Genomic DNA, 144,179 nt, shown 5'->3' with positions numbered 1-144,179 from the left:
CATGAAGATACTTTTCCCCCCAATTCCAAACAGGAGAGTGTTAGGAAATTTTTAGTTTGACTTTTTTCCAGTAAACAAACATTCATCTTCTTTTTTTACATTCTTCCTCCCTCAATTGAACAGAGCACAAAAATAAAACCCTTGCTAAAAGTATATATGCATATGTGTTTATATATACATCCATGCACACATATATCATATTACATTACAGAGGGGGGCAAAGAAAGCAAATTCCTGAATTAACCATGTGAAAAAAAGTCTCATTCTAAATCTTGAGTACAGGATTTGGGGCAGGAGGAGTATAGCATATTTCATTTTTAATATTCTGGAATCATGATTTTTCATTGTATTCATAAAATTCTTAGGTATTTCAGAATTATTTTTCTTTAGAATGTTATTACAGTATAAATTGCTGTACTGATTCTCTTTACTTTATTCTGCATCAGTTCATAGAAGTCTTTCCAGTTTTCTCTGAAACTGTCCATGTTGTCATTTCTTAGGATGCAATAATACTCTATTGTATTAATATACTATAGTTTATTTATTCCTTCAGTGATATTTTGACCAGCTCCAGTGTGAGAGAAAATATAATTATCTTAAAGTCCCCACAAAGCCTCAAACCCATGCTGAGCATGGAGTACAGAGAGGAGGAACAGTGAGATGCCATAAGCAAGGTAGAGGACACAGAAAGGGGAAAATATTGTACTTTTTAATCCTGCTGAGGGCATTTAGGTGGTGAGTGGATAAATCACCAGGCCTGGAGTCAGAAAGACTTGAGTTCAAATCTGGTCTCAGACACTTACTAGGTGTGTGACACTGGAAAAATCATTTAACATCATTCGCCTCAGTTTTCTCATCCAAAAAATGATCTGGAGAAAAAAATGGCAAACCATTCCAGTATCTTTGCCAAAAAAAAACTTAAGTGGAGTCATAAAGAGTTAGACATGACTGAAGCAACTGAACAACAACAACAGCAACGACTATTACTGAAGTGTCTACAAAACCTTGATAAAGCAGTTAGACAAAAACAAAAGAGAAGGGTGAGAGGTTCCTGTGTGACTTTGGAAGGAATTTGTGAAGGTTTCAGGGATGGAAGCATGTGGAGGGATTGGGAGTCCCCTGACATATGTGTCAAAATATGCAAAATGTGAGCCAATGAGGAGAGCTAAATTAAAATCATTAAAATTATGTGAGGGCTAGAAAGACATTATTTTTCTAAAGTGAATCTTCTGAGCACCTTGAAACTTATTTTTTGTGCTTAATTTAGAGGAAATAGGGTGGAGGCACTAAGAGACAGGACCAGAAAATATAGATTGAGAGCAATATATATCAAGAGGCCCCATCCCTACAAATGTGAAATACAAAACAGACTTGGAGAGCTCTTAAAATTTTGGAGGTCAAGACTTTTCTCCATTTTTAGGAATACATTTTATTTTCGATATTATTTTTTGCTCTTGAATATTGCTTGAGTATTCTATCAATATAGATATTATCAGCACCCTGGTCAGGGGCAGTGGTGAAGCTGAGAACTGCAAAACAAGTTACGGCTATGGGTATATGGGTGCTGAGTTTCTCACAGATGAGCTATAGTTGGAGTACATAATGAAGTAGTTGAGGGTGGTTTGTAGCATTGGATTTAAAGAGGAGGAAAAAATGGAATTTACTGCTGGCACTACTAGGCTGACCTCTAATATAGACTTGATATAATTTTAGTTGTTTTTGAAGACTGACTCAGACCTTAGTGAGCCTTTGGACTCATAATTGACTTCACTGCAGGGAACATTTTTTCATTTGGGCATATTTTGTGTTTTCTTTTGGGCACTTGGGGGAGCAACCAAGAAAACAGTCTCTCTCTCTCTCTCTCTCTCTCTCTCTTTACATGTATGTATAGGTATGTATGTATGTATGTTCCCTCTGTGAGAGATGATTAATTGGATTCCTGTCTTATTCCAATAATCAGTTTGATATGATTCCATAGGGGGTAGTGATTATAAGTTCTGTATATTAGGCCCTATAGCTGTGAATTATAGATTATAAGTTCATTTTCTTAATCACGGGAAGTTAATTAGAGGAACCCACCTTTCTTTTTTTACTTTGTTATGGTGACTAATCCCACTATGACAGAGGTGATTCAATTACATGGAAATTCCACCAGCTATTTTTGTTGTCCCTCTGTCCTTCATCATTCCTCTATGGCCCAATATGTGGAGATGATCAAGAGCACTTGGCCGATAAGTGGTGTTTTCTAGCTCTGGCCTGCTTCCCAGCCCATCAGCCCATGTAGATGTTTTGACATCTGCTTATCAGCCCAGCCCATAGGTCTGCTCATTTGCTTGGTAGGACTTCCTGCAATATGTCAAGATAGGTCTGTCAAGTCCATTTGTCAATCATTATGTCAACCAATGGGATTCTGCATTTTGTGTAGAAACAGTCAAGGGCAAGATCTATCAACCAATGAGTTTCTGTATTTTTAGTTTTCTTCATCTGCACTTTTTGGGTATCAAGCACTATAAATCTAAAGCCCTGGAGGAAGGGGGAATCTGAGATCATGAGGAAAATCTGAGGTCTACTTAATTAAATGGGACCATGGACTCTCTGTCTCAGATCTCTGCCTCAATTTCCTTTATTGTAGGTTGGACAATTTTGGACCCCACACTCTTGAGCATCCTTTATGCTATGATTATGCTTGATACCTTGCCACAGGTTAGAAGCCAGCCTTCTGGGTTAAGGCAATTTTGTGATAATGAGGGCTTCTTAAGACAGCTTTAGTTGCATCTCAGATTCAGTATCTGTGTGAAACTCTGTTCCATCAACACTAGGGGAAGCTTGAAAGGCTCTGGCTAACACATAAAAGTTTAATATAAATATGGTAAAAGTGATTTATTAGTGCTTAAGTTTGTAATGATGTTTTATAGTTGTGATTTGAAGAACTGAAGTTAAAAATAATTCAAAGGGCAAAGGAGAGTCTCATAATGGGATAGGTAGGCTGAATTATATAAAAGAAATAGATGTTATAGAGGAGACACATGGTTGGAAAAGAAACTGGACCAATAATTTGGTGAGAGCAAGACATAACCAATGGACCTCCACTGCTTTCTGTAAAACATTAGTTACTAAAGATAACTAGATGAAAGATTCAGACTTGTCAAGCTGACCTCCAATGGAAAATTTACAGGAGGATATAGACAAGTGCTGCACAGGAGATGAGAAAATGGATGAATAGGGATCTTTATTGTTAGAGAACAGACTTATATTTATGAGATCACAGACTCACTGAAATATTGAAGGTTCTAGCTAAAACCGACATCTACTGCATATTCAGTGAATGCTTTTTTATTTTTTTTTTGTTCTGCCTGTTATCATATTGGCATAGAGAACTCCTGATGAGGAAACCTCTTTTACTAATATATATCAGTAACTTTTCTGTAGTAAGTAGCCTTAGAAATTTACCTGATACCCTAAGGAATTAAACAAATGTCTCAAGATCACAAATTCAGTATGCATCAAAGGCAGGACATGAACCTTACTCTTCCTGACTCTGAGGCTGGCCCTATATTCACCATCCCAAATGCTATACAGAAACTCATAATGCATACATATTTACTATATGTATTTTTTCCTTTTCAAAGAAATCTCATTTTAGAGAAATTTGGTGAAATATGTGGACTGACAGAGTAGGTGTATATGTAATCATTGTGAGCAATATTATTCTTTCAGTAATGTAGGTTCCCTTCTGAAATCTAAGTAAACTTTCTCATTGATATCTAAGTCATCCTATAGATATCTATAGAAATATAGCTTTCTATTAGAGAGCTATATAGAAATATAGCTCTCTAATAGATAACTATAGATCTATATCTAACTAGATATAGAGATTTCTATATCATTGATATCTAGATAGATATATCTAGCCACATAGATCCATATAATTATCTGGTACAGATAGACATATCTATATCAGGACGTACCTTTGTGACTTCTCAGAGTCTACACCACCTCAGTACCTGTTTTAAGCCCAGGTGGGTGGGACTTGGCCAATACTTAACTTATGCCTCTTGTGTTCTGAATCTTTTGGAGGAATATTATGATAAACTGATTTCAGTTAAAGTGTTAATGGATGATAATCTGCCCCTTCCTATGAAAAACTTTTCTTTTTAACTTGATTTTTTCAATAACGTAACTAATGGTAGAACCGTAAGCACTATGGTCTTGGCAAAGGTAGCAAAATGAAGGAGATTCTTCTGAATATTGAAACTTTCGAGTTTTTCAAATTATATGACAAAATCATCCAACTACTTGACCCCCCCCCCCAATTAGGATCAAAATAGTGCTTCTTTTAAACTACAACTTGGTTCAATATTTTGGTTAATACCCAATCAAAAAAAACTTATTAGGCATAGACTACATACTATCAGATCCGGGATAGCCTTGAAGAGCCTCCTTGAATTTATATGATCAAAGGAGAAAATGGAGATTGATGACTCTTCCTCAGATGCAATTGATCTAATCACTGTGTTTGTTTCCTGTTCAACCCAAATTTCAAGTATCCCACACTGAGCACTCTTTGAAAAATAGCCTTTTCATTTTGCTCTGGATTTTATCCTGATCTTTAATGCTTTCAATAATTAAGGAATAACTATCAAGGCGTGGGGCATTTCCCGGGGATTAATGGCCAGCTGGGAGAGTTGATGGCCTGGAGCAGAGTGGGGACTCATTAACCTCAGCTGGTCATTAATTCCTTAGGAGCCACCTAGGGTGGGGGGATGTTCTTGCCATTGCAACTCATTTTGATTTTAAATCAGGAAAAAAAAGTTAACTTTTAAATATCATTGCAGCTGCAGAGCCCTTCTCACTTGGTGATAGCTTGCTCTGGTTGCTTGGGGATTTGGGGGTAATTAACACTCTGCTAGAGAGACCTGTCACCCTCTTTCATTACTACGGCAGCATTCCATCATGCTTCTAATCTCTAGGAGTTCTTTTTCACCAGCCAGTGCCAGTGTTGAAAAGAACAGTGATAAATGAGACTGACTTAAGTGGGGACTAGACAAGAAAGACCTGAAACAATGTTAAATGGTTATGTTAAAAGGGTCATAATTAAGACTGACCGGATCTCAACCTCCTTGATTTCAGCCTTTATATAGGAAATTAAGCAAATCCTACTTTTTTTTTTTCATTCTTGCTTTATATTACCATTCCTCTTCAGAATTTTAGTTAAGACCCAAGGGAAAGCTCCTGAATTTATGGAGGATTTATAGAAAGATGTAGACAAGAATTTCATTGGATGAGAAGTCATAGAACTGCTACACTCTGCAGGCCTGGAGGGTGAGTCTATACTGATATGATTCTGAATACATTGGCATATTAAACAAGAAAGAAAGATGGTTAGATATGAGGGGGATATTGTCTAGAAGTGAAGAGATTTCCTGAGAACTGTGATCTTATGTACATTATATTAGAGTAGAGATTTGAAGAGTTGATATGGAGAGTGACTTTAGAGGCAGACACAAAGAGGATATTATTTGAGACAGAAAGGACCAGGTCAATTTACATTAGGCCTAGACCTCTCATCTTATTCTTTCTTTGGGGGCAAAGCACCAAAGACCTATTTAAAATATACTCTGAGAGAGATAGTAATGAATCAGTATCATTCTTAATACTTTAGCAGGAATTGGCTTCTATAATCAGTTATCAATTCAACAAACATCTCTTAAGCATCTACTGGGTGCCAGAAACTGTGCTAGAATAACAGGCATTTGTAAAGTACGGGCTGGCAATGGTTGCTTGTGCTTGGCTCATACTCTATGCAGACTCATAACTAGGATAAAAAAGCCAGATTCAAAAGACTTCCTGTCCTCCAAGAGCTTGTATTCTGCTTGGAGTTGGGCTAAGGATAAAACGTGTACACAAAAGGAAATGCAAATCATGTCCAAATAACACAAAGTAATTTCAACTGGGAAAGTGAGGTTAATAACTAGGGTTGGGGGAGGATCAGGAGAGGCCCTAATGTAAGATATGGCACCTGAGCTGTGCTTTGGAAGAAGCTAGGTGATGAGAGGGAATAACTCTATAGTAATGGGAGTCCATGGGTAGCCAGGAAACACCATAAAGTCCCAAGGTCCTTGAAGGAGGAGATAGGAAGAAGAGAAAAGAGGTAGAAAGGAGAATTGAAAGAAAAGTCTAGAGATTTCAGATTTGACGTGAGTCTCACCTCCATTACCATTTTACTTAGAAAGGGACCTGGTAGGGTCCAAATCCCATTATTTTCACTGAACATATAGCTTTATTTCCTAATGATATAATATACGCGTGAAATGTCAGAATAACCAGACAATTCAGTTAGGTGTCTTTCTGTAGCAATACTTCATATTCTGAAGAGTTGGGAAAAATGAAATTACCTAGTTTGTTCCCTAAGAGATGAAGGTGGAAAGGGTAAGAGAATAAACATTTAAGTAACTGTTCTACCAGGCACTGGGATAAGAGCTTTACAGATGTTTACCTTCTTTGATTCTCATACTAACTGTAAGGTAGGTGCAGGGATAAAGTGATATGCCCAGGGTTACATAGCTAGAAAGTGTCTGAAGCCAAATTTGAACCCATGTCTTCCTTACTCCAGAACTGATGCTCTATCAACTGTACTACTTAGCTGCCTCTAGAGAATAAAGGCCCCTGTGTTTTCTAATGTTAATAGTAGTTTCAAATCTCTTAAGTTTAGAGGAGAAGTCACATCATGAACTAAGGAGAAGCTATTGGTCAGAACTAGGATACCGTATAGGTTATTTCACTAATTAACTAGGTGATCTGAATCATATCACTTAATCTTTTTTTTTTACTTCATCTTCTGAGCTCTCTTCCAGCTATATATCTATGATTCTTTAATGAAATGTAGATATTTAATGTATTCTATGTCTACTCATATCTACAGGATTATTATGATGATAAAGTGAAATCCTAAGTGTGAAAAAAACTTTTTTATTTTTTATATCAGACATGTGATTTCACTGTTTTGTAGGAAACTCTATCTACCAAAGATAACTGGCAGCTGTTGCGATTCATTATGTTGGCAAGTTTGGGGCACTGGGAGGTTAAGTGATTTGCCCAGGGTCACATAAGGAGTTATATGTGTTAGTGCGCAGAACTGAAAGCAGGGATTCCTAATTTCAAGGCTAGCTCTCTCTCTACTGCAACATGCTGCTTCTCTGGAAAGAACACAAACAATTTTAAAGTGTCAAACAAATATAGTGGTATTAGTGCTATTACTTCAAGGACCTATGATTTCATCTATATAGGTAGTCTTCCTATCAAAGACTATTAAAGCCCCTCCTTCCACAACTTAGTAGAGTTCTCATGACCAAGATGATGGCCAGCCTTCTGATGACACTGGTAATGATGGTAAGATAGTTCACATCTTGATTTTGGCCTTATGCTTTGGAGCTAATTTTAGGTAAACATGGCCATACTTGCTTCTGATTAAATAATCATTAAGTACATTAAATGATTAAATATATTTATGTATTTAATCAAGAAAAGTTTAGTAGAGACTTGTTTTTTTCAAGCTACTTTTTAATGAGTGGCCTTCATAACTTTCAGTTGGAGGCTGACCAGAAAGGCCACAGGAGACTACAAGCTTAGCGGCCCAGGGAAAAAAAAAAAAAAAAAAAAACAACCTGATAACTTCACTTGCCTGCCTAGCAAAGCGATTGCTGCCCAAGGTAGTTTTCAACATGATACTATATCCACCAATTCCAACTTCATCAGCATGGAATCATATAAACAGCCATTATAATAAAATGTGGCCATACAGTACTGTTGCTTTGTCTCTACTTTCATGTATTATTAAGACAAGTATGCAAGGCAGTGAAATTGACTTGGAAATATTCGCTAAAGTTTCCAATTGGATACCAGCTCATATTCTGTATTGAGAACATAAGATCCAAATTTACTGTGTCAGGATGAAGAAATGCAGGCACTAAAGTATAGGCTATACACATCGCCAGCCCTGTGCAAGATTGTGAAGTAAAAAAAAAAAATTGGCATTTGAAATATCCTGTCTTATCCAATAGTGCACTGACTCTGGAGTCAGAGGATATAAATTCAAATCTTGATTCTCTTACAAGATATGCTACCTTGGGCAAGTCCTTTAACTTGTCTTGGCCTCATTTTCTTCATGTGTAAAATGGAGTTGGTCTGGATAGCTTCTGAGTCCTTTCCAGCCTTTATATGATCAATGACCTGTGCCTTTCTCCAGGCAACTAATAAACCCATTCTTCCCTCGAGGTACTTAGAGACTATTTCCATAGTAGTCTTCCCAGGCCTTACCTCTTACAGGCTCTCAGTCTCATCAAAAAGACTCTTTTCTTTACATGTTTATAGTCATCCTAAGCTGACATGCTAATACATTAATAACAAAGTTATATATTTGATAATGTATACTATTTCTAGTATGATTGACATTTTAACAGGACACTCCTAGATAACCAAACAACAGGAATCAATGCTACTGTTAAGGATTTTAGGTGACACAGCAGACTGATAAAAGTTATTTTGATTAGACAAGCCTTTCAGAATCACCTTTCATATCATAATCTCCCCATAAAGTGGGGATCAATTTCCTGACTCATTTTAGTCAGAAGTCTTTTTAGAGACATTCATTAAATGAACTCTGATGTCTAAGGGATGTTATTTTGAAAGCAACAAACCTAGAATAAAGGTCAAGGTTAACATTTGGACCCACACCTTCCAATTCTCAGATGAGCATTATTTCCACTGCACCATCCTAGATGATATCACTGATTTACTGGTTACTGACTGTTCTAATAGTATTTCAGCATTCATAGAATGAAAATATTCTTAACTTTTTTTTGTATCATGGACCCCTTTGCAGTCTAATGAATCTTATAAAATCCTTCTCAAAACATTTTTTTATGCATAAAACACATGACTGAAGAAAACTAATTATTTTGAAATACAATAAGATTTTTTTTCTTAAAAAACAAGTTCATAGACCCATATTTAAACTCCTTGGGATAATGTAAAAGAGGGATAGATTTGGAGTCAGAGAACATGAGTTCCGATTTCAGGTCTGCCAAGGTGTGTGACCTTGAGCAAATCATTTAAACTTTCTGGGCCTCAGCTTCCTTAGCTGCAAAATGAGGAGTTTGGATGAAATGACATCTAGGATTCCCTCCAGTTATAAGTCTATATTTTTAACATTCAAAATGTCACCCTTTTAACAGAGAACATTGTGCTCGCTCGCGCTCTCTCTCTCTCTCTCTCTCTCTCTCTCTCTCTCTCTCTCTCTCTCTCTGTGTATTATATATATATATATATATATATATATATATATATATATTTGTCTCACACTAACTTGGATAAATCAAGTCAAATACCTTGTGCTATTTTCTTCAAAAAGCACATAAGATTAGAAATTAATGTTCTAGCTTCCTGTGAGGACAGTGGGAAGAAGCCATTTCAAGAACAGTTCTCAGCCCATTTAAAACATTTTCTTCAAAGGCAATACTGCAGCAATTATCACAGTTCATTTGTCTGCAAATGCTTCTCTGTTGTTAATCAGTCAGTCATTAACCTTACCAATATCACTGTGTTATCATCATGCATTTCAAACAGGAGGCATGAAACTGCTATTCAGGATGGAAGACTTTGCTATATTATTATTATTGTTATTTTCATCATCATCAATAGTAACAGTATCATCATCATCATCTTGGAAGTAGTCATAATAGGGATGCTATTTATGTATCTGGACCGGTGCTTTCATCTACATGGGGTACCTCTGGTATGTAAAGTACCATAGTGGATAGTAGAAGACTTACCTTCAAGTATGGTCAACCTGGATTCAAATACAGCCTGTAATACTAGCTGTGTGACCATGAGCAACTCGCTTAACTTCTAACTCCTAAGACTGTTCAGTCATTTCAGTTGTGTCTGACACTTTGTGACCCCATTTGGGGTTTTCTTGGCAAAAACACTAGTGTGGTTTGCCATTTTCTTCTCCAGTTTATTTTACAGATGAAGAAACTGAGGTAAAGAGGGCTAAGTGATTTTCCCAGGATCTCACAGCTAGTGAGAGTCTGAGGCCAGATTTCAACTCAGGAAGATGAGTCCTCCTGATTCCAGGCCTAATGCTACCTAGCTGACCTTTAAATATTTTTTTTTCAATTTCTTTGTTATATCCATTTCATATCCTCTAAGGAATTTACTTAGATGATATTTTTATACATTTGGTGATCATACCCTCAGGAAAAAAAAATATTTCTGCCTCATCAGCTTTCTTTTGCTAGGGTTTTTCCCAGGGCTTTTAATCCAGATTTCTACTTGCAGTTTATTTTGATTGCTGAGAAAACAGTCCTATGAGCTAAATTAATAGAACAGGAAAAATTGGAAGATTAGTAGAAATATGTGAATAGATCTAAGCTCCAGAGCCAAAAAATTTCAACTGTCCTTGCCATCCTCACCAACAGAAAATCAGAACTTTACAAAATATGTGGTAAAGTACATACAAAAGGTATCATCGATAGTGTATAAACCCTGATACTTATAACTTAGTTGTTTTTCAAGAGAGACTATTTTGAAACTGATATGTATATTGAAATATGGTATCTAAAGGCACACAGAGTTGGAAAACAGGCTCTGGGTAAAATAATAATAATGATAAAATAAATGCTAGGAAGAAGAAATTTGTCTTTCGGACAGGTAGCTGGTGCAGTGGATAGAGTGCTTGGACCAGTGCCAGGAGGACCTTAGCTCAAACTTGACCTCAAATACCTGCTGGGTAACCCTAGCCAAGTCGCTTCATCCTGTTTACCTCCATTCCTCCTCAGTAAAGTGAGAAGCAAGAAGGAAGTGACAAACCGCTCTAGTATCTTTGCCAAAAACAAAACCAAACAAACAAAAACATGGGGTCACGAAGAGTCGGGCACAAGAGAACAACAGCACCTCCTCTTTCTCTGACCTCTCTTCCCTTTGTAAGCCCAGGAGCCTTCAGACTCCACCCCCTAACCAGCCGTCCCTTGGCATGGTCTTAGGACTTAATCTTTTACTTTCTTCTCTTCAGTCTCCCAATTACCTGTTCTTTGTCCCGTGCCTGCAGGACGAGGGCTTGCTAAGTAACTATCAATCTAAAGGAATGCTTCAATGGCAGTCAGCTTAGTGCAGAGGAAGATGAATTACCCTGGAAGGGTGAAGCCAGAAAGGCTAATTCTGGCTACGATTCCAGCTAGTTCTGTAATGTTGGCTAAGTCTCTTTCTGCAGGTTTTAGTTTGCTAGGAGACATCATAGTATTGAGAGTAAAAGGCAGTGTAGCATGGCGGACAGAGTGCGGGACCTTGAATCAAGAAGTCCTCAGTTCAAATTCTGCTTTAGGCATGTTCTCTGTTTCAAGCTAGGCAAGCTACATAATTTCTTGTAGCCTCAGTTACCTCATCTGCAAAATAGGAATAAAGATAGAACCTCCCTCACAAGATTGCTGTGAGGATTAGAGAAGACAATGAATGCCAAGGCAATGCAGCACAGCAGAATAATTTTTGGATTTAGAATCAGAGGTCCAGCACTCATACCCCAACTTTGCCTTTTACAAATTCTTTGAATATTGACAACTTAATATCTTCAGACCTCAGTTTCCTCATCTGTTACCAAAAGGCAAAGGATTAAATGACCTCTAATATCCCTCCCAGCTCTAAACCTATGATCCCAGGCTATATAAAAGTCAGCTACTATGTTTGCTCCTTTGTAAAATGGAGCCATTGGATTTAATGATTTATAAGGTCCTGTTTGATCTCAAGGATAGAAATCTCAGGAACCTGGAGTCTGTCCATGGAGGCCTTGTGGCACCTTTCAAATCCTTCATCTTGCTAATCAGTGTAAGGACGATATGTAGATGTTTGCAAATAAATTCAAAAAAGACATTTACTAGAGGTTTCTTTCTTTCTTTTTTTGTGTTGGGGATAAATTGCTTTTATTGTACAATGACAGCTGTTAGAGAATATTGTGAAGCCTGCCACATTGTCTTTGGCCTGATTTTGTAGCACATTTTTTAAAGAGATTTACTCTTTTCCAGAATTACTTTGTGAAGTATATTAGTGTACCTTATCTGCAAAGGTACTGAAATAATAGATAACAAAACAATGAAAACATATACATAGTCTTCTGAAGACTGTGGCAAATGAACTTCTGATCACTTAATGACTAAGTTCCATCCCGATCCCACCTTTAAAATTTGAAAGCTTTGGTCGTGTCTGAAAGCACATACAGAATATATAGAAGACCTAAGTTTCATAATTCTTCAGGATAGGACTCTCCCCACAACTTGAACAATCCACCTTTTCAGTTATGGCAATTTACATATATAAAACTATCAATTCAGTTAATTAGGATTTAAAAGGGTGATTTAAACAAAGATGAGACATCTTTCTCTGATAAAATTACACAAATAAATGATTGCTGTTGTCAGAGACTGCTTAGCTGCTACTTTGCTAAAAAACTTCAAAGTATAACTTTGATGTTAAAAGAGTCTTAGGAAGTCTGTGTATGACAAACGGTTTTGAAAAGAGAATACCTAATATAAAGTTTTAGGAGAAAAAAGGTGAAAATACACTGTGACAGAACCCTAGCATTTTGTTATAATTTAAGGGATTCTTAAAATATTCAAGACAGAGTATTTCTCCATTGATTGAGACAGTGATTAGTGGATAAAAAGCTAGATTTGGCTTCAGGAAGATCTGGGTTTGAATCCTATCTCAGGTCCTTACTAACTGTGTATCCCTGGGTATGTCACTCAGCTTCTCTGAAGAATGGCATTTTTGTCATCTATAAAACATAAGACCCTACTGCTCTCTCATATTTCCCAAATCCTCATTCTGCCTTGCCATTTTATAAAGTTATTAGGGAAGCCATTATGCTGGGGGCAATTATGGTCCAGCAATAACAGTCCACGCTCATCAAACACATGAATAGAATTAAAGTATACAAGAACAAATCATTCAGAATGAAGACAGCCTTGCTTATAGTGCAGAGCCTTGGCCCCGAAGGCTTTCTCCGGTTCAAAGGTCATCCATCAGGCATGAGAATGAAATGTTTTCACTTAAGACTCAGTGAGTAGAAAACATCCTCCTTTGATAGATCTCAAAACCCCAACTTCCCCTGAGATAGCAAAGACATGCTACATAGCTTAGTTCTTGGAAGCCCTTGGGGTAGGGGGGAAGAGAGTAATGGACTTTGCAGGGCCAGCTTTAAGAGATTTCTCAACTCTTCCCATGTGTATGAAGCAAGTGTCCGTTCAGAGATCTAATGCTGGTTTTTGGACCCAACATTGCAGAACTGATGTGATGATTTTACACTGCAGCCAGAATTACTGTTCGATGATGAATGAGCTCTTCTCTCTAGGACTTTTTTTTTTAAACTCGATAATTTAGAGGGGAAAGAGTCAGCATTCAACTGTTCTCCACCTAATTTCATCTTGCAGGGAAGCTGCCCCTAAAAATGTTCTGTCATAGGAATGTATTTCTTTTATAACTACATACTTTAGTCCTGATGAAGACTTACTATTTGTCATTAAGAGGAAGCCTTGGATTCCTGCTGTAAAGCGTGTGTCTGATAAACAGCTTCCCCTGGCAACAGGGAAGCAGAGGTAATCTACAAAAACTCAGCAATATCTTGATGGGGCTAGGGCTTTCTTAAATGAGAAAACCTTTAGCAGGAGCTGAAAATAAGACACCACACAGTTCACATCAAATTAAAATGCTAATGGAGAGGGTGGCAGGCTGATGTATCTTAGATCAAGTTTTAGTTTTCTTTGGTTTTACTTTCTGTCAGGGTTATTCTATCATAATGTATCAGGAAAAGTCTTGTGCTCACATCAAATCAAATCGTTAATGGAAAGGGTGGCAGTCTAAAGTACCCTTGATCAACTGCTAATTTTGTTTTATTCTTCTTGCTCTTACAGCTATTCTCTAAAATGCATAACTCTGCATTCAAAAGAGGTTTTTGAGGGAGGCTGGGTGCTGAAATAGATTAAGATGAACTGAAGACAGAAAACCATTATGTTCACAGAATAAACAGTTTTAATCATTTAATGTTATATGAAATATACAATTCACCTGTAATGGGCTGCTTTCACCACAAAAGGAACCATGTAAAATATTCAGTTCCCCATATTTGTCCAGTGATGCCTTCAAAAATAGTTGCTAGGGAAAGTCTCACTTGTCAATCTGATTTTGTTATTCTAAAGGAGGAGACAGTTGCTATAAACAACATACTTCCATTTTTTTTCCAAAAGGAAAATACACACACACAGACACACACACAGACACACAGACACACACACACACACACACACACACACACACACAAATTTAGTGTTGCAGAAAAGTGTCAGATTTACAGCTTTTAAGATCAAAGTAATCAATTTATTCCAAGAACCAGCATAGTGAGGAAAGAGGCAGTGTCATGCCACTGGCCCTTTCTTTCACAGTCAGAGCTATGGGTAAAGAGAGTATTTCAGCTTTCATGTAGGCTCAGTCCTTGGGGATCTGTGCAAAGACTGAAGATTTAGAGCCTGTTTCCCTGTTGGAAAATGAGTGGCTGCATATCCAGGAGAAATGGGATAGAGGCAATCAATTAATTTCAGGGTATATCAAAAATGAAAACTTTACTTCTTTGCCTTGAGTAAAGGAAAATAGGATCAACCAAAAATGATTTTCGAAGAGCTGCTATAAATTAGAATTTTAGTGATGTTTTATCTACTCTGGAGATTGTCTTTGGTAAATTTTAAAATGTAGGCTTATGGGCATTTCTGTGATCTGGGTTCACTAACATCAATGAGTCAAGAAAAATAAGACAATAAAAAGAAAGGTTTCATATTCATGAAAGAAATTAAGAATTCTGTAGGAGAAAATGGTCAAGTGGCCTATAGGTGGCATACTAGACATTTTCTCTGTTTTCCACCAAATCTCAAAAAATAAACCCCCACAAAGGAATTATGTGGAAGAGGTGGGAAAATTACCACTGTATCCAATGGATAAAAGCAAGAAACTCAACAACATAGTCTTATGAATTTTTAGCCTTATAAATTAAGGTCATTGAAGACCTTAATCCTTAAGGCACACATGATATGCCCCTCATTCTACCAGCATCCATGCTCTGACAGGTAGTATAAAAAATTATCTCAAGAGAGAGTATAGAATAATCAAAAGAAAGAATAGAATAAATGGGGGACAGCTTAAGATTAAGGAAAATACATTTAGTTTTTCACAACATGCTACTATGGAAATATTTTGCATGACTACCTGTATTCCATTGCTTGCCTTCTCAATGATGGTGGGTGGAGAGGGAAGAAGGGAGAAAATTTGGAACCCAAAGTTTTAGAAACAAATGTTAAAAAATTGTTTTCACATTCATCTGGGAAATGAGATATACAGGAAATGGGGTATAGAAATCTATCCTACCCTACAGGAACATTGAAGGGGAAGGGGATAAGAGAAGGGGGAGAGAGATAGAAGGGAGGGCAGATTAGGGGAAGGGGTATTCAGAATGCATGTCATCTTGGGATAGGAGAGGGATGAGATGTGGAGAAAATTTGGAACTCAAAATCTTGTGGAAGTGAATGAGGAAAACTAAAATAAATAAATTAATGAAATATAAAAAAATTTAAAAAATTAAAAAATGATCCACAGGTTTGTGTCAGGGATCCACTCAGGGATTTCCCTCTTCCTACTTAGACTCTACTTTTAGAACTCATATCCATCCTCTCACCCCATGTAACAAGCAAAAGACATTAACTCTGTCTAGCCCTGTGTGTGGTGGTGATGGTGGTAGTGTGGGGGTTCATGTATGTGTGCATTAGTGTATATTTGTGGAATTATAAGGTGAGGAAGAACAGTTTTATTTCTGCCTGGGGAAGCCTTATGATGGAATATTTCAAGTTATAAAGACCATACCCAGATCATTCATCTTAACCTCTCCCAATTCTACAAAAAGTACCAGAAGCAGATTTAGCTCAAGTAGAGCAACAAAAAAAAAAAAAAAACAAGATTCCGAGTTGGAACCGGGGCAATGGGCCACCCTGGGCCTGATAAATATGAGGACACATCCCTCTCTTTCTAAGATGTAGCTGAAGTAGTCCTCAGAGGAAAATTGCATCCCTAAAACATAATAAATGGAAGCCGAGAGAATTAATGAATTGAATATGCATTTAAGAAGTAGAAATCCAACAAAGAAATAACCCTAGAATAAGCATGATATAGGAAATCTCAAAAATTGTTAATTAAAAGGACCATACAACTGATAAAATTAAGTGGTTCAAAAAAAAAAAAACAAAACGTGATAAAGCATTAGCCGATCCAGTTGAAAAGAAGAGGGCAGAAAATCAAATTAAGAAAGTAAATAAAACGAACAAGGGATATCACAAAAAGGCTGAAGAAAGACACATTAGTATTAGATACTACTAAGCACAGTTAAATGTCTTCAAAACTGGGAATATGTGAAAAATACAAGATAACTTAAAAAAATATAAAACACCCCAAGGAACAGAATAAACAGATCTTAAATAGCATAGTCCCAGAAAAGGAAAGAACATAAGCTCTAAAAGAACTACTAAAGTTGTAGTTCTAAAAGGAAACTACTTATGATGAATTTACAGGACAGTTCCATCAAACTTTAAAAGAATAATCAATTCCTCTACTACAAAAATTATTCTTAAATTTGAGAATGAAAGCAATCTAAACAAACATTTTTATGAAATAAAGATATACCTAATATCTAAGAGAAGGATAAAAAAAGTGAACTATAGACCCACATAGTTAATGATCATTGATTCAAAATTAAAAATAAAACCTTTGCAAAAAGACTAAAGAAATTTATTTTTAAAATCATCATGATCATCAAATTTATACTAAGACTTCAAGGATAGCTCAATATTAGGAAGTCAATCAATATAATTAACAATATTAATTTTTAAAAAATCATCCCAAACCACATGGATATCTGAACAGATACATAAAATAATTTTGACAAATTGCAATACTCATTTATTCTATTAGCCATACAAAATATAGGCACATGGACAGAACACCATCCCTGGAGTCAGTAGGACCTGAGTTCAAATCTGCCCTCAGACACTTACTAGCTGTGTGGCCCTGAACAAGTCACTTAACTCTGATTGTGCACCCCCCCATACATACATACATAGATACATACATACATACATACATACATACATACCTACATACATGTATGCATGTATAGGGATATGTGTGTGTGTGTGTGTGTGTGTATGTGTGTGTATGTCAGGGATCCACTCAGGGATTTCCCTCTTCCTACTTAGACTCTACTTTTAGAACTCATATCCATCCTCTCATCCCATGTTAACAAGCAAAAGACATTAACTCTGTCTAGCCCTGTGTGTGGTGGTGATGGTGGTAGTGAGGGGGTTCATGTATGTGTGCATTAGTGTATATTTGTGGAATTATAAGGTGAGGAAGAACAGTTTTATTTCTGCCTGGGGAAACCCTTATGATGGAATATTTCAAGGTAATACTACCAAAGTTAATTTGCAAATTTAGTACTATAATAATCAAGCTACCTGAGGTATACTTTATAGAACTGAACAAAGTAATAACAAAATTCATTTGAACGAAAGATATAGCATATCAATGGAAAAATAATAAAAAAGAAGGAATAAACAAGAATTATAATCCTAAACTGCAGATTTTGTTACAAAGCAGCACATATATATACACACATACAAATAAATATATGTATATACATATATACATATAAATATACACATATATACACACATATAAGTATATATATGTATGCACAGAGGTATCTTCTTAAATATGATAAAATATCTATATAAAGTTAGCATTATGCAATGCAAAGCACTAGAAACTTTTTCAGTACACACAGGAATAAAGCAAGGAACTCTCTTACCTTAAAATTATTTGATAGTGTTCAGAAGTCCTGTCAATAGCAATAAGAGAAGAAGAGGAAGAAGAAGAAGAAGAAGAAGAAGAAGAAGAAGAAGAAGAAGAAGAAGAAGAAGAAGAAGAAGAAGAAGAAGAAGAAGAAGAAATTAAATTAATAATCACCACAGGCAATGAAGAGACATAACTATCTCTATTTGCTACTGGTGGTAGTTTGTTTAGAAAATCCTAATGAATCAAAAGAACCTGAGGCATCTAATACTTTCAGCAAAGATGCACACTATATAATAAACCCACTGAATTCAGCACCATATGTTTAAAATCCAGAAGGCAATGAAACAAAGTCCCATTCAAAATATCTATAAAACATGTGAAATATTTGGGAGTTAATATACCAAAATGCAATGAACACATGTATGGATTAAGAATGTTACCTGAAGAGATAAAAATAACTTATAAAACCAGAGAAATATTGTGGAATCCTGGCTAGAGTATGCTAATATAATTAAAAAAATGGTAATACTACCAAAGTTAATTTGCAAATTTAGTACTATAATAATCAAGCTACCTGAGGTATACTTTATAGAACTGAACAAAGTAATAACAAAATTCATTTGAACAAAAGATATGGCATATCAATGGAAACAATAATAAAAAAGAAGGAATAAACAAGAATTATAATCCTAAACTGCAGATTTTGTTACAAAGCAGCAATCGCCAAAACCATTTGGTACTGGATAAAAATAGAAAAGTAGATCATTGGAAAAGATTGGGAAGAATCAGAAATAACTGAACTCAAAAACCCAGTGTTCCCCAAACCTGAAAACATAAATTACTAAAACTCCTTATCTGATAAGAATTATTGGGGAAACTGCAAAGCAGTCTGGAAATAAGGTTTAGACCACGATGTTACACCATATTCTACAGTAAAATGAAAGAAGTTGCCCAGGGGAACAATTGGGGAATGATTAAACAAATTGTGGTACATCAATGTAATGGAATATTTCTGTGCTAAAAGAAAAAGATGAACATGATGAATACAGATAAGCATGGAAAGGCATAAAATCTAGTGTGAAGTGAAGTAAGCAGAGCAAGGAAAACAATATACATAATTACTCTAGCACAACCAACACAAAACAATGAAAACTGAATATTGAAATGATGAAGACCAAGTTGGCCCCAAAGGAAAATATGAGAAGAAATCTCCCCTTCCTCTTCTACAAAGGTAGGAGTCAACAGGTGTAAAGTATTGCATATAACGTCTGAGATTTTGAAATGCTTTTGCTGAATTATTTTTCGCTTCCTATTAAAAAAAAACATTGTTATAGATGATTCTCTTAAGAGGCGACAAAGAGAAAGATACAGGAGAACTGAAGGCAATGCAAAAACAAATGTATTTTATTAAAATAATTCTGGGGCAACTAGATGGTACAGTGGATAGAGCACGGGCCCAGAAGTCAGGAGGACCTGAGTTCAAATCTAACCTCAGACCAAACACTTGACACTTACTAGCTGTGTAACTCTGGGCAAATCACTTAACCCCAATTGCCTAAAAAAATAATATTTCATATCTATAAGCATATAAACAGACACTCTGCCACATAAGCAGGCCATCAAGATCAGTAACATCTATTAATCCTACGTTTGATGTCTCTGCCCTATTCTGCTAGGAAATATGGTTAGCTCCTCCTTCCATACCTTAAAAGAATGAATCGTTTTGAAGGAATATTGCCCACTAGCAGTCTACTGATGAAGCTCCTTTTGCTTCACTCTTGTATTTAATCAACAATCCAGCAATAAATATTTGTTAAATACCTAGTATGTAGCATTCCCTATGCTAGGCCTGTGGCTACAAAGAATGAAAAATATCTATTTCCATAGCACGTACAGGGATCTGATTGTGAAGGATTAGTCCTACTCAAAGTTTTTCTTTACTCCCTCTGTAGTGGCCCAGAGACCAGCTCTATTGGTCTTTTATTTTATTTTTTTTTAATTTTCTCATGCTTCTTCCTTAGTCATCTTCCTTAGTCCCCTCCCACCAGAATCACTCTCTCCCGAGGTCCCCAAACACTTCCCAGCTATTTTCAATCCATGCTGACATACTCCCAGTGTATCCCTTCCAGATCTTCTTAGCCCATTAGTTTATAAGCTCCTTGAGGGCAGGTACTGTCTTATTTACCTGTATTTGTTTCTCCTGAGGTTGGCCCAGTACTGAGCATGTAGTAAGCACATTTGTTAATGCATCGTCATTACCTACTGCTGCACTCTTCCTGACTTGTAATCCTATTCTTCTCAATGAAGTTTTCTTTAATCACTGCTCTACATAGACACATTAGTCTAACTAGATTTTTTTGAAAGTCACATCACTTCAATTGCCCCAGATGCTAAGCAAGAACTTGTAAGCAGCAAATATAGAGGGTTGACAGCTGGGGTATGGGATTGAAAAGAAAAAGCAAAAAACAATAAACAAGGTAAAATAGTCTGGACTTCCATTGTGACTGTTGTTCTGTTTCCTAGGTTCATATGTTTATAAGAAACTATCATTGAAATAAAAGATTGATAAATCTTGAATGAAAACTTTATAAAGACATTCTTTGCAATTTGAATAAGCATATATTATATGTATGGGCAGTCAGGTGCCCACAGTTAGGCACTGTGGATAGAGCTATATGCCTAGAGTCAGGAAGACTCATCTTCCTGAGTTCATTTTTGGCCTCAAACATTTACTAGCTGTGTGACCCTTGGCAAGTCACTTGACCCTGTTTGCCTAAGTTTCCTCCTCTGTAAAATGAGCTGGAGAAGGAAATAACAAACCACTCCACCATCTTTGCCCCCCCCAAAAAAAAAACCCAAACAAAACAAATAAAAAAGCTTTAATTGCGATCAAGAGGTGGACATGACTGAAATGACTGAATGAGAACAACTACATATTACATGTATACAAGAATGATAATTATGTAGTGAATAGAGTACTGGACGTAAAATCAGTAACACCTGAATCCAACTCATGATTCTGATAATAACTGTGTCTCTAGGTATGTAACTTAATCTCTTAGCCCGGGCTCCTTTATTTGTAAAATTGAGATAAAAATAGCACGTACCTCAGGGTTGTGATAAGAATCAAATAAAATAATACATGTAACATTTATTGCAAACCTGAAAGCACTATATAAATGTTGGTTATTTTTATGGCAAACCAAAAAACAATATATATGAGTTTATCAAATGTTAAGAGCTCATAGTCTGGTTCAATCTCAAAGAAAAAAATGTGGGGACCATGAAACTTGAACTACTTTCAGGAATTATCTCAGCTCCAAGTCAATATTCAAGACCATTGCCTCTCAGTGTTCTCTGATCTTTCTCCCTTCCTGCAAACCGGGCTCCAGGCAGCTTCACTTTGCAGGATCTCACTACAGCTTTGGGCTCTTTTCCTAATGAAATGCTTGTCAGCTGCTGGAAAGGAAAAGCCTCAGAACCTTGATTAATCTTTGCTGTCAATGAGCCTCCAAGGCTAATTTTTTTTTTTCTAAGTAGGAGGTCCATTGTGAATCAGTTTCCTCCCAAGAGCCACTATGGTTCTGCAACATTACTTTGAAAGTTTGTGACTGGAATCCTACAAAACTTCTGTGTCTGTGTGCGTACAGTTTTTAGCATGCAGGTGGGAAATGCAAATCAACTAAACCTTTATTAAGTAACCACTATGTTCCAGGCACTATGTTAGAGTCTGAGGATGAAGAAATACCTAATAACTCAGATCATGAGTTAGATGGGGGAGGAATTTCAATGAAGACTTCCTATAATCAGTAGCTTTAGATTTGGGCCTTAAAAGAAGAGTTCTAAAGATAGAGGTGACAATTACAAGAAAGAAAAACTGACATTTAAATGCTGCTTTAAGCTTTTCAAAGTGATTTACATATATTCTCCCATTTGATCCTTGAAACAACCATGTTACTCAAGTGATAGTTGTTATCCCCATTTTATAGATGAGGAAACTGAGGCTAAGAAGCATGATACAGTGGGAAAGAATACTGGCTTTGGAGTTAGATGACAAATTTCCATGTGACACTTCTGGTGCTTACTATCTGTGTGAGCCTTGTTTGTGTTATATAATCTCCTTGGGCATCAGTTTCCTCAAGTCTAAAATGAAGGGAAGGGTAAGGTGAAAGAGATTACCTCTGAGGTTCCTTCCATCTACAGATCTATGTTTCTATATCTTGCCCATGACTATACAGCAGGTTAGTGTCTGAGGCTGGAGTAGTAGCCGTATCTTTCTTACTACAATCAAAAGCCCATGTGCGACAACATGAAGAAGTATCTGGTGACAAGAGAGAGTGACAGAAGAACAAGGTGTGGGGGATAATGTGGTCTGGTTAGTATGTAAAGTACATAAAAAGGAGCTATATGAGATTAGGCTAGCAAAGTAGATTAAACTTCATTGTATACTATGCCAAATTCCAGGCTCAAGAATTTATGTTTTAGTCTGAAGACAACTAACAGTCACAAGATTTTACAACAGAGGAGAGGTGTGGTCAGAGCATTACCTTAGGAAGATTGGTTGGGCAATGGTGTGAAGAATGGATTGGAAAGCAGAAAGATTAGAAGCAGGAGTGGGGAACCTGTGAGGCCACATGTGGCCTTGAGGCCACGGGTTCGCCACCACTGGACTAGAGGAAAGGTGGTTAGGAAGGCATTGCAATAATAAACTGAAATAACATTAAACCGTATGAATTAAAAGGCTTGTTTGAAGGGTGAGAAAAAAAAAGCTGCTCCAAAAATAGAGCTTTTGAAAAATTCTATATTATACATTCTAATGCCTACTTCAATGGAAGCTTCAACATTGTAAGTTTTATACCAGCTCATAAGTGAATTTTAGCCTTCCCCAGTCCTATTCTTCCTGTGATATCTGAGCTCGAAACTGAAATTTTTAATATGTAGTAATTATAAGTGAAATCACAAATGAATATTAGATTAGAGCATAGAGCCTATACAGCATGAAAGTTTCTCTGTCAATTCTAAATTCTCAACTAAAGAAAGCTCATAAAGGCAGAGTAGGCATAAGACGCCTATATATCCAGCCTTAACCTCCTTTCTGGATTTCATCTTTGAATTATTAGCTGCTCATCGGACATCCTACATGGATGCCCTATGAGCATCTCAAACTCAAAAATGCCTCAAGCACAACTCATCTTCTTCTCTCTTATATCTCTTCTGAACTTCCTTATTCTTTTCTTTAGAATTAAAAGGATTTTATTATAAGCATGTCAAGGTAGCAACGTGTTGAAGGCCTATCACTGCAGATCAGTCTGAACTTTCCTATTCTTAATGAATATTGAAGTACTTCAGCTGACTCGATTTTGAACTCAGTCATTCTTGATTCTTTCCTCTTACACCATATCCGACCAGTTACCAAGTCTTTTCCATTCTACTTCAATATCATCATTTGAAGTTTTTCTCTCCTTTCCGTTTCCACCAACAGCAGTGACATACCTAGCCAGCACAACATCCAGAGAGTAAGCTCCACAGCATGCCCAAGGAAAAAGAAGTATGAAATAAGCCTTCAAAAAATGATTAAAGACAAACTCTGTGCGTGCGTGTGTGTGTGTGTGTGTGTGTGTGTGTGTGTGTGCGCGCACTCACGCGCGTATGTGTGTGTGTGGGGGGGGTCCAAGAGGAAAAACCTCAGGGCACTGCTCCTTGGTGGAGAGAAAGGGATCCAGGCACCATGAGACCACCACTGGGGATGTAAGCTGCCACCAGTGCTGCATCTAAGGGTGGGTTGGGGCAGACAGAATTCAACAAGGCTGAGGCCAAGAGAAAGCCTGGTGTCTATTTAATTAGTCATTCTTGCTGAGTAACTCAGTTCAGCTGTTTACAGGATGCTGAAGAGTATACTGTTGGTACCATATGGGCCCAAGCTGCCCACTGGTCATTGTCCTAGTTCAGGCCCTTAACGTTTTTCATCTGAACTATTTCAATAGCCTCCTAATTGGCTGTCTGTTTCAACCTCTTCATCTTTCATGCTGTCATTCATACAGCTGACAACATAGTCCTCCCAACGCATAGTTTATTCACGCCTCAGAAATATTCAGTGGCTCCCGATGATTTTTAGCAAAAAATAAAATTTCTCAGTTTGGCATTTAGATCCTTCCATAATCTAGTTTCTATCTATGTTTTCAGATATTTAAACTTGACATTTCATTTCTAATATCCACGCTTTTGTACGGACTGCCTCCCATGTAATGTATAATATATTGCCTTCTCATAAGTTTGGAAGAAATTTGAGAAATCCTCGAGTCAACCTTCCTTCATTTTACAGATTCAAAAACTGAGGCTCGGATTTATTTAGTCACATGCCTAGAGTCACCCTACTAGTACGTATCTGAGTCAGGACTCGAACTAGAGTTTCCTTAGTATCCTTCAACTCTCCATTCAGAAGTTACTGCTCTGCAATGGTTTTTGAGGACATGTTCAGATTTTAGCATCTTCTCCCTCCCTACATCACTTGATAGGTACATTTCGGATCTCCCCAACAAACTCTAACTTTCTTGAGGGCAAGGGGTTTTTCATTTTTTTTTCCTTTGAATCCCTAGCCTATAGCACAATGCTTTCTACGTAGCAGGCACTTAACTATTGTTTGAATTGAGTGGCATTTAATAGAAATAGAGGGAACGTGTGTGTATGTGTGTGTATGTTTGTGTGTGCCCACATGTGCTCAGAGTATTTCATATGTAGTCTTTCTTTACAGGGGTATTTAAAGAAAATGTCGTTAAAAAAACTGCTGCTTTGGATCGTGTAGCATCAGATTGTATGAGATTATATGCATACTAGTTTTAGAAGCTTTGGCTGTTTCTATGGAAGAACATTGCTGCCATGGCTAGATGATAAAGTGGATAAAGCATTGGGTCTGGGGTCAGGAAGGACTGAGTTCAAATCCAACCTCACATACTTACTAGCTATGTGGCCCTGGACAAGTCACTTCACATCTGTTTGCCTCAGTTTCCTCATCTGTAAAAATGGGAATAATGATAGCATCTACCTCAAAGATTTGTTGTAAGGATCAAGAGAGATAATTATAAAGTGATTAGTACAGTGCCTGACATACAGTGAGCCCTTATATCAATGTCAGCTATCATTAGTATTATTACTCCATAAAATTCTTAGAGCCAAATAATTCCAAATAGGATCATTACCTTTTTTTAAATCTGAAAAACAAGCACAGAAAAAAAAATTATTTACTTCTACATATGCTAAACAGTGAGTTCAAATAATGCATGGAAACCCTTTGCTCAATGTTCCAAGACCCGACAGCCACTGTGCGATATTGTACAGCTAGTTAAATCTTTTAGGAAAGATTAGAAGCTTAGAAGTCGGGATTTCTTAGGTATGAAGGGACATGTACACATATGTAACATGGAATCTCTGTATCTCCATGTTCACCTTCATGCTCATTCTCTAAGTTTGTTCCAGCAATTACATTCCACCACCAATTTTTCAACTAAGGAAAGCAATTAGTGCTACTAGCCAATCATTCTCCATTGACCTTTAACAGGCCATGTGATTACCGTGTATGCCTTTAACCCATTTTAACGGCAGTCTTTCATACATGGAATATCCACGGTAGAAAGTGAAATAGCGAATGACTAGTGGAAATGTGTTTGTAGACCTCTATTCCCCCAACACAGTAATTGCTTAACACTTTGGCATTAATGCCATTTGTTGAGCTCTGAGATAAATACATACACATTAGACATTCTCTCACCATTTATTCAGGGGCCAGATAAGGAAGGCCATTATTTAAATGGGAAGTGTGTCCATTTTGTTTTTGAAAACAAAGCGTTGCTTCACAATTCATAATGACAGTATGATTAGCTTTTAAAGATACAGACAGCACAATTCACGGAACTGTAAAACTGCTGGTCAGGCTCAAGCTGACTACAGTGATTGCGTGTCTCTGCTGGAAAGCTAGGATCCATACAGCAGATACAAACTCCTAAATTTGAACGGACCTCAAATGAGTTCTTTGCCCAAAGGCCGTATGTATGATGCTTGTCAGAGCTTCCACGAAAGTTACACTAGATTCCTGATCGTTTGATTCGCCATTTCAACTTTTCCATGATTTCAAGATGCCTGCATTTTAAAGATACATAGCTAACTAACTAAATAAATAAATGGATGAATGAAGAAATAAAAACAAAAATGTATTTAGTGCCTAATTATATGCCACGCCCTTTGACAAGCACTCACCAAATATTTTCTCATTTAATCCTTGCAACAATCCTGTGAGACAGGCGCTATTATTTTTCCCATTTTACAAGTGAAGAAACTGAGTCAAACAGAAGTTAAGCAACTTGGATAGTCACATAGTGTCTGAGGCCTAATTTGAACTCAGGCTCAATGCTCTATCCACAGTGTCACCCGGCCGCTTTTTAATACAGCCCTCCTGCTAAGCCATTTTGTAAATACAAGGTAAGTGTTTAAACTCCTTAATGACTCACAACCTTACTGGGTGAAGAGACATTTGTGCCAGGCTAAGAGAGCTTATCTTAGAAATACCTTTCTATATTTTTCCCATTTTATTATCTTGGTTCATTTGGACTCTGCCTACGCCATAATTCCAGGTTTGATTGGGTTTCATACGACAGTTAAATATCCTCATGATACATTCTAAGCAGTCATAAAGATTAAAGAAGTGCAGAGTTTGGTACGAATTTTCCCCAAAAAAGTTATATGATAATTAAAACCAAATCAAGTAAAACAGGGCAATCTCTCAGTCTGCTGCTCAAAGTGTGGAAAAGTCTGTCTAGGCACCATTTATATCAATGAATCAGAGAGCCATTCAAACGCAGCGGAGTCATAGATTTTTAGTGATAGAAAAGACTTAGTGAATATCTAGGCCAACTTTCTTTTTACAGATAGAAAACTGAGTCCTAGAGAGACTAAATGACTTGCCAAATGTCACACAATTCAATAGTAGCAGAGCCAGGAGTCAGAACCCAAATTTCCTGGATCTTAATTCATTGCTCTTTCTGTTATGCTGCATATCAACTCAAGATCTCTCTGTGTTGTACAGTGGGGAAAATGACTGAAATGATATTATAAAGAAGGATAATGATTGGCAGGCAACGAATAACACTGCGACTGTGTGGGTGTTGCAAAAGGAGCTCAGAGATCAAAAATGGGTATGCTTGAATCAGAAGGTGTTAGAAAAACGCCAGCTGTGATAAAGCAAGGCCACAAGTGAGTTTTGCAGAAGGAGGGAGTCTTGTAAGAGTCTAACGCTGTCTCCATCCCTGTACCCCATTTCCTAACCTTTTTCTTGAATTCTCCAGTCTACCAAACTAAAAATTAAGTGGTAGTATATTCATCTATGTATATTATCATAGATGCATTACCTCGTGAGAAACTTTGGAACAATTGTGTAGTTGGAATTCACGGGTGATCTTTTACCCAGTGAAGAAACTAGAAAATATTTTATTTCCTTGATGATGATGATTTTTTTAACATAATGCTTAGAGATCAATAATCAGTGTGTGTTTTATTCCCTATTAAAATACTGGTGTCCAAAGAAAAAAATAAAACATTGGTATTCTAAAGAGATTACACTGTGAATCTTAATGTCATACAACAAAATATCTATGAAATAGACCACTGGGACAAAAAAATGTATATATTTAGAACATTATATGAGGTATCTAAATCAGAATTTTTTTCTAAACATTATAAAAATAAATATTGGCACAAAGTGAATATTGGCAGAATCTAAGAACGCATTTGTTATAAGAAATAATCATTTTATCTTAATCTATTATATTTATTTCGATTAACAACTCCTCAAATTCTTGTTACAAACACATAAGTGAATATCCTCATCATATATAATGAAATATTAATTACATAATACAAACACGTCAATAATTGACTAACCTCCTTATAACATTATGACATTAATGTGACAGTTGAGTCAGATGATCAACATAATTTTCTTCCTTAATTTATAAGAGCCTCTGGATTGTTTCCTAATTTTTATAGAGGCTATTAAAACATTATGTCCCATTAGTGTTATTTTTACATATTAATTAGCTATTTTCTATTATATGTCCTTTGGTGCAATAATTCAGGAAATCATTATTAGCTTCATATTTAGGTTTTATATTATTTTATTATTTTGATCCATGAGGGGTCTATATGTGATGTGTTTAGGGTTCTGTATTTAATATCTATAATTATTTTAGTACTTGAGCTCAAGACCTATTTTTGCAACTGTGTCATATGGTACTTAGAAACATGTACACTCTTCAACATTTCCATTTAGAAGATGTTATAAGTCCTTCAGTTTAAACTTCCAGGAGTTTGCTCATTGTATATACACACACGTATATATAAGCATATGTATATATTTATCCTTCTGTTAGATTTTTACAGCTTTAGAGAAAATATTAACATCTCATATACATCCCTACTCATGAAATTTTTGTAATTCAATTAGCTTTTTCTTTATTAATTTAAATGATATAGCATACAGTACATATATCTTTAATGGAGATATTTCGTCATTCTTTGTTTCCCTTATGCATATGGTTTTTCACCAATTTCTCCCTCTCTTTATTGTGAAGTTTTGTTTTTGCTTGGTCTGATAGTGTGATTGTGACCACTACTTTTTAAAAACAAATGGTATCATTTTGTGCATGACTACTGAAACATACAGGACATTACGAACATCTTGAAATAAATAATGTGAAACAAAAGAAATTGAACTAATGCCTGCTGAAATGTAGAACCCTGAAACTCCCAAAAGAAAGGAAACCATAGCAGGATGTTTCATAATAATTCAAGACAGAAATGAGGATTTTGAGACACTTTAGAAATGACCAAAGATTTTATTAACTGGACAAGAGATAGAATTACTACTTAAAAAAAAAAACAGCTAAAACCAAAGAGCTGAGTCCTCCAAAACAGCAAAAGAGAGAATAGCAGATTGAGAATACAAATATTCTTGTTTGAAGGACAGACTGGAAGGACAGAAGCAATAAGCAATAATGCTGAAAGAACATGATATATATTTTAAGCAAGGCACATTGATCTTGAAAACAGAATATGTGAAGCACCTTCAGAATAATAAGCTTCCCATTAGAAGAGGACAAGTCAAAGACCTTAACAAGACATAATTAAGAAAAAAACCTGCCCTAAAGTTATGAATATAGAAAACAAAACACCAATCAAAAGAATATACAAATCCCAAAGCAAAACCTAACAAAAACATATACTGCAAAATTTTAAGATACCTACTTGTTAAAATGAACAATTCTAACAAAAAACAAACTTGATTCTACCAGTGGTCATAAGAAACCTAAACATGAAGGAAAGGAAATTCAAATAACACAAGACTATCTCGCACCCACCATCAATGGAATAATATACTGTGATAGGCAAAGGGGCTGAAATTGTGAACAAAATGACAAATACCATAAACATGAGCCTAAATATCATGGAAATAAAGGATGGATGTTCAATAAAACACATTTGAAGCACTCCTAAAACACACACACACACACGTATTTTGTGAACATATGATTTGACTTTTAAATAACCCAAACAACAAAAACTGCAAGATAAATCACCTTACAAAGAAATTATGACATAAATTAACTTATTTATAAAGACTATTAAAAGGTAAAGTAGAAAGAGAGAGACATCTATTGAGTTAAATGACAACAAAGCAGGAACTAGCTGGAAGTTTAATGCCCATCAATTGGGAAATGGCTGAACAAGTTTGGTATATGATTGTGATGGAATACTACTGTGCTATGAGAAATGACAAGCTAGACAATGTTAGGAAAACGTGGTTAGACTAGCATGAAATAATGAAGAGTGAAATGGTAACAGCAGTATTGTTTTATTCTCTTTTTTTGTTTGTTTCTGCTTTTTGATGAGGCAATTAGGGTTAAGTGACTTGCCCAGGGTCATACAACTAGTAAGTGTCAAGTGTCTGAGGCTAGATTTGAAATCAGGTCCTCCTGACTCCAAGGGCAGAGTTCTATCCGCTGCGCCACCTAGCTGCCCCAGCAACATTGTTTTAAGAGCAACTTTGGGAGACTAAGTAATTTTGACTATTATACCCCAAATTAACTACAAAGGAACTATGAAGGAAGACACTATCTACATCCAGAGAAAGAACTGATGAATAGAGCTTCAGAAGGAATACAGTGAGTAGAATGAAGAAGTGAGAACAGTATAAAAAACGGACATAATGAAACGAACAAAATCTTCCTTCATTGTTGGCAAAGCAGTCCTTGAAACATTAGCTATGTTCCTTTCATCACCCAAATGATGCATAGTACTACTGGAGAGTCTCATTCCAAATACAGTGTTACTTTTTAAAAAATCATTTACAAGCTAAATAAGATGATTTACTGATTAACAAATTAACACAGAGCATTATAGGTGATAGTATAAAAAATTAAAAAATAGGGTAAACTTATTTGAGCTTGTCTAAATGCCTTATTTGTGCATAAGAGCAAAATGAGCAGAACCAAGAGAATGTTGTATATATTAGTAACAAGATTGCTTTTAGAATGGCTTTGAGCAAATAAGTCATTTTTGACTATTGTACCCAAATTAACTACAAAGGACCTTTGGAGGAAGTTGTTATCTGTGTCCTGAGAAAGGATTGATAAATAGAAGTATTTATAGACTAATTTTACACATACATACACACATTAGGCAATCAGATAGGTGTGAGGAGGTAGCTCAGAGTTGTTTTAATTTGCATTTCTCTGATCAATAGTGATTTAGAGCATTTTTTTTTTCATGTGACTATAGATAACGTTGATTTCTGTGTCTGAAAACTGCCTGTTCCTATCTGTTCACCATTTATCATTTGGGAAAATGATTTGTATTTTTATAAAATTGACTCAGTTAAGGGGTGTCTAGGTGGCACAGTGAATAGAGCTCTGGCCTTGGAGTCAGGAGGACGTGAGTTCAAATCCAGCCTCAGACACTTAACACTTACTAGCTGTGTGACCCTGGGCAAGTCACTTAACTCTGACTGCCTCACCAAAAAGCAAAAATATAAAAAAGAAAAAAAAAGAAAATTGACTCAGTTGTCTATACATGTGAGAAATGAGGCCTTTATCAGAGACTTGCAGCAAAATTTTTTCTCCCCAGTTTTTTGCTTTTTTATAATTTTGGTTGCATTGTTCATGGGAGATTTGATTGAAAATTCTTATAGAGGGTAATCCTCTTGAAATCATATGATAAGGGACCACACTCAATACAAATTCGTTGACTCTGACTTCCTAGAGGATGGACTCTTGAGGGAATGGGTTATGTCTTTGTACTTGGGCCCACTAGAAGTGAGACAGCAGAATTGTATTAATTGTTTATGAAATTTTATAAGTACTTCATTTCTTTTCTGAATTGTTCATGGGCTTTTCTGACTCCTTTGTATTAGCCATGGGGTGAAATAAAGACCATTCTATAATTGATATCTTATATTGAATGTTTATATGGACTTGGGGATATCTTCAATTAACATCCTTGCATACCTAAGGGTGTTATATAGAGTCTCATCTGGTTTATATTACTTTTACCAAGTTGAATACCTGTTTGCTTAGCAGTTCTTCTCCAAAAAGGAGTCATTAGCCCTCCATTAGTCTGTGTCCTTACTTGAATTGATTGAATATGGGGCTATTGCCTTTGCTTACTTTTATGTTTTGCTTGTCCAGTTTGTCCTGTTGTCCTCTTCTCTTAAAATATTTTAAATAGTACCAAATATATTCTGACAATTTCTGTTTTAGAATATTGTTTGAAATCCAGAACTGCTAGGGTCTTTTTATTACAGCTTTTTTTTTTCCTTAAAAAAATGGTGACAGCAATCAATAGTGTCATTATCCATAGCAACAACTGTGTCTGCTGTGAGTCTGTCCTCTTCTGTGCCTGAAGAAGCTGAAAAACTTACATATGAATCCTATAGCACAGAGCCTATAGTGGGACAAGTTGGCAGATTGTGGAGTGGAACAAGGGGTCAATAGTATGAATCCTTATCATAAACCCATGTACTATCTTGTAATCAGTATTTTACTTCATTTGGTACATTTCTTAGAGTTCTGATGCACTGAGAAAGAGTAATTTGGTTTAGATAGAATTTTACTTCATTGTCTTATAATTATGAGTTTGCTGTCTGTTGGGTTCCATCAGATTTTAGAAAGCAGGAGCTTTTAGGTGTAAGAATGCATTTTCTCAAGCAAACAAGACTGTAGGTAAGTAAGGGGGACTATGGAATCTTTGTTGTGGGGTGGGTGGGGGGAACGCTTCAAAACGATATTAATTTTGAACTGCCTGGCATGGGATAAATATGATTCTAATTGAAGGCAGACACATGGACTTGCTTAAATTATAAGGTCCTTTCACACCCTAGGAATCTATGATTGTATTAGGTAAAGTTACAGAGCAATTCACTGCTTTCTGGTTTTAGACAACTGTACAAGAGTACAAGAGCCTTTAGGACACACAGTCCTTTTTTCCTCATAGTTTGAGAACCTAATATTTGAAAATCATTTCAAAAGAAGCCATAATGCCCAATTGTTCCAATATCATGAGCGACTCTTTATCATCTCTTATTTATTGCATCAACACTGTCAATAGCATACCATTTTTATGAGATTAACTTTCTACAATAAGGATAAGCACTGGCTTTGTAGTGGCCGGAAAATCCTTAAAAGGTTTCATGTATTTTGCATTATTTGGTGGCCAGTGATTCATCTTAATATTTATAGACAAAGTCAACTTAAACTAGTACAAAGGTCATGGCCCAAACAGAAAAAAAAAAAAGTTTTACCTAAGTGCCAAGTCAGTTTTCCTTATCAGGTTAGTATGTGACTGTGTTCAAACAAGATATTGTATGCAAAGTATTTTTCAAATTTAAAAGTCTCATATAATATGAACCATTGTGATGTGATACACTCTATTTGGGGGGGTGTACATCACACCAAAATCTCCCACTATTTTAGAAACTCCTCACACTGTTGAGGAATACCATAATGAAACCTCTCTACATATTTTGAAAATTGTCGCAGACAAAGTCTTACCCCTGTAGGACAAGAATCTTTAGGGAAGGATTTTTTTTTTTAACCACAGGCAGAATAAACAAAAGAAAACAGGCTTTGCCTGTGAGTATCCTCTATGGTTAGATAGCATACATAGCTCTTCTTTCATGGCTTTTTTTTTTCCATTTCCCAGTAAAGATAATCTCAAGATCATAGGGTGTAGAACCTAAAAGCTTCTTTCAAAATATCTAGTTCACGGGCAGCTAGATGGCGCAGTGGATAGATCACCTGCCCTGGATTCAGGAGGACCTGAGTTCAAATCTGGCCTCAGACACATAACACTTACTAGCTGTGTGACCCTAGGCAAGTCACTTAACCCCATTGCCTAGCCAAAAAAACCAAAAATAAAACAATCACAAAATATCTAGTTCAACCCTCTCATTTTACAGTTGAATAAACTGAGGCAAAAGTGCCAGATTAAAAATCCTATTGCTGTTCCTTAATATCTTTGTGACTGTGTTCAATTTCTTAACCATTCTAGGCCTTTGTTTTCTCAACTATAAAAATGAGATAATGGACTCCGAGGTATCGTCTATATCTAAAACTCTGATAAATCAAACCAGAAGCACCCTTTCCAGGTGCTGTAAGAGGTGCTGAGAATACAAAGAAAGGGAAAGAAAAGTTCCTGTCCTCAAGGAACTTATATTTTAATGGGAGAAAAAAAACATAACAGAAAACAAAAAATAATATATGATATAAAGTTTACAGAAGGTAATCTTAGAAAAGAATGCTCTGTATGAAAAAATGCTCTAAATCACTATTGATTAGAGAAATGCAGATCAAAATAACTCTGAGGTACCACATCACACCTATCAGATTGGCCAACATGACAAAACAGGAAAAGGATAAATGTTGGAGAAGATATGGGAAAATTGGAACACTAATGCATTGTTGGTGGAGTTGTGAAATGATCCAACCATTTTGGAGAGCAATTTGGAACTATGCCCAAAGGGCTATAAAAATGTGCATACCTTTGACCCAGCAATAGCACTTCTAGGGCTGTTTCCCAAAGAGATCATACAAATGGGAAAAGACCCACATATTCACAGCAGCTCTTTTTGTGGTGGCAAAGATTTGGAAATTGAGAGGATGCCCATCAACTGGGGAATGGCTGAGCAAGTTGTGGTATATGAATGTAATGGAATACTTTTGTGCTATAAGAAATGATGAACAGGCTGACTTCAGAAAAACATGGGAAGACTTATATGGTCTGATGCTGAGTGAAGTGAGCAGATCCAAGAGAACATTGTACACAGTAATAGCCATGCTGTACAATGACTAATATTGATAGACTTAACCCTTCTCAGCAATACAAGCATCTAAGACATCTCCAAAGGCCTCATGGTGGAAAATGCTATCCACATCCAGAGAAAGAACTATGGAGTTTGAATGCACATTGAAGCATACCATTTGCTATTTTTTTCTTCTGTTGTGTTTTGTTTCCTCTTTTTGGTGGTTCCTCCTAATGGTTCTGATTCTTACTTACAACATCACTAAGGTGAAAGTATGTTTAGTAGGAATGTGTATTATAGCCTATATCAGATTGTGCGCCATCTTGGGGAAAGGGAGAGAAAAATTTAAAACTCAAAAGCTTATGGAAGTGATTATTGATAAATCAAAATAAGTTAATTTAAAAAAAGAAAAGAATTCTCTGTCACAGCTGGGGCAAGATGGGGAGTGAATGGGGTGGGATAGAGTGGGAGGGAAGGACCGGTAAAGGATGCCTGCATAAGGTAGCATCTGAGTTATGTCTTGATTGAAGTCAAGGATTCTAAGAAGTTGGCATTAGGAGAGAAAGCATTTCAGGAATGGGGAGTTATCTAGATCAAAGGAACAAAGATAGAAACTATATTGTTGCATGAAAGGAACTTCAGTAAGGCCAGTATAGCTGGATGGTAGAATGTATGAAGGAGAATAAAGTGTGAGAGGACTGCAAAAGTAGTAAAGGAACAGGCTATGAAGAGTTTGAATCCCAAACAAAGGAGTTTATATTTGATTTTGGAGGTATCTGGAACTACCTGGAATTTACTCATTATGAGAGTGACACTGTCAGACCTACACTTTAAGAAAATCACTTTGGCAGTTATATATGGAGGATGGATTGGAGTGGAGAGAGACTTGTGGCAGGGATACCAGTTAGAATGGTATTACAACAATCCACAGGAGAGGTAATAAGGGTTCAGTCCAGAGTCTAAGCTACATGAGTAGAGACAAGTGGGGGATGCAGAAAATATTTTGGAGATAGAAATGTCAAGATGTGATAATAACATATCTTTGGGATGAGTGAGTACGAAGAGCCAAGGATGACACCAAGATTGTGGTTGCTTAGAAGGGGGTGCTGCTCCCTAAAGCAATAGGGAAATTCAGAAGCGGGAAGAGTTAGGATGTAAAATTATTATAAATGCGTTGTTTCAATAATGTTTAGCATATACACAAATTCTAATATGTGTCATAGTTATTGAACTTGTTCTACATGCTTAATTCAATTTTCATCTCCTTGAGGGTAGGGAAAGGAAGATTTCTATTTCATTTATTTGTTCTGAATGACCTACCACAATAGATTATACTTAGTAGGGACCTAATAGAGGCTTCTTGAATTCAACATGCTATAGGGATGAAATAACAGTGTTAGCACTTTCTGCATACTTCCCACCTCCTTGGCTTGAATTTAAATCTTTTAATATCAAGGGAATTATGAAAAATTCAAAGAAACCACCTCTAAAACTATACTACAAAGTGGCAATCAACAACACTATTCGGTACTGGCTAAGAATTGGAGTGATGGATCAGTGGAACAGGTTACGTTACACAAAGCATAGTAGTCAATGACTATAGTTATCTACTGTTTGATAAGCGCAAAGACTCCAGCTTCTGGGATAAGAACTCACTGTTTGAGAAAAACTGCTGGGAAAACTGGAAAATAGTACAGCAGAGACTAGGTATAGACCAACATCCTATGTCATATACCAAGAAAAGGTTAAAAATAGGCACGATTTAGACATAAATGGTGCTACCATAAGCAAATTAGGAAAGCAAGGAATAGTTTAACTGTCAGATATATGGAGAAGGGAAGAATTTATGACCAAACAAGAGACAGAGAACTTTATGAAATGCAAAATGGACGATTTTGATTACATTAAATTAAAAAAAAAGTTTTTGCACAAACAAAGCCAACGTAACTAAGATCGGAAGGAAAGCAGAAAGCTGGGAAACAATTTTACTGCCAGTGTTTCTGATAAAGGCCTCATTTCTAAAACACATAAAGAACTGAGTCAACTTTTTAAGAATACAAGTCATTCTCCAATTGATAGATAGTTAAAGGGTATGAACAGGCAGTTTTCAGATGAAGAAATCAAAGCTGTCTCTAGTCATATGAAAAAATAATCTCTGTTGATTAGAGAAATGCAAATCAACACAACTCTGAGGTACTACCTCTCACCTACTATATTGGGCAATGTGACAGAAAAGGAAAATGATAAATGTTAGACAAAATGTGAGAAAATTGGAACACTGATGCATGGTTGGTGGAGTTGTGATCTTATCAACCATCCTGGAGAGTAATTTGGAACTATGCCCAAAGGGCTATACAACTGTGTATACCTTTTGATCCAGTAAAACCACTACTATGTCTATATCCCAAAGAGATCATAAAAAGGGAAAAGGACCCACATGTACAAAGATATTTATATCTGCTCTTTTTGTGGTAGCAAAGAATTGGAAATTGAGGGGATGCCCACCAATTGGGGGACTGGATGAACAAGTTGTGATATATGAATGTGATGGAATACTATTGTTCTATACAAAATGATGAGCAGGTAGATTTCAGAAAAACCTGGAAAGACTTACATGAGCTGAGGCTGAGTGAAGTGAGCAAAATCAGGAGAACATTGTACACAGTAACAGCAACAGCGTGTGATGATCAACTTTGATAGATTTAGCTCTTAGCAATATAGTGATCATATACAATTTGAAAAGTCTCACGATGGAAAATGCTATACACATCCAGAGAAAGAGCTATGGCATCTGAATGCAGATCAAAGCATACTATTATCACTTCTTCTGTTTTTCATTTTATTCTTTCTCGTGGTTTTTCCCTTTCGTTCTGATTATTCTTTTACAACACGACTAATGTGGAAATATGTTTAATATGATTGTACATGTATAACCAATATCAGATTCCTTGCCATCTGGTGGGGCGGGGGGGGGGGGAAGTCAAGGGAAGGAGGAAGAAAAAATTTGGAAGTCAAAATCTTATAAAAGTGAATGTTGAAAACTATCTTTACATATAATTGGAAAAACTAAAATACTACTAAGAGATGAAAAATAAAAATAATAAATGTAAATCTTTTGTAATTATGTGCTTACAAAAATGGGAGTAAAATGCAAAAGTCTTACTCAGGAGGCTATAACCTATTTTAGGAGTGAAAGGACCTGTGTTTTTCCTAAGGGCAGCCTTGGCCTTTGACGTAAGGAGAATAGAAAGCTATCTGTGTGGTAGAGTTTCAGGGAATGGCAAAGTATACCTTCATATTGATTCCTGAAATGATTTTTTACAAGAATATTTTTTTTGTTACAAAGATAGTGATAAAGCTTAAAATGCAAATTACCTGAGAGAGGTGACAAAGTATTTTTCAAATTCCTCATCATCAGACATTTAGCAAAAGCCTGTTCTTTGCAGGTCATTGTGCTAACTGGGTTAAAAGGAGTAAATATATAAATTCAGTTCCTGCTCTCCAGGGGCCTAGAATCCAATTTATACTGTTGCCAACAACATATCAGATCCTTTTCTGAGGAGAGCTTTTGATCAAGAGGAGGGAGAGATCAGAGTACTTAAGGCCACTGGACAGATACAAAGGGGGAAGGAGATTTCTTGGATAAGGAGAAAAGATGAGGTAAAGGTAATAATGGCTAGTTTCATTTGAAATATACTCAGTGGTTTATGAACTGCAGACACTAAGTAGCGTATGTGATCTATGTCTGTGCATGCAGAATGACCCTAATATTAAAGTCAAAACCTAGAGCTAAAGAAATGGAATTCTAGTATTTCAGGAAAACATATAACTAATAATAATAATAATAACAACAACAACAACAACATTTATATAGTACTTACTATGTGTCAGGCATTATGTTAAGTACTCTTTGATCCTAAAATCAACCCTGAGAGGTTGGTGCTATTATTAGCCCCATTTTACAGATGAGGAAACTGAGTCAAGCAGAACTTAAGTGACTTGCTCATGGTTATACAGCTAAGAAGTATCTGAGGCTGGATTTGAACTCAGGTCTTTCTGACTCCAGGCCTGAGTCTACTCCATCTACTGCAAAACACACACACACACACACACACACACACACACACACATACACACACAATTCCTAGAATGAATTCTAGCCTCCTGAGTAGCACTTTTGCTCTTCACTCTTTTGCACTTAGACCAAAGTTACTTTGAAGAAGGTAGGAGGTAGGCAGAATGTGATTATGTCATCATTTCATCCCTACAATATGTTGAATTTAAGAAGCTTTTATTAAACACCTACTAGGTACAATCTATTACTTTATGATTCAGCACTTCTTAAACTGTGGGTCGTACCCCAATATGGGGTTGTGAAAAATTAGGCAACAGTAAAAGATTCCTGAGCACACAATGGCCAAAAATTAATTCAACATCAAATGCATAATGAATCCGAGGTGTTTCTAGCAGCACTTGCCTGTGCTGCATCGTGCAACTTTATCGCAGCCTTGGTTCTGAACACAGACACACGCACTTTGCACTCTCCATGCCGTCCCACCTACCCAGTCTCACCGAACTACCAAAACACAAAAAGAAGTCCTGAGTGGAAAAAGTCTAAGCCCTGCTGCAGATCATTGAGAATAAAAAATATATGACTCTATATGTATGTATATACACACGTGTACATATATTGAATTGTCATATATGTTTGTCTAATTTGTATACTTTTTTACGTGTATGGATACTGTCCTGTTATAAATTTGTGCTTTAATATTTCAGGAAAGGTTTTTTTTCTTTCATTATTTTGGTTCCTCAGTACTATGGGATTATAAGATATAGGGTTAGAATGGAACCCTAGAGACTGTATCTTGTCAGCCCTTCACTTTGTAAATGAACCCAGAATAGGTGTCACTTGCCTAAGGTCATACATGTAGAGAACTGACAGAGCCCAGACCTGAAAATAGTTTCTCTGACTTAAACTCAATCAATCTTGTTCATTAACAAGCATTTATTAAGCACATGCCATGTGCCAGTCATTTTGCTTTCTCTACTGCTCTGCACTAGATCTGCTTTAGGCTCTATTCTCTTAAAGTGCAAGCCTCCTTTTTAATTGACTACAGGGGCAGCACAGTGCCACGTGCATGAGAATTAGAAAGCATGGGAGCCTTCCGAAAACCCCCAGGAATGGTTTATACTTCTGCTTCTTCATTCCAGGCTAATACATCTACTATAGTATAGCAAAAATATGTTCTTTTTTCTGCAAGGAGCAAGAAGTGACACAGAATAGCTACAAACTCCTTGAACCACTTTCCTCATCAAAAGCCACTATATTTGCTATTCGTGGTCAAAGTGCTCGAACCCCTAAGTGACTTAAATAAATATACAATAGCAAGCCTATTGTATTGAATGCATGCTATAATTCACTCTCACAAATTGTACTCTTCTACCTTGACTCACTGTTACAGGTGCCAAGCCAAAACAATAAAGGTTTTTAGCTGTATCATAAAGCCTTCTGGAATTATAATATTGCTTCTGACCTCTGTGATGACTAAATGCTATTTAATTTTTCCCTTTGTTCACTACAGTGAAAAGGACTTGGAAACACGCTGTAACAGAGGTAACATTTCCCTTTCAAATCACCATCTAGACATTAATACTCCTTTGGGGGAGGTCTCATTTTAGTGGCGGACTGTCTAATTTACTGTAATGTTACGAATGTCCTTCTAACTGGTTGATATTCCAAGAACTATGATGTGAAGCCATAGGCAATTATTTCAAATTATAGTGACTAAAACAATTAGAGTTATTCCCCTCCCCACCACACTTTTTTTTTTTTTTAATAGCACAGCCCTGGAATTTTAACAGGGGCTGAAATGGAACTAGTTTAGACTTGGCTGAATCTACCTGTATAAGAGCAGCATGGTGATTTCCTTCAGGGAGATTTTTGCTTTTAGATATTGTTACTGCTAATTATTTCAGGTGAGAAACACTAGCTATCAGATTTTGCAATCAAATAAAATTTGGGCTAAAATGGGAACATAGCATTTAGGTTTAGTTTCATTACTCTGGCCAGTTCACAAAGGAGCTAAATTCAAAGTAGCTAGAGTCATGATCTCTGTGGGCAGTTACCTCCGTGTGCTTATTCAACAGTATATGATCTGATGTAAAAGGTTGTTTTTTAAACTTTCCTTGGCCTACAGCCATGGCATGATTAAGAAGGGTATGTGCCAGGGATTCTGTGCCACTATATGTCCCATTTGTTAAAATGATGTAGGCACTCAATTGCATGGGACAGCAAATATGGAAATGAGTTACTCACAAAGAGGAGATTATGCCTAGATATGATGGATGTGTAGAGGATGATAATTTCTAGAACTAAGGGAGGTATTTGTATTTTTTTAATGGCCCTGAATGCGTAGAACATAATCTCTTCAGAGGCAGTGACTATTTCTGTTTTTGTGTGTTTTATTTTTGTCTTAGTAACGCCTAACTTAGTGAATTGTATCCAACTATAGATTAATAAAGATTTGTTGGATTGGCTTGGACATATACAATGGCCTACTTTAGGAAAAAACTGTTACCTCAAGACTAGACTATGCCATAGAATTCCATTTGATCTCCCTGCCTCAGGCCTTTCTCCACTTCAGCCTATCCTCCATGATCTACTAAAGAAATATTCTTAAAGCACAGGTCTAGCCATATCATCCTATTAACTGAACTCCTGTGGCTTGTGTTACCTGCAGGATCAAGCAATCAATATTTTTGAAGCATCTACTATGTGCGAAGTATTTGTGAAGCACTGATGATACAAAAAGAGGACAAAGACAATCCCTTCCCTCAAGGAACTTACAATCTAATTAGCATGAATAGTAAATAATTACATGAGGGAAGGGACTGGAATTAAGAGGGGTTGAGAAAAGATTCCTGTAGAAGGTTGGATTTATATAATCCTATATTTGGCTTTTAAAGGCCATTTATAACTTAGACTCTTCCAACCATTCCAGTATTTTTAAATTTTATTCCTTCCATTTACTACTCAGTGATACCGGTCTCCTTGCTCTTTCTCAAACCAGACATTCCATCTCTAGGCTCCATGGTGAACAGATGCACTGGATGCTCCCTATGCCTGAAATTCTCTTTATCCCCACCTCTGCCTTCAGGTCTCTTTGGCTTTTTTCTTTTTCAAGTGCTAACTAAAATCCTACTTTCTGCAAGAAGCTTTTCCCAAATCCTCAATTTTATTTCCTTCCTTGAGAGATTATCTCTGCTTTACCCTGTATATATCTTATATGTACATAATGGTTTGCATGTTGCCTCCCCCTTTAGAATGTATGCTCCCTGAGGGCTTGGATTTTTCTTTTTTTGCCTTTTTTATATGACCAGCACTTAGAACCCTGATTGGCACGTGGTGCTTAATAAATACTTGTTGACCTAAACAAAGATTGAAAGATTTAGAGCTGACAACTCTCTAATTTTAATTGAGGAAACTGAATCCCTGAAAACTGTAATCATTTGCCTATGGCTATGCAGATAGCAAAATTCAGATCTAACATACAGAATCCAGGTCTCCAGACCCAGTATTTTTTCCACTATACTATCCTGTCTCATTCTGATTCAAATTCTGCTTTCTCCCACCTCTACAGAAATTTCTTTATGCTGTTAACTATCTAATGTCCTCATTCTAGCTTTTCCTAACCCCATGGTAAAATCTTGCGTAATGGAGAGTACCAGATTTAAGGTCAGAAGACCTGAGTTTAAATATACTCTCTTCTACTTACTATTTATGTGACCTTAGGTAAATCATTTGATTTTTTTCTGGGCCTTTGGTTTCCCATCTATAAAATCAGGAAATGGACTAGAAGACCTTTAGATTCCTTTCTAGATCGAAATAAATGTTCCTATGACCTGATCAAAGCACTTCTATTTACGTTCTAGTACAAGAAGCTGGTAACAATCCCTCTCTTCACAGGTGAACTCTATTTTTCAAGAAACAACTAAAAGAATGAAAATCTGATGGGAAATGTTTGGACATCTTGCAGGGGACTAGAGAGGTTTTGGAAGGAAGTTTTGGAATCACCCACCACACACACACACACACACACACACACACACACACACACACACACACAAGCAGCTAGGTCTGTAATGCAACAATATTAAAGTACTTATTGGATGACAGGGCTTAAAGATAGTAGACTTTGTGATCACTTCCCCACATATAGGCATAAGTTATATAACAAAGAGCTGGGGTTTTTTTGTGTGTGTATTATAAGTTAAAATAAGGCAATAGAATTGTTAAAAGAGTTAATAGTCTTGGACTGTGTGAAGAGAAGCAGTGTGTCCAGAACTAGGGACAATTTAGGCTGTATGCAACTTAGAATATATAGGTTCAATTGCGGGTGCTGCATCTCAGGAAGGAAATTGAAAAGGTTGTGGGTTTTCAGAGAAGTGTTACAAAGACAGGGAAGGGCCTTAACAACAAGCTATATGAGAACCTTTTGAAGTAAAAGGAGATGGTCACCTTGGAAATCTTGGGGCAAAAGCAAAGGAAACATGGTAATAATCTTCAGGTATCTATTTGATGGGCCCTACATAGAGGAATGAGACTTGCTCTTCTCTGTCCCAGAGAGCAGAAATAAAAGCAATATGTGGAATTTTCAAAGAGCCAGATGTAGGTTTGCTATAAGAAAAAACAAATCAAATCAACCAAACAGAAAACTTTTTTTCTTAACAATTAAGGAATTAGCTGCCTTTAGAGGGAGTGAGTGCCCTCTCACTGGACGTCAAGAAGCAAAGGCTGGATGACCACTTGGCAGGACAGGTATATAAAATATTCTTGTTCAGGCCCAGATTGGACTAGAGGGACCTGAAGTTTCTTCCTGAGATCCCAAATTTGATTCTGTGATTATGTCACCCTCACACCCCCTTCACTTACAGATGCAGAATTTGAAATCTCATGATGGTAGTAACTGGCTTACCCAAGGTCACAGAGGCAGTAAGAAGAGTTGAGATCTGGACCCGGGTTATCTGACTCCAAACCGAGAGTTCGCTCAAATCAATACATCAAGTCAATAAACATTTGTGCCAGAAATTGTGTTAAATTCTAGGAATACAAATGCAAGCAAAAAGCAAGATAGTCCCCATCCTCAAGGAACCTCTGTTCTAATGAGGAAAGCACATCAAAGGAAACAATACCTCTGAATGCTGCCTCCAAAATATTTTCTGTTACACTTCATCTAGACAAAATATTGTAAGCTAATTCTCTAAAGAATAACAAGTAAAAATATGGAAATGAGACCCCCAAAACCCAGTTCCTAAATATTTGAAGAACTCATCTCAGTCCATCTATTTTGATGACAAGTCTCCTGAAAGGAATGTCTGTCATGATATCATGACATCATATAGTGATGCAAGTGGGATTTTCTATTGAAGGCCAATTCCTTTTAGACATGTTCTGTGAAGAGGGGGTGGAGATATCTCCATCACTAAATTCATTGTTCTTTTGGGCGATGAAAGAAAAAGGAAAACATTTTGCTTTTCTTAGAGTATTCTCATATAAGAGGAAATAAAAGCAGACATGGGATTTTCTTTCATGTTTCTCATTCTAAATTTGAGGTTTGATTTTTCTCCCTAGAAAATTTATCCTAGTTGATTTCCCCCTTCAATTGGTGTTAAACACTCTTTATTTTCAGAAGATCATAAATGTAGTGATGGGAAGACCTTTATAAGTATGCATCCAAAAAAACTTGCAACTGGAGACCAGATTTCTAATGGTGGAATGTAAAGATTTCCTTTGACTAGTCAATTATGTAAATTAATTTGCCCTTCTCAAAAAACAAACTTTTTGTACTTTGCATGTTGTTTACTTCCCAGAGCAAAGAAAAGAGAAGGGTGTTAAACCTCAGATAAGCAAGGCACACATCTATGAACTGCAATGATATCATTCAATGCCATGTTTGTACCTAGTTAGAAATAAGTGAACATCTGCTGATTAAAAAGTAAAACTGCAATAATAGCCAGCGGGGAATAAAACACTTTATTGAGCTTTGTTATGTAGATGGAAATGTGCTTTGTAGAAAGTGCTTTATTTGCAAATAAAGCAACTAATTGCCTATGCTGAAAACAGGCACAAAGTGTATTTATCCTAATTTTGAGGAAATACTTTTTTTGGTAAAGTTCGTGTAAACTGGTGCCTACTGCTTTCCCCTCATATTCACATTTTAATCACTTCTTGTAGTTTGCTATGACTTTTAGAATCCTGCTTTGAATGGTTAATAATGAAATCTAGCTATACTTTTTTTGTGTCTGCTTCCAAAATGTTTCTACATCATTCATTCATTCATTCATTCATTCATTCATTCATTCATTCATTCATTCATCATGTTAAATAAATACACAAATACCCAAAAGCTTTAAGACAATTGAATATATGAAGAATATTTTGTTATATTTTTTCAATGTCATCAGGAAAGAAATCTTGTTTCCTGTCACATGATAAAAATTACATCCATGAAAATGACTTTTTCCTTTGATTATCGACAGCAGGCTTTGTCCCCCTCTTTATATATGAGTTTTCTGATTTGAATATCAAAACATTATAGGATCACAAAATTATAGAAAGTTGGGGTTTTTTTTTGGTTGGACCACAACATCATGGGATGTCAGATCCAGGACAAGAACACGAGTATTCTGAGCATAAGACCACTCCTCTTTCTTTCTGGCACACTGCCTCTCTGCACACTCTGTATGCTCCTCTGCCACATATTATCATTTGCTGGCATTTTTTCTTGCTTTGCTATTTATTGCAACTTTATTACAAGCATCTATAATATTCTAACTATATAAACTTGTTTTTTAAAGGGAAAGGGTACTTTTAGATATAAATCATCATAGTCCTGACTCCACAGTCTCTACGATGTATTTAATCCTTGGAAAATTAATTTAAAATAGCTCATAGAATCTTACATTTAGTGCTAGAAGAGGGATTAGAAGCCACTGAATCCAACTTTCACATTTTAGAGATAAGGAAATTGAGGCACAGAGAAGTTAAATGCCTTCCTCGGGGTACAAAACTGGCAAGTATATGAGACAGGATTCAAACTCAGGTCTTTTTTGATATCAAGTCTGGCACTTTATCAATTACTCAACCTAGTTGCCTTTATCTAACTTCTCTCATTTTGTAGTAATATTCCAAAACAGTTTGCCCCTGTATCTGATCATAAAGTATTTGAAGGTAAAAACTGTCATTTTTATCATTATATCCTCAGGTTTTTTTATAAGGTAGGCACATAATAAATGTTTGTGGATTTGAATAGAACATTTGTTAATAGGGATTCTGCCTTACATAATTTTAAGAAGGTACTTTATCAGATTTTTGCGGTATAATATAGAATTCTATGTGGTGTCTAATTGGCAGTAGTAACATTGGGACCAGAGGATTCCAGCTCTAAGATCTGAAAATAATAAGATGTTAAAGTCTTTGGAAAGTGTTAGCTTAAGTTAGAATTTCATGGCTCACCTTCTTTGCATTTTGCTGTATAAATATGGGTAAAACTTTAGGAGTAAGATAAAATCTTCCACCATAGTTTTAAGGAAATTTTAAAAATATGTGTGTGCCTACATACATATGCATGCTCATGTATGAATATAGGTGCATATATATGTAAATATAGTTGTAAAAATACACAGGTGAAGTGTTCAAACTCAGATTTCTTCACAGATTGAGGTGAATGAGATGACATGTGATATGAGGTAATATGAGAGATGATAGTAATAAGATTTTACTAACACTAGCACCAAAAGCAAACTGTAGGTACCTTCTAACCCCCAGGTCGTGACCAACTCTTCTACACCTGATGACACTTTACAGCCATGATTAGTTGTTGTGCCCCAAAATTTCCTCCCCTGGTACTAAACTTTTAATGTCAGGCCTCTTATGAAACACTCAGTCTGCTGCCAAGCTCATTCTCAAAGCTTGGTAGGACCCGTTCCTCCTTTTGAAAAGAGCAAATGATGAGGCTGTTCTGGAACAAAGCTAGCTTTTTAAATTTGCAAAGGTACTCTCCATATTCTAGGTTGCTGAGAAAGTCATATAAGTATATCAAACCATTACCAATCCTTTCAGCATGGTCACAAGCAAAGAATGCTTGTCTTGACTTAAGTCTGACTTAAGGTAAAGGGACTGCTAATATCTCATTGAGATAACCCTAACAGGGGTCAAATAACCAGAAATGAGCCAGTCATCCCTCTGGAGCAGCCACCTGCCAGGCTGATACAGAGATATAGCATAATGGAAATGAGGATTATTGGTCCTCAAAGTCCTCCATTTTTCTCCTACTCCATTGTGCTTTAGGATTTAAACTCAATTCTATAGGACTTGAATGTCAATGGTCAGCTTATCCAGAGGTGATTAAGTCCTGAGAAAAATTGGCTCACACCACCCAAATTCACACAAATTGATTTGTACCGAAAGTCAATTAAATAATTTACAGAAAGAAATATAACTGCCAAGCAGACCAATATTCATGTTGGCCAGTCAGCACATTCTCTTCCCAAGAGGGAAGCCTACTTGGGAAACCAAATTAAGATCAGAAATTTGCTTGGTGAGTATTTGGAATCAGAGCAGGGAGTGTGCCTATAAGCATAAGACTACACAAGTTGAAGGTTTTCCTGGAAGCCAATTTGGGCACACTGTTATCCCCAAGGCAATATGAAATTCAACGTGTTGGCTATCCAAGTGACCTGATTGACGTGACCTTTGCCAGATAGAAAGAGAGAGACAGACAGACAGACAGACAAAGAGAGACAAAGAGAGTCAGAGACACAGAGACAGAGATGGAGAGACAGACAGAATGAACAGAAGAGAGGAGTAATAAACTTGTTAAAGTAATTCCATGACTACCTTGTTAAATTTTATATATGTGTGTTATGTAATTTTCATGGTGTTTTTTGTTTTTTTTCCTACTGGACTTGTGATTTAATTGTTATAGGGACCTAGTCAAGTATAATTCCCTATACCAATGCACATTGGCAACTTCTATGTGATTTGTTGCCTTAGAGAGATTCCCAGAGCACAGAGAGGTTATAAGACTTAGCCAAGGTCGCATAGCTAGTGTGTGTCGGGGGCAAGACTTGAACTCAGTTCTTCCAAGTTGAGGCCAACTCTCTGTTTACTATAACATGCTAGTCATCCAGTTATATTTTTTTCTAAAAAAAACCCCAAAATACCAACCCTATAAGTCACAGAAGTTCATTGTATCTTATAATTCTTCATTCTCTGCATATTCAAACATTTGTTGATGAGTATGAAGTTCACAATAAAGAAGAAAACAATAAAACAAGATATAGAATTGTATTTTTGAAAATATAACTCAAGGAGAGAATACTTCCCTATACATCAGGAGTTTCTAGGCTTACTGCATTGACACACAGGACATGAATGGAAGGGAGGAAGGAAGGAGAAAAGAAAGGAGCAAAAAGAGAAGAAAGAAGTTAAGGAAGGAAGGAGAGAGTGAAGAAAGGAGGAAAAAAAGCTAAGGAAAGAAATGAGGGAGGGAGGGAAGGAGGGAAGGAAGGAAAATAGGGAAAGAAGGAGTAAATAAAGGAAGGAAGGAGGGAGAAAAGACAGAAAGGAAGAAAGGAGGGAAAAGGGAAAGGAAGAAGAAGAGAAAGAAGGAAGTAAGGAGGGAAAGAGAGAGGGGAAGGAAGGAAAGAATGGAAGGGAGGGACAAAATAGGTCTTTATTAACCAAATATCATGTGATAGGCACTATGCTGAACATTTTACAAATGTCATTTCTTTTCTTTTCTTTTTTGTGAGGCAATCAGGGTTAAGTGACTTGCCCAGGGTCACACAGCTGGTAAGTGTCAAGTATCTGAGGTCACATTTGAACTCAGGTCCTCCTGACTCCAAGGCCAGAGCTCTATCCACTACGCTGCCCCCAATGTTATTGATCTTCACAACAATCCTGGGAAATAGGTGCTATCCCCCATTTGACAGTTGGTGTGACTAAGTTCTTCTATTAGCTAAAGAGTAAATGGATTGTTCTTAGCCACTCATCATTTAGACAAGGGTTCCCTGAGTAGACAGGGCTGAACTGATCACTCAGTTCTTCCCAATAAAGCAGGAAGCTAAGAAAAAGGAGCTCAAATCAGATCATATTTCTAGGATTAGAGATTTAGAACTAGAAGGAAACTTAGAGGTCATTTAGTTAAACATCTGTATTTAACAGAGAGAGAAACAAATGACTAGAAAGTTTAAGAATTATAGGATTACCTATTTAGAGCAGGAAGAGGTCTTAGAATCCATCTGTTCTATAGCTTTTCCTCATTTTATAGAAGGGCACATATTCTAGTAAGGTCAAATAACCCAGGAGTAGCCTAGGATTACATAGGTAGTGAGTGTCAGAGTTGAGATTTCAACCCAGGCCCTCTGATTCTGTATTCACACAAGGAGGTAGTAACAGAACTGGGATACCTACCAATGTCTTCTGACTTAAAAGTCAGGGCTCTTTCCACTGTGCCATCTTAACATACCTGTAAAACTTCTTTCAATTGAGCTTACCCTGAAGTCAGTGCCCATATAGTCATCAGGAGATTCATTACCCATTGATATCAACTGATTTTTTTTCAATTTAATTTAGATGGGTAACCTGTATATACAGTTCTGCATCTATATGATAAATCTCTTCAAGGAAGAATGAAAAATATTGCTTCTCTGAGAAAACAAAGATAAAGAAAGTTGCAAAAGTCATGGCAACACTTCCTGGACTAATATGGAATGTGTGTGTGGGGTGGGGTAAGACTAAGAAATGAAAAATATTCTAGGAACAAATAAGGAGGCAAGGCTGAGCATCTAAAATGCCTTTTTTTTTAACAGAGAAGTAAATAAGCTTAGCTAAGGAAAAGGTAGAAAATGTTGATTTTATTCAGTATTAATAACAGAAGAAAGTTGTTCAATGTGACAACAACTATTTAATGCCCTGCAGAATCCCAAATTTATGTCATCCTTCTCCTTTGACAAGGGGATTATGCCTTTCTCCTTGTTGAAAAAAATGTTGATTTATATAAGGCTGATTGTATTTTTTTCTTTTTTACTGATACATCTTCTAAATTTTGGTTCTTTCTGGTCCAATTAAAATACTTGCCTGCATTCAGGTCTAGGAAATAATAACTAGGATTTCTTTCAGCACTCCTATTCCTAATTAAAAGTTGAGGTTACGGAGAAAGGGCTTTACATACTATACATCATTTTATTCAATCCAAGCAAATTGATTCCTGATGCAAACTTCTGAATTGTTTCATTTCTTCAAACACTCATGGCCATGCTGCTGTAGATTTTATATTAAATTGGAGAAAGAGAGAGAGACAGACAGACAGATAGAGACAGAGACAGACACAGGGAAAGACAGAGAGTCAGAGACTGGAGAGACAATGGGTCAGAACAAGAAGAGGAAAGAAGAGTTGAAAGGGGAGAGGGAAGAAAGGAAAGAAGAAAGAATTGGAAAAATCAAGGGAAAGGGGGAGAAGGGAAAGAAAAGAAGGAGAAAGAAAGTGTATCCTAGAAATACAATTGGTCTTTCCAAACTTTAAATCATGATTGGTTTTTATAGAAAGATTGCTGTAAGCTCAAGCATCTATTATCTATATGAGAAAACTGACTTGTCTATTCAGGTAATTTAGATAAACAATCCTTCACCCTATTTCTACCCTTTCCTAGGTCAGGGGGAAAAGGGTTTTGGGGAGGTAATCTGAGGTATTCAAACTGGCTCTACAGATTTGAGTGAACCTACCAAAAAATCTCACTTCTTTGGTTATGTAGACAAAAACTCGATGATGACTGTGTGACTTACTTGTGGTGACAATGGGTTTAATGAAACTTTTAATAGTAGAGTTGAAAGGGATTGAAGAATTGTTTCAGAGTATCACATGGGGCTTGGTATACTCACATGTCTTGTTAGAGTGAGCCTGCCTGAGGCCCTCACAGCTAGTGCTTCTCATGGAGTCAGTTCAAAAACTAAGTATGATCGTTAATGGACATAATCATATTTGTTTTATTTAAAAAAATAAAACAAAACTTCAGGACCATGGAGAAATATTTCAATAGATTCTACTGCTGGGATAAACTGGTTGTGTGTTAGCAGAGTTGGATACCAGCCAAAATTGCTGTTCTGAGACTATCCCAAGCTGCCATTTCATTTTGAAGGTGGGGAAGAAAGTCGCCACCCAACTGTCTCTGTCTGCCTGATCCCAGCTATTGCTCTCAAGCTGTCTCCCTACATGTAAAGCAGAGTTTAGATACCAACGTGGCTATTTTAACTCAACTCTTTACAGTAGAAATAGTCTGCAAAAGCTGTTAACCAGAAATTTACAAGGTGGGTGGGCAAAAGATATTAGCATTGCTTATAATCTCTAATACCAATTTTCAATATATGAACCAGCCTGATTAAGTTCAAAGTCAGTACACTTTGAGAGGTCTGATAAAAATCCACTGTTAAAGGAGTCCTTGATGGTTTCTGCTAAACAAAATAGTGGGTAGGGGTAGAATTTCCTCCACTGCTTTATGTACAAAGGAACTAAGAAGGGAAGCTTTAGAAACACATTAGACATGGCAAGCATTCCAAAGGTAAAGTTTGATTAGAAATATAAGAAGGTGGAGAAGGTTATAAAAAATTGTCAGACAACTGAAAAGCATTTGTTCAAGTCTTCGACTACAGAGGGAGAAATGCAAATCTGAAGCTTCCTGAAGCTTCCTTTGGTCATTTAAATAGCAGAGTAAGTCAAAGGTTGAATCAATGTTTTGCTTTAGATGAAACCTACATTTTCTGTAGATTGAAAATGTAGAAATAGACAAAAAATCCTACATGTTCTCTGGACATTTTAAGTGTCATCACATTAAGATTCCTAAAGATTTGTTCACTCCCTCTTTCTCCTATTGTCCATCTTTCTTTCATTTGCCCCAGTGCTTCTGGCTAATGATAGCTATTGCCTGTTTCCTAGTTAAGTATTCCACAGGTAATATGCCACCCCACCGTTCTGTATAACTCTCAGCTAACTAGAATTTTTACTTACTTGTACCTGACTTGTTTAATATAGTGAACAGACCTTTTACCACTATATAAGCCTATTGAAAGTTATAAGGATTCCCTGATTTGCTGTTGAGACCATAGTGCAGACTGAGGTCACTGAACAGCAGTCCTGAGAGAAGAAAATTTTTAGCTTTAGCACCTTTCCCTCGTTTGTTTGAAAGGCCCAGTTCTTGATCCAGGTGCTAGTTCCTTAGCAGACGTAGCTTTTTGTGCATGTACCCTTCTTTTTTTTATTAATTTATTTTGATTTACCAAAAATCACTTCCAAAAGTTTTCAGTTTTAAATTTTTCTCCCCCTCCCTCCCTAAGATGGTGTGTAATCTGATATATGCTATACATATACATTCCTATTAAACATAGTTTCTTTTTTTTTTCAGGCAACATTTAAAAGATTTTATTTGGCTACTTTTTTTTAAATGTTATTAATTTATTTTGATTTATCAACAATCACTTCCATATGCTTTTGAATTTAAAATTTTTCTCCCCCTTCCTCCCCACCACCCTCCCCAAGATGGCGCACAATCTCATATAAGCTATGCATTTACATTCCTACTAAACATATTTTCACATTAGTGAAGTTGAAAGTAAAAATTAAAACCTATAGGAGGAACCATCAGAAAGAGGAAATAAAACTCAACAGAAGAGGAAAAAATAGCAATTGAACTTCCATAGTTCTTTCTTTGGATATGGAGAGCATTTTCCATCACGAAGCCTCTGGAGATGTCTTCAATCCTTGTATTGCTGGGAAGGGTTAAGTTTATCAATATTAGTCATTGTACAATATGGCTATTATTGTGTACAACATTCTCTTGGTTCTGCTCACTTCATTCAGCATCAGACCATACAAGTCTTTCCATGTTTTTCTGAAGTCAGTCTGTTCATCATTTCTTATAGCACAATAGCATTCCATTGCCTTCATATACAAACATAGTTTCACATTAGTCATATTGTAAGTAAGAATTAGAACAGGTAGGAGGAACCACCAGAAAGAGGAAACAAAACAACAGAAGGAAAAAAAAAACAGCAATGCTTCAATCTGCATTCAAACTCCATAGTTCTTTCTTTGGATGTGGATAGCATTTTCCATCATGAGACCTTCAGAGATGTCTTAGATCCCTGTATTGCTGAGAAGAGCTAAGTCTATCAATGTTAGTCATCGCACAATGTGGCTGTTACTGTGTACTACCTATACCCTTCTCGGGGGAGATCACCACCACCAGGAGGATGAACTATGTCCTAGTGACCTGATAACCTAGGCTTTGAGTTGCTTCATAGACAATGGAAACAGAAGTGAAGATGAGCATCTCAGACATCTCAAGCACCTTTCTTAACTCCTGGGAGAGCATAAAAAGAGTGATGTATTTATTGTTTCACATCTGAAACATTTTTTCAGAGTGTTCTTTGAGCCATTTATGTTTTAAGCATTTCTTTTGTGGTAAAGGAGATAAATACACCTGGTATCTATTACTTTATATATTGAGTAACTTTTATCAAAAGACTCCCATTAATTATCCCTTTTAGGAGAGACTCTAGACAAGAGACATTCATTACTGTTGTTGTTCAGTTATGTCTGGCTGTTTATGACCCCATGTACCATAGCATGCTAATTCTGGCTTTTTTTTTTTTGTGGCAAGGATACTGGAGTGGTTTGCCATTTTCTTTTCAGTGAATTAAGGCAAACAGAAATGACTTGTCCGGGGTCATACAGTTAGTGTATCTGAAGCCAGATTTGAACCAGGTCTTCCTCACTCCTATCCTAGTGCTCTATCCAGTGAATCACCTAGCTGCCTCATGACATAAGGCATCTTTAAGGTTTGAGAGATTTTTTTTCTTGAATACCATGCTGGGATGGGAGATATAATGAGCTATAGAGTAAGAGAAGAACTTAATACTTTTTTTTTGAGGGTCAGGCAACTGAAATAATGATTTTTTTCTAGCTGAGCCCAGAACCATAGTCTAATTGTAAAAAAGTCCAACTCCCCTCAACCCTATTCTCATCTGCATTACACAGGTAATGCATACATATTGATAAGGATAGGGGGAGGCAACATAGACAATGGATTAGTAAACAAGGAGGGGTATTTTCATTTGGAAAGTCACTAGGATTCTGATAGTCACAACTGCCCCAGGGAAGTTGATTGAGATGCTTTTTGGCAGCCTTGGCAGTGATAATTTGATTATTGTTTCCAGCCTAGAAAGGGGATTAGAAATAAAAGTATCAGGGCAGAGGACATGAAGATGACAATATAATGCATGAGGTAGAATGGGACGCATATTTAATGCCATCTTTAGTGGCCCATGTCAGTCTTTACCTATGCCTCCATCAATCAGGACAATATGGACACCAGGGTATAAGTTCCAAAGCCGAATGGGTTAAGTTAAATCATTCATAACATGGATTGTAGAAATAGCACAGATGAGAAGGTTCAACACCACAATGTGGGTTCACACTGATCAATCATCCATTAAATGAAGAAACTGAAATTCAGAAGTGAAATAACTTTTCTTGAAACCACCCAGGGGCAGAACTAGAGCCTCCATCTTACGAACCCAAATCCAGGGTTCTTCCTACTAGCCTACAACAGACTGAAATCCCCATTTACTATCTCATTATGGCAAAACTTTTGAAAAGAGCCTTTATGACCTAATGTACCTAAAAGTTATTGGGGTTTATTATACTCTCTGAATGTATAGAGTACTTATCTTGGAATGGCTTCCCTCTCTTTTCAAAATGTTTTTGTTTTAGGCTTTTTTAAATATTTTTGTTATGTTCCTAATTTCTTAAAAATTATAATCCTGCTCCCTTCTCAGATCCTGGGGTCTGCTGCTAAGAAATGTTTTGGAGGTCAAGGACGATGGAGGCAGATATTCCCAGGAAAACACAGATCTGGCCCTTCTAGTGTCTAGTCCTAACTTTAATTCCTGCTTCCTTTTCCTTCCTCCCTCTCTCATATCCTATCCCAAAAGCACGCAACAAAAAGAGACAAAAAGGACATATTTTATAGCTTAAACTTGTGGGAAATGCTTGAACATCATTTATTGCTTATCTACTTGCAGAATGATTTGAAGAAGAGGAAAGAAGCCACTTCTGAGCTTTGGTCCTTGGGCTCTCCTTTTGTGAAATGGCCCCTGAGGGGTTTCTGAAGGGTCACCAGCTGATCCAATAAGAGAAGTAGTTCCCACACCATGGAAAGGCTTCTCTCTCTAGCCATAAGCAAAGAAGATATTATGTCTCACAAGCTTTGGTTTTTATGGGAAGAATCCAGAAAACAAGTGAATTGCCGCCCATGTGGGAATATGCTCAGTCTTCCATTCTCACCGTCATATCATGCATTCCACTTGGCTATAGCTTTATTCTCACTCCATCACTAGATTATGCCAAGGCCCACACACTAGTCCTGCCTCTATCTTCTGCAGTCAAAACAATCATTTGTTAGGAGGCTTATGAAATTTCCAGATCCTTGGACATTTCTCCCCCAAAATGACAAAGTCCCTGTTGCTTTTATGGCTGTCATTCAAAGAATGATGACAACTCTTTGAAGATCCAGAGTCAAAATGAGAATCCAGGTGTTCTTACTTTCAGTTCTGTATGCACTACCCAAGGATCTTAGTTTGACAGCTAGAAGAGACCTCAGAGGCTATCTCTGATTTTCTAGATGAGGAAACTGAGGCTAGCCAAAGTTATGTAATTTATCCAACATCAAAGAAGCTATTGGTGGCAGAGGCAGGATTGGAATCAAATCCTCTGCCTTTAGAAAACCAGTCCTCTTTTCACTGCAATATGGCCTCCATCCCACAAAGGTACCAAATTGTCTTTTGCTGCCTGTTTTCTGAATCTTTCCTGTTCTCCGAGGACGAGCCTATATCTTTGAACCTAGTGTGATAAAACCTTACATTCATGGCATGATTGGCTCATCTTGCTTTCTAGGGTCTAGGCAGGCAGATGGCTGAGCTTGGCTGAGCTTCAGCTTCCTCATCTATAAAATGAGGGGGTTGGTCTAGGTGGCCTCACAGATCCTTCCAGTTCTAGATCTGTGGTCCTAGGATCTTCCTCATGCCTACTAATCTATATCATTTGCTAGGGTAAGGAAAATGGAGTGGTTAACTGAGGCTAACTGTTTGAAGTGCTCCAGTGAATCAATGAGCACTGCGATTCAAAACCCTAAAGAAGGCATATTTTTGAACTACTTCTGTACTGAAAGACTGAATTATTCCTGTATGGAGCCAAAACGACTAAGGCATAGCTGTGAGTCTGAAGGAGTAAAGGTCAGGCTCATCATTTAAATACGTTTAACTTCTCATTATAGGGAGACCACGTAAAATAGTGGAAACAAATAGCCTGGGGGTCAAAAGAGAGGGGGAAATTCCTACCTCGGACCATGGCTAGCTGCAGTGGCCAAAGGGCAAATCACTTAACCTAAACCTTACTTTACCCATTTGTAAAATGGGCACAATAACAGCTTGGCTCACCTGGCTGTCATGAGGATCAAATAAGATAATGTATATAAAGCATTTTGCCAACTTGAAAGCCTAGTATTAAGCCTTTTATTTTAATATAACAACAAAGGCATATAGATCAAGAATTTTTTGTCTTAGTTATCCTTTTGAATGGAAAATCATATTTTAGTTGAAAGGAAGTAGAAGACAATCAGACAAATGCATATAAGGGTATATTGAATATCTCTTACATTTATTTATTTGTTCTCTAAGCAAACATATTCCTTTACTGTTAATACTACACATGAGGCTCAATATCTCAATGCCAGTTTTGTATGTGGGGATGTTTTATATGGTTAAGGATAACCTGAGTATTTTTTTCTCTTTGAAAATCAGCAACATGACACATAGCAGGCAATGAGGTATAATGGTAAGAGTCCTAATTCTGGAGCTAAAAGCCCTAGCTTCAACTCTTACCTCTGACCCTTGTTATGTTTGTAACCTTGACCATGTCATTACTTCCCTAAGTCTCAATTCGTTTATCAGTAAAACAAAGGGAAATAGACTGCATGATTTCTAGGTATGCAGTGGTTAGAGCACTAGACCTGGAGACAGAAATACTTGAGTTCAAATCTGGGCTCAGATGCTTGGCAAGTCACTAAACTTCTTTGCCTCAGTTTCCTCAATTGTACAAAGGGGATAACAATAATAAATAAATATTCATTAAATATTTATTAATATGTATTAAATAATAATAGATTTATTAAATAATTTATTAAACAATAAACCAATAAATGAATAGATGAATAAGTAGATAAATAAATAAATAAAAATAAAAGCAACCTCCAAGGGTTGTCATGGGGATCAAAAAAGATAATATTTTTAAAGTTCAGGACCAAATGCCTTTCATAGAGTTGGTGCTTAATGAAAGCTTGTTTCTTTTCTTTTCCTCCCTTCCTTTTAGGGAATAACTTACAAAATAACTTTTACTCATTATATAATTGTCTATCAATTTGTTCACTTGTTTCAGTCACATCTGACTCTTTATGACCTTATTTGGGGGGGTTTGCAGCAAAGATACTGGAAAGATTTGCCATTTACTTCTCCAGATCATTTTACAGATGAGGAAATTGAGGCCAATGGGGATTAAATGACTTGCTCAGGGTCACACAGCTAGTGTTTTCCTGACTTCAGGCCCAGCCCTCTATCTACTGTGACACCTAGCTTGTCCATCAATATTATTAACACCTAGCTGTCTATCTATATTAATTGATTTTTAAAAAGTGAGGAGAAATCTTATGCAAGATTCACCTACCTGCTTTTAAATTACTCTTTACTTCATGTTAACATTCAGCTTTCAGAGTGGGGATCAGGTGATCTTTCCAGAGAACACACACTCAGCATATTGTACTCTAAAGAGACACATAATTAATACAACTTTACACCAGAGGCTCTTTAAAAGGGTGATCAGACATCTTTTCAGTGGTAAGGGCCAACACGTTGGATAAATGCAGAAGCTAACTACCCCATGAATCATTTTCCCTTACCTGCATATTAAAAGAATTTATTAGCTTTACTTATTATTCCAAAGATAACTTCCAGTACCTACAAAAATACCAGGTGAAATCCCTAGGAGATGTATTTGTAGCCCCCCTTTTTAATACTATTGATATTATCAAATGATGTCAGACTTAATTAGCAAGAAGTAGATTTTGCAGAGGTTGACCCTGGTTCAGGTTACATCAGGGAAAATGGGAGGCAAAAAACCCTGCAGATAAGGTGATAACAATTGATGGATATAACATTATTCTATTTGAGAAAACCAAAAACGGTAAAGCATTTAGAAATTGAATTCATGACCTGCAAAACAAGATCAAATTAAGAACTGTCAGACTGGTGAAGATCCCTGAATGTGTGGAGGCAGGAGAATATTCTAGTTCTGAAATGTAAATGAGGACAGTGAGAAATGTTTAAAGTGAAAGCAGGTTTTTGTGCTTTGAAAGGAAAAGGGAGGGAGAAAAATGGGTAAAAGCAGGCTATGAGCAAGTGGGTGCTGGATTACTTGTGTGCACAAAGGGAGACGTTCTATAAAATGCCAAGGTTCTGGATTCTTAGACCCCAAGATGAGGTCATAAAACCATTGAATTGGAAGTTCAGAAGGCAGAGAAATTCATGACCTTTGTTGTGACACAGAGGAGTGGTGGTCCTTGCCTAACAGATTCTAGGATGTTTTCACCTGTGAGTACATATTCTTATAATATTTTATGTGTTTTCTACCACCTCTTAAACATACTGATTGAAGCATGTTCAGAGAGGAGCTAGGAAATTTGTTTCAAATAGATGGCGCTATATTTTAGATCTATTTCAAAGTGATATGTGAGGGTAGGTGAGTTAACATATGTGAAAGAACTCAGAAAAGAAGAGAAATAATAATGCTAATACCTTAAATTCTTGCATGTGGAGAAAGTCCTTAGTAAGATTTCTTGGATATAAATTTCATTCTTACATGTTCGATAATGATAATGAGGAAGCAGGAATAATAAAATATTAAGAGTAAGCACTAAATATATTAGCTGTAATGAAGAGATCACATGATTGTAATTTGCCAATCTAGAGGAAGCAAGAAAATCATAGAGATATTACTTTGCATGAGGATTTTACCAACACTAATGACTTTGGCTGAAAAGGCCAACAAGGTTGACTATTTGGGAAAAATAATAAATGTTAGGGGATGAAATTGCTAACAATGATGCATGGCCTTTCTGTAGTAATTTTTGGTGGCAAGTCCTTCTACCTTTATTATTTCATTAAATCATAAGCTACTCTATTGGATGACAAAATTAAGACTAAAATAGGAAATAAAAAAGTGCCCAAGGCGACCAATCCAGTTCATGAGTGGCAAAGGGGAAAAAGGAGCTTTCCATGCCACCAGACTTTCCTCTACAAAGAGACAGGGTGATTAAGTTTACAAAACCACGGTCAGGCAGAAAATGGTGAAGAGTACTGGACTACCAGGTCTTTTTTCCCCTCAGAGTTGGACAGCACACCAACTTGCTGTAGTGGAAAGAGTTGCAGATGCATCAAGCAGAGTATCCTGGTGCAAATCCTGCCTCTGGTAGTTATAAGTTATTTTGTCTTCGGCACATCATTTAATTTCCTTAGGATTCATTTCCTTCTTTCTAAAATGAGGGGGTTGAATCTAATCTCTTAGCTCATGTCTATCTTTGAATCCCATAGGCCTACAGCTCAATCATTTTCTGAATCAAGACTTAGATTCCTCAACACAGAATAGAGATGGGAGAAAATGCATCTAAGCCTGCAGAATTATTTGAAAAGACCTAGAGTAAAACAGCTTACTTCTAAAAATTAAGACAAATGAGTAATATTAGAGTATCAGAGGGTTTTTCCCAAATTCTGAAGATAAAAAGTGGATAAATACAGAAATCTTTAACACAGGCAAAGAGACAGCTTTCCTAGTGGATAAAACACTCCAAAAGAACTGAATTCAAATTTTGCAGGTACTAATAGTCTGACCCTGGGTAAATCACTTAACCTCTCTGCCTGAGTTTGCTCATCTGTAAGGATGAAATGGTCTCTAAAATCCCTCCCAGCCAGTAATCCTATGCTTCTAGAACCTACTTTATAGGACTGCTATGAGAATCAAATAGGATAACATTTGGAAAGCACTATATAAAGGTTATCTATTTTTATTCAAATTAAGGTAGGCATTTAAAAAGGTAAATGCTTAATATGACAAATGTTGCAAGAAAGCAAATGTCATCTGAGAGATGGTCAAGGTATATCTTCTGAAAAAAAGAGACAGAGAAAACCCCCCCAACCTTTCGATATCTTGAGAAATGTAGTTTTCAAGATTCGAGGATTACACTGTACCAGGCTTATTGTCCTGACTGAGAGCAATTTATAAATGTTAGAGGAGGGCTGAAAGGTATGGGCTAGAATTCATGTTGATTTCTCCTGCTGCATTAATAATTTACTGGGAAAGTGAGATGCATCTTTCTTTCTCTCTTAGACACTGTTGTTTCTTGATAACAAGGCAAATTATACCCAATGTGGTAGTGTAAAAGGCCCCAGAAGACTAGAACACAGGTAACTTTCCTTTTTCCACAGTGACTGTGTTGGGCATTGACTTCAGAACATGTGAAGCAGGAAGAATTTTATCTCCTGTTGTGCCACTTACATTTTTTAATTTTATAAACCAATCAATATTTCCTCATTCAGATTTTCCCCTAAAATGTTTATCTCATAATGTATAGATTTTGGAATGCTGTGCAACTAATCAGAATCTGGTTAATAAAGACTTAAGATATTTCCTACATGTTGAAACTCAGATAGGCCAGAATCTAAGTTACAGATATCTGAAGTTTTCTCCGAGTCCACATGACAACAAAGAAATGTACTGTCAAAGGGGCAAGGTTTTTCATCAACTTTCTATCATCTTCGCAGGCAGATCATCACCAGCTAACAAACTGCTCTCGAAATAGGCACATCAATTATATTGCAAATTATGAGTGCATCTGAAATTTTTTGTGTGTTACGCCTACTGTCCTCCATGAGGCATGACAACAGAAACCAAGGATTAATAAGGCAGAAACAATCAGGAAGAATACTATCTTGATAGACTTTTGAATTTCACTTTATTGGAAGTGTTTTTAAATCCATTTGTCCAAGGTGATCACAGATTATAACTTAAAATATCCATAGATGCACAATTATAACAAACATGGGAGGGAATAAAAAGTAAAATAAAACAAAACAACAAAAACAACAATCCAAATTCATGGACCAAAATAAAATTTTAAAAAGACACATTCTATAGCAACATTAATTCATTTATTTTTGGTTCCAAAAACATGAGGTGGCTTTTTGGGGGGAGATGGGGAACAGCAGGGTAAGCCTATGATTTCATTGGCATGGAGAACTCCCAGTGAGCAAAGTCTCTCTAACAATGCAGATTGGCACTTGCTCTTTAACCTTCAACCTTAGAGAACTGTCTAGGGCCCAGAGAATTTTGTCACTTCCTTAAGGTGTAGTATGTTTCAGTATGTTTCAGAGGAAGGACTTCCTCCTGATCCAGGTCTTCCTGATTCCTAGGCCAGTTATCTATGCACTATTCTGGAGGTGGCCTAAAAAAACTGAAAATAATGAAAAATGGGAAAATTGAGGATAAATATTGAACTAAGATCATTTAAAAGGATCACCTGGACTTTATTAGGAAAGGTCTGCATTGGACTTTTGGCTTCATAATACATATTCTGTATAGTTTATTATCCTGTGATATTTTAAATATCTAAAACAAAAAATAAAAAGGAAGTAAAATAGTATTTGGGGAACTTAAAAGAGTTCTCCAACTGTGAAGCCTTCTACTGTTGATTAAGAGGGCATTCAGAGAAAAGTTAAATAATACTTCTGAGGTTAAAGGCCCTAGTTGCTTAGTAGAAAACTCAGGAAAAAAGCCAAGTATAGTTAATTTCCCACAATACTTCACGGTGACCATCTGTGAGAAAGATAATGTTTTCTTAAGAGGAGAAACAATTATTTTTTAAAAAAGAGGGGAGTAAGAGTTAGGGAATAACTTGATACATATCTCTTGTTCTTCAATTAGCTCTTTGTTAATAGGTTGCTAAAACACATAAAAATAAGTAATTACCAATCTAAGTAATAATGCTGCACCAAAAAAAAAAAAATCCATACTCTAGAATGAAGTTATTCGCTTGTCTTTGATAACTGCAGTAGGGTTTATTGGTGCCTCTTATAAAGTTAAAGTCTTCCCCAAACTTCCAAATAGATAGCTGCAACAATTTCATGCTTGCAAGAATATGTGTCTACAAAACTAAGATTACAGAATAAAAATCATGAGATTAACTACAAGAAAGATTATCCCTTTTCTGTATCTTTAACTGTTTTTTTTAAGAAGAAATTCAAAAAGTTCTGGGAACACCAAATCACAGAAATAAAAGAATACAAACAAAAATCCTATCTTTTTGGATAGGAAAGGATGGGTTCTAGCAGCAGGCAGAAGGACTAAGTGTTTTTGTTAACTGGAGAGTAAAAAAGAGCTGGGCAAAGTAAGCACCAAACATTACACACACACACACACACACACACACACACACACCACACACACACACGACATAAAACAAAAAGCCTCACTATCTCATTGGATAGGAAATGACTGGTCTCTGAAGTAGGCTGTAGATGGAAAACCTTGAAATTTGGAACCAATGCCTACATTCAGTTTTGAGTGCTACTTAGTAGGTCACTAAGCTGTCCTAGAAAGAGGCAGTGGAGCATAATGCTGAAACAACTCTAGGTTTGGCAATGGCCTGCATATGAATCTCATTTTTGTCACTGAGAGGCATTATGATGTGGGAGACAAAACTCTGGACTCAGTGTCAGGAAGATTTAGCTTGAAACCTACCTCATATACTTACTAGCTTTGTTACCCTTGGCAACCCTGTGTGAATTTTTTTTAACCCCTTTTTTTTTTCAGACTCAGTTTCCTCAATGGTAAAATAAAGGAGTTGGGCTGTATAACTCTTAAATTCCTTTCCCTTTTAAGTCCATGATCCCAAGATCCTAGATATATCCCTTAACCCTTCTGGCCCTCAGTTTCTTCATTTGTAAAATAAAGATTAGACTTTTTTGTGTTGTGTAACTCAGTTACTCTGATAAATCCAAGAGATCCTTTCTCAGGAAAAAAAAATAAACAATTGAAGGGAGCACTAACTTTAGTCGGAGGCTGATAGAAATAAAGATGTAAGGTCGTTTTGTTTTGTTTTTCCCATCGAAGTTAAAGGATCCCTTGAAATCTATCCGAGGACCTTTCCTTCCGGTTACATGGTTAAGATCCATTTGGCTATACGATCTCTAAATTCCTAAATTTCAAAGAGAACAAAATAAACTCTTTTGATCTTAATTTCCAAGGAAGAAGATCCTCTCACTTGTTTTGATAGTTTTCCCAGTGTTTTACTGCATTATATGTACTTTCTTTCAGAACTATTCAATTTATGTGGCTCATTCTTATGCTCTATCACCAGTTTCATAGAAATCTGGCTATTTCTTAAAACAGCATTCCCTGAATCAGCAAGAGCAAAGACCCGCAAAAAATAACATAAATGGTATGATGAGATGTCTCAATGCACATGTAATCTAATCACATACTACCCTGCATTTAAATAATGGCATTGTAAACATCTTTGAGAAATAGGTAAGGGGGAGGGCAAACAAAATAGATGAAGCATTTGAGTTGTGGGAGATGTCACAGAAATTCCCTTGTAAAATTTGCAGGAAACACAATTTCTTTCTTACATGCTTTAAAAGCTAGGGTTGTCCTGGGCAACAGTAGCTTTTGTTCGGCAGTTCTAGCTTTAGATAGATTCATGGGCCGTTTGCAATCAGTGTTGAAATGCAGGCTCCAGTGAAAACTGTAAAAAGCTGAGAAATGTGTTTCATGCATAATTCATATCCCCCACCATCACTGGAGGTATGTTTGTGAGGAGTCAGTCCTTACTGCAACACTTGCTTGAAGGCTGTGCGTTTAGCTTTGCTCAATGCTCTATTATTCAGGTCTTATAGCATCTAAGGCTTCCATTAGAGGAGTGTCCATTGCCAGCCAATCTTATTCTGACAATATTTTCCACTAGGACTTACACTTAACATATCTGAATTACAGATCCTCATGGTTTTTCCAAGATGGGACAGTTTAATTTCCAAAAACAAAGAATATTCAAAGCTTATGTTTATTTCCTCTAGTGAGTATTTTGTTCTTTAGTAGTCTTTTTCTATGTTATTCACTCTATGATGGAAGTTTAATTTCCTAACCATTGAGATATAGATCTAGGTCAAAAATTATTTTCTCTGGAAATATGTGCCTTTTTAAGAAAAGGAAAATAATTGTATTGACCAGGAAGCAAGATCTTCATGATGGGATATCAGGAACTAGCAAAGAATTTGTTTTACTGTTACTGAAATGTCCTCTAAATATATGTGAATAAAAACCTTGGGTTAGAAAAGGTAGAGGTCTAGAAAAATAATAATCAGCTGCAAAATTTTAGCCATTTCATACAAAAATCATTATAAGCATATGTGTGTGCTTGTGTGTATATGTGTGTGTGTTATGAAATGTCTGGAGATATATTATGACATTTTAACTGGTCAAGATTTAATGACAGTTGAATTCAGTATCATCCAATTAGGCAGTTATCTTCATTAACTCATATCTTTATTGATCTATTTTTAAAGATATTTTAAAATAGGAACCATTATCAGGAGATACTGTATTATTCCACTAAAACGTATCTCCAGAAATTTCTGAAATAATTTACTATTCCTAAATTTAAGTGAGTTCATATATGACTCAAATAATGAAACCAAACTAGATTACGTGTCATAATAGAGAGGACAAAGAATTTTTAGATATTATAGATTTTAGAGCTGGAAGGGACCTTAGAGCTCATCAAGTCTAACCTCCTAATTTTACATATGAGGAAACTGAGAACCAGAGAAGTTAAGTGAATTCCTCAGGGTCACAGTTAATAAGTGTTTGAAATAAGATTCAAACCTAGGTCCTCCTGATTCCAAATATGGTACTTTCTCCAAAACATCAAGGATCTATGTTCAAATTCTTTCTCTGACTCTTACTTGCTATATAATTAAGGGCACTTCAGAATCTATTTAGAACCTCAGTTTCTTCATTTATAAGTTGGAGATGATAATACCTTCACTAATTCTCTCACAGGATTATTCAGAGTAGTGATTTGAAAGCCTTAAATTGTTACTTAAAGGGGAGCTCTTGTTATCAATATCATTATAATTATATCATCCATGATGAAGATGTACATTGCCTTCCACTTGAATAATGATACACAGAGCTATATTCATTTTCTGGTGGGCAGAATGATAAACTAGAGTTTGCCATCTACCATGCTATGGAGTTCCCTAAACCATTATACAGAATCAGCCCTGACACTGCTCCCTAAGGAACGACAGGCCTTACCATTTTGTCTGCTGTTGCATCTTCTGGACCACCAGGCTTCATAATTTGTTATGTGGCTATAACTTAACACCTGCTGATCCTTTCTATCTGCCTTGCCAGTCTTTCCTATTATATATGTGATCTCCTCCAATTAAAATGTGAGCTTCTTGAGCTCAGGGGCTTTTTTTTTTTTCAACTTGTGTACCCAGTGCTTAGAACATAACGACTGCTTAATAAATACTTTTTCGTCCATTCATCATCATTATCATTATAATGCATGAAAGGGGTGAAAATTTTCCTATTAAATGGTAAATTCTTTTTGCACACAATCTGGAGACAGAATTGTGTGTATAATTTTTGTCTACAAGGGTTCATTAAGCTTAAAATTGTGTAATAAAATGCATTTTGAAATTTTGTTTATGGAAGTTTCATTTAACCTCACTAGTGAATTCAAGATACAGACATTCAAGGGTGACTTCTATAGAACCCTGGGAATGTTCAGCATGAAGCTGTCTACAATTTATCATCCATAAACAAGATGCAAAAACTCAATACTATTTGGTTACATAAACTTTGTTATTTATTGTAGTGCAGGATGAAGCTGTAGAATGAAATATCTATTTATCCTTTTATTTCGCTGGATCATCATCCTTATTCCACCCCATCTGGGTATCCCAAAATCACTGCCCTGACCCCTCTTCTCTTTTCTTTATAAATGCTTTTCCTCAGTTGCCTAATCAGCTCCCATTGGCTCAACTATTGTTTTTGTGTAGATGACTTCCAAATTTACATATCTACTTCTGGTCCCACTTCTGTGCTCTAGGCTCTTTCATTTCAGCTACCAATTGAGTGTTTCCAACTAGATTATCCATTTGCCTCTCAAACTCAAAATGACAAAAAACAGAACTTACTATCTTTTCCCCAAAGCAGTCCTCGATCCCTAAATTCCTTATTTGTGTTTTGAAAACCATTATCTTTCTAATCACCCAGGTTTGCAAGTGTAGTCATCCTTGGCTATTCAGTTAAGTCATTTTCCATTTCCTGTGACAAACCTTAATCATTTCTAACTCTGCCGAATCACTCATATCGATCCACTTCTCTCCACTTACATGACTACGACTCTGATCTATGCCCTGGCATATACTAGGTGCTTAATACATATTAGTTTCCTTCTTTCCACTTTAGCAAAAGCATTTAAATTTGATGCAATCAAATGATTACTTTTAGCTTTTAAAAATTAATATTAATATTGCTTTATTGACTGTTTATTCCATTTAAAAATTTCTTTAATTTTTTTAAACAAGATGTACTTTTACTAATCAAACCTTCCTATTACCCTTCATTGAGCAAATAAAAAAATATCTTTAATACACATCTATAGAATCCAGCAAAAGAAATTCTCACATTAGCTAGGTCTGAAAATGTATGTCTCTTTTAGAATTTTAAGTTAATCACCTCTCTGTCGGGTGGTAAATGGCATGTTTTTCCTTGCTTTTGGACTTGTAGTTTCTCATGTTGATTAGAGTTCTCAAGTCTTTCAAAGTTGTTTTTTTTTCTGCATAATGTGGTGAGCATTGAATAAATTGTTCTCCTAGTTTTATTCACTTAATTCTATCAATTCAAAAAGGTTTTTCCAGTTTCCTCTGAAATTATCTATTTTATAATTTCTTATATTACAATAATATTCCATTACACCACCTACCACATCATTTAGCCAATCCCCAATAAAACCACACTCCTTTAGTTTCTAATTTTTGGTTAAAGTGAAAAGAGTTACTATATTTTGTATGTATGTACATATGTGTGTGTATTCCTTTGTCTTTTCATTTTTTATCTGTTTGGTGATATAGACTTTGTAATCATATAAAGAGTCAAAGGTTGTTTTTCAGAATGATTGGACGAATTCAGTTTCTCCAACAGTTCACTAGTGCATAGGGTTTCCCAGCATCCCTCCAGTGTCTGCATTTTCGTCTTTTGTCATTTTTGCCAGTCTGATAGCAATGAAATGGAACTTCAAGTTGCTTCAATGTGCATTTATTTATCTAATTATTAATAATTCAGATCATTTTGTATGATTGTGGCTTGAATATCTTCCTTTAAAAACTGATTACTGGAAACTGACCCGGAGCTCCAAACCCAGGAAGGCCCAAACCAGAAACACTAGAAGTTATGGCCTCATATCTCATTTCAAATCTTTGGGAAGAGCTGAAATGCCCCATCTGCTTAGATTTCTTCACGTGTGCCACATATATGGAATGTGGTCACAATTTCTGTGCAAGATGTATCCATCAATTTACTACAAAGACTTCAAAGCCTAGATTTCAACATCCTAAATAGAATAAGAACTACATTAAGACTCTCTGGCCTAGTTGACAACTGGAGACAATGGCACAATCCTTCAGATTGCTCACCCTTCACATGATGAGGAACTGGAAGCTGAGATATATGATCAAGAGAAAATTCTGTGAGGAAATCAGCATGGATCCTGAAGCTGCCCATTCTAGAATCATCTTGTCCACAGATATGAAAACAATGAGAAGAAAAGATGCACAGATTAAGTTGTGTCCTACTGTGGAGAGACCTGAGCTTTGTGGTGCTAGCAACCTATGTCTGGGAAACATTATTGGGAGGTTACAGTGGGAAACAGTTCTGCATGGGATGTTGGTCTTTGTAAGAACTCTGTAAAAAGAATTGGAGAGGTTTCACCATCTTCTATTGGATATTGGCTTTTGAGTCTAAGACAAAGTAAGTATATTGTTTGCCCCATACCTAGGATGTGTATTCCCTTAACAAGGAAGATCTATAAAGTGGCGATCTTTTTGCATTATGAGGCAAGAGATGTAGTGTTTTATGATGCAGACAGTAGATGTCACATCTATACATTCACCAGCTCCTTTTTAGAGCCTCTCTGGCCTATATTTTCCACTGGCCTCTCCTCCAAGAAGAAAAATATTCTAACTATTGAGCCAGTATCAGATGAGGCTGCAGAAACCCCAGAACATGCATGACCATGACCATGACACTTGCTTGGAGATTTCCTACAGAAGGGAATCCAGTCCCTGACCCCAGTACAAGATCTTTTTTTTCTTGTATTAGGTTTTACCTCACTTTGGGAGTGGGGAGGAATTTCTCATTTTGAAATATTCAGGCAATGTATTGCTTACTAGGGGGAGGTCAACACTGATGACTTAATAAACTATGTGATGGATTCATATTTTACTGTACAAAATGAAGAAATCGATTTCAAAAACACATGGAAAGACATATATGATCAAAAGCACAGTGAAGTAAGCAGAACCAAAAAAAAAACCCCACACAATTTATACTGTAACATTAATAGTATAACACAAACAAATTTACATATTTTAGTAAACTTATTAAAAATCTCATGAGGAGAACCAGAGGAACAATTTGTACAATAACAGCAACACTCTAAAAAATGAACAACTTTGAAAGCTGTAGAAACTGTAATCTGTCAATACAGAACATTAGGAACAATGAAAGTCTCTTAATCTCCATTGCCCTCAGTTTCCTATCTGCAAACAAACAAACAAACAAACAAAAACAACAAAGAAAAAAAAGAGATTGAAACAAATTGCCTCTGAGATGTCTTTTAGTTCTATGGCTATGTCTCTCCAAAAAGCCATCCTAACTTGAATTAGCAAAGTTATTCATCAATCACTACACCATGCTCTGAACTGAACTCTTAGTCCTGAAATTCCAGATGTGAGTTGCCTTGGTGACATGTACTCACTTCCATTGTTCTTTCAGTTTTTGTCCCCTCTATCCTCATGCACTCTGTGTATTTATAGGAGAGTGCACTCTAGGTTTGGGGTGGGCATGACTAGGGAATGATTCCTTATTCTTCTTGCCATCCATTCGAATAACTATATTTGCTAAGAACTGAGTCTGTTTTCTGTGTGTTATTGGGAAGCATATTGGTGGGGGCTCAAAGAGCATACCTCCTCAGGATTACAGGGAAAGTAGTACTAATTATTCTTCTAGGGACTCTACCTTCCACTGTATGAGGAATTGGGGCAGTGAGCCCTAGAAAGAATGTTACACTAGCATAGTTCCATTTTTTTCTATTTCGTTTGTTTTGCATCAATAAATTTTCTCACATGAAAAAAAGACCAACTTGATTATGTCTTGACTCTCCTTTGAGGAATTGTTTTGAGTTTTATAAATTTGAATTGGTTCTCTATATATTTTCAAAATGAGACCTTTCGCAGGGAAACTTATTGCAATGATTTTTTTCTTATTACCTATTATTTAAAGCATAAATATTTTTTAATTTTTTTTTCACTTTCAAATTTTCTCTCTCCACCTTCTCCCCCACCCATTGAAAAGGCAAGAAAAATCTTTTAAAAAACTAACAAATATGTATAGCAAAGCAAAGCAAACTTCTTCATTAACTATTTTCCCTACCTCTCTTCCCCACTCCAAAAGCAAGAAAGAGAAGGAAAGAGGAAAAAAACAAGATGCTTCATCTGACTCCATCAGTTCTCTATCTCTATAGATGGACAGGATGTTTAATCATGAATCCTTTATAACTGGGGTTGGTCATTACGTTAATCAGTGTTACCAAATCTTTCAAAGTTGATTATATTCACATTATTGATATTACTACATAGATTGTTCTCCTGGTTCTGCTCACTTCACTTTGCATAAATTCATACATTTCCACAGATATTTTTTTTTCTGAAACCATCCTACTTCTTGTTTCTTAAAGCACAATAGCATTCTATTACTTTCACATATCACGACTCATTCTAACATTTTCCAGTTGATGGGTATCTCCTCAATTTCCAATATTTTGTCACAACAAACAGAGCTGCTATAAATATTTTTGTACATATAAGTGATTTTTCTCTTTCTCTGATTTGCACAGGGTATACAACTTTACTAATGGTATTTCTGAGGCAATGTGCATACACTGTTTAATAACATTTTAGACATTATTCCAAGTCACATTTCCCAATATCTTCTGCATTATTTGCCATTTTCTTTTTTGTACCAACTTAAGCAATCTCATAAGTTTGGACTGGTACCTTATAGTTGTTTAATTTTTATTTCTCTAAATGTTATTGGTAGAGGGGATTTTTTCATATGGCCATTGATTTTCTTTGATTTTTTTCCTCTGAAAACTGCCTGTTCATAGCCTCTGATCATTTATCGATTGAGGAATGTCTCATTTTTTTTCTTTATAAATTTGACTCAGTACTATATATATTTTATAAATCTCACTTTTATCAGAGAAATTTGCTGCAAATATTTTCTCCAGTTTCCTGATTTTTTTTATTTTAGCTGCTTTTTTTGTTTGTGCAAAAACTTTTAAGTTTTATACAATCAAAATTATCCAATTTATCTACTATGCACTCCTCTCTCTCTCTCTCTCTCTCTCTCTCTGTCTGTCTCTCTCTCCCTTTCTCTCTCCTTCTCTTTCCTCTCTCTATCTCTCTCGTCATGAACTCTTTTACTATACACATGTTTGACAGGTTATTTTTCCATGCTCCATATTTTGCTTATGATATAATCCTTTATGTCCAAATCATGCACACATTTTGAACTTTTCTTGCTAATTAATGTGAATGTTGGTCTATAGTTTCTGGTAGATTACTTTCCAGTTTTCCCAACAGTTTTGTCAAATAATGAGTTCTTACCCTAACAGGTGGGATCTTGGGTTTATCAAACATAAGATTACTATGTTCATTTGTGTACCAAATCTATTTCACTGATCAACTGCTTTGTTTCTTACTCAGGACAAAATTAATAATTGATAATTACAGCTTTTTAGTATGGTTTGATATCTGATACTGCTAACACCCTGTCTTTTACTCCTCCCTGGATTCCTTTGATATTCTTGACCATCGGTTCACCCAGATGAATTTTGTTATTTTTTATTCTATCTATAGAAAGTAATTATTTTGTAGTTTGACTGGTATAGCACTGAATAAATAAATTAATTTAGGTAGTCCTGTCATTTTTGTTATATTTTCTTAGCCTAAAAATGAGCAATTAATATTTTTTCAAGTGTTTAGATTTAGTATTTAATTGTATAAAGAATTGTTTTTAGAGTGTTTAGATTTAATATTTCAATTTTAGGTTTAGTCTTTAATTATGTAAAAAATGTTTTGTAACATTTTTGTGTGTGTCTTGGCAGGTAGATTCCCAAATATTTGTACTATCTACAGTTATTTTATTTTATTTTTATTTATTTTTATTTTCATTTATCAACAATCACTTTGATAAGCTTTTGAGTTTTAAATTTTTCTCCCCTTCCCTCTTTCTTTCTTCCTCTCCCTCCCCAAGATGGCACACAATCAGAAATAGGCTATACATATACATTCCTCTTAAATATATTTTCACATTAGTGAAATTAGTGATGTTGTAAGGAAGAATTAGAACCAATAGGAGGAACCACCAGAAAGAGGAAACAAAACAAAACAAAAGAAAAAAAAATGGTAAATAGTATGCATGGATCTGCATTCAAACTCCATGGATCTTTCTTTGGATGTAGATAGCATTTTCCATCACGTGACCTTTGGAGATATCTTACATCATTGCACTGCTGAGAAGGGCTAAGATTATCAAAGTTAGTCATCACACAACATTACTGATACTGTGTATGCTGTTCTGTTCACTTCACTCAGCATCAGTCCATGCAAGTCTTTCTAGGTTTTTCCGAAGTCTGCTTGCTCATCATTTCTTATGGCACAATAGTATTCCATTACATTCATATACAACAATTTGTTCAGCCATTCCCCAAATGATGACATGCCCTCAATTTCCAATTCTTTGCCACCACAAAAAGAGCTGCTATAAATATTTTTGTACATATGAGTCCTTTTCCCATTTGTATGATCTCTTTGGGATGCAGCCCTGGAAGTGCTATTGCTGGGTCAAAGGATATGCACATTTTTATAGCCCTTTGGGCATAGTTCCAAATTGCTCTCTAAAATGGTTGGATCATTTCACAACTCCACCAACAATGCATTAATGTTCCAATTTTCTCACATCTTCTCTGACATTTATCATTTTCCTGTTTTGTCATGTTAGCCAATGTGATAGGTGTGATATGGTACCTCAGAGTTATTTTGATTTGCATTTCTCTCATCAATAGCGATTTAAAGCATTTTTTCATATGACTATAGATGACTTTAATTTCTTCATCGGAGAACTGCCTGTTCACATCCTTTGACCATTTATCAATTGGGGAATGACTTGTATTCTTATAAATTTGACTTAATTCTCTATATGTTTTAGAAATGAGGCCCTTATCACAGATACTGGTTGTAAAAATTCTTTCCCAGTTTTCTACTTTCCTTCTACTCTTGGTTGAATTGGCTTTATTTGTGCAAAAACTTTTCTATTTAATGCAATCAAAATGATCCATTTTGCACTTCATAATGTTCTCTATCTCCTGTTTGGTCATGAATTCTTCCGGTCTTTATAAATCTGACAGGTACACTATTCCTTGCTCTCCTAGTTTGCTTATTGTATCAACCTTTATATCTAAATCATGAACCCATTTTGACTTTATTTTGGTATATGGTGTGCGATTTGGGTCAATGTTTAATTTCTGCCGTACTCTTTTCCAGTTTTCCCAGCAGTTTGTGTCAAATAGTGAGTTCTTAACTCAGAAGCTGGGGTCTTTGGGTTTATCAAATAATAGATTACTATAGCCATTGACCACTGTGTCTTGCATACCTAACCTATTCCACTGATCCACCATTCTATTTCTTACTCAGTACTTAGTTTTGATGATTGCTACTTTATAATACAATTTAAGATCTGGAACAGCTAAGCTACCTTCCCTTGCTTTTTTTTATCATTAGTTTCCTTGATATTCTTGACCTTTTGTTATTCCAAATTAATCTTGTTATTATTTTTTCTAGCTTTATAAAATAATTTTTGGTAGCTTGATTGGTATGGCACTGAATAAGTAAATTAGCTTAGGTAGAATTGTCATTTTTTTTTGGTATTTTTTTAAAGGCAATTGGGGTTAAGTGACTTGCCTGGGGTCACACAGGTAGTAAGCGTCAAGTGTTTGTTCTGAGATCGGATTTGAACTCAGGTCCTCCTGACTTCAGGGCCGGTGCTCTATCTGCTGTGTCACCTAGCTGCCCCACTAGAATTGTCATTTTTATTATATTAGCTCAGCCTACCCATGCGCAACTGATGTTTTCCCAATTATTTAGGTCTGACTTTATTTGTGTGAAAAGTGTTTTGTAATTGTGTTCATATAGTTGCTGGGTTTATTTTGGTAGGTAGACTCCTAAATGTTTTATAACATCTACAGTAACTTTGAATGGAATTTCCTTTCTATCTCTTGTTGTTGGGCTTTGTTCTTCTATTCAGATGATCGTGTTCTTCCTGTTAGTTTTGTTGTTGACATGATCAATTATGCTGATAGTTCTCTTAATATTGAACCAGCCCTGCATTCCTGGTATAAATCCAACCTGGTCATAGTGTATTATTCTTATGATAAGTTGATGTAATCTATTTGCTAACATTGTATTTAAAATTTTTGCATCTATATTCATTAGGGAAATTGGTCTATGATTTTCTTTCTCTGTTTTGACTCTTCCTGATTTAGGTATCAGCACCATATTTGTGTCATAAAAAGAATTTGGTAAAACTCCTTCTTCACCTATTTTCCCAAATAGTCTGTATCATATTGGAATTAATCGCTCTACAAATATTTGATAGAATTTGCTTGTAAATTCATCTGGCCCTGGTGATTTTTTCCTAGGGAGTTCATCAATGGCTTGTTAAATGTCTTTTTCTGAAATGGGGCTATTTAAGTATTTTACTTCTTCTATTAACCTGGGCAACTTATATTTTTGTAAATATGTATCCATTTCTCTAAGATTGTCACATTTTTTTCTTGCTTTTTAAAGATCAAATTAGGTAATACTTTTATTCTTTTTCTTCAACCTCCCAGTTTTATTTATTAGTTTAACATATTTTATTACTTTCAGTTTTGTTAATATCTCCTTTCATTTTTGGTGTTTATTTGGGGATTTTTATTTGTTGTTTGTCTACCTTTTTAGTTGCAGATCCAAAATTTTGATATGTTCTTTTCCTTTTTTATTAGATTAGATTAGAAATATAAAATTCCCCCTAAGTACAGCTTTGGCCACATCTCACAAATTTTGCTATGATGTGTCATTGTTGTCATCTTTTTTGTAATTGCTGATTGTTTCTATGAATTGTTTTTGGATTCTCTCATATTTTTATTAGGTTATATAACATTTCTAATACTATGTCTGTCTTCCTAACTTCTTTCTTGTTTATTTTATGATTATATTTATCCAGGTCTGAAAAGCATAAATTGAAGTCCACTACTACTATAGTTTTACTCTCTGTTTCATCCTTGAAGGATATGCAATTTATGCCATTTGGTACACATATGTTCAATACTGATACAAATTCATTTTCTATGGTGACTTTAGCCAAATGTAGTTTTCCTGTTTATCTCTCTTAATTAGGTCTATTTATATTTTTACTTGGTCTGAGATTATGTTTGCCATCTTTTCCTTCTTACTTCAGCTGAAGCATAAGACATTCTTCTCCAGCCCCCCTCCCCCCCCTTTTTTTTTTAACAATTTGTATATATTTCTGTTTCAAATCTGTTTCTTATTAACAAAATGTTGTTGGGTTCTGGTTTCTAATCCATTCTACTCTCCTTTTCAATTTTATGTGTGAATTAATACAATATACAATCTCAGTACTAATCACCACTGTGGACTTCCCTCTATCCTATTTTCTCATGCTTATCCTTCTCCTTTTTCTCTGTCATTTCCCCCTCCTTTCCCTCTGGTAGGATTTACTTTGCTTTTGACCACTGCCTCCTTTAATCTACTCTCTTTATCATTTCCCTCTTTCTCTTAACCCCCTTTCTCCCTACTTAAATGTTGGGAAAGATCAATTTTTGTACCCAACTAAACGTCTACATTTATTCTCCCCTCTTGGAATCAGTTCAGATGAGAATGAAATCAACTGATGGCTGCTCTGCCTACTGCCCCTTCTATTACATAAACTCTTCCTTTTATGCTACATTATGTAAAAGCTTTTTTATGATCAGACTCTTTTTGTGTGTGTTTGCTCATCCTTCCATCCTTTTTGACTCTGGACTTTATGTTAGTGTTAGGCTCTGCCCACTTTTAGATGGTGTCTTGCCTGAGCTGTCTTTTTATGCCGTTTTGCTATTTTCACAGCTCATTCTGAGGGTAATGCAAGTTTTGGATGCTTCCAAGGTGATATGATCCAGGAGGTGTTTGTTCTCTTCTCTGTTATGAGCTGTGCAAGCTCCTGCCCCAGGTTTGGGTGTGTTGGATTATGTGTGGTTGACTTTTAGTAGATTGTTGCTGGACTCAGTCATTGTTAGCCTACTGGGAAGTTCATCAGGTTCAGAGAGACTGAACTGCTTTGCTTAACTTTAGTGTTGGTGTCCTGGTCTGGTTATTCAACTGCAAGCTTATGTGCAGGGTTACAGGTTAAAACAGAAGCAACCACCTTTACACACACATTCTTGGGCTCAGACCCCCATCTAAGTTTTATAACTTGTTCCTTGCTCTGTAAACAGCTAGGATCACTCTGTTTCTCTCTCTCTCTCTCTCTCTCTCTCTCTCTCTCTCTCTCTCTCTCTCTCTCTCTCTCTCTCTCTCTCTCTCTCTCTCTCTCTCTCCCTCTCTCTCTCTCTCCCACCACCACCTCCCAGCAGCTCCTCTCTTTCCTGGAGCTGTGACTCAAAATACTGGGTAATGGGCAATAACAATGCCATCTGGTATTCATTAGTGTTTCCAGTATGTGTTTAGTGGTCCCCTGGTATCTCTTTCTTCTTTGATTCTTTCAGACCTATAGTTGATTCAATCCTGTGTGCTATCCCCACTCTTGCTGCTGCTGCCACAGCTGCATTCTTAGCCAACCCCAATGTTCCCAGTTCTTTCTTTCTGTCTTCCTAAGCTGTCCAGGCCTAAAAAAAGTACTGTGGCTTTTTCTCGACTTTCCCAATCAAAATTCAGTTTAAGATGTTTACTATGTTATAAGGAAGTTACATTGAGGTGGAGAAAAATGTCAACTCTCACTCTGCTCTCATCACTATGTCAATCCATTACTTAATTTTTCTAGTTTTCCATTCTAATTTTTTTTTACTATATCACAGTAGTTTTTTGAAAACTGTTAAAATGTATATAATTAAAATTATCTATTTTACCTTTTATCTTTTCCCTTATTTAACCATGGACTCTTTCCCATTCAAAGATCTGAAAAATAATGTTTTCCTTGCCCCTGTAATTGGTTTATGATGAAACTTTTTTTTGGGTACCATGACTTTTAAAACTATATGTATTATGTATCCATTTGGAATTAACTTCTTTATACAGTGTGAGGAATTGATTTAAATCAAAATTCTTCCATGCTGCTGTCTAGTTTTCCCAGAATTTTTTTTTTGGTCAAATGATGAGTTCTTTCCTCAAAAACTAGGCGTTTCAAGTTTATCAAACATTATTGTATTGCACTTGCTTGTTTCTGTATATTGTGTACCAAATCTGTTCCACTCATAAACCTTCCTTTACCCTCTTCCCATCTTTCCCCCCTTTCCTGGATCAAATCATTTTAAGAATTACTGCTTTGTAGCATAGTTTGAGATGTGGTACTCAGAAGCATCCTCTCCACCTTCCCACTTTGTATTTTCATTATAATCCTTGAGATCTTGATGTTTGGCTCCACCACAGGAATGCATTACTGTTTTTTCCAGGTCTATAAAATATTCTTTTTGGAGTTAAATACAGAAATAAGTCAAATTAATGAAATTGATACAGAAATGAAGTGTAAAATGATTTAGGTACCTTTGTCATTTTTATTATATTGGTTCAACCTACCCATGACAATTAATGTTTCTCAAATTATTTAGGTCTGTTTTTATTTCTGCAAAGAGGGTTTTATAGTTGGATTTATATAGTCCCTGATTGGATCTTGGAAAATAACACTCAAGTATTTTACAGCTTCTGCAGTTATTTTGAATGGAATCGCACTTACTAGTTCTTCTTGATGGGTGTTGGCTATATATATAGGAACGCTTGTGACTTAGGTGGTTTTATGTTGTGGCACTGCTGATGCTATTAATTATTTCAATTTTTTATTTCAATTGGCTCAAGCTCTCTAAGTATACTAACTTATTATTTATAAAACATAAATAATTGTGTTTTCTTTTCCCCATGCTTATTCCATTAAGTTGTTTTTCTTATTCTATTGCTATAGATAACATTTCTAGCACCTTGGTAAATAGTATTATTCAAAATGTATCTCCTTGTTTTACATCTTATATTATTTGAAAAACCTCTACTTTTTTGCCATTACATATTATGTTTGCTCTTGGGTTAGTCAAATATAATGTAGTATATTAAGGAAAGCTATATTTATTTCTATGATTTCTAGAGATTTTTTGTGTGTGTGTGTGGGTGTGTTTAGCAGAAATGATTGTTGGATGTTTTAACAAATGTTTTCAATAATTGGTGATATAATCATGTTTTATTATTTATATTATTAGCAAGTTATATATTATTATTATGTTCCTTATGCTGAACTGAACTTTCAATCCTGGTGTAAAACCAAACCTGGTCATAATATGTATCTTTCAAATATAGTACGTGGTTTGAATCTACTTCTAATATTTTATTTAATTTTTTTGATATCACGTTTCATTAGGGATATTAGTCTGTAAATTTCTTTCTCTGCTTTGTCTTTCCTTAGTTTAGGTTTCAAGACTAAGCTTGAATAGAAAATATTAGGAGAATGTTTTTTTCCTTAGTACGCAAATAGATTTTGTGGTAATAGGATTAGTCATTCTTTAAATGTCTGATAGAATTCCTTTGTAAATTCATTTGGTCACTTGAGTGAATTTTGCTCCCTCCCTCTCTTTTAGAAATTCATTTGTGGCTTATTCAATTATTTTTTTAAATATTAGATTATTTAAATAGCATATTTCTCCATTTGTTAATCTGGGTATATTTTTGTAAATATTCAACTATTTCCTCAAAATTATCTGTTATATAAGTGAGCAAAAGTTTCCATTTTTTACTATTTCCTCATCAATTGTTGTGAGTTCCTTTTTCATTTTTAATAGGGAAATTTGGCTTTCTTTTAAAAAATCAGATTAGCTATTGGTTTTTTTTTTTTGTAAAAATTACCTCCTAGGTGTTTTTTAATCAATTAAATCACTTTTTTGCTTCCAATTTTATTGATCTCATTTAAATTTCATGCTTTTTATTCTGTTTTTTTTTTACTTAGGGATTTTTGTTATTAATTTTTTGTTGTAGAAGTTTTTCTTAATTGCATACCCAATTCATTGATCGCTTCTTTTTTTCTCTTTTGTTGATGAAAGTAAAGTGTTTATATGTATATATGAGACTGTAATATGTCTTCATGTATGTATATTTGTATATATCTGTACATATATACACTTAAATTGTATCTTTAAATTTTTAATGTATCATTATCATAATTTTGTTTGATGAAATTTTCCATTGCTTCTTTGGCCCATAAATTCTTTAGAAAGAAATTATATAGTATCTATATTTACTTTTAAACCCTTTCTATAGGGCCTATCTTTGAATATAATTCTGTTGCATTATCATCTATGAATGATGTTTTAATATTTCTGCTTTTCTACAGTTTTGTTAAAGTATTTATATTCCAATGCATGGTTAGATTTTTCAAAGGTGCATTGTACATATAATGGGTACATAAACTCCTTCATATTCTTATTCAGAAATTCCAGAAAATGTATTATCTCTAAGTTTTCTACAGTTCTATTTTTATCTTTAATTTTTTTTTTGCTTTTCTTTTGTTTAAATTTATGTCTGAAAGGGCTATGTTAAGATGTATAATCATTATAGTTTTACCATCTATTTTTCTCTCCAATTAGATTAAATTATTTATATATTTTGATAATGTCATTATGTGCATATGTTATTTGGTTCATATTGATTCATTATCTATGATGTCATTTTGTATAATGTTATTTGCCTGCTTATCTCTTTTTTAACTTTTCTGTATTTGTGATAGCCGTACCTGAATTCATGATAGACGTCTGCTAGTTTTCAATTTATCTTCAACATCACCTAATTATTGGAAATATTTGATACATTTTTAAAGTTTATTATTTTCCTTCATATTATAGTAGCATTCATTTTATTTATACAAAAGCTTTTACAGATTATGACACTAAAATTATTCATTTTATCTTTTATAATAATCTCTCAATTTTTTTTTTTTGGTTAAGAAGTTATCTGATAGCCATAACTGATCTTGTTTCTTTGTAATGATTTTATGGCATGATATTTCATATTCAAGTGACGTTACCATGTCAAATTTATTGTACTATATGATATAAACTGCTGCTCTAAATCTAATACCTTCTAGACTCCTTTCCAGGTTTCTTAGTAGTTTTCCCAGATAGAAAGCTATTTCCTAGGTAATTTAGGTTTTCATATTCATAAAACACTGGATTTTTCAGTTCAATTATTACTTATTCTAACTTACCTAATTTATTCCATTGAACTACTTTTCAATTTTTAACCAGCACCAAATCATTTCAGTTACTAACTTTTTATGATGTAGTTTGTAGTCTTAAAATGCCACACCCCTCATTTTATATCTTTTTAAAAACTAAGTCCATTAATAGCCTAGATTTTTTTCCTTCAGGTGAATTTTTTGTCTTATCTAGAGCTGTAAATCTGTAAATTAATTTTGGTAACATTATCATTTTTATTATATTTGTGTGGCCTAGCCACTACTACTGAATATCTTCTAGTCATTTAATTTGTTCTTTATTTCCCCAAAGAGAGTTTTGTAATTGTATTAATAAAGCTATTAAGTTTCCATTGGTAGGCTGACTTCCGGGTATTAAATACATTTTGTTTTTATTTTAAATGAAAATTTTCTATTACTGTCTCCTGATACTGTTATTACTATATATGTAGAAGTGAATGAATAGTAGAGAACTTATTAAGCACTTCCTATGTGCCAGACCCCACGCTAAGCAACAGGGACATAAATATAAGCAAGCAAAAGAGTCCTTGACCTCAAAAAGTTTACATTCTAATGGCAAAAGACAACATATAGCTCTTCAGCTCTCTAAGGGGAAGTGAAAGGCAAATAGCTAATATTCTTGAGAGATGGCCTGGAAATGTACATGGGAGCCTGGTTGTAGGCCAGAAATAAGTCAAAACTCACCTTTTAGAGTCTAAGGTTTGGTGCAGAGTCCAAGTTTTAGTGGGAAAGGGATGAGTAGGAGAGAGATGGATGGAATAATGTGGCGATTGCTCAGACGTAACATGGAAATGTGGTTCCTTAAGAATCTTTGATGATTAATATAGGATGGTCATAGTAAATCATTAAATCATCAGAAATATGAATAATTTTATTTCCTCTTTGTCTCTCTTCATGGCTTCACTATATTTTTCTTGTTTTCTTGCTACTGATGGCATTTCTAAAATTATGTCAAATAACAGTAGGAAAAGGGGGCATCCTTTATTTACTCTCAAATAAGCTGAGAAAGTTTCTAGTGTTTATTGCATAAAATACCAGTTTTTATTTGTAGATATATATTTTTATAATATTAATAGATCATTTGGTATATTTTCTGAGTTTTTTTTAAAATTCATATTGTTTAACAAAGGGTCTTTCTTCTTCTATTAGTATAATGATGTAATTTTGGATGTTTTTGTTTTATTTTAATATTATTTTGCTACTTGTTTTCCTAATGTTGAACCATCCTCTCAACCAGGGTATAAAATTGACTTAAACATGTAATTTTTTTGGGGGGGAGGATAAACAATAATAAACAATAAATTGTGTTTCTCAGAATTTTCTCAGAATCTTAATAAAAATTTTAAAACAGTAGTGATCAATAATATTCCTCTACAATTCTCTTTCTTATCTTTATCTTTCCATGATTTAGATCGGTAATGTGTTTCCTATGTTTAAAAATCAATCTATGTTGGCATTAGTAATTCTTCAATAGTAAGATAGAATTCTCATGTAAATCCATCTGGATCAGGGTTTTTCATTGCTTTTGTAGTTCCTCAGACCTAGTTCAATTTCCTTTTGTGAGACTATATTATTTAAGATGTTTTAGACGTTATTAATTTGGGTATTTTTATGCATTATGCAGATAATGCTCTAGTTTTTCAAATTCACAGTTTTGTTGACATAAAACTATCCATAGTAGGGTCTGATAAGGCCTTTTATTTTTTCTAGATTTGTTTTGATTCACATTGTTCATTTTTTATTTTCTCCTTTTCTTTTTAATCAGGTTAGCTATAGTTTTTAAAAATCAATTTGTTAAAATTTAAATAGAACCTGATCTTAGTTTTAATTTTAGTTCTATAATCTCCCTGCTTTCCACTTTATTTCTCCTCTAATTTTCAAAATGTCAATGTTGGGACTTATTTTTCCTTTATTTATTGATTCCTTTTCTAATTTAATTACGAATCAATTTCAACAAACCTCTCCTTATTTTTAAATCTATGTCTGAAAGATATAATTTTCCTTCAGAAGAATGCTTTTGTCTACATCTCAGAAGTTTTGGTATGTTTTCTTATCATCTTTGTTTCCATATAGTTATTTATTGCTTTTATATTTTGTTCTTGGGTCCATTCATTATTTAGGAATTCATTACTATTTTCAATTAAATCTGTCTTTTGTTTCTGCTCCTTGTACTGACTACTGTTTCTGTGTGTGTATAAGTTATGATCTGTAAAGGATGTATTTGACATTTCTACTTTTAAACAATTACTTGAAATTTCTTTGTGTTCTTATACACTGTCAATTTTTTGTAAAGGTTCCATGTGTTCCTAAGGTGGGTGTGTTCTTTAATGTTTCCATTCAAAGGAAGCCACACATTTTTGTACTTCAAATTCTGCAATTGTTTGCTTAGTTTTACATTGTTCTTTATGTTAGATTTGTCCAGGTCTAAGAGAGAAACACCAAAGCTCTTTATCATTATTGTATGATCTATGTCTCTTTACAATTTAGTTAGCAATAAAAGGAGATCTACATAAAGGCCTCAGACCAGCAGTGTATTGGTAAACACTTAATAGCTTGCTCTGCAAAATAAATGCATAATGCACCTTTATTTTATTTATTAAAAAAACAAAAACAAAATAGTTATCAATGTATATTGTGTGACACTCTGTAAGAATCAACTCATGGCACAAACTGTGTTTGTCCATGGCCACAGTTAGAAGTTACTTGAGGGGTAGGATTCCAACAAGTCTTTCCTTCATTCTAAGTCCAACACCCCTTTCTCATCAATGATATCCTGGAAGGAAATATGAAGGAGGAAATGACAAGCTTTTGCAGATTATTTTCTGAATCAGATCACATTTGTTATGTACTTAGCTGATTTAAGGAGCAGATAATGCAAGATCCCACCATGTTTGCCCTTTTCTAATTACCAAAAACAAAATTGATGTTTTCCCTGGTAGAGAAGCATTCAGCTTCCAGTTCTCCCTAACTAAGCGTCCTTTTGTGCATATGAGATCAAAAAGTGTGATATCGTTCCCGGATCATCCTGAAATACCTCTGCTTGTTTTGCCCAAACCTCTATACCTAATGGCATTCTATTGAGGAGTGAGGAGGGAAATCATTAAATGAGTTCTCTCTTCCAATTGGCAAACAGTAACAGGCAAAAATGGAATATTCATGTTCTTCCTCAGAAATGCCATCCATGCCCAGTTGTGTAATAGACAAGTCTCTCTCATTCATGTAGTGGAGACTTGAGAGGTAGGTATAAAGAACATACATCTGACCTGAGGAAATATCTGCGGATGTGAAAGTCTTCTTTCCATCATCAAGTAATTCATAGTATTATAGTGATACTGCAACAGTTGAGATTCTTGACATTTCCTCAGAAATTTGCTTAAATAAACGCAAGAAGAATTGCTTAGGTTCGGTGTGAAAGATTCTGGCCTTTGAAGCAACAGTGAGCAACCCTTGCTCAGTGTCTCCTGAATTCTGCAGAAGGGTTATAGATGACATCTGAGACTTTTCGTCCAATGCTGTGACCGTTTCCCTTAGGTCATTTCTGTGTTGGGACAGTTGGAGATTGTTCATCCTTTTTTCTCCCTATTTTGGATTTCTTGCTGGGCCTCGTGCTCTTCAGCTGCTCAAGGTTTTCATTCTTCTCCTCATCCAGCTCCACAAGACTATGGACTTTCTCTTCTTCATCACTTAGGAGTTCCTCTATTTCTTGAAATTCTTCCTCAGTTATTTCTCTTGAGATTTCCACTTGTTCTGTCTACACAACAATCCACAAATGAGGTGCCTTGTTCTTCTCAAGCACTGATTTCTGAACATCTTTTGTATTTCCATGTACCAGTTTCAGATTCTCCTGGAGATTTTTCCCAAAGACCTCAGCAGCCTCTCCTATGAGTAAGATTGTGTGAGCCTCATGTTTCTGGGTTTGTGAACAGGATACACAGAGTAGAGTCTTATTATCTGTACAACCTTGAGTCTGTCACATTTGCTGGGTCCCTCAGGCCTCTGCTGATGTTGTTTACCTGCAACAATAGGTTTCCTTTTACTCAAAGTAGGTTTTCCCATTTTCCTTAAAGTGATTTTAAAAGCTCTTGACTGGGAGATTTCTCTGCACTTAGGGCAGGAGATAGGCATTGAAATTTCACTGGAGCCAAGGAGTTAGACCCACATAACTTTGTAGCAGGTAGGCGCCAAAATTAAAATAGGCTAAATTTCTTTGGGCCACAGATAGGTTAAAATAGAGACAGACTGATGATGGTTGGTTGCTATGGGTCACGTGACAAATAGGAGAGTGCACAGTGGCAATCTTACATTCTTCATGGGCCCCCCAAAATTCTTTGACACTTATGGGCCATATGTTGTGCAGGCCTGCACTGAGACAAGACAGGCAAACACTTTATCCACAATCCATGGCCACTGGGTCTGTGAGACAAACATGACAGATGCTGCAGGTGAGCACATTCTGGGGACCCTCAGCAATCTCTTTAGAATCCATGGTCCTTTGATAGTTATGTTAGCTGCTTCCTTTCAGGAACTCAGTTGCAAGAGGAGATTTAGTTTTGAGCAGGAATGTTCCACAATGCACTTTTAAAGTTTAATCTACATCACGAATATTTTTCAACATCACCTTTTAAGTCTAGACAATCAACAACAACAAAATGAATCAGGCTCTAAATTGTAGCATTGGTTGATTTTTTTTCCTTTGGTAAATTTTATTAATTTTAAACTGAAACACAAAATGAGAGAAGAAAAAAAATGCCATGTACACAGTAGAACATAAGAGAGGATTTGATATAAAACAATAAATTGCCATTTCAAGAAAACTTATATAATAAATAGTACAAATTGTTTTCAAAGCTGCCCAGCTTTTCTTTGCTTCCTTGTAGGTTTTCTTTTGTTCTCTGATATGCATTTTTACATTATTTTTTCTCTTCCTTCCCCCTCACTTCCCCCCCCCAAGAAGGCTACAATTCAGTGTGTATACATAAACACATAGATGGATATGTATAAAACATATACATATACACTCATATACATGTAAGACCATACTATTCTTATCTCCATTTGTTATCTGTTTCTCTGAAGGTGGACATCTTCCTTCATAATTTCAAGTCTTCCCATGTTTTCCTAACATTCACTTATTTCTTAGGTAAAATTTAATAGTCAGCTGTCAGGAGCCAGTTAGAGCTTGGTCTGAAACACTCCCGCCCCAAACACAAATCCATATATCAGTCCATATATCCCTACCACACATATTGAGGCTAATGGCAGAGGAGCACAGAGTGCTTTAAAGATTAGTTTTATCCTTTAGCTGTGTGACCTCAGGAAAGTCTCTTGACTTCCATGGGAACTTTCTTTGTCTATAACATGAGGGGGTTGGACTAGAAGGCTTCTGGGATCCCTTTCATCATATACTTACAAATACACAAAAGACAGAGCAATGAAATATGGGTTCCAGTAAAAATTCTTAAACCTAAGTGCAACCTTAAAAAAATTTGCAAGTGACCTCAGATAATTAAAGATCATTTAACCTTTGTGAACCTCAATTTCCTTATCTGTAAATTGATTGTAGTAATGCTAGCACTACTTATAATGTAGTTTCACATTGTATATTTTGTCTCTTTTTATTCTTTAGTTTTTTGTGTACACATTGTTTTCTAATACAGCAGTGACTTTTTTATTCTTTGCATGCCCAGTACATAAGCATAATGGCTATTATATAAGAAGGTACTTAAGCAATATTAGATCAGGATTTCTGAAAATGAAACCAGGATAGAAGAAAGTCATCTAAAAAAAAAGAAATCTTTGTTCTTTTGTCTCTTCTTTGCCATCATCTTAACTGATGTTTCACTTGAGTAATTTCAATCACCTACTCATTTCTTTGATCCTCTTGGAATAACTTTCAAACCTATAGTGGTCAAATAATTGGGATGTAATGTTACCAGTAGGAAGTTGTACTTACACAGCTAGGGCTAAATCCCATTCCTTGCCCTGACCATTTCTTTCCTTCCATTGCTCATTTTTTTAAATATAAATTTATTTATTTTCAGTTTTCAATATTTACTTCCACAAGATTTTGAGTTCCAAATTTTCACCCCATCTCACCCCTCCCCCCACCCAAAGAAGTCATGCATTCTGAACACCCCTTCCCCTGGTCTGCCTTCTCTTCTATCTCTCCCCCCTCCCTTCTCTTATCCCCTTCCCCTTCTATTTTCCTGTAGGGCAGGACAGACTTCTGTACCCCATTTCCTGTATTTCTTATTTCCCAATAGCATATGAAAACTTTTTTTAAAACATACATTTTTAAAACTTTAGGTTTCAATTCTTCTCCCTTCCTCCCCCCCCAACCACCCTCATTGAAAAGGCAAGTTATGCAAAACACTTCCATAGTAGGCATGTTGTGAAAAACTAACTCTATTTCCCTTAATCCCATCCTGCCCTCTCATTTATTCTATTCTTTCTTTTGACACTGTCCCTCCTCAGAAGTATTTGCTTCTGATTACCCCCTTTCCATTGCTCATTTTTAAGTAATGGACATTCCCATTATCACACCAAGAAAAACTCATCAAATTGTTTTAAAGTAACAAGCACAAGTCATATTCACAAAGGCATCTGAAACAAATCAATGATTGAATATGAGTCCTCAAATCAAGAGAACAATTATAAAATAAATATAGAAGGAAAAAGGTATTGGTCTATCTTCTTTATTTTGGGAAATAACTTCTATACTCATTTGACCCCCAAATAGACACAGAGTACCATTTATTAGTAAATTAGATCAAAGTGAATAAATGCCAACAAAGTAACAGAAAGTATTCAAATCATGATACCGCATATATGCCTATTATAAAATGATACACTTTTATCCAGTATTTAAATACAAGAGGAGCATGGCAGTTGATGTCTTTCCCTGGATCATATTATAAATATCCTCAGGTAGCCCAATTGTATGATAATGTTGAGGTCTTATTAATTACACATGTTAAAAGCCCTGACTCAGTTAAAAGAAAAATGAAATCACTCAAGTGAAACTTCAGTTAAGATGATGGCAAAGGAGGGACAAAAGAACAAAGATTTCTTTTTTTTTTTTAGATGACTTCCTTCTATCCTGGTTTCATTTGCAGAAATCCTGAACTATTTGATGCAGGGTGTACACAAATTATGTTTGATTTTAACCTCACAAAATGTTTGGTGGAAAATCTAATTGCAGTTTAAAAATATTATTTCTATAGCTTGGTTACAACTCAAGTATACTCCATTTCCCATGTATTCCACAGATAATGAGACTCAGTTGTTTTGTGTTATACTCTATCATTTTCCAGGGGTTCATAAATTATACAATACACTGCTTAATCTTCCACACCTTCACTTACTCTTCTTTTCTCTGTTTATATATTCCCACTATATGTCAGCCAATATCTGCATTTTGATTATAAACAGAATGAAACTTCTTCCAAAAACCTGTTAGCATATACAGCAACATATTTTATAATATCTTTCTTGTATTTTATTTCACAAATGCATAAGCTGTATAACGTTTCTTTTTGCTATTGCATGAACTTGGCATTTTTAACTAGCCTGGGATTAGCTTTTCTGTGTGTTCATAAAGCATTAAAGCTTTACTGAACAAAACAGCTCCTTCTGACCTCAGCTAGAAAAATAGAATAACTTTAAGCATGCTCCTTTTATTAATAGATTTTTCCATTTGTAATTCTTTCCCCAAATCCCTCCCCTGTTGCTCTTGCTGCTATCCCTGCTTGTGTGTCAATGTCTAGAAAGATCATCATTTTCTTCCCTGCAATATTTTTGACTTGACAAATGTTGGGGGCAATCAAGTCATCCCCCAAGGTTCCTTGGTTTCTTTATCTATCTCCCTTTTTTTGTTTTTCTATTAACATGCAGAAACAATCAGTTTGGAAGACATAGAGTTAAAACAGTAAGAAGATACACAGTTAACATTCTCATCCAGGAGCTCAGAAGTATCACAAATACCTATCACCATTGTCTGAGTTATTTTAAATGGAGCTAACAGAACAGCCCCTTAAATGTTGGGGGACCAGCAAGAAACACGACAGATGTGCGTGTGTCTCTGTGCTGTTATATACCCACAAGTAATCACTTAGGTCATCATTTTAAACATAGCAGTGGGGCTGAAGTGTTACTGGTTTGAGACATTGCAGACCAAAATGACATGAGATGAAAAATGCATGTAATAAATAAGAAATAAGACAGCTCAACCATGGCAAAAAAAAGAAAGAAAAAGAAAGAAAGGAATACAGGAGGGTTTCTCATGCCATTCAGAATCTCAATCTACTTCAAGAATCTCTGTTACTTCTAAGTGCGTATATTTCTCTCATCAATTACGATACCAAAGCATATGAGGCATATTCCTGGTAATATATAATTATATAGTTTCCCCCTAAACTGTACTTAATGTATTATACAATCAGAAAGTTTGCTTATCTATTGCAACATACCGAAGAAATGATTATGTCAGTTCTGTAACAATTTAAAATACCAGATATTATTGCACTTACTTTCTGATTTTGAAACACTTTATGGAAACTAAAGCTCTTGTAGACTTGGCTCTCAATTGAATGTGCAGACTCTACTGTATTTAAGGTCTGAAAAAATGTGTGGAAATCATCGTGTTCTCAGCTTCTTAGGCTTCCCCGCTCTGCAAACATGCTTCCTCATTATGTAGTTTGCAAATCTGTCTTAATATAACACTTTCCCACAATGTTGCTCTATCCTCCCTCTCCAAGAATTTAATACAATTATCCTTAAAGCTTTCTGCACTCCATCCCAACTAGCTATTCCTTGAACTTAGCATTCCGTCTCCTCTCTTCATGTCATCAAGTAGGCAACCTCTCACGTCAGGAAACACTTCTAAACTTTTATCATCTCCAGCTTCATTCAAGGTTCAGAGAACTTCATTCACCTAGCCTTTCCTGCAACCTACCTCCCAGGCACAAATATTCTCTCCTTCAAATGACCTTTTCTTGCTTATATTTGTACTTTTGGAATCTCCTTTTCCCCCTAATACCCATAAACCATAATTTAAATTTCTTTAAAAAAAAGACTTTAAAAAAAATTTCATTCATTTGATCTTTGTATGTACAACATAGTACCGTGTACTTAGCAAATGCTCGATCAAAATTGATTGAATTTACCTGAATATTTGACTTTTTCCATGCTCTCTTTCTAGGTTTAGGTTGAATTGAAGGGTTGTCTTAAGTCCTGCATGCATAATTTTTAGCTATCATTTATATTTAACAAAAAAGAATACCTATATTGATGGTATAGGTAAAATAGTGTCAGTAGGGCATGTGTTTTGAGTTGCTGTTGTTTCCATCAAATAGTAGGGATGAATGTATACTGACCCTTTCACTTTGCAGATAACAGAACATATTATGACAAAGATAGAGGTGCTATCTATGGCCATAGAATAAAGGGAGTTAGCTGGTCCGTTCGGGGACTGACGTTCTAATTAACTTAGCCTCATTACTGCTGTTTTCTAACCTACAGTGGTCCTAGCATAATTATAATTACTGAAACTTCATACTTTTTTATGGCTTAAAAAGTAATTTACATATCTTAATTCAGAGTTTTTTAACTTTCACAAAGGGCTGTTAGTGAAGAAAGTTCTTTGCCAACCTTAAAGCACTGTAGAAATGTGAATTATTGTTGTTGACCCAATCAACTACTCTGTGAAACTGTGAATGCATTCTACTATTATTCTTATTTTGTACAGGAATGGTAAGGGGTGAGTAGTGAATCTGTGATTTCATTAGTATAAGGAAATCCTAGGAAGAAAACTGTCAGTATGGATTAACATTTTCTCTGCCTGGTAGCATGGAGTTTGGCTCTCTCTCCACCATGCCATAGTCTCTTTCCTTATTATTTCATACATGATTAAATTGAAGTCAAAGAGGTTAAGGGTTTTTCCTTAATGGCTAAGAAGAGATAGAGTTAAAAGCCAAACCTAGTTTTTTCTCTGAATCCAAATCTGATGCTATTTCCACTACAGTATACCTGATTCCTCAAACTATCACTTATTAAGAATGATCAGAGACTTTTAGAATTGGAAGGGGCTTCAGAAGTGTGGCCAAAGTGTAATCATTTCATGTAGTTTCATATTTTGTCTACTTCCAATGTTCTGGATATCTACTCAACAGGAACTACTACCTGTTCCTCTCAGGGAATTAGGGGAAAAACTGAGTTTCTTTTCTAGCTCCCCCTGAGAAAACTATATTTAGATCAGGAAATATTTTTATGGATTTTTTCATATCAGTCAATTTTGCTAGTAAAATATGATAGTGTCAATCCTAGACATATAATTGTATGCCTTCCTGCTTTCTAATAAGTAGTCAAGAAGAAGACTGCTTTCTTTTGAGTTACTCCATGACTTTTTTTCTCTTATTGCCTTTAAGACCAGTGAATTTCAGGCTGTAATTATTTAGAAAGAAGATTTGTCTTATGAATTCATTAAGTTTTAGTTCAAGCACAGCACACTTCTTTTGGACCCTCAGAAGTAGGGTTATGCAAATGTGATCCCATATGTTTGTGCCTAGTCAGGGAAATAGATAAGGTAGACACAGTACAGAATCCACATAGCTTTTTTCCTCTATGAATGGTGGCAACCCTAATTTATCTTAATTTGTGGATCTCATTAAGATGATCACAAACATCGACAGCCTTGTGCTCATAGCCTACTTGGTAGGGAGGAAAGGAAACAAAAAAGGTATTTTGGAAGGTTTTATCTTTGTAAAGAGTATGTGTTACTAGTATCTTTTAGTCTCTACACTAGATGTGGGCTAATAGAAAATGAGTAAAGCATGTAATAATTCTCTGTATATTTATCTCTGTTGTAGAGGGATATTTCATTTTTCAGTGATAAAGTAGTCTAAATTTATCTAAAGTAATGATTATGATGTTGTCCATCAATAATTAATTTGTATCTATGTGTAAGACACTGTGCTAAGAGTTAGAAAGTAAAGAAAATATACGAATTCTACCCTCAAGAGGTTTACCATCTGCTTGGGAAAATAAGGGATATTTTGCTGTAACCATGATTTAGGTGGTGTGGCTACCCCCCAAGCACCAATGTCTGAGAGTAAATGGCTTCATGTCTTCTCATCCTATGTTGTTCTTGCTCATAGTTTCCTGTAAGTCTTCCATACCAGATCTTCCTAATTCAGAAGAGGGCACTTTTCTCATTCTTTTATTATCTTGTGGCAACCAACATAGCCCTTAGGCTATCCATCTATTACTTCTCATTCTGGCAATCTCTCTCATCAATCAACTTTTTTATCCCTACATAGCCATAAAGATGTCTTACACTACTTTTTGCTTATTTATACCTAGCATAACATTTTCATTGTTAGTTGGATTATTGATCATTGAAATCATTATGTTCTATGAGTCACAGCCATAGAGTATCACTGAAAGAATATTGATATTAAATGGAATGGTTTTTACTTAAAAGTAATGATTTGCTGCCACTGAAAATACTAGGCTTCCCCCCTTCCCCAGACTTTAATTTCATCATCTCTGACTACTGCATTCTTAGCCTAGCTCTTTATCCTTCTGCACATGAATGAAGAATGGAGTCACTTTACAGTTGGCTCATCTAGCTTCATATCATTGCCTGAACAATCTGCATTTTTTATCCACTTTGTTTTTCCACTGTGGATTGTTAGGTTAATTTCTCCTTTTACAGAGGCAGGTTTATAGCTGCTTTCTGTTGAGGTACAGACAATTTAATTTTTTGAAATTTGCTTCAGCCTTTACCACAGTTTACACCTTCAGGTTGTTAAATATAAGTTTTATTGATGTATTTGCCTTTACATTACATTAATTTTAATCACTTCTTGAAGAAAGTATGGCCTTAATATACACAAGTTTTTTGAATGATAGAAGCAACTCACATTCATAGGACTCCAACATTTTTTTACAAAGTACTCTATTCACCACCATTCTGTGAAATATATGCTATAAATACTATTACCTTAATAAATTTTATATAGATGAAGAAACTGAGGATCAGAGAGGTTAAGTGACTTCCCCATAGTGACACAGTCAATAGTTTTAAGATCTTTGTCTCCAATTAAAGTGTTATATATCCAATGTTCTCCCATTACAATATCCACTTTCCAAACTCAAATAGAAATGCATTTCTAGGGGCTACATGACGACTTAGAAAAACGAATTAACACTATGTTGTATTGTTATTTTTTATTTATTTTGTTAAATATTTCTTAGTTACATTTTAATATGGTATGGTTAGGAAACAACTAAAAGGCTGTGAGTTTGACACCACTACATTACAGTGCTCTGCACTGCACATTCTGTCTCTGTTCACTTTTTTAAAAAATTAATTTATTTTTAGTTTTCAACATTCACTTCCATAAGATTTGAATTCCAAATTTTCTCCTCATCTCATTGCTCCTCCAACCCCAAAATGGCATGTACTCTGAATGCCACTTCCTCCAGTCTGCCCTCCCTTCTATCTCTGCCCCCTCCCCTTTTCTTATCCCCTTCCTCTTCAATTTTCCTGTAGGGCAGGATAGATTTCTATATCCCATTTCCTATATATCTTTTTTCCCAGTTTCATCTAAAAACAATTTTTTTAACTTTTGCTTTTAAAACTTTGGGTTCCAAATTTTCTCTCTTCCTTCCTCCCCACCCATCCTCATTGAGAAGGCAAGCAACTCAATACAGGTTATACACGCGTAGTCATGCAAAACACTTCCACAGTACTCATGTTGTTAAAAACTAAGCATATTCCCCTTAATTCTATCCCATCCCTCATTTGTTCTATTCTCTCTTTTAACCCTGTCCCTCCTTAGAAGTGTTTGCTTCTGATTACCCCCTCCCCTAATCTGCCCTCCCCTCTATCATCCTCCTGCTCTTTTGTCCCCTTCCCTCCCTATTTTCCTGTAGGGTAAGATAGATTTCCATACTCAATGGAGTGTGTATGTTTTTCTCTCCTTAGGCCAAATCTGATGAGAAAAAGATGCATTCATTCCCTCTCACCTTTCCCCACTTCCCCTCTACTGTAAAAGCCTTTTCTTGTCATTTTATGTGAGATAATTTCCTCCATTCTACCTCTCCCTTTCTCCTTCTTTCTATATAATCCTCTCTCACTCCTTAATTTTATTCTCCAGATATCACCCCTTCATCTTCAACTCACCCTGAGGCCTCTATCTATCTATCTATATGCATACATATAATTTTCCCCTCCAACTACTCTAATTCTGACAAAGGACTCATGAGTTACAAATATCATCTTTCCATGCAGAATGTAAACAGTTCAACCTTAATAAGTTTCTCATGATTTCTCTTTCCTGATTATCTCTTCATATTTCTCTTGAGTCTTGTATCTGAAAGTCAAATTTTCTATTCAGCTCTGGTCTTTTCATCAAGAATGCTTGAAAGTCCTCTATTTCACTGCATGTCCATCTTTTCCCCTAAAAGATTATGCAGTGATTCTTGGTTGTAATTTTATCTCCTTTCCCCTCCAAAATATTATATTCCAAGTCCTGTACCGGTCCCTTAATGTAGAAGCTGCTAAATCTTGTGTTATTCTGATTGTGTTTCCACAATACTTGAATTGTTTCTTTCTGGCTGCTTGCAATATTTTCTTCTTGACCTGGGAACTCTGGAATTTGGCTGTAATAATCCTAGGAGTTTTCCTTTGGGGATTTCTTTCAGGAGGTGATTGGTAGACTCTTTCCTTTTCTATTATTGCTTCTGGTTCTAAAATATCAGGGTAGTTTTCCTTGACAATTTCTTGAAAAAATGATGTCTGGCCTCTTGTTTTGATCATGGCTTTCAGATAGTCCAATAATTTTTTAATTACCTCTCCTGGATCTATTTTCCAGGTCAGTTGTTTTTCCAATGAGATATTTCACATTGTCTTCCATTTTTTCATTCTTTTGGTTCTATTTTCTCAAAGAGTCATTAGCTTTCATTTGCTCCATTCTAATTTTTAGGGAAGCATTTTCTTCAGTGAGCCTTTGTATCTCCTTTTCCATTTGGCCAATTATGTTTTTTAAGGCATTCTTTTCCTCATTGGCTTTTTGGATCTCTTTTACCATTTGGTCCACTCTGTTTTGGATCTCTTTTACCATTTGGTCCACTCTGTTAGTTTCTTCAGTATTTTTTGTGTGTGTGTGTGTGTGTGTGTGTGTGTGTGTGTGTGTGTCTCATTTGCCAAACTGCTGTCTCATTTTTCATGATTTTCTTGCATCATTCTCATTTCTCTTCCCATTTTTCTTACTTGATTTTCAAAATCCTTTTTGAGCTCTTCTGTGGTCTGAGACCAATTCATATTTTTCTTGGAAGCTTTTGATGTGAAGCTTTGCCTTTGGCGTCTTCTTCTGAGGGTGTGTTTTGATTTTCCTTGTCATCATAGTAACTTTCTACAGTCAAAGGTGTTTTTTCCCCTTGTCTGCTCATTTCCCCAGCTTATTACTTGATGTTTAATTGTTTGTGAAAGTAGGTCTCTACTTCCAGGGTAGAGAGGGCAGTGTTCCAAGTTTCAGGGGTTTTGTGCAGCTGCTTTCAGATCTACTTCTAGGGATCTGTAAGTTTTCAGTTCCTCCAAGGTGGTATGCTGTAAGGAAAGGTGTTTACCTCTCTCCTGGATTGTGCTGTGGTCTATGAGTGACCACAGGCACTCTTTTCTGTCCTGGACCTGTTAGGAGGGCCCCTTCCACTGAGGCCTCAAGCTTTGTTGTGCCAGTCTTCCTCCTTGCCCTGGAACTGCCACCCAGGACTGAGACCCAGATCTGAGTATGGGCAAAGCAACAGAGTCTTACCTCAGTGGTAGCAAAAAGACCCCTGTAATCTCCTTTTGACCTGTTTTTCAACCCTCTTACCATCTGTGAGCTGAGAGCTCCAGAAGCAGCCACTGCTGCTGCTGCTTCTGATTCAGTGCTTCCCAAGGTTAGCTTCAGATTTCCTGTGGCCAGGTCTGTGCTGGTGCAACCTGCACTAGACTGCACTCTACTCTCACACTCAGGTGCTACAGACTTTTCCTGCTCACTTTCGAAGTTTTCTTTGGCATCTGTGGGCTGAGTGATCTGGAAACTACCACTGCTGCCACTGACTCAGTCACCCTGAGGCTTGTGGGTTTTCTAGGGCCATGTCTGCACAGACACAGCCTGCTTTGGACTGTGTTCTTCTTTCACCCTGGTATAACAGACCTTTCCTGCTGACCTTCCAGTTGTCTTGGGCTGGTAATTTATTTCACCCCATCTTTTTGTGGTTTCTGCTGCTTTAGAACTTGCTTAGAGTCATTTTTAAAGGTATTTGGAGGGTTTGGTGGGAGAGCTCAGGAGAGTTGCTGTCTTTGCTCAGCAGTCTTGGATCAACCCTTACTTTATTTTGGGGGGGTTCTTTTTGGTCTATATTTTCTTTTATAACATGACTAATATGGAAATATGTTTTGCATGACTACACATGTGTAACCTATATTAATTTACTTGTCTTTTAACAAGGGGGGGGGGAGAGAGAGAGGAAATGAAACAACTTGGAGCTCAAATTTTTAAAAAATGAATGTTAAAAATTGTTTTTGCATGTAATTGGGGAAAAATAAAATACTAAATAAATAGTTTAAAAAGATAAGATATTTGTTCAGTGACTAAAAGGTAGATGTGCTGTGAGGGAAACTTAATCATATCGGTCTTATATCTTCACTTTAAATGAAATAAAAAGACAAAGGGAAGTTGCCCAAAATTATGGTACACATGGTCTCGATGACTAGAAAATGAAAGGAGTTGGGTTTTTTTTTTATCGTGTATCCAAAGGCAACAACAACCGCAACAAGAAAGACATCATTCCATGCAATACTCGATCATCTTGCATTCAGGACTCCTGACGTGACAGCTAGGCGGCACAATGGATAAAATGCTGCAATCAAGAAGTCTTGAGTTCAAATACGAACCCTAATACTTATCCACTGTGCTACCCAAGTGGGCAAGTCACTTAAACTTACATCTACTTCAGTTTCCTCAACTGTAAAATGAGGGTAATAATAGCACTTATCTTCCAGAATTGTGAGGATCAAATGAGATAGGTTAGGTGGTTGTCCTTTATTCTCAAAGAGGACCAAAATGACATCACTACATTGGGGTCAGGGTACAGTACGTCTGACTATGGCATATCAAACCAATATGAACTTGGAAGGCTCTGCCCCAGGTTGGGCACAAATAGTCCATACAAATATTTCGAGTGAAGATGTCTCTAAATTTGCACATGTCATGTTTTCTTTGAGCTACTGAAATTCTCCTTTGCTCATAGAGCACAGTGTCTTGAGATAACATATGTAAAGTACTTAGTACAGTATCCTGCTCATAGTATTTAACAAATGCTTTGTCCTTTCCCTGTCCCCATGAAAAGCATTTTCAGAAAGAATTTCATGAAGATAACTATAACCTATCTACCAAAATATTTTCTAGAGGCTCAAGACAGTAAAATCTTGTGACTTCAATGAAAGGGTAGATATATGGGAGAAGAATGAAAAAAAAAAGTTGGTGAAAATGGTGCCTTATGCTTATACATCATACATAGTTTCTCCAATAAAAGTTAGGAGGACATATATATAGTGAACAACAAATAACATTATTAAAAATAAAATTTATTATAATTGACTAGTTCCTGAAGTAGGAATCAATCATTCTTTAATTAGTTATTTATACACAGTCTAACCACCAATTGGTTAGAGTAAAAATTAAAATAAATATAAAACTAGTAGAAACTAAAATTGAGATTATGTAACAATAACATATGCTAAGACAGGAGATTCAACCAGCTGTGGACACTAGAAAAAAAGAAAAAAAAAAGAAAAAACATTAATAAGACTATTTTATTCTATGAAGTTTGGATTCAGTTAAAGGGCCACACCCAAGGACCTAGAAGGCCACATGTGGCCTCAAGGTCACAGGTTCCCCACCCCTGCTCAAGAAACTACTTTAGCAAAAATAAAACAAAACAAAACAACAACAACAATAAAACATGATCACCTTGCCAACCAGAGAGATATGGCAGCCATGGATAATAACAATTTATAACACAAATAAATTTCTAAAATCTTATGGAAGATTATCATAGAAGATTATGAGTTGAATTTTTTTTTTTTAATTATAGTGAGAAGTAGTGAAGGGAAACATGTTTATAGTAGACTTGTTTAGAAACTGCATTAAGGGCTACAAAAATGTGCATACCCTTTAATGCAGCAATAGCACTTCTAGGGCTATATCCCAAAGAGATCAAACAAATGGGAAAAGGACCCACGTGTACAAAAATATTCACAGCAGCTCTTTTTGTGGTGGCAAAGAATTGGAAATTGAGAGGTAGCCCATCAACTGGGGAATGGCTGAGCAAGTTGTGGTATATGAATGTAACAGAATACTAAATGATGAACAGGCTGACTTCAGAAAAACCTGGAAAGACTTATATGGTCTGATGCTGAGTGAAGTGAGCAGAACCAAGAGGACTTTGTACACAATAACAGCCACATTATGTGATGACTAATATTGTTAAACTGAACCCTTCTCAGCATTACAAGGATCTAAGACATCTCCAGAGGCCTCAGGATGGAAAATTCTGTCCACATCCAAAGAAAGAATTATGGAAGTCGAATCACTATCACTTATTTTTACCTTCTGTTGAGTTTTGTTTCATCTTTCTGATGGTTCCTCCTATTAGTTTTAATTTTTACTTACAACTTCACTAATGTGAAAATATGTTTAATGGGTATGTAAATGTAAAGCCTATATCAGATAGTGTGCCGTCTTGGGGAGGGTGGGGGGGGATGAAGGGGGAGAAAAATTTTCAACTCAAAAGCATATGGAAGTGATTGTTAATAAATCAAAATAAATTAATAAAATTAAAAAAAAGAAACTGCATTAAGTTCTCACCCTCAGAATACTTGAGGATGAAACTGTAAGGAGAATGAAAATGGACAAAAAATGAAAAAAAGATATTGTTTCCTATAAAGAATTCTTCTATCAGTCACAGTATTATCACACTTAGACAGTAATATCATAGTCCCTGGTATATTTCCTGAGGAAACAGAAATGTCTTTGAAGAAAATAAAGATGTGAAAAGCAGCTGAACTAGACCAAATATTCCCCAAAGAAGTGCATTTTGGAGGTGGGTGGGAGTAATTTTGATGGCATTGAGGGATCAGTTTTAAAGATACCTAAAAGAGAGAATACCAAATGCTTAGCAAAAAATTAGGGACTTCATTATTACAAAAAGTGGCAATCATGGAAATATCAAATACTGCCATTCCGTCTGTGTAATATTATTAGAACAATCTACACAAGTATCAAAGAAATCCTTGATGAAGGCATAAGCAGAGAGTAGATAGGCTTCTGCAAATGAGATTTCAGACAATAACTTGCAAGGTATAGATCAAGATCCCACGATATCTATTATCCATTGTGTATGAAAAAAGAAATTGTGTCAAAACAACATATTTAAGGTTCTCTTTTAGCAAGGTGTCCCCCATGCAGAGGTTAAGATCATAAAAGTTTTTTTTTTTAAAGATTCATCAGTAGAAGGGCCTGATGACACTCTGGTTATTCATGTCAAGTATAACATAAAACAATCAGAGACAAGCTTTTCAGAAGTGTTTGCCACTGTCAAAGAAGATGATTAGTACGGAGTCCAAATCAAAGAGGGATTCTTTATACATAGTCCTTGATATATTCTAGTATGCAGGTAATATTGTGTTGATTTTATTAAGCTCTGGAATACTACAAAGCCTTCTAGTTTAGATCTATAATCTCATTTCTCATAGGAAAAAACATGAACAATGCCTATTATCTGAAGTACAATATGCAATTGCAAAGACAGCCTGTAGAGTAGATCAATCAAAATATATATCTTGAAGAAAACTTAGCTGAATAATGAACTGGTCTAGCATTGAAAATGAAGAAGAAAACAGATGGCATTGCCTTTGGGAAATTGCACAGTGACTGTAATGACCACAAGCTTCTCTCTGAAACAAAGGTCAATCTTTTTAGAAATCAATATTCTTTTGGTGGTACTATATGGTTGTGAATCATGGAAGAGTATAATCTTCAAAGAATTAAGACTACATGTCTCATAAAGGACAATAGAAAGACACACGGTCAATGTCAAATGGATTTACCAATGTGGAATTGTACAAATGATGAGGCATAAAGGATAATGTCAAAAAAATGTATAATTGGAAAACTTATATAGTAAGAGCAAAGACTAACCAGTAAAGAACTAATTTATTCTGATGGTATCTATACAACATCAAGTGATTTAAAGTACTCATTGCTTCCACTCTTCTCCAGCGTACTGGATGGGCCTCACTATGGAATATGCATAGGGAGATATAGAGAAGAAATGAATGAGTTGTCGTCAATATCACTGGGTAGGGGGTACTTCAATCTAAATATATGCCAGGTTGTTCATTCATTTTTTTACCCACAACTCATTATTTTCTCCCAATCAGATTTTCTGGGGATAGAATAGTGGGATAGCATTGAGTAAAATCGACCAGATCCAAATCATTATGGACCTTCTCTGGGATTATCACTAAGCCAAGTCCTTCATAAAAGAGGCACTTTCTGATGTCTATGGACAGCATAATTGTTAAAAGTTTATTGATATATGCCCAGGCATGGTTAAGAATATTAATGACAACAGCCAACACATTCTCAGTGTCAAGGAATATGTTAACAAGGTGTCACAGTTCCCTAGGGATATAAGCAGTAGGGTATCTAAATTCCTTCTCCACTCTGGACACTGTACCTCTGTAGATCTGGGAAGACAGAGCCAGGAATCTCCAGTATCTGAGGATAAAATTGGTGCTGAGATTAAGGAAGGAGAGAGTGTTAAAGGAAAGGAACAGGCAGCAGCTGAACCTAGAAGGGCAGTAGCTGGAAACTGAGCTGAAAGTGGAAGGGCTGAATAGCCAGAGCTGAAGGGGCTTGGAAACTGTATAAAACACATTGACCCTTCTGTGAAATTGCCCTTATTTACTTAATTTTCAATTAATAGATATTTAGGGATCACTATATTACATGCTATAGTGCAGCAACTTTCTAGTCCATTAGAGACATAAACTGAAATGAGTAAACTATATTTTATTTTCCCATAGTGTCACAAATTTAAAGGTGAAAGAAATCAAAAAGGTTATTTTGCCTAACTCCCTAATTTGGCAGATGAGGAATATGAACCCCTCCATAGGTTATGTGACTTGCCCAAGGTCACACAGAGAACAAATGATGGAGCCAGGATTTAAACTTAAACCCCCTAACTTGAGTCCTTGTCTAACACAGTTTTTAAATGTCCATGGTATTTAGTAGATTATCTTGCATAAACACAGAAAATGTACATTAACTGATTACCTGATTATTAAATATATACACACACATACACATATATATGTATATATATGATCTACAAATTTGTCAATTGACATATATTACGATGGTAAAAAGTAGAATCAAGCCACTGTGCTTATTGCAAAGCAGACTAAAAGCCAAAGGGAAAAGTCTTCCAGGACTCTACTAAGAATAAAGTTAATAAGACCATGCTATACTTTAACCCAAACCTATCCAGAAAAAGCTTTTATGTATACTTGAATTTGTTTTCTACACCATAATTTACACTATTATACCATGATCTGAATTCCAAAGAAGACTGTGATATATAAATGAGCATGACAGAGCAGCCAGTGATGTCACCTTAACTTGAAAAATCCATTTGCATGTAGATTGTAGTCAAGTTAGAGGCACTTAAGAAAATGGTTTTATTTGTGTTGGACTCTATTTCTGCTTTCTGTGGCAATATCTGTCACTCAATGTACTCATTGGCCAAGCTCAATGTCCAATTCTCAGTCACTTTATTTCTTTAAGAGTTGGTTCTTTTGTTCTACTCAAGAATTTATTTATTGTACTTTCTGCTACTGGAGGGTTGTGATTCACAATGACTGAAGTTTTCTCCCTTTCAGAGACTTTAATTACATATATTGCTAAGAATCAGACTATCAACCATGTCTTCAGTAGCTTTTCTCCCCCTTGAGACACTTGTATATCCTACATCAATTTTACATCATAATAACAAAAGGTCTTTATTTGAAATCATTACTAATAATTGTCATTGTCAGGAATGAATAGATACTTTTTTGAATGATGACAGTACAGAGAAAAAGGTTATATGCTTCAGTATTCTGAAGACTGCAGAAGCTGATGTAATATGAACTTCCCTGAAAATTAAAAAAAAAAAATCATAGCCTTTTCTGTAAGCAGAGATTTCTCCTACTCCTTTTTCAGGGAAATGAGATCTGCCTGGACTGGAGAGGACAATGGGATATGCAGTATCCATTTTTCAGATGAAATGAAGCTTCATGTTTTCTGTGCCTCTTCCTGGATAATTGGGTATGTGAAGGAGAGTCCTCCTTTATCCAAATGGATGCTTTAATTTTTTTTTGTCTTAATATGCCAACAATACTATTTTCATAGGTTCTGTATTTCTAACTTCCTACTAAGGTTTGTTCAGGAAAAATGGGAGCTTGATGAATAGAAAGAGAAGAAACATATTCAAGGTTATTGAGAACCATGTAACATAATAAGGATGATTAACACATTTCTAGATTTTATTTTCTTCATCATTATTTTTTAAAGATATAAATTAGAGTGATAGAACAGAACTCATCATTTTTCCCACTGAATCTACTACTTTTCCTAACTTCCCCATTGTTTTTGTTTCTCATGCATGCAGTAGGATCTTGAAAAAAATTTTAAAACTCTATATGGTCCTTCATCTCTCACATCTACTCTTGAAAATTCACCTTCAGTCTCATTTCCCATTTATTTCTCTTGCACAATGTCTACTGAATTAAGCCTTTCCTCTTCTTTCTTTACTTTACTATTGTCTCCTCATTCTGGGCTCACATCAGCATGTCTGTATTACATCAATAGCCTATAAAATATCTTCCAGCCTCCACTTCCTACCCTTCCTCCAAATCCCAAACACTACTGTTCTATCAACAGTTATGAAAACCTTTATTTTCATCATATAGAAGAATCTAAGTCTCTTTGTTGTGTCAAGATGAAAGACAGACTGCCCAGGTTGATATTTGATACTACTCAACATCTTCTGCACCAGTACGCTCTCTTCTTTCTGGGTTTTCAAGTCACTTGTCTCTCAAGTCACGGTTCTCTTCCTTTCTGTCTGACCTCTCATTCTCCTTTGCTAGCTCTTCAGCATGTCAAATCCACTGACAGTGAGTATTCTTCAAGGCTCTTTTCTAGTCTTAGTTTTCTTTTTGCTTTGCACTATCATTTTGTTGATCTGATGTAATCCAATTATCATGTTTATGCAGGTGATCCTCAGCTTTATATATGCAGCTCTAGTTTTTCTCTGGAGCTGTGGTCATGTATCTCCAAACGCCTTTTACTCGTTCCAAACTAAATGTTCCACAGGAATCTCCAACACAGCATGTTAAAAACAAGAACTCATCTATCCCCTCAAATGTTTTTCTACTCCCAAGCTTCCCTATTCATGTCAAGAGCACAACCAGCCTCTCAGTCACATATATAAGGTAAGTCACTTTCACTGCCCACATATCAAAACTGTTGGCAGATCTTATAGCTATTTTCACAATATGTCACAAATGCCCCTCTTCCATCCATTTACATAGCCACAACACTAGTTAATGCCATTGCCAGTTCTAACCTGGACTACCATAATAGCCTAAATTGTCTCCCTGACTCATCTCTTCCCACTATAAACCATCTTCCACTCAGCTGCCAAGGTGCTTATTCTAAAGCAGGAGTCCACAAATAAATATACAAAGACAGGGTGCAGGTATGATATGGACCTTGGGCTATAGTTTGCCAATCTGTTTCAAAGCATAGGTCTGGCCATGTCACCCCTACACCCCTGCTCAATGAGCTCCAGTAGCTCCCTATTATATCCAGAATCAAAGATAAAGAGCTCCACCTGACATTTAAAGCTTTCACAACCTTGTTCCACCCTACCTTTGCTGTATTCCCATATTTTACTCTGCTCCATATACCCTGCAATCCAGTTACACTGACTTAACTGCTGCTCCCCAAACGTGGCACTCCACATCTTTGTGCCCTTGTACTGACTATCTTCTGTGCCTGGATTTCTCTGCCTCCTTCACAGTAGGGTCTTAGTTTCCCTTCACCTCCATTAAGTCTGCCTTCAATAGGAAAACCCTTCTTTCATCACCTTTATTGAGGCTGTCCCAAAAGTCTTAGTGCACTTTTAGGCTTTAATAGTTTAAAATTTTACTAAGGCTTAAAGCTTTCATAGCTTAAAATTGCACTAAGGTTTTTGGGACACCCTTTATAATTACATACCTAGTTATTTACATCTTGTTTCCCCCATTTGAATGTAGTGTCCTTGAGAGCAGGTACACTTTTTTTTGGTCTTTTTGTCTCCATTTCTCAGCATTGACACATGGTAAGCAATTAACAAATTCTTATGGACTTATTCTCATTCAACATCCTCCATCAATTATACCTTTTCTACCTCACTTTCACCACCATGGTACATATACACTCTGTCCCCCCAAATCTCCTTACCCATTATTCCATTCCAAGATGTTTATTTCTGTTTCCTTGCCTTTGCAATAACTATTTTCCTTGATACCCTATAGGTGAATAATGTATACTTTTTAATTATTCAGGGTGCACTAGGATGTTCATAGATTTGGCAGAGGGACTAGAATCTAGATTCAAACCCTGCCCCTTTTCCAAAACTAGTGCTCAATTCATTTGCAATCCAAATTACATTATTAGATGACAAGTAGTAGCTCTGTATCTTTAGGACTAAGGGTACAAAGACGATAAATGACATAGTCCCTGCCTACCAGGAACTTTACAAAGGAAATGCACGTATGAAGAAAGATAGTACTAAACCTGGGGTTAAATCATGCCTATGACACACACTATGATCTTTACCAGGCAAGTTACATCTTCTTGGTGCCTCCAGCCTCCCTTACGAATTGCAGAACAGTTGGGGATCTCTATCTTTGCAGGGAATTTCCTCACTAGGAACTCTGTGAAATCATGGTTTTGGACAAAAGATTTGATAAACTAGAGACTACTCAATAGGAAGCCCTTAAGATTTCTGAAGTCTCATACTATGTCACAAAATTTAATGGAAGTGGTGTCTGCAAAATGTTCAAAGAATCCCCGTACTTGTCTAAGTTGGATCATAACATTTCTTAAATACAGAGTGGCTTCTGCCTTCATCACAATTTTAATAATAGAGAATGTTAATGTTTGAAATTGTAGGAAAGTCTATTGACATTCTATCTAGTTCATTTGCATATTCCTAATTTTGGTGATGGTAAATAATGGTGAATTTAAGAACTGTGACAAAGTTCTGCATAGACTTAGTATGACTTATGGCTCCTCAATTCTAAGCAGCAAAATTTATTTATAGTTGAGATTTTTCCATAGGCAAACTTCGAGTTATTTCATAGGATCATGGGAAGTAGAGCTCAAAGAGATTTTAGAGATCATTTATTTCAGGGTCCAATGTCACTATTTCACAAAGGAGGAAACTGAAAGTCCACAGAAGTCATATGATTTTTTCTAGGTCACACAGGTATTAGATCTGAGATTCCAATTCATATCTTTTGACTGGACCATTTGATAAAGGGTATTGGTAAATTAGAGAGTATACAGAAGAGGACAATGAGGATGGTAAAGGGTGTGTAGTTCATAGTATAACTGGATTAATTGAAGTAGTATAAAATGTTTAGGCTGGAAAAAAGATTCGGGGCCCCTTACTGTCTTCTCCGACTCTTCACCCTTCCCTTTTTCACCCCTTCCATCCCTTCCTTTTCCCCCTCCCTTTCCCTCCCCTCCCTCATCCCCATCCTTTCTCCTTCTTCCCTTCCCCGGTCTAGACGATGCCGTGGTGGAGACGGCCGAGGAGGCCACAGAGCCCGCCGAGGCGGACATCACGGGGCTGTGCCGGGACGTGTTCTCCAAAATGGCCACGTACCTAACCGGTTAGCTGACAGCCACCAGTGAAGACTATAAACTTCTGGAAAATATGAACAAACTGACTAGCTTGAAGTATCTAGAAATGAAAGATATTGCAGTAAACATAAGTAGAAACCTAAAGGACTTAAACCAGAAATATGCAGCACTTCAGCCTTATCTGGATCACATCACTTTAATTGAGGAGCAAGCAGCAGCTCTTAAGCAGGCAACTTACAAGTTGGATACATATTCAAAGAAACTAGAAGCAGAGTACAAGAGGTTAGAGAGGCGATGAAAAAATTCCTTAGCACAAAGACTTTGCAAGAATGTTTCCTAAGAGCTGAAATAAGTGGGATGGAACTTATCACTATGCTTCAGTTTCTAAAAGGAAGCGGTGCTGCTGATCCAATGAGAATCCCAGCCCTCACCTCTGGTTGGATGTTTAACTTTGACCACCCCTTGATGTTTTCTGAACTGTAGCCCTTGGAACCTCATCTTATCGTGTGCTTCATTGTGCCCTGGACCAAGGCTCAGAAATCAGGATCAACCACATCGGGAGCAGACACAAAGGAGAGGCTCTCGTCTCCCTGCCTCCTCCCTTCTTCCCTCTCCCCTAGGCCTCCCTCCCACCCCATTCATAACCTGTTCCTCAACTTAAATAATAAATGCCAACTTAAGCAAAAAAAAAAGAGAGAGATTTGGGGTGGATGGCAGATAGCTTCTACTAGTACTGGAAGGGCTACTGTGAGGAAAAGGCACCTGCACAAGTTGTTCTGGGGGGGCAGAAATGGGAATATAGGTAGAAATTACAAAGAGGCAAACTGAGGCTTGGTGGTACAAGGAACTTTGTAACACTTAGTGCTGCTAACCAAACATACAATGTGCTATCCCAGGAAGTGGTTGGCTCCCCTCACTGGAAGTCTTCAAGCACAGTCTGGATAACCCCTTATTGGGTATGTTTCAGTCAAGCTCTTTTCTTTAGAATGGGTTGGACTAGATGGCCCCGTCTTACCTTCCAAATATAAAAATGCGTCAATCTGTAATTATAAATACAGTGCTTTTCCCACTATGCCATGCTCCCTTCCTCATCATCCTCATCTTATGTATTTCTCAAAACCAGTAAATTATCATTTTATACCTCCCCCCAATCTTTTGAAGGTACCCACTCATCTCCTCTGACTCTCCACGCCCTTTCTTACAGCCTGAACAGGTGATAGTATGCAGGTCTTAGGGTAAGTAAATTTAAGTACATTGTTATTTTCCCCCCTTCCACAAGAGCGGAGTGAGCCATGATGCACTGCAAGGTGGCACATTCTTTTACTTGAATGAATTCACATGCTTGGTTGCATAAATGAGAGCAAGATGATGGTGTGCATGTAGAGAAAATATTAAGCACTTAAAAAGTGCTATTTTGAGAAGCACAAAATATGAACTACTAGTCACTGTTGCGTATCCATGAATTTGTTTATGAACACTTGAGCTCCTCTGTTTATGCTCTCTTTCAGGATTTAGTCTGGAGTCAAACCTTTGCATTAGCAGATTTTTTGAGTTGCACTGCTGACCAGGGGTGATGACTTTGGTCTCAGTCTCTACAGTTCCTTGGGGACAATTTCCCTTCGTAACATTTTTCATATGATTCTAATTTTCTGACTTGCTTCCTGACTGACTTACTCATTGACACACAAAATCTGACCACGATCTCTCACGACTCACACCAAAGAAAAAAGTGCATTTAGATGGAGACCATGGTGCTGTCACACAGCTGGGAAAGCGACCATTCATTTAGCTCCAGTATATTGGCCCAAGCTGTGAAAGTTTCCTGCTAGCTCAGCAGTGGGGGTTTTGTCATTTTTGCCTGCCCGCTCTTGATCTTAAGCCTAATACGTACAATCAGTCTGGCAAAGAGAAGTGGAACACCAGGAAGAAAGAGAGTAAGCACCAGTTTTGAAATACAGAGTTGGAAGAGAAAAGGAGGTCAAATGAGTGTGCAGCCTCATGGACACCAACTATTCTAAACATGCGTATGTCCATTTAATAGATATTGCTTGCCATCTTATTCTTTTGTTTGTTTGTTTCTGTGACTAACTTTGGATGGCACTTATAGATATTAAGTTGCTACTGGTGTTTGAACAGCTTTTGAGGTACTGCACTGAGCTTCTCATCTTCCCTTACCTGAGAATTCTTCCGGAGAAAATATGTGAAATGATAGATTTTGTGGTTTACTTTCCTTAATGAACTCTTTTCTAATCTGCTACACAATATCAAACTGTGCTAGCCACCCCCCCACCACCATATACAGGTTCCCCCACCCCACCTTTTTTAATCCTTCTATCTTTTTCTCTTGACTTCATTCTTTTCAAACCACAAGCTTTCTGCCTTTCTTTACTTGTAGGTCTCAGAATCTTAGCTCCAATCTTTGTGAATTGTCTGTAGAATAAGGACATAAGGAGGCAGAAATGATGGAGAAAGATGAGGGAAGTGAATTTTATAGGAAGGAGACAAAACAACAACAAAATATTAGCATGGACAGCACTGATTCTGTCCTGCAGGACTTAATGCATTTAAGAGCTGGATAGGTGTTACACAAGATATTTATCACTACTTAAAACATACACCAAGTATATCCAATTAGTCATGGACCATGTGAAAGTGGAAATCCTTTATGGCAATCATCAGACTTTCACTTTTTTTCTCCCAAAAGAACTATTCCTTTTCATTCTAAAAGACTTAATAAAGTAGACTTATTATTAAATGTTAAAGAAAATGTTTACAGATATTTCTAATGTGTATAATGAGATATTAAGGCTAAACTCTTTAGTAAATATAATTAACAAATCAAAATCTGTGGTACTGGATAGAGAATCTATTCCTTCTACTTTATAAGATGAAGTAATGTAAAAAGGGTCATCTTGTCATTATTGGAAATGATAAATACTTTTTTTGTAATTAATGGAATCTGATTAAAAATTAATACCATTATTAGGAAAATAATGAATTGACTGGAAAACAGAAATTATTAGCACTTTGAATATCTTGTTTACCAAAATTAGTGCTAGATTTAATGGAAATAAATTTATTATTTACATAATCTAGAGGTGACAGACAAGAACATGCAGTTGGGAACAGAGTAAGAAAAATTGTTACTTTAATCCAAAACATTCTACAAATCAATCAACACAACAAATTATCAGTGTGATAATATATTCAACACATTTGACATTTACATTAATTGGAGGTAATGAAGAAAATATTTTTTGTTTGTTGGATGAAGTTAAATAGGCTGGAAATGCATATGAATAAAACATCGTTATTACCCTCACTATACACCTGTTCAGATTTCTATTGACAATTTGATATTTTTATTAAAGGCTGTATGGAAATCCAACACGCACAAATGACAATTTTTTTTTTACACTCATAGGATAAAAGCAAACAAGCCGTGTTCTGTGCATGGGTCTCTTAAACCACAGAGCTATGACAAGTGTTTAACTAGCCCCCAAATACTGCCACTTAGTCATGACTTCTGGTTTGATAAATTATTTACACTTTGGTAGGTATGAGGCTGGTGGAAAATGCTTTTCTTAGCTGCTTGATCGACAGTATAATTATACTGTGTTTTTGTTTTAAGCACTGTTATGCAGAATTGTAATGCCATAAAAAGTAAATAGGAATTTTATGAGCTTTTAACTTTGACAAGGTCATGCAGAAACATACCAAAGAGATGTCACAAAAAGCCCTAGCCATCATTAACTGTGTCCTATAAGTGATGTTCTACCTCTAAACTCGGAGTTAGAATCTATAACCATCACTATCTGTATTTTCGAAAGTCATGTCAGTATAGTAGAACCTGTGCAAACAGCATGTCTGTGCAGAGTTATGTTTTAACTTTTTTTTTCATAGATGTTTTCTGATTCAGAGGCTGAACTGACAAAAGGGAAATGGTTTGAGCCTAGATGGTGATAGGCTCAGCTTCAAGCAGACATTTTAGCCATTTCTAAGCATGTATCTAGAGAGATAATTCCCTTCTTTTTCACTTCCTCTTAGAAATTTCCCATCATTCTACATTTACCAGACAATGTTCAATTTGAGCAGATAGTATTCTGGGAAAGTGTCATTTGTTTGGGAAAATAATGCTTATAAACTTAGAAATAGAAAACTTCTAAAGGAGAGAGATCTTATTAGTGTGCTTACATCTCTCCTCCCCCAAATTTGCCTTAGTACAAATGCCTACTCTTCTAAAAACTGCTGCGGAATCTTTAAAGTATATTGAACAGATGGGGTTTTAAGGTCTCTTCCAAAAGGTCCATAGACAATGCCAAACTCAATTTATCACACTTGGCAGAAATAAAGTGATGAATCAAACCAGCTGGGATTTGAACCCTTGGTTCTGGGGGATTCTTGCTTAAAAAAAAGTGTTTATGATACTATTAGCCAACAATCTTTTAGTATTTTAGTATTTGCAAAGCACTTTATAACATTATTTCATTTTATTGTCACAATAAATATTTGAGGTGTTAATAATTTCCCCATTTTACAGATGAGGTAACTGAGGCTAAGACAGTTGATTGACTTGCCCAGGATTACATAGCTAGTAACTCATAGGATTCTAATTCAGGCTTTCCTGACTCCAAATGGAATGCTCTGTCCACTGCACGATATTCACATTGGGAAGCCTAAGACCACATGTCCTTATCTTTCACATTTTGTTTTCCAGTTTTTTTTGATGTGGTTGCTCATAACCTACAGCTCTAAAACTACTGAATCTCTCATCTTCTCTAAGGATTCAGCCCATGTTTCTGGATCTTTGGTTCCAGGCTTGTTTTCATTAACAAACAAGAGGAACATATTACTGTTTGCTTTTTTGAATTCTACCCAAGCTTTGCTATTGTGACAACACATTTTTTATCTCTCCAAAGTCATTCACTTTCACAGTTATTCTCTATGACCATTATTAGCAAATGAAGAACAGAGCAATATGTACTGATGGTAGTATTGGCAGGGCAAAAATGTCACTTCAGGCTTCTCTGTCTCCCAGTATTACAAATACTGCCCATCTTGAATCTGAATGAGTGATTGTCCAACAGTCATTCTTTTAATCCATTCATATTGGAATAAGATTGTTCTGAATAAGGACCTCCTCCATATTTTCTACTCAGAATATTCATTGCAAGATGCCTGGAAAAGACTTTTTCAACTCAATAAATGCAAGGTAGAAAACTGTGGTCCTTTAAATATGAATCACATCCAAGATATTGACAATTCCGTTGGCCCATTTGCTTCACCAAAGGGAAAAAAAAAATACTGGGAAGCAAAATTTAGATAATGACCATGCTGGAAACTTCATGAGCTATCATGTATTACATATAGAGTCATGTGGGGCTTATAATGCCATTAAAAATATCAAATGTGCAAGGTAAGTAGCTTACACCAAATGGCTGAAAAATATGTTTGGCTATAAAAAATGTTAACTGTAACTATGGAAGACTAAGTATATCAAACAGCTTAACAGTATATACCTGAAAATTTCAACTTTGCAACAAGAACTGGACCTTTACCTTAAATAGGTAAGGTAGAATGATCTACCCAAGGGCTAACTGGGAGACATGGGTTAGGATGGAGTAAAAAATGATGGCTCACATGGGTGTGCTTGTATGCAATGTTTAATCCTATATGTGTCTACAAAAATCAACAAAGTTGAACTGAGCTCTGAATATGCTTTAGACTAATCCTTCAATGCCTAGTGAAATATATTTGTCCTGGAAGTTTATATCATAAAAGACCAAGTTACTCTGCATCTTTAGGGCTGCTACTACAATGGAGGACAAAAGCTAACTTCTCTCTATATAAATATAACTGACAGTAAAAAAAAATCACTTATGTAATATTTAACTATATAAGTAGAAAAAAAAAAGAAGGCTTTTCTGGAATTTGATTTTCTAAAGGAGTATAGTTATCAGATCATTTACACACCTCAATTATCCCCTTCTTGTACTAGTACAATAGGTAGATTTCAAGGCTTCCTTATGTTACGGCACAGGGAAGAGAGAATCCCCATTTCCTTTCATGAAACCCTCCTAGGACCCTTCTGATTGCCAAAAGTAGACATATTCAACAAAATACTCTTTCAAAATTCTCCAGCCAGCACTTCATTTCTCATCAGCTATACTGCTCAGATCTGACCATAATGCCTTCCCAACAAGTATCTTTTCTCTCCCTCTTCAGATTCTTTGTGTGTATGCTCTTCTCTCACTAGATTCTATGCTCTTTAAGGGAACGGACTGTATTTCTTTTCTTATTTGTATCCTTAGTGCTGAACACAACTGTATTTCACTATCATTGGTTTTCTTTAATATCCTTCATGCATTTAGACACATTATTCTGAGAAGTCCGTTGAAGCCATCAGTTTGCCAAAGGGATCAATTACAAAGAAAAAGGTTAAAAAGTCCTAATCAAAGAGAAGTGGCTTTGTTAAGGATTGTTATTATGAATTCATCTAATAAGTAATGAATTTTTTAATTGAATTACGATTTATGTATTGTTTTGTGTAAAATTATATTCTCACATTTGTTTGATTTAAAGTTAATTTCTTATAATTATATCTACTAAAAGACATTATTTAAATCAAAACAGGAGAATCTGACCCAAGTCGATTTAATTACTTGACCATATTTTCTACATGGTAAGCCTCTTGAAGTCAGAGATTAGGTCTTATTTTCCTTTCTATTTCCCTCACTGCCTTGAATCATACTTTGATTATAAAGATATTTAATAAATATTTGTAAAACATTGAATAAATTATTCCTTAAAACATCTCTATTCTTAACATGTGTGGAAAAAAATACTCAAAGCACTTCTATAGAGTACATTTTAAATATAACTTCTTGTCATATGGGATTATATGACCTGCCCAAGATAAGAATATCAAAATAAATATCTGAGAAGGATCCTAAGTATGATGACCACCAGTTCTTTAATTATTTTATCATAAATAGTATTCAGTTTAGGTCATTTGCCTTTATAGATTCATCAAAATAAGAGATTCATCAAAATAAAGATTTCCAATACAACTGGAGGCAAAACCAGAAGCAATATGGTCATTTGAGTATGCTACAAATAACCAAGACAGAATAAAGGAAATAAACAGGCTAGTCAACAAATATTTATTAAGTATCTACAATGGACCTGGCTCCAAGACCAAATACTCCTTCAAAAGTTTCCATTTAATGAGGGCTTATAAATGCAACCAACTCTTTATTTCTCACCACTTGTACCCTTTGGATTCAACTCTACCAACATCATACCCCCCCATGCCAGGTACTCTCCCTCCTTCCTCTTTAGATTCTTTTTGTATGTTGTCTTTCCCCTTTAAATTATGAGCACTTTAAAAGAAATTATTGTCTTTTTTAAAAAATTTGTATTCTCAGAACTTAGCACAATACCTGGTATATAGTAGGTACTTAATAAATGTTTATTGTAGTATATTATAAATAATGATAAATGTTTTATCACTGGTATCCTTTGTAATTCTCTGTCTTTTAGCTTTTACATTTTAAAATATTATACTAAGAAGAGGTCCACAAGCTAAATTAGTTTGCAAAAGTAAACTATGACAGACAAAACATTTTAGAATCTCTAGGAGAACAGGCTATTTTAATGACAGTTAATGAATTTATCTAAAAAGGAATGAATCGTGGATAGCTGTGGAGGTTTCAGACTTCTAAACCCACAAATACCAAAGACAACTTAGAAGGTCAGTAGGAAAAGTCCGTTGGACCTGGATGAGAGGACCATAGTCCAGCCCAAACCCTGGTATAGACCTGGGGTGGTGACTTCAGCTGATTCTAGAACTCTTGGCCCATAGAGAGTAAGGGGAATGAGGGACTGATCTGAGGGGGAATGCAGGGATCTCTTTTGGGTCATTGATGGAGGATTCTCTTGCTTTGCCCAGGTCATAGTCCTGGATGGTGGTCCTGGCATGAGGGGGAGCATTGGCATGGTGCAGCTTGTGGCTGTGGTGAAGAGAAAATCCTCCTCACAGTTGCAAGACAGAAAAGAGTGCTTGTAGTCACTCATAGACTAGAGCACAGGTCAGGAAAGGAACGAACACTTCCCCTTTGAAAATAACACCTTGGAAGAACTGAAAATTTACAGGTCCCTAGAAGTACCCCTGAAAACATCTGCACAAAATCCACTAAGCTTGGGACAGTACACCCTTCACACTGGAAGCAGAGCCCTACCTACCTCAACAAAGACTTTAAAAGTCAAGTAATAGGCTGGGAACATGAGTAAACAGCATGAAAAAACTCAGACTACAGGATCTTACTTTGGTGAAAAAGAAGACCAAAATATACAAACAGAAGCAGGCAACAAACTCAAAGCTCCTACATGCAAAGCTTGTAAGAAAAATATGAATTGGTCTCAGGCCATGGAAAAGCTCAAAAAAGGATTTTGAAAAGCTTATAAGAAAAGTACAGGAAAAATTGGGAAGAGAAATGAGAGTGGTGCAAGAAAATCATGAAAAAACAAGTCAACAGCTTGCTAAAGGAGACCCCCCAAAAAATACTTAACTCAAATGACAAAGGAGGTCCAAAAGACAATGAGGAGAGGAATGCTTTAAAGAGCAGAATTGGCCAAATAGAAAAGGAGGTCCAAAAGCTCACTGAAGAAAATAATTCCATAAAAATTAGAATGGAACAAATGGAAGCTAATGACTCTTTGAGAAATAAAGAAAGTATAAAACAAGACCAAAAGAATGAAAAAATAGAAGACTATGTGAACTATCTCATTGGAAAAACAACTAACCTGGAAAATAGATCCAGGAGAGATAATTTAAAAATTATTGTACTACCTTAAATCTATGATCAAAAAAAAGAGCTGAGACATCATCTTTCAAGAAATTATCAATTATGCCCTTATATTCTGGAACCAGAGGGTAAAATAGAAATGGAAAGAATCCACCAATCACCTCCTGAAAGAGATCCCAAAAGGAAAATTCCTAGGAATATTGTAGCCAAATTCCAGAGTTCTCAGGTTAAGAAGAGAATATTGTAAGCATTCAGAAAGCAACAATTCAAGTATTGTGGAAACACAATCAGGATAACACAAGATTTAGCAGCTTCTACATTAAGGGATCAGAGGGCTTGGAACATGATATTCTGGAGGTCAAAGAAGCTAGGATTAAAACCAAGAATCAATCACCTACCCAGAAAAATTGAGTATAATCCTTCAGGGGGAAAATGGACATTCAATGAAATAGAGGACTTTCAAGCATTCTTGATGAAAAGACCAGTGTCAAATAGAAAATTTGACTTTCAAATACAAGACTCAAGAGAAGCATGAAAAGGCAAATAGGAAAGAGAAATCACAAGGGACTTATTAAAATTGAACTGTTAACATTACTACATGGAAAGATGATATTTGTAACTCATGAGACCTTTCTCAGTATTAGGGTAGTGGGTAGTTGGAGGAAATACACACACACACAGGTCACAGGGTGAGTTGAATATGAAGGGATGATATCTAAAAAATAAAATTAAGGGGTGAGAGAGGATAGTACTGGGAGAAGGAGAAAAGGAGAGGTAGAATGAGGTAAATTATCTCACATAAAAGAGTCAAGAGAAAGCTTTTACAGTAGGGGGGAAGAGGAGGGGAGATGAGAGGGAATGAGAGAATTTTACTCTCATCAGATTTGGCTTAAGGAAGTTATAACATGAACACTCAATTGGGTATGGAAATATTTCTCACCCTATAGGAAAGTAGGGGGGAAGGGGATAAGAAATGGGGGATGATAGAAGAAAGAGCAGATTGTGGGAGGGATAATCAGAAGCAAACACTTTTGAGGAAGAACAGGGTCAAAGGAGATAATAAGTTAAATGGTAGGCAGGATAGGATGGAGGAAAACAGTTTTTCACAACATGACTCTTATGGAAGTGTTTTGCATGACTACACATGTATAATCTATACTGAATCACTTGCCTTCTCAATGAGGGTGGGTGGGGAGGGAGGAAGGCAAAGAATTGGAACCCAAATTTTTAAAAACAAATGTCAAAAGTTGTTTTTACAAGCAACTGGGAAATAAGATATGCAGGCAATGAAGTATAGAAATCTATCCTGCCCTACAGGAAAATAGAAGAGGAAGGGGATGAGAGAAGAGGAGTGTGATAGAAGGGAGGGCAGATTGGGGGAAGAAGTATTTAGAATCCATTTTGCCTTGTGGTGGGGGAGGGGAAAATGGGGAGAAAACTTGGAACTCAAAATCGTGTGGAGGTGAATACTGAAAACTAAAAATAAATTAATTTTAAAAAAGAATGAGCATTTTGTAAAGCAAATTACAATTTATAAATTATCTTATGTAAAATTAGATTTTTATACTTGTTAAGTGCTAAGAATATAAAGAAAGACAAAAGATAGTCCCTACTCTAAAAGAGTTTACAATCTAATGTGGAAGATGAATGCAAACGACTATACACAAACAAGACATATTTAGGAGTTTGATGTATAAATCAGAAATTTATTAGGGAGACAAGCAACAATAATGAACTTAAGATGTCAATTATCCAGAAATCTGATGCAGATCTCTCTGCTTCCCCCAAGACAACAGCTTATAAAATTTCCTGTACCTACTTCTCACTTTAATAAACTAAGGCCACAGAGTAAGCAGGTCCTAGAGAACAAATAGGGTTTTGAGAGAGATCTTCCTAGACTGTGGTGTGCATTGAATTACAAAGGAGAAGTTCCTCACCTAACAAGCAGATATAATTACAAACTAAAAGAGTTGGCCAATGTTGATGTACAGTAGATCCTACCACAGGTGTGACTTGAATATAAAGGATTCTTTTTTCCCCCCATACATAACAAAGAGTTGTAGAGAAGTGATATGCTACCTATCATTCCCTCGACCTTATGAAAAACAACCACTGAAGTAACTTCCTGCTTTTTCAGACCTGAGATTCTTCACTCTGTGGTGGCTTCACTTGCTACCATCAGAGAAAAATTGAGACAAAAGAAGTCATTAACATTAAATTCAAATGAACCAGGATAAAAAAAAGAGCATATAGTAGTGCACTTCTTTGAAACTGCATTTGGTAAGCCAATTATTTTATAATATTTGTGATGTGTCAGTCATTTATTTTGTCTCAGATACTTCAGGATGGCTGCATAAATCACCCAAGACACTCTGCAACAATAATTTCTCAGACAAAATAGTGAAAACAATGGTGGGAGGTGAGCATAAGGTAATCCACCTTAGAATCTATGATACATGAGGAGAAGAAACCGAGATACAGTCTATCATACACTTCAATTTTGAGAAGAGTCAATTTTGAAGAGTTCTGAGAGAGACTAATTAGGACCATATGGAGTAAATTCTATGGGCAACTTTTAACAATGAGAGCTATCCAGAAGTGAAATAGAGGATGAGAAAGTAATGAATGGCTTCTCCCTCACCAGAAGTCATTAGCCAAAAGATGGGAAAGACTAGTTAGGATCACATGGAATAAAATTCTATGGGCAAGTTAGACTAGTTAGGATTACATGGAGTAAAAGTCTATAGGCAAGTTTTGAAGAATAAAATTCTTAAGAAACAAAGAAAAATTATCCCAAAAAAGAAAGAAAAGGGGGATTTAATTAAAGAGACCAACATGGATATTCATGAAACTTATCAACCAGCTTTGATATTAAAATAAATATAACATAAATGGGAGGAAATACAGGTAAAAGAGGATGAAACCCAAAGAATCGAATAGTATTATTGGAATGGCTTCAGTAGCATTGAAACTCAAAATAATCTACATTTGGCTAGAGAAGATAAAGATAAACAAAAAGCCTTTAAATTTAGAATGAGGGAAAAGAACAGATAGGATTGGTTAAATGAAGCAATGATAACAGACACTGGAGAGAAGACAGAACTGATTAGTGCTTATTTTCTTTTCTCATTCAAAGAGAATTAATTTTAGTTTGGAAAGTTCAAAATAATTCTAATACAGAATTATCTCTACCTCCCATCCCCAAAAGGAAATAGTTTGAGAGTATTTTCCTTGCCTTGATAATCATTAGGTCCTGGCAAAGTACTTTCCAGGATACTGGGAGATGTGACTGTTGAGCTACCATTAGAGTTCTGTAGTAAATGAAGAGATGCCAATGAGAATGTTCACATTACAGATGACTGACTTGACTTCAATTATGGACATAGTAAAAGGATATAATATTAAAAGAATATTTAGTGGGGCAGCTGCTTCCCGAGATTCCAGCCCACAGACTGAGGGGGAATCCAGTGGCTGATCAGAGAGGGACTGCAGGGATCTCTTGGACAATTCTGAGGCAGGAATCTCTTGCTTTGTCCCTGTTTGGATCTGGGTCACAGTTCCAGGTGGCGGTGCTGGGGTGAGAAGGAATGCTGGCGTGGTAGAGCTTGGAGTGGCTGTGGAGAGGAACCCTTCTTCACAGTTACAGGACAGAAAGGAATACTTGTGGTCATAGGCCAGGAAAGGAGTAAACACCTTGTCCCTTATCATACCACCTTAGAAGAACTGAAAATTTATAGGTCCCTACAAGTATCTCTGAAAACAGCTATACAAACCCCTGAAGCTTGGGACAATACATTCTCTACATTGGAAGCAGACTCTTACCTTAACAAAGAGTTTAAAACTCAAGTAATTGGCCAGGATCATGAGCAAGCAGTGCAAAAAGAGTCAGACTATATATCTTACTTTGGTGAAAAGAAGATCAAAATATACAACCAGAAGAAGACAACAAAGTCAAAGCTCCTACATCCAAAGCCTCCAAGAAAAATATGAATCAGTCCCAGGCCTTGGAAGAGCTCAAAAGGGATTTTGAGAAGCAAGTAAGAGAAGTAGAGGAAAAACTGAGAGTAATGCAAGAAAATCATGAAAAACAGCCTGCTAAAGGAGACCCAAAAAAATACTGAAGAAAATAACACCTAACTAGCCTAACCCAAATGGCAAAAGAGGTCCAAAAAGCCAATGAGGAGAAGAATGCCCTAAAAAGAAAAATTGGCCAAATGGAAAAGGAAGTCCAAAAGATTACTGAAGAAAATACTTCCTTAAAAATTAGAATAGAGCAATTGGAAGATAGTGACTTTATGAGAAATCAAGACACAGTAGAACAAATCCAAAAGAATGAAAAATTAGAAAACAATGTGAAATATCTCATTGGAAAAACAACTGACCTGGAAAATAGATCCAGGAGAGAGAATTTAAAAATTATTGGACTATCTGAAAGCCATGATCAAAAAAAGCCTAGACATCATCTTTCAAGAAATTATCAAGGAAAACTGCCCTGATATATTAGAACCAGAGGGCAAAATAGAAATTGAAAGAATCCACAGATCTCCTCCTGAAAGAGATCCCCAAAGGAAAACTCCTAGGAATATTGTAGCCAAATTCCAGAGTTCCCAGGTCAAGGAGAAAATATTACAAGCTGCCAGAAGGAAACAGTTCAAGTACTGTGGAAACACAATCAGGATAACACAAGATTTAGCAGCTTCTACATTAAAGGACCGCAGGGCATGGAATATAATATTCCAGAGGGCAAAGGAGATAGGATTACAACCAAGAATCACCTACCCAGCAAAACTGAGTATAATCCTTCAGGGGAAAAAATGGTCATTCAGTGAAATAGAGGACTTTCAAGCATTCTTGATGAAAAGACCAGAGCTGAATAGAAAATTTGACTTTCAAATACAGGACTCAAGTGGAACATGAAGAGGTAAACAGGAAAGAGAAATCATAAGAGACTTATTAAGATTGAACTGTTTACATTCCTGCATGGAAAGATGATATTTATAACTCATGAGACCTTTGTCAGTATTAGGGTAGTTGGAGGAAAAAAATTATATGTATGTATATGTAGATAGATAGATAGAGGGCACAGGGTGAGTTGAAGATTAAGGGGTCATATCTGGAGAATAAAATTAAGGGATGAGAGAGGATTATACTCGGAGAAGAAGAAAGGGAGAGGTAGAATGGGGTAAAATCTCACAAAAAAAACAGAAAAGAAAAGTCTCTTACAGTGGAGGGGAAACAGGGGAAGGTGAGAGGAATGAGTGAATCTTATTCTCATAGGATTTGGCTTAAGGAGGGAATAATAACACATTCAATTGGGTATGGAAATCTGTCTTACCCTACAGGAAAATAGGGGGAGAAGGGGACAAGAAGCAGGGGATGATAGAGAGGAGGGCAGATTGAGAAAGGGAATAATCAGAAGTCAATACTTCTGATGAGGGACATGGTCAAAAGAAAGAATAGAATAAATGGGAAGGCAGGATAGGATTAATGGAAATAGAGTTAGTTTTTACAACATGTCTACTATGGACATGTTTTACGTAACTGCACATGTACAACGTATATTGAGTTGCTTGCCTTTTCAATGAGGGTGGGTGGGGAGGGAGGAAGAGAGAAAATTTGAAACCTAAAGTCTTAAAAACATATGTTTAAAAAAATGTTTTCATATACTACTGGGAAATAAGAAATACAGGAAATGGGGTACAGAAGTCTGTTCTGCCCTACAGGAAAATAGAAGGGGAAGGGGATAAGAGAAGGGGAGAGAGATAGAAGAGGGGACAGACTAGGGGAAGGGATATTCAGAATGCATGCCATCTTGGGGTGGGAGGAGGGGGGAGATGGAGTACAAATTTGGAATTCAAAAACTTGTGGGAGTGAATGTTGAAAGCTAAAAATGAATTTATATTAAAAAAAAGAATATTTGGTGCTCATAGGGAACCAACTTATTTACCTTCATTAAGAGTGGATCATACCATACTAACTTCATTTCCTTCACTAACAAGAGTTAGTAGATGGAGTGGATGCTATTGATAGCTTACCTGAATTTTACCAAAGCATTTTATTATATCTCTCATGTCTTTCTTGTTGACAGTATGGAATGCAATGGGCTAGGTAATATCAAAGCTTGGTGGATTAAGAACTAGTTCAATGGTTTTGTGGTCCAAAGAGTAGTCATTAATGATTTAACATGACCCTGTAAGGGAATCTGTAAAGGATTCACCGAGGGTTCTGAGTTGACCCTTTGCTTTTTACCATTTTTATCAATGGCTTAGATCAATGGTCATTGGGTCACTGAGGGAGAGTTAGAAGGGATCTCAGAAGCATTTTTCCAACCTCTTTCTTTTTATAAATTATGGCTTAGGAAAATCAGCTTACCTGTTTAAAGACCAACAGGTAATCTTGGCAATACTGTAAAATTGTCAGATGACTAAAAAGCTCATAGGGTAGCTAACACATTGGATGATAATGTCAGGATTCCAAAAGATCTCAACAGAGTAGACAGTACATGCATCTAACCTGATGAAATTTCAAATGGATAAGTGTATAATTCTTAGGGTAAAAGTAATCAATTTCAAAGTACAATATGGGAGAGACTGAATAAATAGTAATTTTTCTGAAAATTGTATGGAGTTTCTGGTGGAATATAAGATCAATGTGAGTCAAGTTTGTGATTCAGGAATCAAAAAAGATAATGGAATCTTTTTTTTCTTTTGTAATCCTATTTATTTTATCATATGCATTTAAAAATATTCTTCTGATAAGGGATCCATAGGCTTCACTATAGTACCATAGTGGTCCATGCATGGCACAACAAATACCTTCTATAAAGAAAGATTGACTGCTTCCCTCCCTCCAAACTAAAAAAATGCTTTTTTCCTTCTCTGATCTCACAGTACTATACATTATTTATATAATTCTGTTATTTTAAATGGTGTCATATTTAATTGTGTTCTTTTCCTTTTCTAGATTGTAAGACCCATGAGGTCAGGGACCCAGGCTTATCCCAGAAAACAGGATTACTACATCTCCACATTGGAAGTGGCCTTAGAGGTCAGCTAAGTTTGTCTCTAAATAAGCAGGAACTGCTTCCTTTTCATTAGAAGTAGGTTCAATATAGGGGAAAGCAAAACAAAGCAAAGCAAACAGAAAACAAATGACATATAATTAGGGCTGTCAAGAAAGGGAATGGGCTACCTCAGGATGGGTCCTCCCTACATCATGATCTTGAAGAGAAAACTACATTATCAGTTAATGGGGGTATTGTAGAGCAGCAAGTCCTTGTTCAAATTCAGGTTGCACTTAATGGCTTTCAAGGTCTTTTCTAACTTGGTGATTCTGTTACTGTCCTCAATCCTCCAGTCCTTAGTGCACTGAAATGGAAGGGGAAATAGTGTCTGCTATGTACCAGGCACTGTCCTAAGTGGTTTTTTAAAATATTTATTTATTTTTAGTTTTCAACATTTACTTTAATAAGACAGTGTGTGATTTGATATAGGCTGTACACATACATTCATATTAAACCTATTTTCATATTAGTCTTGTTGTAAAGAATTAAAGAAGAATCAATGTGAGAAACCACGAGAAGGAAGAAACAAACACAAAAAAAGAAAAAAAAAAGAGAAAGCAAATAATATGCTTTGATCTGCATTCAGATTCCATAGTTCTTTTTTCTGGATATGGACAGCATTTTCCATCATGAGTTTTTTGGAGTTGTCTTAGATCCTTGCATTGTTAAGAAGAGATACATCTATCAACGTTAGTCATCACACAATGTGGCTGTTACTGTGTATAATGTTCTCCTGGTTCTGCTCACTTCACTCAGAAGATGATGGAATCTTAGGCTATACTAAGAAGCGTAGTATCCAAGACTAGGGAGGTGAAAGGCCTACTGTAGACACTGCAGTGTTGTATTAAGTCCCAGGTCCCGCTTTTTAGAGAGGTCATTGATAAGGTAGCGAAATTCCAGAGTAGAAAGACTAGGATGATGAAGGGCCTTGCGATTATGTTAAAATTTTCTTGAAAGAACTGGGGATATTAGGCCTGGAGAAGTGAGGATTTGGGAACTCATGAAAGCTATCTTAAAATATTTGAAGAGCTGTCATATGGAAGAGAAGTTAGACTTTTTTTCTCCTTGGCCACAAAGTACTGATCTCAGAGCAACGGCTGAAAGTTGCAAAAAAAAAAAAAAGAATTGCAAGGGGAAACAACTTTTAAAAATGAGAACTATCAAGAAGTGAAATAGACTGGATGAGAAAGTAATAGCTTCTTCCTCACCAGAAGTCTTTAGCCAGAAGATGGCAGCTATCTGGCAAAGTGAACTGAACTCTAGACCTGGAGTCAAGAAGACTAGAGTTCAAATCTGGCCTCAGATACTCATTAACTCTGTTGCTGTTCAGTCCTTTAAATTGTGTTTGATTCTTCATGATCCCATTTGGGGTTTTCTGGGCAAAAATGCTGTTTGCCATTTCCCTCTCCAGCTTATTTTACAGATGAGGAAACTGAGGCACACAAGGTTAAGTGACTTGCCCAAGGTCACACGCCTAGTGAGTGCCTGAGGCCAGATCTGAACTCAGGAAGATGAGCCTTCCTGACTCCAGGATTCAATTCACCACCTAGCTTCCTCTACTAGCTATGTAACTTCAGGCACATAAATTAACCTCTAACTGCCTCAGTTTTCTCATCCATAAAATGGAAGGAAAATAGCACCCGTCTGTGAGGATTGAGAAGAAAAAATGAAGTAATACTTGTAAAGCGCTTTGCAAACCTTAAAGTATTTTATAAAGCACAGTAGTACTAGAAGAATCTAGTAAGTAGTTTTACTGCTACCACCACCACCATCAACCACTACTGTTTATTGGGATATCAGGGAAGTGAAACTTGTTAAGTTTTGACTGAGTGGCTTTTCAAGTCCCTTCAAACTCTGACACTCTATAATGACATGGGGATAACCTATGCATTCTGTCTTTTGTCTTTAAACTCCCAGGGCTTTTGGTTCATTTAGATCATTTTCAAAAGAAATTAAGAGAAAATAGCAATCATTGAGACAGCATATCTCAAATCCAGCTCTTCAGTGTCAACAGGATTTCTGAGACTAGCTTTATAGTTTGGACATCCAAGTCTGTTCCCTATTACCAGCATTATAAAGATATGTCACCAATATAAGCTGTGTATTCTGCAATAGTTAACAGAATTAGTTATGCAAAGGATGAAGAATAAAGATATTCAGACAATCTCTGATTATAAGCTAATTTCAGACACTGTATCTAATGCCAAGTTTAGTGCAGCGCTCTGTTGGTATTCTATGCAAACTTATTAATATTTTCAATGATGAGATAAATGTTGTTGGCTCTTATGAAAGGGCAAGGTCTGGAATTTAAATAATTTCTTCTGGAATTTCTTTGAACACAAGTCAGATTTAATTTAGACGTACAGTGTTTGCTCCAACCTTAACCATGATGCTTTAGGTACTTTTCAGATAGTCTTTTTGTTTTCAATGGGATAAAACTAGAAGAAAATTATCTTTAAGTGAGAAGATTCAAATACAGTATTACAATTCATTTGTTAAATAGAGACCATAGACCATTTAATTACACCTTGAGGACTGAGTAGCATTAGGCCAGTTAGACAGTAGATGCTATGTAATTACAGAGTAAATGGATAATCAAACTGTATTTGTCTTATAACCTAAAGTACAGGTAACAATGTTATTAATTTTGTAAAAGTGAACATGAGAAGCATTAAAAAGAGTTTTCCTGAAAGTAGAATACATATTTATAGGATATACAATGCTAAGTACAAAACAAAAAACAAAAGATGAGTACCTCACCATGATTATTTCGTTTAGGTGAGTCATTGTACAGCTTAGGAGCCATGTATCAAGTGCAATGAATGAATTTGACTTCGATTCCTTTGCCTTCTTCCAAACAATAAGCAAAATGAGGTCTCTGGTGTGTGATAAGCACAATGATGGAAACATTACCATGGTTTACCTTTACTAAGATCTACAGTACAGTACAGCTCCTTCAGAATATGGTTAGTTCAATGGTAGCTTAGAGGGAAAAGAAATATCCTAAAGGGACTGTGAAAAGGGCAATGGACTAGTATTTGAGAAATTAAATTCCTCTTCTTGATTTTGTTCTTAACTCAGTTTCCTCACTATTAAAATCTGAGATTCCCAATAGACAAAAGATAAGACAACTGGCTCTAACAATCTTTGCTTTGGAACTCTAACTGCTCTGAAATTCTCTGAGGTATAGAACATAAAGTTCCAGCAAACTTCTTTCCATTCATACTTCATACTCAGTCTTGTCAAATGTTTTAACTGACAATAAAAAGCAAGGTGATACTGTCAGGATCTTGCTTTCAGCAACTGCTGCTTGAATCTGTCAACACAGCCACAATTCACCTAGAAGGTCACTGTTCAGCTTGACCTGGTCATAACAGAAATAATTTCTGCCACTGTGTCAGACATACACAAGCTTTAAGCTATCTCAGTGATTCCAATCCTTCTTGATGCTGATGCCATGAATCTGCTCCATAACTTGTGTTACTTTATTAATTCTATTTCTATGGATTAAATGGATCCTTTTTTTTCCCATAGATTTTGGACATCTCAGCTGAGTTTTCTCTATAATGTTTGTATGAGTCTCCTCTTTCTACCTCACCTTTGAACCATCGTTTATGCTGATCCTACATAACATGATTTAGGTTAATCTACCAAATTCTGATTCATTCTCCTATTCTCTCTTTGGACATGTGGTCTTTTTTCAACCTTTGGATATTTACTCAGTTTAGTGACTTGGTTCCATCCCAAACTTCTGAATTCATATCAAGATCTTGTCTCACATTTCTTACAATTCATTCTATACTCTGTCTTGCTTTTATCTCTAGATCCTGGCTTTTAATCCATGTTCTACCACCAGCTGAATTCTTATCACTGATAGGTTCTTAAATAACAATGAAAAAAGAACAATTGTATTTACCAACATATAAATAATGCTTTAACAATTAAGAATCATTTTACTCCTGGTATCACATTTGATTTTTTCGACAAAAACAAAACAAAACAAAACAAAAAACTTGTGAAATACATAGTCCAACAATCAGCTGAGGTATAGATAGATGAATAACTGATAACTGGCCTGGCATCATATAAGTAGTAAGATCAGAACAAGTAAACAAATGTTTTGATTTCAAGTTCATCAGTCTTCTCATTTTCACACATTAGAATTCTTAAAAACAATTTCATGTTTTATTAATATGAATTTTCCAAAAATGCATTTTTCTTCATTTCCCCAAATATAAAATCGTGGAGAAGTAGGAAAAGATATAAAATTCTTAATTTAGATCAGTGATAACTGATATAAAGTTTAAAAAGACCTCCATAAAGGCACCAAGAAAATCAAAGAAATGATTAACTGACAAACAATTGTTAAACATTTACTCTGTGTCAGGGATCATTCTGAGTGATGGGTACAATGTGATAAAAAGTAGAAAATTCACTGTGACAGTAAATATGGGGTTCTAGAAATCTTCGTATTCAGATTTTTGCTTTACAACTGACAAAATATTCAAAGGCAAGATAAGGTAAATTTACAATCAGAAAAAATTTGCTTAACAAACATTTTAGTACACTAATAACTATATCTAGCTTGATCTTCTCCACTGAATGAATGCCCCATACCAAAGAAATTGCAAGTCCACCTCTGTTTTCTCCACTCCCCTTACCAACAATAACAATGACAATGACAACAACGATACCATTGAATCAAATGGTACTCAGAATATTATTTAACTGAATGCTGCTCAGTGAGTCCTCCATTTGAGATCATCAGTATCATCTTCTGATTTTAATTAGCATCATTATACAAAATATTCCAAATGCCTTAGTGTAGTTTTAAGCCATAAAGTTTAGGAAGCTTAAAAATTGCACTATGACTTTTGGGGGATTCTACATGCTGCCCCCCCCGAAATGATTAAGAAAACAAATGTAAAATAGAGTGTAGATGTTCTTTTATGAGATGGAAAATCATTCAAACTAAAGCCACTTTTATTATTAAAACCAGAAAATTGCATTTTGGAAGATGATAAATATCTCTTGAGCAAAGATGTGCAAACTCATCCCTAAGGGCTTGGAGGGCATGTAACATTGAGTGAAAGGGGCATGGCTAACACATGTCTTTTTGATTCACTGCCACTAATACATTCCTCCTTCTTTAACAGCTCAGTTTAGCTAATGACTTTTTTCATGCTATGAGACATCTCTTTATAGATATATACTTGATCATAAATGAACTTGCTGGAGTCTTCCCTGTGGTCTATACAGGTTTTGGTTTAGAAACTTCAAATGGCTTCTTTTTTCTTTGCCTTCACATTCCCCCCTCTTAAAAAATCTTGCAAATTGTCAGTATGTTCATAATTTACAAGCTGATGCAGTAAACTGTTGATCAACAAATCTCATAATTGCCTCTTTGATGTGAGAAAAATCTGATCCCATAGCAACAGACCTGACTGAAGATGTCACCCCAGAACTTGGTTATCAATCTATCACCTGCATCTCACTGTGTCTCCTTGGGTCAGTAAACAGCCAGCTCATATTACAGCATTGCTGTTTGATGTATGCAAAACTGTTGGTTTGTTTTGCCATCACAAACCAAGACAGATAGCAAATACTGGATGCCCCTACGTTTAATTTTAGGGAATCTATTATTCCAAAAAGCAATTTAGGAGCAAACTAATGTCAAAAGCTGAGAGTTACTCTTAGTGTTTTACTCAAGTGTTATTAGCCTTAGCATTCTACAGCTTGAAAGGACCTCAGATATTAAATTTCAACCTATTCATTTTAAAAAGGAGAAGACCAAGACCCAGGAAATCTGACTTGACCAGTACTCCATAGAAAATTAGCAGGACAGCCAAAACTAGAGCCTAGCTCTCTAAACTTTGCTTCTGCACCATACTTCTTCAGGAATACATGTCTGATACTGCAGCGCATGTCTGATATATTCTATAGCATAGTATGAAGAAAAAAAATCTTACTTGAATAAGTGCAAAGTCCTATTCAACAACTCAGTAGAAATTGGCTATATTGAATGGTCCTTTACTCCTCTCCAGAAAACTATGTTACTCCTTTTCTGTACTCTGGTAAAATGTTTGAAGTATCGGTTAAAAATCCCTTCAAATATTGAAAAGTATCATATATTAGGAAATTCTTCCACTGATTAAAAGTATCATTTTATTAAAATGTGGGTAGCTATTGCTCTTGTCTCAAAAAGAAATGCAGTTTCCCAAATGAATTCTATAGTGACCAAGGGAAAAAAAAATTGAACTTGAGTCAATATCAGAATTCCTATAGAATCTGCTACTGACCATACAAATTCAGAACACAAAAGAGGTGGCTACAAGGTCTCCCTCCTCTGTCAAGCCTGACCTGACCTCCAGTCATTGCCTTTTTTTCTTAAACACTCTTCAATCCACTTTCCATAGAGTGACTAAATTGTATATAGCTAAATCACAGATCTGATTGCATTACTCCCCAGTTCCAGAAGTTCTAATAGCTCCCTCTTGCTTCCAGGATGAATTAAAAACTCTGCTTTTTAACTTTTAAATCCATTTACAAACTAGCTCCTGTTTACTTTGCACACTACCCCTCAAGTCACACTCCATATACCAGCCTAAATTGGCCTACGTGCTGTTACCTCAACAGTGAATTCTCTTTCTCATTTTTACTCCTCTACAGGCTATCCACCATGCCTCAACTATATTCTTTTCTCTTCCACCTTGTAGAATCTCTAAGCTTAAATGATGCCTCTCCCATGAAGCTTATCTTGATTCTTCCTAATTTCCCTTCCAACAGAATATAAGTTCCTTTAGGCTGCTTTTCCCCCTTTGTATCCTATATAGATAGTGCTTAAAACATAGTAGGTACTTAACAACAGTTTGTTGGCTGAATTAATACACCATTGAGCTCTTAATGCACTTATTATCTCTACCACATCTTTGGCATTAAGCATACATTGCCATCTCCCCAGTGGAATATAAGCTTCTTAAGGACAGGGAGAGTTTTTCATTTTGTTCTTATTTCCTTTGTATTAAGTACAAAGTCTCACATATATTATTATTCCATAAATGCTCTACTATATATATAATTTTCCAATGGATACTATAACTCTCTTAATGCTGCATGGGTTTGTAGTGTCTACAATGCCTAGTATAGTACCTATTATATACTTCATAAATATTCATGGATTGATACAAAACCTGAATTTTGGGCCAAGGATAAGCATTATGCTGAATGCATTTTATATTTAGCCCTCTGAGATTTTCTGACACAATGTTTTGTGCAGTGTGATTTATTAACCAGCTTAGTGCAGTTTTTTTTGATTAATTAAAAACTATTCCTTAAAAATAATGAGATTTAAGAAAAATAGTCAGTCAAGTAGCATTTATTACATACTTACCATGTATCAAGTAATGTGATAGGCACAGAGAACGGCAACACAAATGAAAGGACAGTGCTTGACCAAAAGGAGGGTAAATTTGGATGGGAGAAAATATTACATAAAAAGGAGAAGAAACACTTTTTCTCTCCCTCCGTGTGTTTAATGAAGAACTACAAGTCATCAAGAACTATGATACTGAGAGCCTGAGACTAGATCTCTCATGGTGTGCTCATTAGGATTTTACAAGATGACTTTCTTAAAATACATAGATGAATCTTACCACGCAAAAAAGTATTTTGTTTTGTTTTCTTTGTGTTTGTTTATAACAATCAACTTAGAAAAACTTAGGAACTCTGATCAACAGAATGACTGACGAGCATTCCTGAGGACTTAAGATGAAACGTTATCCAGTTCCTGATAGTGGATGGACTCAGAGTACAGAGGCAAGTTTTTTTTTTGGACATGGTTAATGGGGGAATTTATTTCTTTTGACTATTCTTATATGTAATAGGAGTTTAGGTTTTCTTGCTTTCTCAATTGGTGGGTGGGAAGGGAGAAACAAGGTAAATAATCTGGATGTGAACATAAAATAAAATTTAATTTTTAAAATGGCTTATAATTTCATTATAACAATACTTTCCAATAAACTTTGGGAAAGGAATATATTTATATTTACACAGTTGAATATGTCTTAGATATAAATGACTGTTTAAAAGATACATATAACATTATGAAGTTGATTATGTAAATGACCAAGTTTAAGGGATAGTAGGACGCAATAACAATATATCGTACTACGTGTTTCTAGTGTTCATTTGCCATTGATTCCAATTTTCTTTTAAAAAAATACTATTTGAATTATATGTAATTAGGGAAGTGTTTCAGTCAAAGTTTCTGGTTGTTGGTTTTGTTTTCACTCTTGTATTTTATGTAGCATCCTCATTAACTTCCAAATGACCAAACACAATGAGGGCATTGGTGGTGGTGTAGGAAGAACTTTCCAACCAAAGAATAAGACAGAACTAGAAAACACCTCTAAACACAGCCTAAATTACTATACATAGCACAGAAGATTTATAAGCATAGTCATATTTTTGTCTTTATTTGGATGTTGTAGGATAAATGGGAGTGTATGAGTGTGTGTGTGTTTTAAAATCATAATGCCTTTTATTAATGTGTAAAACACCATCCTGTTATGGATAATGTGTTGTATATCTTTATAAATAGTACGTTTTGTCTAGGGGAGGTTTTTTTTTTTGGTTTGTTATTTTGACAAGTAAACTTTTTTCGCTTCTACAATGCATAAGAGTTTATATTATAAAGTTTATTTCTGTAACGGTAAATTGGACAGCTATGTTTTCCAAAATGGCATATTTTGCTTCAGGAGACCTCCCAATTTTTACTTTGATTTAAAAAAAAATTACTCCGTGAAAATTTTTAAAAAAGAAAAAAGCTGTAATGCATATTTAATTTTTTTGATTCAAAGTGACTAGAAAAATTATTTTTCTACATAAAGGCAGGGAATAAATGGCTGGCTAATCTAGCCATTGAATTAGTTACCATAAACACCCAATAGTTTACACATTGTTAGCTCTTTAGATGAGGAATTTTGTAAATTTCCCCTTGAACAGAAGAGATATAAAATTAATTTTCTTAGGTATTGGCTCCCAACTTTTTAATCTAGGGGAGATGGAAGAGTAAAAGAGAAAGGGTCCCTTTTGCATGTTAACCGTTGCCATTTATTTGCCTGTATGTGGAATGTTTGCTTAACCACCATGATCTAATGAAAGATCTTGAAGTGAGGAGTAAGGAAACAAGAGATCTATTCTTTATTCTGCCACTGACCAACCATGTGACATTGGTCAACTCATGGAGCTTCTTGGGTTTGAGCGTATAGTATCTGAAACTGATGATGATACTATTTGTGTGATCTCAAGAGGGTTGCAATCTCACTGGTCTCAGTTTCTTTATCTGTAAAATGAGGGGCCTAGACAATATAATCTCTAGGTTTCCTTTCAGCTCAAATATATGATCCTTTAATATCTACAATATGGAATAAAATGAGATCATAGAAGAAGTGAGTTTAAAAAGTTAAAGTAACTAGAGGCATGAAGGTATTGAAGTGCTATTATAGGCTTATTGAGTATTGGTGTTAGAAGAGTCTGGACAAATCGTCTAGTCTAACCCCTTTGTTTTCCAGTTAAGGAATGAGAAGTGAATTGACCTGATCCAGAGTAAATAGGTGGTTGGTGGGTATGACTAGACCTTTCATTTGTAGATTTCCAGTTCAGTGCAATTTCTATTTCCCAAAGCATCATTTATAAGATAAGAATGGAATATTCTACTCAAAAGAGAAGCCTGGACTAATTTCTACGATGAATAGGTTTTTTTTCTCTCATTTCATTTAACTTTGCTCTTGCCACTACTTTCTTTTCTCCACATTGAGGAGAGACAAGAAACTAAGTTGAGTGGGAATGGAACAAGTAAACAAGATTCATGGGTCATAGCTCATACATGTTATGTGACTCTCATAATTGGTTTTAAAAGTTCCAGAACTGGGGATTCTTACATTTTATATATCTCAATTTACTGGACTCATAGAGATTAAAGTGTGTGGGTTGATCTGATACTTTCAGATAAATTGCATTACAAAAATTTAGTCTACCAACATATGATAACACAAAGTAACAGTGAGAGAAATAACACCAACAGTGATCCCTACTTCTAGTAAAAATTTTAAAAAATAAATAAAAACACTCTTCTCCCCCCATCCCAGATTGCCCAGATTGCCTAGCAATAGCATATTGTCCTGCCAGGTGGTAATTCTGAATCAGAATGCCTTTCTTGTACTTTTTTCCCTCTTATGCCAGCAGGGATAGATATAGAGCTCTGAAGAAGAGTACACTGTTTTAGTTTTGCTAAAGCACTTTTCCTTTTAATGCATAGATCAAATTTTAAATGTCAAATGTTAAGCGTCAGATTTTTTTTCTTCACTCTATGAGCGGACACATTACTATTCTCATCAAAATATTTACAGGTGATATTATTTCACCTCTAACAGTTCTGATTAAGTTTTGCATAGTAACTCTGGTTACAGTGTTGTTATAGGTGACAAAGAGGAAGAGGAACATACAATATGCAGTGTAAAGTCCTGGTACCTCATTACGAAGTCAGTATAGTCCCTTTGTTATAGCCAAGGTTTATGAAAACCAAGGGGTATTTTGATAAATGCCTAAATGAAGCTGGAAGGCCAACCTCAAGATGATGACAATGAACTCTGATGTTATTGGTTAACCATTGGGGAAGAGAAAAAGGGCAAGGTTTAAATTGCTGAGACAACTGAAGAATTTTCATGTCAGGAGATAACCTACGGATCCAAAATCACTCTGGTTCATATCAGGATTTGAAATAATGCTCTCACTCTCATCAAGTTAGAATCCAGTCTGTCAATGGAAACCTAGAGGTCTGACCATCTGAGAACTGAAAATCTCAACAACTATTAAACACACATATATCCCCACCCCCACATGTAAACTAAGACAATTTTTCTTAGTAGTGCAGGAGAAATAATGAGAAAACAGGGGAAAGTGAATTCATTATTAAATAATGAAATGCTGTTCAAGTCCTTTCACACAGCTAAGACTCAATTTCCTGATTTGTGAAATGAAGAGGTGAGACTAGATGCTCCCTTAGGTCTCTTTCAGTTCTATATCCTGAGATTCTGAGATTTCATGAACTTTATTTTTTTTTTTAACCAAAGTGACCTTGAGGCATTATAAGGTTTTTAGGCTTAGCATAATTTCCTGTTAATTGATAAACATTTCTTGTCATTAATAAATGTCTCTAGTTATTTTAAATTTCATGGACAGAGAACTCTATCACACATTTCTTGGTGTGGTAACAATAAGTACATGATAATGACACTAATAATTATATATAATAATGACACTAAATATAATATAAGCAGAGATTATATTATTTTGAGGAAAATGTGAAATAGACAATCCTTCCATAATTTTAAAATAGTATATTCCTTTATGATTTGTTGGAAAAGCAGTTTTGCAAAGATACCAGATAAATATGATGAAGAAATTTTGAAAATTAGAAAGTTCCAGATCTCTTAACCTCTAAAATGGAGACTCGATAAGTGCAATAAAAGCAAACAGACATGACAGTAACAATGGCCATGTCCCATTTGCCTGGGGCCATCTTATCTGTGTGAGAGTTATAAGACTGGTTTTTGTGATATAATGGCATAAATAGCTAATGGCATGACTCTTTTGGCCCTTCTGATTATTTCCATGCATGAGTCTAAAGTTGTTAGATCAAAATGAATGTTGAATTCTATCCAATATGGATTGCCGCATGTTAAAAGAAACATTGTGACATGATTACTTTTGCATTTTATGACATGCTCTTGTTGTACTGTCAACAAATATAAACTTTAATCATCACAAAAAGATATTTTGTAAACTCTGTGCCACACTAATGCTTTTATTTTGCATGTTTCTTTTACCCAAAGAAATTCTTTTTTCCTAGAATTCCTAACCACAATTGTAATGCATTTCTGACTGACATGCTGACAAATCTATTCCATTTCTTTACATTATTATACAACCATTGATTATTTCAACATATTTTTGCTCCCTCTTGTTCCTTTTAGAAAGAAATGCTGCTCCTAGCCCCTTTCCAGCTAAACAAAATATGTCTTAGAATATTTTGCCAAGTCCATGAAAGTACGCATCCTCTATTTTAATCTGTCGTTTCTAATTTAGAATTTGATATCTAAAAATTGGACATCAGATCAAAATAATTTTCACTTCATCTTAAATGTCCTTTATTTATATTGCAATGGGAACTTAGAACCCATTAGTACTTGTGACATAAAAATAAGTAACTCCCTATTACAAGAGAGTTGTGTTATAGCTGTACGTATATATATATATATATATATATATATATATATATATATATATATATATATAAATAGGAGAGGATAGAAAATGTTTTATGTTTAAATAGCATTTAATAGTTCTTGCAAGTGCTTTTATATATTTATCAATGTATGTCTTATGAAATCCACTGAGAACATGTGTAATTATCCTTATCATTCAAATGAGAAAACTGAAATTCAGAACAGTTTGATGACCTGCCCAAGATCACATCATTTATAAGTGCTATAGTTAGGACTAAAACTCAGGCCTTGAGATTTTTATTTAGAGTAATTCCCATTGAATCACCATATTATCTTTTAGCTGAAATTCTTGATAGGCTTATTCTATACTAAGGATAAAAAATATGGTTAAATACAAAGTCATTTGCTATTTTTAGGCTATATCCTTCCTCTATGTAGTTGTTTTGTCTTCATCAATAAATTGTTCAGTCATTTAAGTCATGTCCAGCTCTTCATGACCCCATTTGTGCTTTTTCTTGGCAAAGATACTGGAATGGTTTGCCATTTATTTCCCCAGCTCATTTTAGAAATGAGGAAACTGAGGCAAACAGGGTGACTTGCGCAGGATCACATAGCTTCTAAGTGCCCAGATTGGAACTCAGGAAGATGAGTCTTCCTGACTCCAGGCCTGGCTCTACCCACCATGCCACCTAGCTGCCCCATACAACTTTTTACAAAAGGCATTATGGTTTTTCTATTTATTTTGATGTTTGACTAATTTATAAATATCTTGCCATTTATTATTATGCTTCTTACAGGTATCTACCTTTACAGAATTTCAGAGTTGGAATGGATTTTAGAAGTCATGGAGTACAACCCACACCGGCCAAGAATCTTCTCTACATTATAATCAGGTAAGTGATCCTTTAGATTTTATTTGAAACTGCTAACATAGGTTCCACATTTGTATTATTCTAATTGGTAGGAAGTTTTCCCTTACATCAAGCTTTAAATGCCAAAAAAGGGGTTTCTATTTGATCATACAGATAATAGGGAATGATTAGATCATAAAGCAAGTGATATGGTCAGACATAAGTGTTAGGCATCACTTTGACAACTGATGTGGAAGATAAATGGTAGCATGAAGAGAATCGAGGTAGGGAGATCTTAATGATCTTTTCAGAGAAACATATTTTTTTTGGAGAAAAGATTGGTAGCCTCATGTACTAAATCTCTCCAGGGGAAGTCAGCTCATGAGTGATGAATTCTTAGGAATAAATTTCTGAAGACACAAAAAGAAATAATTCTGAATAGATAGGAAAAGGGAGTTTTCTAAGGAGATTAATCTTAATATGATGATTATTCCTTGTCCAAGTGACCTTAGATAAGTCACTTACCTTCCTGGGCCCAAGGTCTTTCATTTTTAAAATGAGTAGGCAAGACTAGAAGACCTCAGAGGTCCTTTTAAGTTCTCTATCCAAAACAATGATTCTAAAAAGGGAATTCATCAGTCAACCTCTACTTTTAAAAGATATAAATAGGAGATGGAAACAAAGCAGACAATATAAAATGAAAACAAGACTCATGGTACTCAATGATCCATATAAGGGGGTGTTAAAGTAAGAATGTCCTAAGGCTGGTGAAGAAAGCTAAGGCCAATGAGAGAGAGAATGAGTTCATCTATATTGGAGGAAAAGAAGGATCAAAGAAGAGATAGAACTGCAACTAAGGATGGTTAAGGTGATGGTAACTTATAATAGAGATTTGTTCTATCTCACTGCATTCTTATTTTGCTGCTATTTTATCAGCCAAAGAGAATGATATCTCTACTTGAGGTGAGAGAACATCAATTGCTAATAGGGAGTGGATACACAAGATTAGTAAGGAAATAATTAAAAAAGACCTACCTGCCTGTATTCCTTTTCAACAGCCTCACAAAAAAGAACTAAATCCGTATGTACTGAAAATAATGACAGCCATGGTTGCTGACCTACTACAGTGATCTTTGAAAGATCACGGATAATGAGAGAAGTGATACAGTACAGCAAAGGGAAAATGTTCCAATTTTCAATAAAAGAAAGAGAATGACACCTGAAAACCATGGCTCATTGTGCTTGATTTTGATTCTTGGTATAATTCTAGAATATCTGATTAAATAAATTAATTAGTTGAATGATCTCACTTAAGGAAAAAAAAAGTGATCACAAAGAATCAGTATTGGTTCCTTAAGAAGAGGTCATATGAGACTAAACTTGTTTCCTTTTTTGACAAAGTTATTAAATCAGGAGACTAATGTAGGTAGAGTTTACACAGGTTTTAGTAAAACACTTAACAATCTCTTATAGTATTCTTGTGAAAAAATATGAAGAGATGTGTGCTTGCTGAGATTATAATTAAGTGAATCCAGAGTTGTTTGAGTAACTCAAAGAATAGTGATTAACCATTTAATGCCAACTTTCAAGAAGGTCTCCAGTAAAGTGTCTAAGAAACTGTTTTTACTCCTGAATAGTATGACATTTTTGTATAGGTCTTAGATAAATGCAGAGATAACATGCATATATATGTATGTGTGTGTGTGTGTGTGTGTGTGTGTGTGTGTATAATATATATAATTGAGTTGATATATGCCATAAAATGGAAAGTATAATTAATACATGGGGTGGAAAAGTAATGGTTTAAAAAGATCTTGACTGACTAGAACATTGGGCAGGATCTAGTAAGTTGATATAATGTAAGTAAAAGTAAATTCTAATTGGAGTCAATGACTTTAACTTTAGATCATCTTCAAGGCATAAGATAAGAGAGGCTTATCTAAATAATAGTTTATCTAAGTATGTTCTAGGTCAAAGAGATCAAAGAAAGAAGAAAAGGATGTATATGCAGACTAAATGATTTATTTTTGTGGTAGCAAAGAACTGGAAACAGTGGTTGCCTGTTAATTATAGAAGTAAGTGAAAAATTATGGTATATAGAATATTTATTGTGCCATAAGAAATGAAGAAAGTTATAGTTTCAAAGGACCCTGGAAAGACTTGTATGAAACACCACTCAAGTGAGAAAAATAACAGAAGAGCAACACAACGGTGTAAGGGTAAGCAACTCGGAAATACTTAAGATCTCTAATTTCTTCAATGACTAACAACAGTTCCAGAGTACTAATGAAGAAGGTCACACACCTCTTAACAGTGTTGTCTCGGCATAAAGGATGAGACATATTTTTGGTCTCAGCCAATGATGCTCCTGTTCACGCTCTAAACACCTATTGTCTGAATAATGGCACTGGCCCCTTTATGAAGTCCCCTCCTCCTTGCCTCTTCCTTTCTCCAATCTCTCCTCTACACAGATGTCTAAATAATATTCCTGAGGCCTGGATCTGAGCGCATCACTGTGTAAAACAAAACAAAATAAGACAAACAACCCTTCCCTTGTTCCCTAATGCCTCTTGGATAAAATGCGTATTCCGCAGCAACGCATTTGAAGTTCTTCACAGCCTGCATCCAACTCAGCTTTCTAGACTGATTTCATATTTCTCCCCTTTAGGAACTAGATATTTCTGACGAAGCGGCTTGCTAGCATTACCCTCAACTTGCTATTGCATTTCCCATAGTTGTCGGGGATCTCCCCTTCTCCCAATTGATAGTGATCACTCCCTACTCAAATGACCTGATATTTCTTTGTACCTGTACTCTCAGCATGAATGAATGAGTAGAATGTTAATTAAGCTTTTATTATATGCCAAGCACCAGGGAAACAACTTTTATTTTTTAAATGAAACTTCCTTGTCTCAAGTATTTTATACTAACTGAGGAGAAGATACGTATGAAAGAGTATGACAGACAAAATGGAAAGGCCTGGAAGGACCAAGAATAAATCTCTAGAGTGCATGGGAAGGCTCAGAGGAACTTGATTGTATCAATGGGTCAGATAATAAATAGTCCTGGAGACTGTAGGAAGCAGAGACAGGATAGAGGGTAAGTCCTGAAGCACCTTAGGAGACAGAAGCAGCATATATGGTAAGGCCCATTGGTCCCCTATTTCATTGGTTGGATTTGAGTTTTATGATTTTGTTTTCAGAAATATCCAACTGCCTTTTTGTGATCCTGTTTGGGGTTTTCTTGGCAGAAATACTGGAGTGATTTGCCATTTCCTTCTCCAGCTCATTTTACAAATGAGAAACTGAGGCAAATGGAGTGAAGTGCCTAGGGCACAGTTATTAAGTGTCTGAGAATGAGTCTTCCTGACTCTAAGCCCAGTGCTCCATACACTGCATCACCCAGAATAGAGTTGTTACTACTATCTCATTCAAGTTGTGTGATCAGTCAAACAGGTCTGGAGAAGGGCAAAGGCAAATAGAAAAAGTGTACCCCAGCAAAATGACAGGTCTTTCTAAAACTTGACCAGTATGGATTTATTTTTTCCTTTGTATCTTAGTGCCTAAGCCAGTACCTTATACATACTAGATGCTTCTAAGATATTCATCGGATTGATAGAATTTATGTTTAAATGATAGCAAGAACCTAAGAAACTAGTAATTCTTTATTCTTGTAATATTCTAAGAGCTGTTTCCACCCAATCCAGCAGATTCTATATCAATGTGTTAGAAAAGTAATCTTGTCCTCTATTTACTTTTATAATCTGAAAGCCCTAAAAAACTGTCATGTTTCCCTGAGGTTAAAAAAAGATGGTTTATTGATCACAGCTCTCCTGAGATTTTAGATTGCTATGCACTCACCATTTGCTATTTGATATCTTGCTCCATTCCAGTGCATCTGAAATATTAGTTCAAAGCTACAAAAGCGTCATATAAAAAGTAGTAAAATACAATGGCCAATCATATTGTTTGATCATTCTATGGCCGAAGTAATAAATTATTATAGCACTACAGCGTAACTCAACACACTCAGTTACATCTTGGCTCCATGTCATATTGTGAATTTCATTTTTCATGATCTGCCAAAAGAATAAGATTTACCAAGAGACTGAGACTTAGTGACCATGTTCTGATCTTCACATAAACCTCTTACTGCCTAGGCTTAATGGCTGATCAGTTGTTGTATTTCACATTTATCCTAGGAATTTTTGTCAATTCAATTTACTTCCATTTCTTCTGAAAAAAAATTCACTTTTAAAAATCCCCATTGAGTTTTAAGAAAAGGTATGTATTGATCCATTTGTCTCTATTAAAAATAATTTTTTTCAATATCAATGAGATTAGCCCTAAAGAATAGATGCATTCCATATTACAACTGCCAGCCTGTACCTATCTCTATGCCACAAACCTGTGAATTTTTTTCCCTAACACCAAGCACAGGCAGCCTTGCTGCCCAAGCCCTTCAATATCAGAAGGCAAGATCATATTTGTTGAGTATTTAATGTTCTGTAACTCTGCTGTAACTAATGGAAATTCTCTTCTCGGAAATTGAGTGAGGAAGACATTCCTGTACGGTATGTTATTTCCAGACAATGTTCTCTTAATTTTTTAATGCAACTGTTATTTTGATTTATAATTGCATCGAAGGGGTCCTTCTTAATTCTTATAGGGATATATTCTTTGTCATTAGCAAAATCATCCCTAACTCTTTGGAAGGGATGCTTGTATACATTTAAAAACGTACCATTTAATTTAAGACAGTAGAAATCTTTAACCATATAAATCTGGAGTTTTAGTTATGATGCTAGAAAGGTCAGTTCCTAGCCCTGTTAATTCTAGAACGTGATAGGTTGATTATGTGGGTGTGCATGTGTGCACACATGTGCTTGTCACATGGCTTAAAAAAGGAAAATTACATTTTCATTATTGGTGCTTTAGTACACTGGAATATTGAACTGTTGCTGCTTTTGAGTAACCACGGCGCCAGTGTCTCTGTTTGCTTTCTTTAGAGACCCTGTTAAGTAGTGGAAGCTCTGTTGCTGGTGTTTGTCATCAGCTAAAAAAACATCCAACCCTCTGTCAACTAATCAATTCTAATCTGGTGACGCATGTTTTCAAACATGCGGATGGAACTAAATGGCGGCATTTTGGTTTTTACTATTCTCAGCCACAATAATTTCTATAGAAGCTTTGTTTTAATCCTTGCATGGTAGTAACTGACCAGTGAAAGAAAAGAGCTATTTTACTCACAAAAAAATAGGCTGAAATTTCTGCTGTCTTACTATAGAGAAACCAATATTAAAAGAATATTTTTCTATCAAATTCTTGTAAACCATGACGGTAGTAGGAAAAAAATGTTGGATTTGGAAGCAGAAAGACTATATATCTGTACTATCTATGTTGTAGAATTTGAAAAGAATCAAATGAGAAAAAGTATGTAAAACAATCTATGATCATACTGTCTTTTATTTATGAACTTTTTAAACTGATGCTTTATTGAATTATCATTACTAATAATAAAATATTTTCTTTATAATAATAAAGCATGGTGGCTTTGTGGAATAAGTCCTGGTTTCGTAGTCAGAAAGAGAGAAGTTCAAGTTCTAGACCCTGAAACTACTAAGCAAGTTACTCAGTATCTCAGTCCGGCACCACAGACTTAAAGAGTAGGAGTTTCAGAGCAGGTGCTTGGTAGAGGGAATTTCCTTATTAGGAGTTATCTATGACAATGCAATCATAGGTTCAGTATAAATAACATAAGAATAACATAAGTAACATAACATAAGAAGAACAAAATGAGATAAATACTTCAAGATTCCTTAATTATTTCATTGGTGTGGTTACTCCTTCAAATGATGAAGATTGAAATCTCTCTCTGTTTTAGTATATGATATGCTTCAAAAAGTCTTCACCCAGTGGCTAACTGGGTGATAAACTAAGAGGACACTAGGTAGCATAACTGAGTTCTGTACTTGGGAGGCAGGAAGACCGGGGTTTGAATCCTGACTTCGAATCCTGTGTGTTAAATGACTGGGAAAGTCATTTAACCTCTCTTAAGTCTCGTTTTCCTCATCTTCAAAATGGAAATAATAACAGAATAATAACACCTGCTTCACACAATTATTGCAAAGATTTATTTATTATATCTATGTGTCCACGGTTCCATAGAGATATAAAATGAGACTACAGATATATATCAATACCTATATTTATAGATATATATCTATGTAGATATTGATCCACATAGATATAAATCTATATACAGTTGTCTATATATAATCTACTCATCAAATTATGTTATGTATATGCATATACATTCAATGTTTTTAAAACCTTGTTGATATTGAGATTAATAATGATAATAACCTTTCTGATCTCAGCTGTTAACTTCAGGTGACAGATCTAGAGTTCATTGTCAGGCCCAGGTACAAAATCTTTCCAATTTTGTAGATCCTGTTAGTTCACACTTCTATAGAGCAACCTTTAAGAGGTTCTGCTTCTGGGAGCCAAGATGGCGGAGTGAAAAGGTAGTTGCTCTCACTTCCCCTATCAACCTCTGAAAACCCAGAAAATATCACCCCAGAAAAAAAAAAAACCCTGGAACACCTGAACTAGAAGAAAGACAAGGAGCAGCAGTGCAGTAGCCCAGCAAATGGGTCTCCCAGTGCCTCAGCAAAAACAAGGGGCCCCAGGCAGATAAGTACCCTGTGACATTCATCTGAAAGGAGGTAAAGAAAACAACCTAAAGGGTTCCTAAAGCCCCGGCCTTGCTGATTCCAACCCAACACCAGGTGAGCTTTAGAAGCCCTGAAGCACCCAATTGTGAAGAGATCCTGAAGCCCAGGTGGTAGAGCAGGCAAACACCAACACCTGGACCTCCGAGTGCCTCAGTGAGGGCAGGGGGAACCGGTGGAAACCAGCTCAGAAAACCACCAGGAGTCTCAGCAATCCACTGCAAAGTACCACAGATTCATATTATGAGAAGAGTGAAGATAAAGACAGAACTTCTGAAGAGGACAACATTGTCAACAAACCCACATCTGCAACAACAAAAGGGAATATGAACTGTTCTGAAGCCCAAAAAGCCTTCTTAGAAGAGCTCAAGAAGGATTTTAATAGTCAAATGAGAGAGGTAAAAGAGTCCTTCAAAAATACAATTGGCCAGTTGGAAAAAAAAATACACTGAAGAAAACAAGTCCCTAAAAAACACAATTGGCCAATTGAAGAAGGAAGGACAAAAACTAACAGAAGAGTACACTGAAGAAAACAAGTCCCTAAAAAACACAATTGGCCATTGAAGAAGGAAGTAAAAACTAACAGAAGAGTATGCTGAAAACAAGTCCCTAAAAAACACAATTGGCCAGTTGAAGAAGGAAGTACAAAAACTAACAGAAGAAAACAATCTGTTAAAAACTAGAATTGGACAAATGGAAACTAATGTCTCTATGAGAGAGCAAGAATCAGTCAAACAGAAACAAAAAAATGAAAAAATAGATGAAAATGTAAAATACCTCATCAGTAAAACAACCGACCTGGAAAATCGACTCAGGAGAGACAATTTAAAAATTATTGGACTACCTGGACAGTATCTTTCAGGGAATCATAAAGGAAAACTGCCCAGAAGTCCTAGAACCAGAAGGGAAAATAACCATAGAAAGAATCCACCGATCACCACCTGAAAGAGATCCCAAATTGACAACCAAGAATATAATAGCAAAATTCCAAAATTACCAGATGAAAGAGAAGGTGCTGCAAGCAGCCAGAAAGAAAGAATTTAAATATCATGGAACCACAGTCAGGATTACACAGGACCTTGCAGCTTCTACATTAAAAGACCGCAGGGCATGGAACATGATATTCCGTAAGGCAAAGGAGCTTGGAATGCAGCCAAGGATCAATTACCCAGCAAAAATGAGCATCATTTTTCAAGGGAGGAGGTGGATATTCAATGAAATAGGAGACTTCCAAACTTTCCTGATAAAAAGACCAGAGCTCAACAAAAAATTTGATCTTCAAGTACAGGACTCAAGAAGGACTTAAAAAGGTAAATGGGACAGAAGGATACAATATGTTGTTAATAAGGGGGGGGCTGTTTAAACCCCTACAAGGGAATATGAGACTTGCAACCCTTGAGAACTGTATTGTTATTACACCTTGTTAAAGGAGTATACATAAAGAGGGTGGATATTAGTTGACTTTGATGTAATGATAAAAAAAAATCTAATCAAGTGGGTTAAATGGATCCAAATAAGTGGATCAATCTGATCTTAGAAAATGTACTGAGAAAGGAGGAGGCAGACAAGGGTAAATTACATTACAGGAAAAGACACAAAATCCTATTACAGCAGAGGGAAAGAAGGGGGGGGAGCATTGTTTGAACCTTACTCTCATCAGATTGGCTCAAGAAGGGCATAATATAATCAGTTAGGTATAGAAATCTAACTTGCCCTATAGGCAGTAGGAGGGAAAAGGGGAAAGAAAAGGGAGGGGGAAAGAAAAGAGGGGGGAAAGAAGGGAGGGAAGCAGCAGTAAGACTAAAGGGGAAGAAAAGGGAAAGGGATAATAAAAGGGAAGGGACTGAAGGAGGCAGTGGTCAAAAGCAAAACACTAGTGAGGGGGGAAAGGAGAAAGGAGAAAGAAAAGCATAAACGGGGGGAAAAGGATGGAGAAAAAGACACAGATAGTAATCATAACTGTGAATGTGAATGGGATGAACTCTCCCATAAAACGGAAAAGATTGCAGAATGGATTAAAAACCATAATCCTACAATATGTTGTTTACAGGAAACACATTTGAAAAAGAGTGACACATACAGGGTAAAGGTAAAAGGCTGGAGCAGAATATATTATGCGTCAGCTGAAGTAAAAAAAGCAGGGGTAGCAATCCTGATCTCAGACAAAGCAAAAGCAAAAATAGATCTAATCAAAAGAGATAAGGAAACTACATCCTGCTAAAAGGCACAATGAAGTAATATCATTACTAAATATATATGCACCAAATGGTATAGCATCCAAATTCTTACAGGAGAAGTTCAGGGAGTTACAGGAAGAAATAGACAGCAAAACTATACTAGTGGGGGACCTGAACCTCCCCCTCTGGGCACTAGATAAGTCTAACCACAAAATAAACAAGAAAGAAGTTAAGGAGGTGAATAGAACATTAGAAAAGTTAGGTATGATAGACCTCTGGAGAAAACTGAATGGGGATAGAAAGGAATATACTTTTTTCTCATCAGTACATGGCACATACACAAAAATTGACCATGTACTAGGGCATAAAAACCTCACAATCCAATGCAGAAAGGCAGAAATATTAAATGCATCCTTTTCAGATCATGATGCAATAAAAATTATATGTAATAAAGGGCCATGGAAAGATAGACTAAAAAATAATTGGAAACTAAATAATCTAATCCTAAAAAATGATTGGGTCAAACAACAAATCATAGAAACAATCAATAATTTCATTCAAGAGAATGACAATAATGAGACAACATACCAAAACCTATGGGATGCAGCGAAAGCAGTTCTTAGGGGAAGTTTTATATCTCTAAATGCTTACATAAATAAAATAGAAAAAGAGGAGATTAATGAATTGGGCATACAACTAAAAAAACTAGAAAAAGAAAATTAAAAATCCTCAACTAAAGACCAAATTAGAAATATTGAAAACCAAAGGAAAAATTAATAAAATTGAAATTAAGAAAACTATTGAACTAATAAATAAAACTAAGAGCTGGTTTTATGAAAAAACAATAAAATAGATAAGCCTTTGGTTAATTTAATTAAAAAAAGAAAGAAGAAAACCAAATTACTAGTATCAAGAATGAAAAGGGGAAGCTACCACCAAGGAAGAGGAAATTAAAACAATAATTAGGAATTATTTTGCCCAACTATATGCCAACAAATTTGACAATCTTAGTGAAATGGATACATATTTACAAAAATATAAATTGCCCAGATTAACCAAAGAGGAAGTAAAATACTTAAATAACCCCATCTCAGAAAAAGAAATTGAACAAGCCATTGATGAACTCCCTAGGAAAAAATCTCCAGGGCCAGATGGATTTACATGCGAATTCTATCAAACATTTAAAGAACAATTAATTCCAATACTATATAGACTATTTGGGAAAATAGGTGAAGAAGGAGTCTTACCAAATTCTTTTTATGATACAAATATGGTGTTGATACCTAAACCAGGAAGAGTCAAAATAGAGAAAGAAAATTATAGACCAATTTCTCTAATGAATATAGATGCAAAAATTTTAAACAAAATACTAGCAAGTAGATTGCAGTCACTTATCACAAGAATAATACACTATGACCAGGTAGGATTTATACCAGGAATGCAGGGTTGGTTCAATATTAGGAAAACTATCAGCATCATTGAGCATATCAACAACAAAACCAACAGAAACCACATGATCATCTCAATAGATGCAGAAAAAGCTTTTGATAAAATACAACACCCATTCCTATTAAAAACACTAGAAAGCATAGGTATAAATGGAGTCTTCCTTAAAATAATAAATAGCATATATCTAAAACCTTCAGCAAGCATTATATGTAATGGGGACAGGCTAGAAGCATTTCCAATAATGTTGTGGGTGAAACAAGGATGTCCATTATCACCACTGTTATTCAATATTGTACTGGAAACCTTAGCTTTAGCAATAAGAGAAGAAAAAGAAATTGAAGGCATTAGAATAGGCAAAGAAGAAACAAAGCTATCACTCTTTGCAGATGACATGATGATATACTTAGAGAATCCTAGAGAATCAAGTAAAAAACTACTTGAAATAATAA

The 144,179-nt window shown here is 35.7% G+C and overlaps 1 long non-coding RNA gene and 2 pseudogenes across 1 annotated transcript; 2 read left to right on the top strand and 1 right to left on the bottom strand.

Annotated features, from left to right (window-relative positions):
• Positions 1 to 57,965: 57,965 nt before the first annotated feature.
• LOC144455663 (uncharacterized) lies at positions 57,966 to 133,407 on the top strand. The gene is made up of 3 exons (XR_013484384.1): positions 57,966 to 58,037; positions 100,671 to 100,775; positions 133,318 to 133,407. It is a non-coding gene; the product is annotated as an uncharacterized LOC144455663 (long non-coding RNA).
• Positions 82,417 to 83,839, bottom strand: LOC110212401 (tripartite motif-containing protein 5-like; annotated as a pseudogene).
• Positions 104,287 to 105,022, top strand: LOC110212341 (uncharacterized; annotated as a pseudogene).
• Positions 133,408 to 144,179: the final 10,772 nt, after the last annotated feature.

This window comes from Phascolarctos cinereus, unplaced genomic scaffold (genome assembly GCF_003287225.1).
Source record: "Phascolarctos cinereus isolate Bilbo 61053 unplaced genomic scaffold, phaCin_HiC Scaffold_2;HRSCAF=192, whole genome shotgun sequence".
NCBI lineage: Eukaryota > Metazoa > Chordata > Mammalia > Diprotodontia > Phascolarctidae > Phascolarctos > Phascolarctos cinereus.
The sequence above is the reverse complement of the archived record's forward strand: the minus strand, read 5'-3'. Positions and strand labels throughout refer to the sequence as shown.